At 39.5% G+C, this 143,300-nt stretch overlaps 2 protein-coding genes and 3 pseudogenes across 2 annotated transcripts; 2 read left to right on the top strand and 3 right to left on the bottom strand.

Annotated features, from left to right (window-relative positions):
• The first annotated feature begins 3,206 nt into the window (after positions 1-3,206).
• On the top strand, positions 3,207-16,247 carry AGT (angiotensinogen). The gene is made up of 5 exons (XM_077149422.1): positions 3,207-3,310; positions 6,808-7,663; positions 11,064-11,331; positions 14,051-14,195; positions 14,963-16,247. The coding sequence occupies exons 2-5, from the start codon at positions 6,838-6,840 to the stop codon at positions 15,152-15,154; spliced, it is 1,431 nt and encodes a 476-aa protein (XP_077005537.1). The 5' UTR covers positions 3,207-3,310; positions 6,808-6,837; the 3' UTR covers positions 15,155-16,247.
• A 5,399-nt stretch (positions 16,248-21,646) lies between these two features.
• Positions 21,647-77,324, bottom strand: COG2 (component of oligomeric golgi complex 2). The gene is made up of 18 exons (XM_077149420.1): positions 77,076-77,324; positions 68,493-68,654; positions 66,996-67,061; positions 64,812-64,892; positions 61,891-61,994; positions 50,399-50,507; positions 49,641-49,820; positions 44,341-44,465; positions 42,098-42,224; positions 38,415-38,554; positions 33,688-33,749; positions 31,707-31,858; positions 29,659-29,856; positions 28,670-28,742; positions 28,236-28,378; positions 26,585-26,724; positions 25,047-25,227; positions 21,647-23,452 (listed from the first exon to the last, which is right to left on the bottom strand). The coding sequence occupies exons 1-18, from the start codon at positions 77,145-77,147 to the stop codon at positions 23,351-23,353; spliced, it is 2,217 nt and encodes a 738-aa protein (XP_077005535.1). The 5' UTR covers positions 77,148-77,324; the 3' UTR covers positions 21,647-23,350.
• LOC143654366 (dnaJ homolog subfamily B member 6 pseudogene) lies at positions 45,220-46,846 on the bottom strand (annotated as a pseudogene).
• Positions 77,325-81,087: 3,763 nt separating the features above from the next.
• Positions 81,088-82,054, bottom strand: LOC143662792 (septin-2 pseudogene; annotated as a pseudogene).
• A 55,578-nt stretch (positions 82,055-137,632) lies between these two features.
• LOC143662781 (transcription initiation factor IIB-like) lies at positions 137,633-139,476 on the top strand (annotated as a pseudogene).
• The last annotated feature ends 3,824 nt before the right edge of the window (positions 139,477-143,300 follow it).

Genomic DNA, 143,300 nt, shown 5'->3' with positions numbered 1-143,300 from the left:
TTTTCTGGGGTCCATCACAGATTCAAACCGGCACATACATTTACAGTAACAATCTCAGTTTCATTTGTGATGCTCAAACTAAGTGTCCTAGGAAAGTGGAAAGCCAGATAGATTTAATAGAGAGCAGCTTTCTCTGCCCAAGACTCTCCATCCCACATGACATGTCTTTTTCTTTGAGGAGGCAAATTCTTAGAGCTAGTTGATGATAGAATGCCAGAGTTATAAGGTGCTCACAGTCACTCTGGCCAGCTGGTGGGCTCATCTGGGAGCTGGGAAGGGTGAGGAGGAGAACCCAGCCTTGTGGGAGAGAGACACTGAGCAGAGATGCATCATTCCTTTGGCCAGTCATGCTTCTGCGAGAATTGTGGGATGTTAGACCTGGAAGGAGCCATGGAGACTATGTGGTTCAGTCCTGGAAGTGGGCCTCCCACCGGTACTGACTCCTCAGGCTAGACTGTGTTTCTTGATTCATACATTCACAATGGCTCTTTTCTCTTTTTTCAGCTGCCAAGAAATAATTATTTGTATAACCATGTATTATTCCTGACTCCCTGCTAAACTCTAAGCTTCATAAGGACAAAGGCCAATGACTGAATTGTTCTGTTGTAACTCCTGAGCTTAATTCAGTGTGTGTTACATAGTAGGTTATCAATAAATATTTCTGAACAAATGAATAAAAACAGTAGGGCTTTGGGATCAGACACTCCTAGATTCACTATTTTCTATAGGGGTGACATTTAGAAAAAATGCTGAACCTCATTAAGCTTAGCTGTTCTCTGTTTCCTATCATGAGTATAGCAATATTTGTATCACAAACAGGTTGAGATGTACCTGGCATCTGTGTACTTGGAATGTAACAACCCCTCAGTAAATGTTAATTCTTCCTCCCGTTTTGGAGTTGCGAACAAAGTCTCAATTCTTCTTCCCTTAACACAACATTACTTCAATGAGGAGCTCACAACGCGCACTGGCCTTCTCACACCTCCCATTGACTTCTCAAACAATCCCAGCCTGGCTTTTCCTCTTACTTTGCAGACGTTGCTCTCCAGGCCACCAGTGACCTCTAACTTGGTCTTTGATGAGGAATAAAGCGTTGGTAAATGGTTAATTTGGACTACTTTGGGTCAAGACATCTCAGCACAAATGACTTCCAGCCATTATTCCAGCCACATTGTCCAAAAGATCTGTTCAGCCTCAGACCCCTCACTTCTCAAAACTGTCCCCCAAGGTTTCTGGAACGTGGTCTTACATTTCTTGAACTTCCCCTCCGACCGCCTCCTAGTCTTTCCCACCCACCATCTCCTTAGATTTGTCTCCCCACTCCTCATTTCTAACTATCTCTGGGTAAAACATACCCACTCATAGCACTTGAAATATACCTTGGGTATTTGCCTCCCGAACCTGCATCTCCAGCCTAGACCTCCCCACTGAACAACAGGACTGTTTGCCCAAGTAGTGGGTTCCCATGATGCCTCAAAAGAGACCCATCCCAAATCAAACTCATGGGGTTCCCTCTCCAGTGCTCTTGTACTTCCTGTGTCCCTTTCTTGGCTATGGTTTCACCATTGTCTCAATCCCCTGAGCTTGGACTCTGATGCCAGTACCTTATCATTCCTCCAACCTTCTATCACAGTATCACTGTTAGACTTTTTTTTTCTTTTTTAAATAAGAGGCCAAATCAGATACTCTCCTGCTCAAACATCATCCCTCCCTTTTGTGTCTTCAATTTCTACCTTTCTAGTGTGGCATTCAGGGGCTTTTGTGATCAGGCTCCAACCTGCACCCTTCCTTTCACTATCACACACTTCACTTACCCTAGATCTGGGGAGGCAAGTAGTTTGGCCTGAAGCACCATATCCAGGGGACTCTACAGGAAAGTCTGCCATGGCTGGCTGACCCTGATTTCCGAGGGTTGCAGGCCCTGGGAAGGAAGCAGCATTGCCAGGTATTTGCTGTCATGGTCCCGCCTTCTAGTCCTTTGGTCTACTTGTGTCCCTCAAAGAAGACCCACACATCCCCACCTCTTTGTCATTACCATCAGGGTCTCTGCATTTGAAATGCCCTTCTGCAACCTCCAAGTCCAACTGATTCATCCCTTCAAGTTTGACTCAAGTGACATTTCTCTCTGACACCTTCCTTACCTTTAACTAGTTGTTTCTTTCCACAGTCTTCTTTTTTTGCATTGTATTTTGTGTGTATTTTTCAATCTGGCTGCACTATTGTTATTTAGCGTAGTGGGGTGAGTAGTGTCCCCCCAAAATCCATGTTCACCTGAACCTCAGAATGTAACCTTTTTGGAAATAGGGTCTTTGCAGCTATAAGTAAGGTAAGGACTGAGAAGGCATCATCCTGGATTAGGGTAGACCCTAAATCAAATAACAATATCCTTTTGAGAGACAGGAGAGGACACACAGAGACACAGAAGGGAAGGTCACGGGGAGACTGGGGAGGCAAGGAGGGCTGGGAGCCACCAGAAGCTCAGAGAGAGACCTGGAACAATTCTTCCTTTGAGACTCCAAAGGAAATCAACCCTGCCAACACCGTGATTTTGGACTTCTGGGCCCCAGAACTGTGAGAGACTAAATTTCTGCTGTTTTAAGACACCTTGTTTGCAATAATTTCTTACAGCAGCCTTAGAAAACTAATATATCTAATCACTCCCTCCTCAGCTAAATTATGAACTTCTAGAAGCTGCTCTCTCTTGCTCAGTTGAGTTTTTCTGCTAAGGCCTGTCAGGACCTGTTAGGAGCAGGTGCCTGAGGGCTGGTTAGGAGAACTGTGGGGCTGGCCAAGGCCACAAATCCCTGAGCCTCAGGGGGGAAGGAGCCCCCAGGTCTCCCAACCAGTGCTCTTTCCAGCCTATGGCCCAGCTAATAGGCACTTCCTGCTGCCTCTTTGAAGCACATCACCAGGGGGGCTCAGTCAGCACTCTAGTGACTGGCCTCAGGACAGCCACACAGCAGGGCAGAGGCCCAGCACATGCCTGCATGGGACGCTCCAGGGTCCAGGAACAGGGGCCCCAGCTGCAGCAAGCTTCAGTAAATGTGTAACTTGACCCTGGACCGGCTCATTCTGTTCAGCTGCAAAATTGGGCATCGACCGCTCGGCCTTCCTGGAAGGAATCCCACCGTGAGGTGGCTGTTGGCATCCTCCTGCAGCCCGCACCAGCTCCCCCTGATGTAACTCCCCTCCCACCCCCCATTCTCGGAGCAACCTGGGAACAGCTCCACCCCCACCCCTCAGATATAAATAGGGCCTGCTCAGCCCAGCCAGGGGAAGAGGCCCCTTGCTCATAAGGACAAAGCAGAAGGTAGGTCGGGGCCCCATCCCCATGCCCTGTCTCTCTCAGCAGCAGTCCCCAGCCAAGTTGTCTGGGGGTGGAGAGCCAGCGGGCTTCTGTGGTGACGTGGGAAAGAGCAGCTCAGCAGGGACAGCTGCTGGATGGGGTGCAGCTAATGGCATCTGGGAGCAAGGACTGTGAGGGGCCCAAGAAGAGGCCACTTTTGCCCTGAAGACCACACACGCAGACACAGGCCTGGCTCAGCCCCCATCCTGCATCTCACAAGGGAAATCAGGTCTCATAAGCAAAAAGGCAGGGATGGGCAGCTCCCCTGGCGTCCTCTGAGCAATAGGGCAGGAGTGGGTCGCCAAGTCCACCAGGTCCTACCCTTGTCGGAAGGAACTGCAAGGCTTGTTGCAGCTGGCAGGGGGATGCAAGGGAGGGGTGCAGGGCTCACCGGGGGTCCCACACAGTCCTTCCCTGCTGGCTCAGGTCAGGGCAGCTCCTTCGGGGCAGCGCTGTCTCTGTTCCTGGGGCTGTCATCAGGCTTCTCACTTTTATCTCCCTGAGCCTCATTTGCTCATCTATAAAGTGGTATTAATAATAGTAACCATGGCCCTGTGGTGTAAATTAAAAGAGCAAATATAATGTGAAAGTGCTTTGGAAAGTTTAGGCTAACCTAAAAATGCAAATTCTTGTTACTTGATTCAAGTGGCAATGTAGATTGGTGCTTAGGAGTACAGAGTATGGAGTCAGGGGGGCCTGGGTTCAATTCTAGTTCTGCCTCTTACTACCTTTGTTACTTTGGGCAAGTCACTTAAGCTCTCTGTCCCTTTGCAACACAGCATTAATTAATTCATTTAACCACTCTTTTGAGTCCTTACCATTTCTCAGGCATAACTTTGCAAATATAAGATGTATATTTGCTAGAGTATATTTGCAAGACAGAGTCTTGCCCTTGGGTGATGAATATTCTAGTGGGAGGAAACAGACAATAAGCACTAAATATAATAAATAAGTATGTATTTATAAACGATGTAGCAGGTTGAAAGATGATAAGTGTCAAGAAAGTGTCAGTGAAGAGGTGATAAGTGAAGAGGCAAGGATGATTGTGAAGATTAGAAGACTTATCTTGTGGAAAGCATATAGAACTGTGCCTGACAAGAGATAATCTTGAGTGTAGCTGGTAAAGATGAGTGTTAGCTGGTATCTTCAGCCTTATCACTGGACTACAGAGTCCTGAGAAGCAGGGAAACATAGAAGGATGAGGCTGCTGAAGAGAGAACCCAAGGGGGTGATTGAAGAAGGAAAACAGAACCAGGAGAAGGCAGGTGGGGTCCCCCACGCCTGGAGTCCCCATCTATTTTTAGGTCCCTGCCGCCCACTGATGTAGAAGGAGCTTGGGTGACAGCCGCAGATCACAACCGAAAGCAAACAACTGCTGCCTTGCAAACATCCATGAAATGGCTTCCCCTGAGATGTGCCTGTCAGTGCAGAAGCAGCAAAGCAGGAGGGAGCTGCAATTATCTGCATGACCCAAACCCGGTCCTGTCAGCAGAAGCTGCTGTGGGCGTTCTTCACCAAACCTTCCCACAGGCTTCCTCTGTTTGATTTGACTATGTAGGTTTATATATAAACTGACAGCCTAGGCTTGTCTGGAGAGAAAGGCCTGGGAGCAGAGGGAGTTTCCTAATCCATTTTCCCATTTTGTGTAGCTTTTCATGAGAGCGGAGGACAGAGTCAAATGTGAGGAGGAGGAAGGAGACTGAGGTGGGGGGGGTGAGATCGAGGAGATGGCTGAGAAATGGGGTGAAAAGGGTGACATGGAAGGAGAATGTTTCTCTTGCAATCATGTCGAGAAGACAGAAACCCTCGTTGACTAAGGTCAGCAGCAAAAGTTCCTTTGCCATTTCGATGACAAGAGCAGAACACAATAGCTGGTACACTTAACGTTGCATGTGAGGCGGTACACGTTAGCAGACCCAGGAGAGGAAAATAAATTGCAAATGTAAGATGGGATGGCTGGGTACGTATAGGTACACCAAGAGAAATATCTAGGAGTCACAGGGCCCCAAGGTGACCTTGAACAATGGTGATGTACTATTGCCCCAGAGCAAAAACAAGCCAAGCCTTCTGGAGGCAAATGGTGAGGGGGCTGCGGGAGGCTGAGGAAGGCCAAGGGAAACTTGCCTCAGTGGGCTCTTTGTGGGGATGACCCCTGAGAGGTTAAGCGAGGCAGGGGACGAGAGTGCTAAGCAGTGCATTGGAAGCAGAGTGCGCCTCCTCTAAAAGAAAATGAGGTCGGACATGGTATACATTGTTAGAACTGAACGAACAATCATTCCCTCCAGACAGAAAAGTTCAACCATGTAATAAGTTAATAGGACAAGCTCAGGAGTCTTCTTTTTCCAGGAATGCACGTTAGTTTCCAAGCGCACAGGGATCTATGTCCCTGTTTGTGTAAGGTGAGGTGAGGGCAGAATCACAGAGTTTTTGAGAGGAAGCATACTGGGGTGCCAGGGGTTCTCTAGCCCACCCATGGTGACCCACTTTCAGGGCAGTTGTTCTAAACCCAGTATCATGTACGGAGACTTTTCTATTTTTAAAATCAATACCTGGCCTCATCATGGGCCAATTAAATCAGACACTCTGTGAATGGGACTGGGCAGAGATTTTTTTTTTTTTCTTTTTTAAGCTGCACAGCAGTAGACACAAGTATACTAACAATGTGCAGCAATAGTTGAGAACTGGCTTTGGGGTCCAAGACAGGTGGGGAATACCTGAATTTTGGTGTGAGCCAGTGGGGCTCTATTCTTCCTGCACATTAAGATCCCTGGGGAGATTTAAGACAAAACAATGTGCCCAGAACACACCCAGGTGCATTTAATTCGCATCTCTCAGGTGAGATGCAGCCAATCCTAGTTTCCAGTTTCCAAGGTGAGTCTAATGGGCACCAGTGTTGAGAACTACCTGTGAAAAGAAAAGGAGATTTGAATTGCATTTCTGTTACATTCTCACTACAGGAGTCCCTTTCTGTGTTCTTTCATGATTAGATAGGCCAATATATGGGAAAGGGATTTTGCAAACTAGTACCTAGCATACACATAGGAGGTGTTATTCGCACATCACACACCTTGGCTGGAAATGAGGTGGAGCCCTTCTGGTTGATGTCGCCAAGCTGATTCGTAACCTGGGAAAACCCTTTGTGTGTGTTAGTCTTTTCTTCCAAACTGGCTTGTAGGCTCCTGGGGACAGGGATTGAGTCCTTTTCTACCTGGAGCACACTTGGTTTTCTGGAGGGGGGGGGGGGGGTGGAATTTGCAGGCATAGGAATGTGGGTTTTCCTCTGGATCATGTAGATATTTTCCCTTGGAGTTTTTAATCCATTGCTTCTCATCAATATTTATAGAAATGGATGAATTTCTCCTGGGCTAAATGGCTGCAGGGAACATCGGGACAACTAATAGTCTAGCTCCAGGATGCTTAAGAATCACCTAATAACCACCGTCTGTAAAATGATGTTTCAGGGTCCACAGACACAAGCGTCCCCACTTGAGATGGCTCCTGCCAGCATGAGACTGGGGGTCACCATCCTTGGCCTCCTGGCCTGGGCTTGCCTGGCAGCCAGCGACCGGGTGTACGTCCACCCCTTCCACCTCCTCTCCTACAGCAAGAGCGACTGTGACAAGCTGGAGAAACCCAACGGGCCCCAAGACCCGACCTTCACACCCGTCCCAATTCAGGCCAAGACATCCCCTGTGGATGAAGAGGCGCTGAGGGACCAGCTGGTGTTGGCCGTCGAAAAACTGGAGGATGAAGGCAGGGCCAGGGCCGTGAGGGTGGGGATGCTGCTCGACTTTCTGGGCTTCCACATGTGCAAGGTGCTGCGGGAGACGCGGGGCCCAGCCAGTGGGACCATGCTCCTCTCCCCCACGGCTCTCTTCGGCACCCTGACCTCTTTCTATCTGGGTGCCTCGGACCCCACAGCCAACAGATTACAGGCATTCCTGGGCGCCCCTGGTCAGGATCCAAGCTGCACTTCCCGCTTAGATGGGCACAAGGTCTTGTCTGCCCTGCAGACCCTCCAGGGCCTCCTCGTCTCCCAGGGCGATGTGGGCGGCCACCCCCAGCTCCTCCTGTCCACGGTGGTCGGCCTGTTCACCACCCCTAGTATGCAACTGAAGCAGCCCTTCGTGCAGGGCCTGGCTCCCTTTGCCCCTGTCACTCTCCCACGCTCCCTAGACTTGTCCACAGACCCAGAGCTCGCGGCTGAGAAGATCAACAGGTTCATCAAGGCTGTGACAGGGTGGAAAATGAACACCCTTGTGGCAGGAGGCAGCCCAGACAACACCCTGCAGTTCAACACCTATGTGCGCTTTCAAGGTAAGGCCCTTCAGGTTGGCTCTGGCCCGGGCCAGTGCCCAAGGCGGGCAATGCTCTGTCTTTCTGGAGTTAGACTTGGGTGCTTCAGCTGGGCTCAGCAGGGCCAGGATTTAGGGGGGTGGGAGTGAAGACAGAACTAGAGGCCAAGCCCAAACAGAAGTGGCTGCTGCAACCAACTCCCTGGATAAGCATCTACTGAGCATCCCACTGACTGCCTTAGTATATGCCAGCTGCTGTGGTACAGACTTTGGCTTTCATTACCTAAATCTCTTTTTAATGCAGTGAGAAGTATTCTCAGCTTTTTATACTGGTGAGGAAACAGAGACTCAGAAAAACACAGGCACTTGTGTAAGACCACACACACACAGTGGGCATCCCGGGACTCATACCTGTGTCATCTGACTCCTACTTAAAGGTTCATGTCCCTTAAGGAGAACAAGGACTTCAGTGACTGTCCCATGCAGAGATAGCTCATTTGCTAGCTTAACTAACTTTCATATTGGGAGGGGAAATTAAAAGAAAACAAATTCCTACTACAAATATTGTTCATTCATTGGATGCATGATTATTGGGAATTTCCTACTTGCGAGACTGTGAACCAGGCAGCACAGAAGAGGCCAGTAGGAATAGGCCACAGGCCCTGGCCCAGGCTACCTGTTGAAGTTCACATGGGGAGATAAGACTTGCAGGCTGATAATTCAAATAGAAGTGCAAGTACAAGTGCTCTAGGACAGGTGACCATTATCAGAGGAGGGAGGGATTGCCCTGGGATGGGTAGGGAAGGCCTCAGGAGGGGGTGAGGGCAGCAGGGTTGTGAAAAGGAGGACAGGCGTCTCAGGCAGAGGCACCAAAGTTCAGGGCAAGCATAGAAAATAGCCAGTGGCTTGATTGGGCCAACACATAAAACGAGAGAATGGGACCAGTGGAAGGAGGGTCGGAAAGTCGGGTCGGGGCCAGATCCTGAGAGACTGGATGTGATGCTAGGAAGGGGTAGTTAATTTAACCTGCTGGGCAGGTTTTTGAATGCTCAAGGTCATCCTGATGGCCTGTGCTATGTGCACTGGAGGCAGGGGGGAGGTTTGAAGGTTATGCAATAGTTCCAGAAAACTGTTGGGAACATATCCCTTCGTGGATTCATGGATTGGGATTGATTGGGGTGTGGAGGGGGGTGGGGAAGCATTAGCAAGGCACTGATGAGATTCAATCAAGAAGATGTGTGACCTTGTGGGGAGCAAAGAGGGAAGTAAGAAGTTGAAAGAGAACCATGGAGACTGAGTTAACTACAGCATGATACTTTTCTTGGTATTACAATGTCCTCAAAGTCACTGTAAAATAAAATAAGGGGAACCAGACTTCCCAGTCTGAGTCTGAGTGCAGGTGAGAGATGAGAGCTCATATCCCAGCCCTGACAGATGATGGGGGCAGAGAGCAGCTGTGCCCCGTGTGAAGCGTGGAGGGGGAACCCCTGGCCCTAAGAGAAGCCACAGGAGGACGTTCACTGAGAAAGTAACACTCCCCAATCCTCACCCACCAAAGGAAGGATAGAGAGCCTCTGAGCCCAGCAGTGGAACCTCATTTTGGAAAAATGCCAGTCCACATGGTTCAGACTATAGAGCTGAGAAAGAAAGTGGGAAAAGAGAAGATGTAGGCAAAAAAGCAAACCCTACTACAGGCTCGGGAGACCTGGGTGTGAGCCCAGCCTCTGCCATGTTCCCATCTTTTGACCATGATACACCTTTGAACCTTCTGTTGCTTCCCTCTGTGTCAGAGGGACATACAAACGGGCTTCCTCTTGGCTACTTTGTCCATTTATGAATTTAGCAAGCTCTCTGGAGGGCTAAAGTTCCCTTTTAGCAACATTGTTCTATTTAGAGGGCCTGGTGAACAGTTGCATGTTTCTAACTAGGATAGACTCAGGCATCTGGGAGCTGCTGGGCCCCAGGCTGCCCTTTGCCCAGCACTCTTCTTTCCTCCTGAGCTCTGGGGACTGGCCCTGCAGGTTCCAAGATAACACCAGTTGACTTAACCTTTAGAGATTTACCTAACCTTTATCATGGTTTTAAGCATGATCCGTACTATTCAGATGAGCAGAGAAGTAAGGGCAGGCACCTCCCTTCCAGATACCGACATGCTTTGTGGGACAGCCCTTTTTTGCTGAGCACAAACTTAGCTTTGTGGGAGGAAAACAATTTGGTCCTCTTTTTCCTTCAAACCAAAAACCCTCCCCCCAGACCCACTCAGCTGGTGCTGAAGTCCCTGGGGTGGGGGTAGGGGGCGGGAGAGGGGGCCGGCACATCTCACTAGCACAGCCCCCTCAGGAGCTGCTCTTGCTCATGGCCAGGGAGCTCAGAGCATTAAAGGCGAGGAGCAGGTTGGGTCTGCCACGCTGTTCTCACAAAATGAGGTGGAAACTGTGCAAAGAGGTGTCCAGCTCCTTTTTACCAGGGATAATAGCTTCTAAGCTTCCCTGCCTCCTTTTCATTTTGGAGGCCTCTGATTGATTAGCTGCTTTTTAAAACCAGCTCTATTCTGACTCCCAGGTGTCATGTGCCCAGGGGGTTCATCCGTGATGGGCTTATCTTCACCTTCACCTTATTCTGGAAACAACCACAGTGTGGCCCTTTGGAGAGGAGCTGCAGAGGGAGAGAATGTCCTAGAGTGACAATTAGGGTAGAGGTTTGGCTGCAAAGAGACCTGGGATGTGCTGGGGAAGGGAGGGGCAAGAGTTGGGGGTAAGGGCCTTTCAGGTGAGCTCCCGAGGGAGGCTGGGCTTTCAACATGAGGGCCCATTTTCCTCTCTCAGGGACTGAGGGGGAGGCTGTCTTCCCGCAGCAGGGGGTGCTGAGGGGAGTCAGAATTTGCCTGTCAAAGCTTCAGCTCTAAGTCCTACACCCTGCAGCCCCCACTTTGCTCAGGGGCAACCCCTCTTCCTGATCCCAGCCTGCTGTAACCAGCATGGCTCAGTGTCAGGACTGAAGGGAGGCGACAGGGAATTAAGAAAGAAAGACGAGAGACAAAGATATAGTTCAAGCTGGGACCAGGTGGGACTCTGAGCTCTGATGGAGACTCAAAGAGCCCAAGAGGGTCAGCACTGTTTATTTTTTAGGGCCGGGAGGTAAAGGATGTAACAAAAATGTGACTTGGGGCTGAACCATCTGCTTCCCTGTGTGGGGATGAGGCAAAAGTTACACATGTTTCCCAAGGCCTCCTTCTGTCCCTGACTCAAGCAGCTTTGCAACACTTTAGTCTTTTCAGGATATCAGGTGCCTATTCCCACAGAGACAACTGTGCTGTATCTCTGCAGCCAGCACATGACCTCTGTCCCACCTGTGCCCAATGCCAGCCCACCAACCTGGCTTCCAGCTCATTTCTTCCTTCTTGTCTCCTGTCTGGGTCTCAGGAAAGATGAAGGGGTTCTCTCTGCTGAAGGAGCCCCAGGAGTTCTGGGTGGACAACACCACCTCCGTGTCCGTCCCCATGCTCTCGGGGGCCGGCACCTTCCAGCACTGGGAAGACACCAAGAACAACTTCTCCGTGACGCGCGTGCCCTTGAGCAGTAGGGCCTGGCTGCTGCTGATCCAGCCCCAGGGTGACACGGACTTGGCGACAGTGGAGGCCCTCACGTTCCAGTATGACTTTCTAGGCAAGATGAAGAACCTGCCTCTCCGGTATGGCTCCTGGTCACCTCTGTGTCCCTCCCTGGAAAGTGGGAGGGTGTCTCCGGTCCTTCTGCCCAGGGAAGAAGGTGGGGTGAGAGCTGGGCAGATGGGCCAGGCATTTACCGAACACTGGACATGGGGCAGGGAAGGACTCTTGGGCTCTCTGGGATGACCCTAGGCTCCCTGGAGTGGCCTCAAGAATTGGCCCACACTACCACTACTTTTCCAGAGCAGAATATCCATCCATCCATCCATCCATCCATCCGTCCATCCGTCCATCTGTCCATCCATCCATCCACCCCTCCATTGAATTCTCTCTCCATTTATCACTTCTCTTTCTGGATGCAGATACAGAAAAAGAGAGGAGAAGGCATTCATTTTATGTGCTTATATTTACCCACCTATTTTGGAGGGAGAGAACATTTCAGCCTGCCCTCCGAGTGAAGATAATTAGACCCTCTTGTGATTTGCAGCAGTCCTGGAGCTTCTTGGTGGCTGATTCCCTGGAAGCAAGACCTGGGGGTGGGGGGAGCTTTCTCAGGGGGCCCTGGTGGTCTTTAGCCCTTATCCCCTTTTGTGATGGGGAAAAGAAAAAAAGCGAATCCCTTCCAGTAGAAGCAGCAGAAATCTTAGGGCTTTAGGGCCAGGTCAGTGGAGCTCATAAATCTGCTCCTAAGGTGGGCATGAAGGGACATGTCACCAGGGTCCACAGATGCCTCCTGATGTCAAGGTTTATGTCACTGGAAACATTCACAGTTCTCAGGAGTCCTGAGGAAAGATGAGCAGACTGTTCCGGAGGAGGGCAAGAGGGGCTGGTGGTGTTCCTCCCCCTGCTTTCCCTGCTTTGATTATCTCTCAATCAAGGACAGAAAACTACCGAAAGGGAGTAACACATCATAGATTAATTTAGAGATTAGTGTTTCTTGAAAAAATATCTTTGGGCGGTGTGGCAGTGGCTCAGTGGCAGAGTTCTCACCTGCCATGCAGTTGACCAGGGTTCGATTCCTGGTGCCTTCTCATTCAAAAGAAAAAAAAAATATATATATATATACATATCTGACACATCTTCACACAGAGACATTCCATACATGGTGTACAATCAATGGCTTATAATCTCATCACATAGTTGTGTGTTCCTTACCAAGATTATTTTTTAGTACATTTACATCACTCCAGAAAAAAGAAATAAAATAATTCATACATCCCATACCTCTTACACTCCCTGTCATTGACCACTAGTATTTCCATCTACCCAATTTATTTTACCCTTTATCCTTGCTATTATTTATTTACTTTGTATCCATACTTTTTACTCATCTGTCCATACCCTGGATAAAAGGAGCGTCAGACAAGGTTTTTACAATCACACAGTCACATTGTAAAAGTTATACCTTTATACAGTCCTCTTCAAGAATCGAGGTTACTGAAACACAGCTCAACAGTTTTAGGTCCTTCCCTCCAGCCACTCTAATACACTATAAACTAAAAAAGGATATCTCTATAATGTATAATAATAAATTCCAGGATAACCTCTCGACTCTGCTTAGATCTCTCAGCTACTGAAACTTTATTTTGTCTCATTTCTCCCCCGCTTTTGATCAAGAAGGCTTTCTCAATACCATAATGCCAGGTTCTGACAAATCCTGGGAGTTCTGTCCCATGTTTCCAGGGAGGGTTACACCCCTGGGAGTCATGTCCCACCTAGAAGGGGAGGGCAGTGAGTTCACTTGCCATGTTGGCTTAGAGAGAGGCCACATCTGAGCAACAAAAGAGGTTCTCTGGGGATGACTCTTTGCCTTATTTTAAGTAGGCTTAGCCTATCCTTTGCAGGAGTAAGTTTCATAGGGACAAACCCCAAGATCAAGGGCTCGGCCTGAGAATAGCATTTTTTTTAATTGCCTAAGTAATACATCCTCAGCACAGCCAATCTAAAAACATAACTGTTTTAGTTTGCTAGCTGCCAGAATGCAACACACCAGAGATGGATTGGCTTTTAATGAAAAGGGATTTATATAGTTATAGTTCTTCAGAGAAAAGGCAGCTAACTTTCAATCAATGTTCTTTCTTACATGGGAAGGCACAGGGTGATCTCTACTGGCCTTCTTTCCAGGCCTCTGGGTTCCAACAGCTTTCCCCGGGGTGATTCCTTTCTGCATCTCCAAAGGCCTGGGCAGAACTGCAAGTGCTGAGATGAGGAATGCTGAGCTGCTTAGGCTGTGCTGCATTAAGCTCTCTCATTTACACATCCAGCCAATTAAGACAAAAGTCATTCCTTGCAGCAGGCACGCCTCCTAGCCGACTGCAGATGTAATCAGCAGCAGATGAGGTTCACATGCCATTGGCTGATGTCCACAGCAATAGAAGTAGGCAGCTTCACCTGGCCAAGTGGACACCTGAACCTAACTACCACTGTAATAGAACAAAGAACAGACAATTGTTCACAGCCAGTCTCCCAGAGATCATCACTGTTCTATTTTCTACATCCTTCTCATTGTATTTCAAAGGATATGAAGGTTTTTTAATTGTGTTTTTTGATGAAAATGTTCTCGAGCGATAGGGCAGCCCAGCTGGGCAAAATGCCACTTCCATGAGAGACATGTGCGAGGAGCACATATGCCCTCTGATTCCCAGGGGCCTGGCTACCCCTTGCTGTCAGGCTTCCCAGGGCCCAGTGCCTCACTTTGGGAGCCACCCCAGTGTCCCCCCTAACAGTGCGTCCTCTCTCCAGGGCCATGCGCCTAACCATGCCACAGCTGGTGCTGGAAGACTCCTACGACTTGCAGGACCTGCTTGCCCAGGCCAAGCTGTCCACCCTGCTGGGCCCCAAGGCCAACCTGGGCAAAATCAGCAACGACCACCTTAGAGTTGGAAAGGTAGTGCACCCCCCTGTGTCTGCCTGACGTCAGTTCTGCGTGTCTGTGGTGGGGGGGGTGGAGGGACAGAATGGGATGGGCACAGAGGACACTGTGGGAGGGGCCGGCAGAGGAGGGAAGGAGAGGAGAGTGTGGTCCCCTGGGTCCCTCCCTTTAGGCGAGGGAGAGAAGGTATCAGAGGTTCTGGGGCTCGCCAAGGACAAGTGGAGGGCATCAGGCTCCTCCCTACCACCTCCTGGGTGTGCTCCCTGGCTCCACCCAGCCTGGCCTCCCCTCCAGAGTCCTCCCCAGATCCTGTGGCAGGGTCAGGACAGAGACTTAGGAGAATGGCCCTCTTCGATTGGGCATCTCTAGGTGCCTCACTGTCCTCACCCTAGTCCTGGCCCTGGGGTACAGCTCCCAGTTCCTGCCACCCAGAACCTGAGATACTTTAGGTGCTGTTCTGGGTGCTGGGGAGAAAAGTGAACCACTCAGTCCTGTCTTTAGAGAGTTCTGGGTGAAATGAGCAGAACAACCTAGTCCTGGGGGCTGGGGGTGGGGAGGAGGGTACGGCTGTGGAGGGAGCATTTGTTTCTGCCGAGGCCAATAAGGCAGCAAGTGGAGATGGGAGGGTTTGAGCAGCCCCTTTAGAGAGAGGCAGTCTCGTGAGCACGGCCACACCACGGCGCTATTGTCCTGGCCCCTGATGCCCCTCAGCCACCACGGGACCCCACCACACCCTCGTCCCTCCCGTGGGAGGAGAGCCCCTAAGACTTGGGGTTTTGCAGGTGTTGAATACGGTTCTATTTGAACTGAGAGCCGACGAAGGAGAACAGCCTGCGGAGCCCAGCCAGCAGCCCGAGGGGTCCGAGGTGGTGGAAGTGAATCTCAACAGCCCATTCCTGATAGCCATTTTTGAGCAAGACGCAGCTGCCTTCCATTTCCTGGGCCGCGTGGCCAACCCGCTCAGCAGTGCCTGAGGCCGCGGGCCCCTGGGAGCCTCCCTCCCTCTGCCATTCTGAGTCCAAGGCTGTGTGCAGAGGCAGCAGTAGGCAGCTTACACTAATTTGTCACCGCTGGTTTTCCACTCTTTGTTCTAACTAGTCAGCATTGAGCTGGAAAGTTTTTCCTTGGTAAAAGTGTATAACAAGCAGCAGAAACCCGTGGCAGCCCGAACAGGCTTCCTAAGACTGTTACTTTTTTTTTGGATAATGGGGGTGAGGAGTCGAGAGCCGGTGATTAGTGCAGGGCTACAGTTCTGGAAAGAGGCTGAGCAGACTAACCTATTGTTGAAACCAAAAGTGCTGCCTTTTAAATCGAAATCAGAAATTGGGTTTCAAAACTAACATAAATTTTTCCCGACCTTGGGTTTATATTTAGTGTATTGAATGTGAGGCTGTGACCTGTACACATAGTCACCACCATAACTTTAGTTTTTCTTTCATGTGCTATTTGTGAATTTTGAAAAATGCTTTTGGAAAAACACAGGCATCCAGAGTCATGTTAGATTAGAATGTAATCAATACCATGGGTGATTAGGCCTTGAGTAATTAATAAAGGTTTTGCAACAATTAAAACAAAAAGGTATCTTTGGTTTACTAGAAAAGCAGGTGTATGTAATTTAGCTGACAGACGGGATAAATGAAAGCGCTTTTGAGGACTCTGAATCATATTCCAGAGGGCATTTCCACGTTGGGTCGGGGCAGGCCCTTCCCAGTCATTCAGAGGCGCTGTAGGTGACGGGCTTCTCTGGACACGTCTGTTCATAAGCAATAGTGGTCATCTGAGTGATGGGCAGGTGGTACATGGGGGACCCCTCACACGGCAACTGGAAAAGGAAGTAGGCGCGTCTCAGCACCAGTGACAAAGTCATACATTGCTTATATGAAGGCAGAGAAATAGATTTTCCTAAGTAAATATTTGCAAATTACTTTTTATCTGTCACCGTGTCTCCTTCAGGTCCCCTTCGGTGGGATCAAACTACATTGTAGACAGAGCTTGAGGAGGTGGAAAGCACTTTATCTCCCTTCCTTCTTCCCTCCCTCCTTCCATAATTATTCAAATAAATTGGTAACATATGTAATGTGTTGGCTACTGATAAGAGCCTAGGAGAGAAATACAATAGGGAAAAGAGCTAGGGAGGTCCAGGGGTGGGGCAAGGAGTGGATGGCTTCAATGTTTATAGAGTGCTTGCATTTATGTGACTTCATTGGCATAAGCCAAAGAAATGTCTGCATTCCGCTGGTAAGGAAACTGTGCTGTCCATTTCTCCCATGCCTCATCCCTCACCTCACCTGAGCCCAAAAGGTAGCTTGCTTCAAAGGGGCTGTGAGTCTGGAGCCCAGAGCATGCCTTCAGGGCAGGCGGGGGGGGGGGGGGGGGAGATCTGTTTCTCCCAGATGCACATGAGGTCCCAGCCAGTGCAGACAACACAGTCAATGTCCTTTAATACTAAAGTCAAGGTTTATGACAAGATACTCAGATTCTCCTCTCACATTCCATCTCTTTGTCACCTGGAACACATTTCCTGAGCTTCATTGTTAAGGACGGCAGCTGGTCCTTCCCACCACAGTGGGCGTGAACCAGTCTGAGACTTATGTCCTCCTGCTCTAACAAAGCCAGGCACATTGAAAGCAGCATGGTGTGCTGGTGAGGAGTGTGGATTCCAGAGATGGACTTGAATCCCACCATTACCACCTCCTTGGTGGTAACGACTTGGAACACATTATGTAGCCATTCTGGGCCTTAATGCCCTCCTTTGTAAAATGGGAAAGGCCTAAATGAACAAATGAATAATAAGCACTGTTATGGCAGTTCCTAACAATGAAACGTACACCTGGGCACCACCTTGACTCACCCAGGTACAACTTCATGACTTCATCATCAGGGATCTTTCAAGGCTGCTCCCCAACATTCTAGACTCCTCGAAAAACACTTGTCTTTGGTTATGGTCTTCAAGAGGGTGGCACCGATGCTCCAAGTTACTTGTTCAAGAAGTCCACTGACCATACAGGGCCTGGGCAGCACGAGTGGTGAAGTGTCCCAGGGAATCTTCTGTGAGGGGCCTCAACATTCCAGCCCTGTTGGGTATGCACCTTCTTGCTTTTAAAGCAGAAGATGAAGATTTCTGTTGAGAGATCCTTTTAGGCCCTGACAGCCATTGCCTTTCCTATTCCCCTCTCTCTTTGTTCAGGTCAGCTCCTGTGCTCGGGCCTGAACATGCAGCCCCTGGAACACATATCACGTAGGCAAGGAGACTCTGCAGCTCTGATTCATGGGGCCTGTCCTCTCTTTACAGAGAGCAAACTAATGTGAGCAAGGCATGCACGTTGCCCAGAAATGCCAAACCTCAAGGTCAGCATGATCAGTGTCCACTTCTGAGGGGATCAATATACCACAGCACTTATACTTTGCTTTGTTATGCTGGATAGATTGCAGCACAGGGATCCTGCTGCCTCACCAAAGTATTTTAATGGATTTTAAGTGCCGACTACAGACTCCTTTGTTAACACAAATTAGGGATTCTGTGCATTTTAATAGTCCCTATAGTTCTTTCATAGTAACGTACCTCTCACCATCTTTGTTTGGGTTTACCTTTCACTTTCAGTCTCAGTACTCACTCCCTGATTTGTTCTGCCCTTGAAGAACCAGTGAAGGTAGAGGCTGGCACATGTACTCTCCAGTTGGGGTCTTTTTGAAATGGCAGTTGGATACCAAGCCTCTTGTGGGAACTGGAAATACAGGAGGCAGCAGTGCTTTAAATTCTTGCTATTCAAAGTACAGTCCTTGAACCATGTTCTAGCTTGCTAGCTGCTGGAATGCAATATACCAGAACTGGAATGGCTTTTAAAAGGGGGAATTTAATAAGTTGCTAGTTTACAGTTCTAAGTCCACGAAAATGTCCAAATTAGAACAAGGTTGTAAAAATGTCCAATCTAAGGCATCAGGGAAAAATATCTTGGTTCAAGAAGCCCGACGATGTTCAGGGTTTCTCTCTCAACTGGAAGGGCACATGGTGAACAAGGCAACATCTGCTAGTTTTCTCTCCAGGCTTCTTGCTTCATGAAGCTCCCCTGGGAGCATTTTCTTTCTTCATCTCCAAAGGTCTCTGGCTGCATGGGCTCTGGTAGTTCTCGTGGCTATCTCCTCATTCTGAAACTTTCTCTAAACTGGTTCCTCTTTTAAAGGATTCCGGTAATCAAGACCCACCTGGAATGGGAGCAGTCATAACTCCATCTAATCAAGTGTTGATACCTGCAATTGGATAAGTTACACCTCCATGGAAATAATCTAATCAAGTTTCCAACCTACATTATTGAACAGGGATTAAGAGAAATGGTTACTCCCCCAAGATTGGATCAGGATTAAAATATGGCTTTCCTAGGGCATGTAATCCTTTCAAACCAGCACAGACCAGTAGCTTCATCCTCTCCTGGGAACTTGATAGAAATGTAGACTCTCAGGCCCCGCACTGGACCTACTGAACCAAAACCTGCATTTTTACAAGATGCCCGCTTTCAAGTTTAGGAAGCTCTGCTTTACATGGTACACAGAATCTCCACTCCAAGCACCAGCTTCTGGAGAGGGTAGTAGCCACAAAGCAGACAGGCTCCAGTCATTTGATATAAGCTCTCAGGTGGATGATACATCTTAAAATCAGAACTATAACTGTGGCCGTTTTTGTAATTTTTAAAACTGCAAATGAAAAACAGTCCAAATGTGTTCATTGAATCCGGACCAGGTTTTCCATCACCCCAGCACATATCTTTTTTCATTTAATATTAGTGTGGTGCTGGCTGAGTCCAGGCCTCATGTTAGGCACTGGGACCTCAGCAGTGAACCAAACCAATTATCGCTGACCTCAGTAATTCCCGGAGTCACCACTGGTGATGTCATCCTAAAATGTAAAATAAGTTTTGAAGTTTTCTTCTATTCCATGAGACAGAGATGATAAGCTGAGGCTTAAGTTTTTTGTTGTTGGTTTTTCTTTATTTTAAAATGCACCTGGCAATGAAATATTTTCTTCTACTTAGCAGGCTGCTTCAGCTTCTTGTAGTTTCTAGGAGTACAATGTTACTAACAGACTGTTGTTGCCAGGTAATCTTTTTATGTGCAGTTACAAATGAAAAGGTAAACAAGACTAGATGGTGCAAATCATGACAAGCATACAAAATACCAAAATCTCACAGATTATTAGATGCAAGAATACTAACTGTGGTCTTGAGTCTCTTAAATGTTTCTTCACTAAATTTTGTCTTTTTGTGGCTGAAAGTCCTGATCAACTAGACAAGGTAATTATTTAGCAACTAAAATTACTTTGGCTGGGCAACAGACCTGGAGCCATGTCAAGGGTGATACTTCTCACAATTCAGCAAGGAAATTAATTCAATCCCAAAGCCTTTACTTGGTTTAGAAAACTGACTCTTTTAAGTTACTCATCTGGCAACAAAGCCCACTTGAACAGACATAAGGTTATTTAAAATCTAAAATCTTTATATTGCAAACGTTTATAGTGCGAATATTTCTAAGTTTTACTGCACGAAGACTTATGTGTTTGATTACAACAAGGTGCTGTCCCAGAATCCCTGGAGATGTTATACAACATATAGGATATATACCACTTTCCATTTCTAAAATTAAAAAATTTTTAATTTTTTAATTCTAAAATTAAATTCTAAAATTAATTCTAAAATTAAAAATTTTTAAATTGTAATTACTTTTTAATAAAAAGTAATTTTTAATTACTAAGAGTTGTACTAAGGTTTTGTATAGTGGATTGTGGATTTAAATATCATCTCATGTAATTTTTTAAAGCTACAAATGATCATGGATGTCCTGAACAATTCTAATGGAAATTACATATTCTTTGTGGGTTGAAATGTCAATGACTCTGTAACCTCAAGAGAATGGGGGTCACACAGCCCATGTCTCTGAATTAAAGTTTCCTTCTTCTTCTGTGTGTTCACCCAAGTCTGCAACTCCCACCAGGTTTTTTTGGATTGGACTTTGCATTTCTTTTGCTCTAAAGAAATGTTAATGTCTTCCTAATTAGATCGAAATACTCAAATTTGACAGAAACCTTGCATTCTTTCATATATTTTCTAGCAGCAGACAACTCTTGAGGATGTTCAGAGGATGCCTGAGGAATAGCTGGATGCCTTGCATAGCTTGGTACAATTCATTGTCCTAACTTTTGAGGTTGTCCCACTGACAGAGCTGGGCAAGGGCTGGAAACTTCCCGAGAGTGGGGGAAATGTCTTAGAGCCTTACTTCTCAAAGTGTGGTCCATGGACAAGCAGCATTATCACCTAAAAAATGCAGCTTTTGATTCAGTTATTCTGGGGCAGGAACTGAGAAATTACTTTGCTAACAACCTCCCAGCTGCTCCTGCTGCTGGTGGTGTCAGGCTGAGTAACAAGAGCCTAGATGTCTGCTTCAGTTGGCAACAATTCTAGTTTGCTAGCTGCCGGAATGCAACACACCAGAGACGGATTGGCTTTTAATAAAAGGGGATTTATTTTGTTAGTTCTTCAGATGACAGGCAGCTAACTTTTCACTGAGGTTCTTTCTTACGTGGGAAGGCACAGGATGGTCTCTGCTGGCCTTCTCTCCAGGACCCTGGGTTCCAACAACTTTTCCCAGGGTAATTCCTTTCTGCATCTCCAAAGGCCTGGGCTGAGCTGCGAGTGCTGAGATGAGGTATGCTGAGCTGCTTGGGCTGTGCTACGTTGTGCTCTCATTTAAGTGCCAGCCAATTAAGTCAAACATCATTCATTGCAGCAGGCACCTCAATAGCCGACTGCAGATGTAAATCAGCAACAGATAAGATTCAGGTACCATTGGCTCATGTCTGCAGCAACAAAACTAGGCACGTTCACCTGGCCAAGGTGACAACTGAATCTAACTACCACAGCAACCTCTGGAGCAGTCCCTTCCAAACCTCCCTTCTGTTTCTGTTAGCCTTTTAACTTTATGTAATAAAGCAACCCCAAATGGGCAGAACTCCATTCTCTCCACTGCTATAGGCTACAAGGTTTTCCTAAAGAGGAAGAACATCTGGAATATGTAACTATTCATGTAGATTATTCTGATGTGACTCAGAGTTAGGTATTAGTAAAATATCACCCCTTTGAAAACACGGCAATTAAGAAACCTGACTGTTTGCAGCTAAGAATTCAGAGTGTATAAACTATTAAAACCTGGTGTTTACGAACAAGCAAAATAAATTCAAGACGTGGACTTACGATGCTGGCAGTTTTTTTTCTCAATTCATCCTGAAAGGTTTTAAGAGACGAGAGAGAAGGTGAGAAAGAAAGTGGACCAGGAAATTTAAAGTGAGCATGTTTTATCACTGTGCTCCTGGGCAGAGCTCACCGAACCCAAGATGGAAAGAGGTGAGTCCGTGCCTGGGTCTTGGCGTGGGTAGTTTTTAAGCAAGGGGGTCAGGTGACGTCCAGAAGGGGCGGCACATGAAGTAAGGGGGTCAGGTGGTTGTTTTGCAAGCGCTCTTATCGTAACAGTTCACTTTCTCGTTCCCCCGTTCCCCTAACACATCCTCTCTCTCCCACTTCATATCCACCTTTCCTTCCTGACTGCCAATCTCCTGACTTCAACTCAAGTACCAAAGAAGCTATAGCCTTACATAGACTTTTCAGCCAGCTGCCACAATCGAGGGAGATCAAATCCCTTATTGTCTATCACTCATGTGGTTCTGTTTATTTGCTCAAGTTGACACAACTTCAGTGGGCTTCCTGATTAATCAGTGAGCTCCAGAATTAGACGCATATCCATCCAGGGGCAGGGCCTCCGCTGCCAAGAACAGAGTACATGATCTCTACAGAAAGAAGAAAAAAGCCGAGAATGCCACTGCCCTGAAGGTCCATCCTCAGGAAACTAAGTGGGAGCTACCACTTCATAGGTCATGAGAGCTGAGATGACACTGAAGGACCTGGTGCCCCCTGCAGTTAGCTCTCAATGTTTTCTTTCTTCATGCTCTCTCTTTACTTCTCTAGGCTTGCCTCATTACCAAGTTAAAAAATAAAAGTCACTCCTGCTTACTCCAGGGTCTTTCTTAATTACTTCCCTAACATTTATTTTTTCTTTTCCTTCCTCTCCCTATAGCTCAACCTTAAACAAAAAATACAAGATTGAGATGCAATAAACGGAGGAATAAAAATTCCTGCTTTCATAAAACCATCAAGAGACTCCCTCTTGGAAGATGCCACAGCTAAGCCCAAGAAACGTTAGGATGCTCTAATCTCTGGTGAGGAAGGTAAGTTAGCCAACCAACTAAAAGGTCTCTGTGCTTCTTTCCATTATTTCTAACATTTCTCAGGATGTTCTTCCTCCCCTATATCCCGGATAAGCTTACCAGAGAGTCTGGGGCCTAGTGACCAATATGGTGAGTGCATTTTTTATTCATCCAGAGAACAGCACTCCCACAGGGCTAATGGGAGGCTCCATGATGGTCAGGACGCTTCTAATAGGTGCTCCAAAGAAGCCTTTTCCTGGAAGGAAACAGGTTATTATAGAGCGCAAGTGCTGAGGAGTATTTAACTGGTACTGAATTTGTAAGTAAAAGGTACGCACACTCTTGGCAGACACTTCTTTTATTTAGGAAATAAATTCTTTCCTACTGGTTCTGGCTCCTGACAAGTCTAGGTCATGGGCATGATCAGAAGCACTGACCTGAAATACCCAGTGTCAGTACAGAGAGCCACCATTTCATAGCCTCTTTCAGAAAGTCAATAAATTTACAGTTATTTTCATCTCAGAGAAGGGCATTTCCATACAATAAACTATGGTAACTCCACTGCAGTAGTCTCTTCTAACTGCAAGATCAGGGTGAAACTTTTTATATTCATCTATAGATACTTTAATCATATTTTAGAAACTAGCTCTTCCACACTAAAATTTACAATAAAAATAAAATAATTTGCCATGTAAACTATAGTAGAAAGTTTCAAATGTCTTAAAAACTATCTTCCATACAATGGAAAAAGACTGTTTTTTGGGTGAAAGAAGACCCAAATATGCCGAGAGAAGATGCATTGACATGTTGCTGTAGATACGTTGGAAGCACTGCTTTGCTACATACGCTTGGGAGGAGAACAGAGCCACTTCCTTTCCTTCAAGCTAGTCCAACTTTTCTCTCCTTTCAGGGTCTTCCAAGAAGTTTAAGGCTGCTCTGCTGTTGCCTGGTCCTTGGCAGCAACAACAAGCTCCAGGAGAGCTGGAAAGCTTTGAATGTCACTTGTCTGCAGGCCCATCTTTTGTATCTGCAAAGGTCATAAGAGAATGAGTGATGCTGTGTCTTAAACTCAATGTGAAAAAAGACCCTTATATAAAATAAAACAAAAAATCTATTCCACTCTCTAATACATGAGGAAAAAAAGACCATTCCCTAACAACTGGTAGGATATTGCTATCTTTAGAGCAAAGGATTTCCTGAGAGTAAAACTTTTTCTGGGGAGTCAAATACTTAGCATTCAAAGCCGCCCACGTTAACTTATCTCAAAAATCAGACTCTTACCAGGATAAGAGCCTCTTTTGTGAACTTAAAAAAAAAATGCTGGAAAAGAAAATTCACACCAAAATAATAAAGTGAACTATTTTAAAGTGGAGAATTGAAAACAAAAGTGTTGGCCCAAACTCTTAATTTCAACAACCTTTCTTAGAATCTGATGAATTGAAAACACTTTGGCACAGCCACAATTATCAATTACTTTGGTAACCAAGATGTGGCACAGTATGTTACCATTTTTATTAAAAAACATACAAACAAAAAGCACACACATACATAGGAAGATCTGGAAAGATATATAACAAAGTAACTGTCAGCTTTTTGTGGTTAGTTCTGTGGTCTGCAATTATATTAGTGTCTTTTCTTTTCCTTCCCCTCTCCCCTTCCCTTTCCAATCTCCCTCTTCTTCCCTTTAACCTCCCTTCCTTTCTTTTGTTTTCTGTTCTTCCTGTTTCTATAACAAACTTTCCTGCTTGTAAAGAGATTTTAAGATTTTCTTGTGAAAAAAAAAGCATGGCAACTGAATTTTGTCAGAATATATCTCTGAATTTACCTCAAAACAGAAAAAAAATAATTTTCAGTGATGTGTAAAAGAGACATCTTAGCTAGAAAACCAAGTATTGTCTGATTGAAATTTTATGATTTCATTTATTTTTATTTTTGTCTAGCAAAAGATATGTTCCTTGACAATCTATTGCTAGATAGAAAACCTAAGCAGTTTAGAAGAAGAGTGTTATGATACTACGAGGAAGTCACGTTAGTGATAATGAAAAGGCCTTGCATGTTTTCCTGTCTCTACCTCCTAACTGATATATATATATTAATAGTCAACCATATGTCATGATTTGAAAATCTGTGCTTTACAAAAAAACCTATAAATCCTGGCAAGGGGGCAAAGATGCTGTACTTAGATGATTTCTCAAGACCACAGGAAGGGTAATGTTTTTTTTTAGCTCTTCTAAGCTAAAGCGACAAATGTTTGTAAAAAATATGCCAATTATGTATGCAGTACTTCTTTCTAGGCAGTGAATAAAAAGGACAAGCATTTCTGTCTCCTGGAGTTTACATTTCAGTGGGTTGCACGTCAATGAGTGCTGGTGAATGAAGTAGATATCAACAGCACCAATCATCAATTCACTGGCTTTCAAAAACCTAACTTTCAGTATTTTTCTTTTTCTGAATTCCTTAGGTACAAATCCCTTACCTTTAAAGTATTTTTGGGTGCTGTCCCTTTTCTTACTAACACCTGGGAATCAACTCCCTATCCACCTCAACAGCATTTTGGTAACTGCTTAGTCCTTAGAAATAATTTTCAGAAGCATCAGAACTGAGGCCAGCTCATCAATTACCTGCTCTCCCAAGTACTCAACATCCAAGGCCAACTGTAGCCTGATTTTGTCGTCATCACTCATGCCACCATTGGAGCCCACAGGATTCGTTGAAGTGGTTTTTCTAGCTTGTTTTAGCCTTTTCAGGCTCTCTTCCATTTTCTTCACTGAGTTCAGTACGTCTGATACAGTTTCATAGTACCTTGAGACCAAGACACATTTATTGGTAGAAGAGAGATATTTATGTACAACAGCCAACACAGTAAATAGCTTGGTTTTATCTTAAAAGATAAAAATTAATTTCCAATAAAATTCAGCCATCATAACATTTAATGTTTCTTAAGACTGTAAGAAAAATAGGGCCTCAACTACCCAAAGCTCCATTATGTCAGAGCTCATATACATATGTGGCTTTTATTTAAAATTTTAATCCTGAATTCTGCAAGAAAATCATAATCCTGAATTCTGAAAGAAAATCATAGACCAAACTGGCTTTCATAATTTAGGATGAACATCTGCAGCTCATTCCTCAAAGGCAAGTAACAAGTCTATTTACAATTAGCTCTTGGAACAGCTCATCTGGTAAAGATGAATAGAAAGTATTTCAAAATTTAAAATAAAATTAACTGTCTTCAAAATATTCTCAAGCATAGTTAAATTTTCCAAATCATATGTAAGTTATATTTCAAAGCTTCATTTATGAGCCAGTTACTTGGCATTTGTCCATAAAAATATGATATATCATTGTTACATTCTCAATTAGCCCACAAATGCTGTTTAACACATAAGTAATTGAAATAATAAAATATTATTACAAAATTAATAAAATTCAACAATAAAACTGAGTAATATACATTCTGATGTAACTCAATGCTGGCATTTGGGGGAAAGCAGATTTAATTAGAAATGAAGAGACATTCAACCACCATGATTCTGATGACTTCCTTGTTTTTCAAGATTTTAGAGGTTTTAGATACCGATTCTTTATCAGTTGTAATCACACTTCAAAAATGTATGATTTTCACTTTCTTGATTACAAGAGTCTCACTACTCTAAGTCCTCTGATTATTTGGCTTGATTTGTACCATTTTTGGACTGTGACAGAGCTGGGGAGAGAAACAATATTAAAGGAAAAGGATGTGACTGGACTTGTGAGAATGAAGCCTGAAGGAAATGGTGTTAGGAAAAGTAAAAGGCAGCCATGCACTGAGGGAACACAGTTATGTGCCTGGAGAAAGAGCCATGGAGCAGTGCATGACCTGGGCTAGCAGGGGCAGTGTAACCACACCCAGCTTGGCTACAGTATTAGGCAGAGAGACAGCACAAAGAGCCTTGAGAGTGAAGAGGGAGGACAGAGCACAACCCAATGTTCAGCACAAATGGGCATTCTAGAGTTGGGTGCTGAAATGAAATGAGCACCCTATCCTCTGGCTTGTTCAAAGACGAAGGGCTTTGATGTTCTCACTACTTGATCTACATGCAGCCCTGACAGTCTTCAGAGAGCTCTACCTCAGGGTTCTTCTAAGAAAATCCCATATATTCTACTTTTAAGTACTTACTTATGAGTACTCTCAGAAAGAGCTCCTTTTAACCACTGTTGAATTATTGCTTGTTTGAGCTTATCCTTGTGTTCACTCTGAAGCTGATAAAAGGGCTTCAAAGCACTGTCCACATAAGAGGAAGCTTTAGTTGGGACCTCCTGTAATAATATTGGTAGAGGTTAAATATGCATAGAAAAAAAATCAAGGAGAATAACAGTTACCCAAACCTCAAATTCAAAAGGATAATACAAATGCAATAGCTTTGAGACACGTACAAAAATCCATCCCTCCCTACAGGCTCTGATTCAGGAGGTGGGGCTGAGTTCTGAGATTGTGTATTTCTAGCAAGCTCCCACCAGGTGATGCTAACGCTACAGCATCACTATTTGAGAAGCAACAATCTAGGGCAAGTAATTTACTAACTTTACTTAGCTTTGGTTTCTTCATCTGAAATAAGATTACTAGGTACCTACTTCATAAGGTGTGCTATAGACTAATGAGAGTGTATGTAAGTTCTCGACCAGCATTTGTCTCAATTCAAGCATTCAATAAATACATTATTATAACATTCAGTTCAATAGAAAGGGAAAGTTTGCAGATTACTATAAGAAAGATGATGCATTCTGCAATACAAAATACGTTTCTCTCACCCATTCAATTAGGAGCTTAAAATCAGACAAGAAAGAGCAAATTATGTGACAAGGTATTCTTGCCAGAAATGATAATTCTATTGCATGCCTCATATTTTAAAATGAAAAGGACTATGACCATAAAGGAGCACAGATAAAATCTCAGTTCATCAATGAGGAACTAATTACTGCATCAAAAACATCATAGTAGATGGAGAAGGTTATGCAAATAGTGGCCATGGCCTCATACCTAGCATGTAAACTAAAGGGCTGGCCCTAAACAAGGTAAGCTTACAGGAATGCCAGAGATATTCTAAACAGAACAATGTCTTAAGAGATTTTCTGAGAAGTTTTGTTAATTAACCTAAATCCAACTCTATGCCTGAGGGAAAAGAAAATTAGCTGGAGAACTGTGTGTGATATCTAGCAAGGTTAAAATGCAAATAAATGCATGAAAGTTAGAGTTCAATAAAGATTTTAAAGGTAAAAATGGATTCCCAAATCATCATTCTCTAACATGAGAAAACATGAGAATTTGACTTTGAACACCAGCGTGTGCTCAAGTTTTCATCTTATAAAATGCCTTAAAATTTTTTTAATGTAGCTCTTCAAATCTTAACTCATACAAAATAAACATGTGGAGAAAGCTAGTATTTCCAATGACAATATGAAGGGAAAAATGAAAAATGAACTGTTTTGGAATATTAGACATGAAGACAAAAAAGCATAGTACTTAACAATATTTTATTATAATGCTTTCTTTTGAAAAAGCATCTTTCTTTAAGGCCAAGATAATCCAGGCAAAGTCCGTACTGTATAAGTCCATCTATCTGTTATTTTGGCCCAAAGCTCCTGACCCGCGCGGTCTCCCTCTCCTCACAAATAAGATTTCTTTGACTGAGACATATTAAGTCTATCTCAGGCTACCCCTGGCTCCCTATCTCTGTCTCTATCCCAACTACTCCCTCTTGTGGCTCCTCTTTGGCCTTCCTAATATGTATTTCTCCATCTCACAATTTTCTTCAATGAATGACGCTGACCTTATTGGTTCTTCGGTACAGTCTTGGAACTTCCAGGGCACTTTTCAGACAATTGAAACAAGAATCACTTAATTGTTGGATGATCTTGTTATTCAAAGAAGGCATACAAGCTGATAAAGAAATCTGGGAGTCCTCAAGGGCTGCTGTTGAGATATAAAGATTATATTTAATTAGTCTAGGGTCAGATATAAATTTTATTTTAGATAGTATATCTCAGAGAATGTACTACAATAAATTAAATCTAATTATCAGAATTAACAAGAAGTGTCATTTAGTGAAGTTATAATCACAGAACAGAACATATAAGCATCTAAGGATTTATAACTAGAGAAGAAACGTTAATATAAATACATCTTACAGTCTCGGAAATTTTATTTTATATTATTCTTATTTAAATTATTTCTTATTCAAAGAATTGTTGATGTGATTTTTACCTGAGATAGAAGAAAAATTCTTAAAGCCAACCATTTCAAGTTTTGGCTTGACTGTTTCCAAGAATTCTGGAAGCTGAAATAAATATGTGCTTTATATATCCAGTTGCTTTTATAGTTCAAAGGAAGAGGCAATTCTATTTGTCTACAAACTCTAGAATATTGTTAATGAATGGTAAAACTAAAATCAGCACTTTGAGTAATGTTATTTTCAGAGGAAGTTTATATTCTTAATACTTTCACTAGCAAAGAATTCAACAACAGGGGAAACTACAGTTTAATGGTTATTAACAAGCACAGAGAGTAAGCAAAAAGCATTTTCTGTTCTGTGGCTCTCCATGATTCATAAAAAGCTCAAAAGCCATAATCTTAACTCAAAATATACAATCTTATTTGTTCAAACTCCACACTATACTAAGACTTAAAAAAAAGCAGAATTATATGTCAGAGAAGTTAAAAACTAAAATCATCTCACAAAGTTCTTTTATTGTTTAAAGCAAAAAACTTATGGAGCTTTATACACAGAAAACAGAGGAAGAAGGTCTAGCATTTCAATACTTTCAAAGCATAGTGGAAGATTCAATGTTACCAGGAAATATATGAGTAAGTGAATTAAATATAATTAAAATCCAACCCACGAGAGATCATGCCTATGCAGAAATAGCTGGGCCAATGAAAAAAAAGGGGGGGAGGGCATGACCTTGCTCTGAATCTATGACATCATTACTGAAAAGGAAGCAGCAGTTCCAGGTTAATAAAATACTAGAACAGACTCCTTAGAATAAAGAGGTAGAGAGCCTATTCTTAATACCTTCTGTTATGGATAATTGGAGAGACACCTAGAAGGTGACATGAACAAGATGTTCTCTCTTTAGGTACCCTTGGGCCCCTAATTCTAACCCCCACCATGGCATATGGTACCATTTCTTTTGGACATACTACTTTCTGTGAAAATGTTCAATTTAATGTTAGATTCTGGGTCACATGCTTACCAGCTCCTGAAGCTTGTCTACATCTGCAACCACATACACAAGTTGGGTAGTAGAAATGAAAACTACAGGTTTTGTTTCAGAAGAACTACTTCCTAGATCCTCATTATATCCTTGGGTAATGGAAGGGTCTTTGCTACTAGTTACCAAAGGTTTTCTGACATCCTTGGCACTTTCATTAGCGATAGGCCTGAGTAAAAGCTGAAAAAGGATTTCAATGGTTAAATACTCTTAGATAAGCAAAATAAATGAATAGTTACATATATTGTGGGTCAACAATTCACCATAAAATGCTCAATATCTACAAAGTATTCAGTTAATATTTACTAATGAAAGAATACCAAGTTGTATTTCTACGAGTAATGTGACAAACTGAGAGAAACAAACAACTACAACCCCCTGAATATTTACCCTCCTTTAATTCGTACCTATTTTCTGGTGATAAAAAGTAATAGGCATGGGCGGGCCACGGTGGTTCAGCAGGCAAGAATGCTTGCCTGCCATGCCAGAGGACCCGGGTTCTATTCCCGGTGCCTGCCCATGTAAAAAAAAAAAAGAAAGTAATAGGCATGCCTGCCCATGCAAAAAAAAAAAAAAGCAATAGGTAAAACACATATAAGAAATAAGTTCCCCCACCAAAGAAAACTAATATGTGGCAAATCACAGGCTTTCAAAATTAATTTATTACCTATATTAGGTTAATGACTTAATAAATTTACTTAAGTATATAATTATAATTTACAACGGTAGAAAATCAAAATCCAAACCTCATTATACTTCAAATAATACAGCAAAACATTCTTTGCACAACATATTGTTGCAAGGAAAAAAAATGAAAGAAACGCAAAGTAGTATCAAGAAAAAATTGGAACAATGAAAATTCAAGTCAAAGTAATTTGGTAGAGATATAAAAATAATTGCTGGTGACCCAAAACACATGGTTTTAAAGGACACAGGCCTATCTGCAGAATCTTACTATCTCTGACTTTGTCTTAGGTATAGAGAGCGTGGTCTTCAGAAACTGGTTGACGGACCAGAATGGTCTTCTACGACCTTTCTGAGAAGAGCGATGGGAAAACAGAGCGAGGAAACTAACCTCTGTGGAGCTCCTACTACCTGCCAGTAACTTCATTCAACAGTTCATTAGTTAACAAATATCTCTTTAATCATCACAATGATGATATACAGAAGTTATTTTCCTTTTCACAGATGAAGTATTTGAGACTTGTAGGTCTTAATTTCCCCAAGGTCACAAAATTAAAAAGCAGCAAAGTCACAGTTTGATTTTGTTTGACTCCAAAGCCTCTTTCCATTAAAACATACAGTAAGAGGACAAAAGAATATTTGTCTTTTTAAAGAATATAAGAAAACTTACATACATATCTCTATTTGAATAGTGATCAGATTGTAACAATTGTTTTGTATGTCTTATCTCTCACTTCAAGTTGTCGGCTTAAAGTCAGGGCATATTTGCAGTCAGAGCATCTTTTAGTCACGGCAAGGAGACGGGGAACCTGGCAAAGACCCTAGCAGAGGCGAGGTGCTCAATATTTAACTCTATGAAAGCTCCTATGGATCAAGAATTTCAGGCTTTACATATAATGTCTAATAAATCATCACAAGAACGTAGATATTTAATATATCCTACTACTTGAAAATGGGAAAAGTAGGATATTCTAAAAAGATCAGGCTGAATAATTTTACTGCCTTTTTATCTCTAAAATCATTTGATTTAAAAAATTTCTAAATATTAACTACTAAAGTCTTTATTTTTATTTCTAATTGTCTTCATGAAACAGCATTTATATTCAAAGATTCTGATTTTGAGGAGGGAAAATGAGCTTGTCAGTATAGTGCTTTTCAGCAATACAAAGCTCTGAATTTGTGATGTAAATACCATTTAAGAGAACACTTGGAAGAGTAAGAATGAAACATACACAGAGTTGGATACAATCTTGAGAAGCTAGAATATTTCATTACAATATTTTGCTTATTGTATCTTTAATTCTTATCAATATCGACTATTGATAGGCTATACAGTCAGCCCTTACCTCATGGACAAACATGGAGTACCTTGACAAAATCTGAAGTGTGAGTTTCCACAGACGATGCACAAGTAATGGTAAAAACATCTCATCTGACCAACACTTCCTAAGGCTGTTCCATGTTCTGTGAGAAGCCAAAAGGCAATAAGGACTTCCAGCTAGAGGGGGGAAAAAAACATTTAAGGCATCTCAGTCAAGCTAAGTCAGTTACATGCTAGAAATCTAATATTTTTCAATGTAGAATTCAAGAGTCCAGAAAGTGGCATTCTGAAAAATCTATATAGTATCTCAAGAGTCCAGAAAGTGGCATTCTGAAAAATCTATATAGTATCTCAAGAGTCCAGAAAGTGGCATTCTGAAAAATCTATATAGTATTTGCGGCTATCAGAGCTATTAGTGGAGGAAACATGGATGACCAAATGGCCGTGATCTTGTGTTTACCAGAATATCTTTGATGGCAATGCTTTTTATAATTTTACATGATACCATCTTCCAGATGTCTGGATAAAATTAACTATTCACTGTATTCAGAACTAACTTTTGGAGCAGGGGTTACAAATAGGTACTTTAAAACAAATCAACAAATAGGGTAGAGTAGCAGTCACTTTCAAGAGCTTAAGCTTTAGTATTGAATTTGTCTTCTTTCATTTGTCTACTCTCCTCTTCCCCTATCTCAATACACACTTTCCTTATGTGAAAGAAATTAATGACTTTTTTGGCAAAGAGAGTTGAAAACTAACTTTGGAGCTAAAACAGTACAGTTATATATGACAGTTGAACAAAAGAAAGCAGAAAATTAAGTCAAGGGAACCAAGAGACCTATGTAGTTACAGAAAGAGTCATATAATATTTCAGTAGTCATTAAAAATAATATAATGTTATACAAAATTAATGATGGTTCTAAGACTATGCAAACATGTTCTGATTGTTTGCAAGTCCTAAGTAAGGCACTAAACATGCATGCCCTAATGTCTTAGGACTGGGCGGGAGGGTGCAGGAAGCCCAAGAACACATGCTCCAGGAAAGAGTCATCCTGGAGGTAGAGGAAGGGGCATCCTAATCCTTTCACACAGATCAGTGGCAGCATGGGAGGAAATCAGATAGTAGCTATTTGGTTATAAAAAATGTTGAACATTCACGCACTTCATGGGCTTAATCTCTTTGATTATATATATCTGTGTTTTGTTTTTGTCAATCCTTTATTTAGGTAACAAGCTGCTTATGTTCACCACATTGTAAGAAACATCACAGTATCATCCTGGGAAAGTACCATCAGTTCAGGGTGAATCAGAGTTGGACACTTTAAATAATAAACCATTTTGCATTCTTCATTTCCTATGATTTAATAACCTTCTCCCCTCCAAACCCAGGTAAGAGACAAATCGTTTTTTTTTTTTTCCACATGGGTAGGCACCGGGAATCAAACCCGGGTCCTCGGGCATGGCAGACAAGCATTCTTACCTGCTGAGCCACCGTGGCCCACCAGAGACAAATCGCTTTTAACATTATCTTGAGAAGCACATTAACTTACAAGGCTAAAATCTAAAGAATAAATAAAATACAAGGCTAAAATCTAAAGAATAAATAAAATATACTGTGGTAATAATTCCTTTTAGACCAAAAAATCAGGTGGACAATGAATCAAATGATCAGGAAAGCTCTCTGTATTCAAAGGCATGGCTTTCCAGAAACAGCTTGAGGAAAATGTTATAAAAAAATGTCATGAATGCCATTTTTTTCACACAGGAATATTTTTCAAGTATTCTTTCTACCATCTCTCTAAAGAGCAGCTTTATACCTCTCTAAACCAAAAATTTGGTTTGCTTTTGCCTCTTCAAGAAAAAAGAAATTAAACTAATTGCCTTTAAGGACCAACTTACTATATGACAGGAAAAGGTTTTAACCCTTGGAGTATTAAGGTCTAAATGACTTGAAGAACTCAATTCATTTAGCGACAGGCTGTTATTTATCACTTTAAGGAAATTACCTGGAGCATCTTCCAGTGCATCTGCAAGTACTGCTTCTAAGGACCCTGCTATTTCCCTAAATCTGAGATAAAAACAAGAATAGGATTAGTATTTATTAGAGACTGCTAGATGCCGTTCTTTATCCGTTCTCTCCTTCTTTCTAAGTAACAGGAACTTCCTCCGGTTGCTTGCTGATCCATCAATGCTTTTAGAGGCACCCTACAGCCTGGAATGCCTATTCTCCCAGAAGTGGTGTTTTTGTGTTTTTATTTTTACTTTACGTTTCTTTTTACCGAACAAGAAATAAACTATTGATTAAGGCACTGTTTTTATCTGTGGCTGATCTGGATCATAATCAACCAGTGTTTTTCAGTTTAAACGAACTGTCCATTTAAGTCTCCATCAAGAGGTCATTCCTGACAAGTCCCACCTGACTATAATCATTCCAAGACCAAGAAACTTTGGTTTCTCCAATCCACCTATAATAGAACTATCAAAGGAAAATAAATGACTTCAAACTAAAAAATGGGTAAACTATTCTGCATGTTCATTTATAGCTTGTGAAAAATCACTGTAAGCAGCCTGTTCAAACTAGTACTTGTTGCTGGATGCCCTTCTAATTGTTGTTGACATTCTTTCTGTTCTCACGTTACTGGGCCCCACTGGTCACCACTGCTCACTATCTGCATTATTCCTTCTTTGATGTGCTGTTTTTCCCTGATTGACAAATGGCCAATCTGGCATCTCATATCATCTTGTCATAGACTTCATCCATTTTCCTACCTCTCTATACTAGCACACTCATTTGTCACTTCACTGGTTCCCTTGTTAGCAATAAATTCTGACACACGCTTAAGATCAATTCATTTAACTAATAATTTTGTTTTTTGACAATAGCATGTACCTCTAAAAAGCAATTTGGAGATCTGGCTTAAGAAAATTTTCTAAAGGCAAAAAAGAACACTATTTTAAACAAAAAGCAGCAGGCCCCTGGCCTACCCTCAACAAGAGCTTGGAACAACTGAGAGTTGAGATTTTAAGATTACACTAGATATATTATAACTAGCCAGTGTCCTATAATTGTCCTATATGGAAAGAAAGGATTGCCTACTGACACTTAGAAAAGATTATTCTTTTCAAGCTAAAGCTGAAAGGAATGCAAGAAACAAGAGACAAAGAGAAAAATGGTATACTAAAAGCACTAGAGATTAGTACAGGAATGGCAGCAAAAGGGGGCAGTGGAACTGGTAACAGTGAAAAGAAGACAGATGGAACTGCTTTGCAAGCGTGGAGAACAAACAAGCACTTATATCTCAATCTTAGAAACTTAATTCTACCTTTTTCAAACTCTATACATGAGGGAAAAAAGGTATAAATGGATGACAAGAAACAAATGGAGCAGACCCTTGATATCTGGGCATTTAACATCAGATGTTTTGCCTGAGAGTAACTACAAAGATCCATGTAATTTAAATCGCCTAAGCCACTTGTAGTTAGCTGTGCCTCACCAGCCAGGAGCCCAGTATTAGTCCTTCATGCAGCTTTGCTATGCATTAAGTTCTAGGAGTGAAATGATAGATATTTCTTCTTGGGAAAAAAGAAAAAACTCAGAATATATTAGTGAAACTTTAGAAACTGTACTGTGGTTTTTACATGTACAGGGAATGTCATCCTACTCACAACAGAATATATGTAGAAGAAAGGAAGCCCAAATACAGACACTTCTGAATTCTTAAATTTGGGGTCTGGGAAGATCTCTAGACATATTTCTCCATGAGAGTCACAGGTCTATAATAACACCAAAGTACTTAAATAAAAACAACGGTTATTTGTGCTGCCTTTTTCTATGCACTGTAGGACCTGAGACATTTTAAGAGTACCTGTCTACATTGCACCAAGGTTTAACTGCAGTGGGTAGAGGGATCAGGAAGGCAAAGCGCTACCTGCACCTTGATTTTAGGTATAATAAAGATTCTGCCTCATAAGGTAGGAGATACATTATGTTTAGCACATATGGACTATGGTACATGCATACATGTTGATGTATAACATTCTAGAAGATTTTAATTAAAAAAAGAAACCCAGCACTCAGCATTTAAAGAGCTAACATTTTCTCTACAGTTTCTAGTAGCCAATGTTTCACTAAAATTTGAGACTGTTGTGGTTACATTTGCATTTATTTTCTTCCTATGAGAAACGAAGCCCGAAATCTACTTTTCAATACGACATTAAGAACAAATCAAACGGAGATACAATGGGGTCACAGGAATAGTGAGGGGATACAAAATGTATTTACAAGAACTGAGAAGGATGGGGTAGGGTGGCCTGCTGTCTTTTTACCTAAAAGTGGAAGCACAAACCTGTTCCTGGGAATACAGTAATTATGAGTGCAATATTAATATTTCTCCTTGGAAAACCTTATCACCCACTGACTTTCAGGTTTACTTTAAATGACCTTGAAGGGAATCAGGTGACAATGCAGCTCTGACCCTAACCATGTTTGCAGAACTTTTTGTCATCCTTCAAAGTCAACAATCCAGTACCTGCTAAAAATCAATGGGACATTCCTATAAAGTATCATACAGAAAAGATAGGATTTAACAAATGAAAATGATTGCTGAATCATTAAATTGATAGCTCTTTTAGTCTCCAGTATCTTAGAGCAGCTTAGAAGTATAAAACCTAAAATTGTGTTCTACAACTAATGATGGTGCTGTGCTTTGAAATTTATTGCTTTTTTGTACATATGTTATTTTCCACAAAAAAGAAAGAACAAAAGTCGATTGTGGTGATAAAAAAAAATATTTAAGCCTTCTAGCCTCCTATAATCTGGAGCAGCTAGAAGGAAAAATCTGAGAGGATCATACAGTAGCTCATGACAAATTCTGGGATCTGTCCTATACTTGTTGAAGAGTGCTTTGAAAACTATTACTTTTTTATTTCTTTGCTTTGTATGTATACAACAAAAAAGTTAAAAAAGAATCAATTAGGCATTCCTATAAAGTATTACTTCAAATTTATTTTTTTAAATGGAGAAAAAAAGTATTAAGAACAAGCTCCACATTTCATAAATCAAATAAAACTGTTAAAATTTTCAGACATTTTGAATTAAACAGCTTACAAATAATGACTAAGCAACTTCTTTGAATGTGCAAAACTAAAATCTGGTGATGGTTAAAAAGTTTTTCAGGAAATTAGCCGAGTCAACACAGTGTAAGGTTTGACTAATAGCTTTAAGAGACACTGTCATGGGAGGAGAAGTAGTGAGGCCAAGTGTGCCCTGATTCTCCTGAAAAAAATATGCAAATATTTTTCATTGGACCAGCCTAGGCCATAGCCTAGAGCATGGGGTGGAAAACAGCATCTGGGACCTTCAGAGGTGCTCAGAGGTGCAGTAAAGGGGTCACACTGCAAGGTTACTAAGAGAGGATCTGAAGAAAAGGGTTAGAAAAAAAGGAGTTTGGAGCTATTAGGCAGAGGACTATGCCTGTGATGTGATGGCATTAGATACCTAAGGTAACATAACTTCAAATCTGAACTACAAAAGAAATGGTAACATGTCAATATTATTTTTCTTTTACATTCCTATTCTATAAAAGGTTCTTTACCATCTTAAATTGCTCATAGATCTAAAGAACTACTTACCTTGGTTTTATCTTAATTATCATATGACAATTATTTTCAATGTAGTCTATGAATATCTATTAGATGAACAAATCCTTAATTTCCTACTGAAAGATAAACTACATGATGATTTAACCTTGGGAATAAAGCAATAAAACAGTACTGCACATGAAAGGGCACTTACTAGCTCAATCTGAGAAATGTAGTTTCATTAACAAAAAGATGATTACACACATTTTCAATCATGACAAGCAATTATAATCAAGGTACCTATTTTCTAACATATTTCTCTCTGCAATTTCTTCCCAGTACCCCAGGGGAAAGGACCGCATCATAATTAATGAAAGCAGCCAGCAATTTAAACAAAAAGCCTACAAGTCTTCAAAGAGCATTTCAACTAAAATGCTCTAGTTAATGCCATTCTATGGAAGAATTTGCCATTAACCCATTTAAGAGAATCTGTAAAAATGGCTAGCACCATCTACATTTTCTCTGGTACATATGTTGTTAAGTATTTATCTAAATTTCCCCAAGTACTTTATAGAACTGCTTACTGACTTGGGTAATATCCTACCACTAAAAAAATTGTCACCATTTTCTAGAGAGATCAAATGTCACCAAGATTATAAAGGTAGTCAAAATAAAAAGTAGGATACTTATAAACTGATAGATGGAATGAGCTGCAGAAAAATGCTTCAAGTTATGCTTCCTCCTATCCTCTCACTCCTACTTTGGGAACAAATGTTTCAGATGTTTGTATCATAAGCAAAAACAATAGATATCAGGTGGATCCACTATTTGAGGCAGGTGATGAACTAGCTCCTATTTTCTCTATCAAAGAGGATGATTTTCAAACTGATGAGTATATAACACGTGGACATGAAGCTGGGTTGGAGTCCAGCTTGATCCAAGTCTGAGCTCTGTAAGTACCAAAAAATAAAACATCTTTTTGTGTACAAATCAGAACTTTGGTAATCATACTACCTGCACATTTTCACTTTAAACTTTGTCTCCCAAAGAATATGATGATCAGGAAAAAAGGAGCTGTTAATTGAACACAATTTGAGCTGGTATTCAAATTATATTTCAGATAGGTGGAGGTAGGAATAAATATGCTACTGACCTTATTTGAAAATAAACAGGCAAATTCCACTTATTATTGAAACTGTGATAGGTAGAATGTGCTCTTAATCTTCTCACACTAGCTTGTGATCCACATTGCTGTTCAAATCTTCTTACAAAATCCATACTTACAGTATACTTCTAAAATGAGGACAGACATTTGCATTTTACTTATAACCACACTAACCAGAATTAGGAGTGTAAGCTGACAACTTCAACACATAGAATCATAACTTCTAGAGCTAGTAGGGACCATGAAGGATTCCCTTTCCAACGAGGAAATTAATGTCCAAAGTGGCTTCGTGACATACTCAAAGTCTTAAGTGCAAAGCCCATTATGAAATCCAGATAGTCTAAGTTCAATGCAATTGCAATTGGGGGAAAGAGTAGATTAAATGGTTCATCCTTCACTGCCTCTTGAAGAAAGGGGGGAGGGGAGAGGAAAGAAGAGGAAGAGAAGACAAAGGGGAAGAACAGTTAAAAAGAAAGAGAAAGAAGAGATTAAATCATGTGAATAATCACATCATTTTTACAGATGAGATAGTGCAAAAACTGACGAGAGAAACTAACAATGTCACTAAGAGCAGTAGGTAATACTTATTTAGCATCTTACCATCTACCCACTGTACTTAGAATTACATTATTTTATTTAACTCACAAAACTACCCTACAAGAAAACTATTATTATCATCTTCAATTCACAGATGATGGTTTTCTCTTCTGTTTAGGCTCAATGAATGTGCCCAAGAGACAAGACTAGAAAGTAGTCGAGAATCAAACCCCTGTCAATCATCAGAGTAAAACCATAGGTATTGTTAAGTGCATATTCCTTTTACAGGCACTCTGTTCCCCATGCTCAGGCTTTTTTTCAACAGAACACTGTTGAACTTTTATATACTTTTCAATTAAAAGGGGCTCAATATCAGGTAACCAAACCATAAACCTAAACATGTTGATATCTGTGCTTAGGAATGTCAGTGGAGTAAATACCGTAGGTTTTAAATTTTCTTGAACTGTTTTGAACAACATTAATGAAATCACATAAGTGTGGTCTAGATATGTGGAGATGAGACAAAGAAAGGAATTATTCTTCCGTTTAGGGATAAAGCTATACTTCTGCATATAAGAGCTATGAAAGGAAAACAAGGATATCACTCTTTGCACAAGAAACATGTTACATTACAACTTAAAGATGAAAGTATTTCCAGAAAGAGAATGGTAGATACCTACTTGAAATAGCACCCCAAAATTTTAAATATTGGTCTAGAATTCTAAACTCAGTTATATCAGAAAGCTTCTGATGTTTCTGAGTTGAAATACTTCCTGAGCCTCACATGAATAATAGGAATTTCTAAACCACACAGCAAAATGAAAAGAGTATTAACTTGCTATTATTTAAAACCATTATTTCACTCTGCTTATGAAATCTGTTTTTTTAAAGCCCTACTTTTTAAAATAAAAAAATTGACACACAATTTATAAAAAACAACAAAGTAATCATATTGTTAAATGGACTGTAACATGGGATAATTAGCCAGAAGAACACAACATGGCATCTCTGGAAGAGTAATGCTCCGTCTGATCTATTATCTTATTTGTTTTGCTGTCTACCAGATTACCAGGCTTTCCAGACTTGCTTTGTGTTTCTCTGTGCTTCAAATATATTAATATTAATAAGCAAATTTGCTAGACAGATTAGTAAAGAAGCAATAGAACTCCTGGAAATGAAGATTATGATAACTGAAATTGGAAGCACAACGCACATATGAAAAAGGAGCTTAGACACATCTGAAGAAGGAATTGGTGAACTGAAAGACAAATCCAGAGAAATTATCCAGACTACAGCACAGGGAGACAACAAACTATAAAACGCAAAAGTGAATTTGAGAAACATGGAGGGTAAGGTGAGAAGGTCTAATCAAGAGTTTTAAAAGGAGAGAATAGAGGAATAGAAAAGAACCACAGTTCAAGAGATAATGGATAAAAATGTTCCAGATTGATTAAAAAAAATACACCAATCAACAAATTCAGAAAACCCAACAAATCCCAAGTACAATAAATAAAAGTTGTCCACACTAGATATATCATAGTGAAACTATAATACAATAAAGTCACAGAGAGGATCTTAAAAGCAGCCAGATTTTTTTAAAAAAAGATATTAACTCCAAAGGAACATCAATTTGATTAAGAGTTAATTTCTCAATGGAAGTCAGAAGACAATGCTCAAAGTGCTGAGAATTCTATATCCGGCAAAGCTACCTTTCAAGTATGAAGGTAATATTGTTTTCCACAACCACAAACACAGAGTTACGTTAAAAAAGCAAAATATATAGGGTTAATTTTAGCTAAACACAGAGTTATGATTAAAAAACAAAGTTTATTATCAGCAGACTCTTACTAAACAGTTTCCTAACAAGTGAATTTCAAGAGGGAAAATGATCCAAGCAGGAAGATATAACATGCAAGAAGGAACAGTAAGCAAAAGAAATGATAAACATGTGGGGTAATTCTGAGATGGCATTAAAACAATAAAAATCATGCCTAATTGGGGGATTAAAAAAAATCAAAACAGAAATAAGACCCTGGAAATAATAAGAAATGTATTATTTGAAATGGGATGAATGGCTTTGAAGCACTCTAAATTCCTTACATTATTCAGGAGGAGACTGACTAACAGACATCAATAAGCTTTAGAATCTGTTAAGTAACCACTGAGAAAGCTACACAGAAACAGAAGATGTAAACTTCCAAATTAGCAGTGGGAGAAACAAAGAATGAAGGGGAAAAACAAACTCTCAAAAGTCCAAATACAAAGAAGGTGAGAAAGGGAAGGAAGGAAGGAGGAAAACTGGGGCAGAGAAGTAGAAAATAAGATAGAAATGAACCAGATATACCAGTAATTATAAACACTGTAAAATTTTAAAATTAATTAATTTAAAGACAAAGACTGTCATAGTGGATAAAAAAAAACAAAAACAAACAAAATTCCATAGGAGAGGCACCAAGAACTTGAACAATATAGGAGTTAACAGGAGAGTGGACGGGAATTTAGGCCATCTGGTTCTAGTCTTTATGCTTAATCACAATGCTATGTAAAGTCCTTAAAAAATTATACAACAGAAAACAAAATAAATTTCACTTTGAAATGAATTTATTTTTAAAATATCAACCACAAAATTTTTTAAATCATTAAATGATTTATATTTTTAAAAAGGAATGTGAATTATGAAGGGATTTAAAAAATCCTTTAACTCTAAATCAATACTTTTTGTTTTGTCTTATATTTTTCAAAGTTAATAGCAGAGATATACAAAGTTACTTCTTCACAGAAAATTACAAACATACTGTCTTTCAGTGGTTGTTAGTGCCTTAAAAAATTTATAAAATAACACAATACAGAATTAGTCACAATTGTATCTAGATTGAATTATACTTTACATTTAAAAATTTTTAAGTTCTTAAATTTTGAACTTTTAAAATGCATAAATTCCTAAAATTCTGAAAGTGTCAGAGACTAAAACGTGGATAACACAATGTGTGAGTTTTGAGGTAAATGTTCACTCAACAACTCAAATTCTTATTTTTAATAAACCACAAAACCAAGAGCACTCTGTAAAGAACATGATTATCCTAAAGTTTCAGGTTAACATCTTCAAGAAATCAAAAATGATGGGGAAAAGTTACCTCATGAAATGAATCAGGATTCCCAGGATTAAAAAGTGAGGGCAAGTTTTCTTCCAATCCTCGTACAATTTCTGGCCAGACAGAATTAACCAAAAAGTCATATCCAGGAACAGTATTGCCCTTTTCACTGTAAGGTAAAATAAAAATTTCAATTAAATATTCCATAATCTTCTATTCACAAAGAACAAAATTCCAGTGTGGTGCTTTTACTCAAAGTTTCTCAGTCTAAACCTTACCTTATCCTTTTTAAAACCATATTTGTCAACTAAGTTTGTTTCTAGATCCAAATTTCTACTTCCTTCCTTGATCTCAGTCTCACCTTGAACCTGACAGATGTCCTGGATCTTAATTTTCTATCAAGCAGTTAAGAAAGCTGGTGTCTCAGGTAAGGCAAAATGACATAAAATCACCTTGATGTAATTTTTTTCCTGCGAAACAGTCTATTGTCTATCACTTTTATACTCTTATTTTTGAAAAGGAGTAGTCTAATACTACAAGAAAAGCACTTGTTATATATTAAGCCCCAAAGCATAACAAATCATGCTAGCATGCAATTAATAGCTTTCTTCTCATTTAGCTGTTTTTTAAATCACTTTTAGTTCTAAAGTGACTTTCATATAAAATCTTGAACACAAATACTGATCTAAAAACCTAATAATCAATTAATATTTTGTGTGTATATCTTTTGTTTTTTTATTTGTTTGTTTTAGCACCAGATTTCTAATTAACAAACTGAGATGACAGGCAGCACAGAGACAAACCTTGGATTCAGATGCTAGACTACCTGGGCTTAAATCTTGGGTCCTTAGCACATGCTCATTTAACTTCTCTGACTTTGGTTTCTTCATCTTTAATTTGTCAAATGGGAACAAAATAGTACCTACCTCATAGGGTCCTTACAAGGATTAATATTTGTAAAGCACTTAGAGTAGTGTCTAGTATAAGTCCTGTGTTAGTGATGTTTAAATAAATAAGACGGATTCCTTAAGTTAGGTTTCTCCTAAACTTAAAAACCTATAAATATCTTTTAGGCAAATACCATCTCACTGATCTACCTACTTTGTGCCCTGAGTAATATGCTTTACTGTAAAATAATTTTCTAAAAAAATAAGAAGAAATCAATCTTATTTTAGCAAAACTGAGAGTTTCATACCTAAGTTGTCATATCAAATTGGGACTTAACATTTCGTTACGTATTAACATGAAGGGAAAAAAAATTTCATAATTTTCCTGCTTAATAAAAATTATCAAGAAAGTTGTGCTTCACTGTCCAGAAAAACTTATCAAATAATCATACTACAGTTTCAGATATGTATTGATAAAAAATTATAGCGGTGGTGGGGTAAAGAAAATTCCTTCTCCCTAACGATTCTAATTCCACCTATTACATACTTTTGATCATAACTGCTAGTCTTATTAAGGAATCTGGAGAAAGAAAGAACAAAATGATGATTTTCAAACTACACATGCACAGAATAGAACCATTATTAAAGGATAAAAGCCCTTCACCCCAAAAGTAAACGTCAAATTAAAACCCAAAGCGAAAATTTTAAACTGAAAGATTAAAATCTGAAATTGTTAAGTGTATATACAGTGGGGACTTGAATGGTCAAGCAGCATATTTACTACCCCAGATTTTTGTTTTCAAAGAACAGAAATTCCACATCAAATTTATTGCTTTCTTCCTGGAAATAGGGACCTTTTTCTTTCATTGAAAATGTATTAATTCTTTCATTTTAAATAATGGTTGAATACTTGCTTCCTTTAAGATACTATGCTAGGAGGTGGAGAAAAGGTGTGGGCAGCACAGGAGGTAAGCTTTAATGATTTTATAAGATGGAAATTAGCCCTTGAGAGAAGTAAAAGGGACATGAATGAATCCTGGGAACATAACAATTAATGAACATTAGGAACAGGGATAGTTCTCTTGAAGGAAGTGGTATCTGAGTTGGAGCTTCATGTGGAGTGACAGCTCAAACAGGAAAAACAAAGGAATGGGATGGACAAAGGACAAGAGGCTTTGGATTCAGAGACGGAACCTTAAATCTTAGCTTCATTACCTTCAGATTCCTTGTATAACAAGGCTAATAAGAGATACCTATCTCATAGCAATGTTATAACAATTAAATTAAGAAGGTATATAATATACCTGGAACATACTAGACAGTCAATAACTGTTAATGTAGCTAGTAGATGCAATTATGAAAAGTGAAGCAGGTTATAAGTATAGCAGTCTATATTACCTTGAGATGGCTCCTCCTGTGACTTCTCGAAGAAGGCAACAATGATGAGGAACAAACTCCAGAAGTTTACTAAACATGATCTGGAGGCCATTTGGATGAGACTGAACAAGCTCTTCTACAATCACCTATTAAAACAAATATCACCTTTTTTTTATTATTAAAAATAAAACAAAACAAAAACATCTAAAAGAGAGGTGTAAATCTATATTCTGCCATTTTATACCTAGTTCCAGCATTTTAATTGCATCTTAGTTAAGAGAATTCTACTGGATAGCCAAGCCTTAGATTTAAGGTAATTTATCTATAAAAGCCCTCCATCTTTGAATATTCCCTTCCTGGCCTGACCAACTCCTCTATACTTTTCAAGACTTAGGCCAAGTATTATCCAGTCCAGGATCCCATTCTCTCCTCCTCCTTACATATCTTTCTGTGCTCAGAGTTCTTTCTACACACCTCAATAAGGCACTCATACACTGGAATGTGTCATTTGATTAACTGTTTTATTCCATTCAATAGACCAGAAGTTCAAAGCTTTTATTATATTAGTTTTGTAATAACTTTATTCAGCTATACATTTTACACATGAAAAAAATTTACTTCCAAACTTTTTTTTTTTTCACCTTGGATTAAGTTTAATAAGAAAGCAAAGTACATACAGAAATTTACAACAATTTTTAAAGGCAAAAATGAAAAAAATGTTCCTATTAACGTGGTCCCAACAATAAACTCAAAAGTCTATGACAAATAGGTGGCTCGATGAGCTGTTTATAAATACTTTAGATTAGGTACAGTTATACTGAAAGTAGAGTTCATTTGAAATCTTAAAAAAAATGTTCCTATTAATCCTCAAATGGTGCTTGTTATAGTTCAACATTTCTGTTAAATGCGTGCGTTGAATTGCTTCTTATCCAAGCGTAGCGTCTGCTCCTTACCTGTTGAGGACTTTGACTGGCCATCTTCTTCAACGTCTACTCTTTCTTGACCATTCTCAGTAATCCTCTTTGTAGTGATTTTTCTGCCATTAACTAGTTTAGTAGAAGTTGATATCGATTTGAAGTTGCCTATCCTACTACCACCAAAGAAAGTTGAAGAAAATGAAGTAAGGCCCCTGTGCTGGTTTGAAAGGAAGTATGCCCGCTAAGAAAAGCCATGTTTTAATATAAATCCCATTTCATAAAGGTAGAATAATCTCTATTCAATACTGTATGTTTGAAACTGTAATAAGATTATCTCCCTGGATGATGTGATTTAGTCAAGAGTGGTTGTTAAACTGGATTAGGGGATGACATGTCTCCACCCATTTGAGTGGGTCTTGATTAATTTCTGAAGTCCTATAAAAGAGGAAACATTTTGGAGAATGAGAGATTTCAGAGAGAGCAGAACGATGTAGCCATGAGATGCAGAGAGTCCACGAGCCAGCAACCTTTGGAGATGAAGAAGGAAAACGCCGGCCGGGGAGCTTCATGAAACCAGAAGCCAGGAGAGAAAGCTAGACGTCGCTGGCCTTCTTGAACCAAGGTATCTTTCCCCAGATGCCTTAAATTGGACATTTCTATAGACTTGTTTTGATTGGGACATTTTCTCAGCCTTGAAACTGTAAACTAGCAACTCATTAAATTCCCCTTTTTAAAAGCCATTCCATTTCTGGTATATTGCATTCCAGCAGCTAGCAAACTAGAACAGCCCCCATACCCCACTGAACCAAATGAAGTAAATACCCCACTGAACCAGATGAAGTAAATCCTGTATCAAAAGACAAAAATCCGTCTCCAAAAGATGGAAACCCACTGAAGGCAGAGAAAAAAGATCCTGTGCCCCTATTTCTGGTTCCACAGAGGCCCCTTCGATTTCCAAAAACACTCCTCAAATGGGTCTTCAAAGAAGTCAAATGAAAATGGGTCCCATCCACCAAAAAATTCCTTGAAGACATCATCTGGATTACAGAATGTAAAGCCAAACTCAAATGGACTGTCGAAGTGACTTCCATCTCCACTGCCACCATTTAATCCTTCTTTGCCATATTTGTCATAGATGTAGTTTTTTAGCATCTGATAACACCTCATATGCCTCAGCTACTTGTTTGAATTTTTTCTCTGCTTCTTCTTTATTTTCAGGATTTTTATCAGAGTGCCACTTAAGTGCCAATTTACGATATGCCTTTTTAATATCCTCGGGTGAGGCATGTCTCTGCACGCCTAGAACTTCATAGTAATCCACTGTGTTTTAACAGATTGTCGGAACAGGTCTGGAGGAGGTTGGCAGCCAGCGACAGGAAGGGAGAGAGGCTGGGCAGTGGGGCCCTCAGCTTCCTCACAGCTGGTGCTGGTGGAGGCAGTGGTCTGTCTCCAAGTTTAATAGATGGTGTAGCATGTATCAGCATTTCATTTTCTGCATGTGGTTGAATAACATTCCATTGTGCATAAACATATCACATTTAATTTATCCATTTACCTATTGATGAGGACTTGGGTTGCTTTGATCTGGCTATTGTAAATAATGTTGCCATGTTGCTATGTACAAATATCTGTTCGAGTCCCTGCTTTCAGTTCTTTTTTTTTTTTTTTTTAATTTTTTTATTAATCAAAAAAAAGAAAAGAAATTAACACAACATTTAGAAATCATTCCATTCTACAAATGCACTCAGTAATTCTTAGTATCATCACATAGATGTATGATCATCATTTCTTAGTACATTTGCATCGATTTAGGAAAAGAACTAGCAAAACAGCAGAAAAAAATATAGAATGTTAATATAGAGAAGAGAATTAAAATAATAATACTAATTATATATATATATATATATAAAAAGGAAAAAGAAAAAAAACAAAAACAAAAGATACAAACACACAAACAAACAAAAAACCATATTTCAGGTGCAGCTTCATTCAGTGTTCCAACCTAGTTACATTACACTTAGGTATTATTGTGCTGTCCATTTTTGAGTTTTTGTATCTAGTCCTGTTGCACAGTCTGTATCCCTTCAGCTCCAATTACCCATTATCTTACCCTGTTTCTAACTCCTGCTGGTCTCTGTTACCAATGATATATTCCAAGCTGATTCTCAAATGTCGGTTCACATCAGTGGGACCTTACAGTATTTGTCCTTTAGTTTTGGGCTAGACTCACTCAGCATAATGTTCTCTAGGTCCATCCATGTTATTACATGCTTCATAAGTTTAGTCTGTCTTAAAGCTGCATAATATTCCATTGTAGGTATACACCACAGTTTGTTTAGCCACTCATCTGTTGATGAACATTTTGGCTGTTTCCATCTCTTTGCAATTGTAGATAATGCTGCTATAAACACTGGTGTGCAAATGTCCGTCTGTGTCTTTGCCCTTAAGTCCCTTGAGTAGATACCTAGCAGTGGTATTGCTGGGTCGTAATCCATTCTGCCATTCTATGTCTTTTGATTGGGAAATTCAGTCCATTAACTTTTAGTATTATTACTGTTTGGATAATATTTTCCTCTACCATTTTGGCTTTTGTATTATATATATCATATCTGATTTTCCTTCTTTCTACACTTTACTCCATACCTCTCTCTTCTGTCTTTTCGTATCTGACTCTAGTGCTCCCTTTAGTATTTCCTGCAGAGCTGGTCTCTTGGTCACAAATTCTCTCAGTGACTTTTTGTCTATAAATGTTTTAATTTCTCCTTCATTTTTGAAGGACAATTTTGCTGGATATAGGAGTCTTGGTTGGCAGTTTTTCTCTTTTAGTAATTTAAATATATCATCCCACTGTCTTCTAGCTTCCATGGTTTCTGCTGAGAAATCTACACATAGTCTTATTGGGTTTCCCTTGTATGTGACAGATTGTTTTTCTCTTGCTGCTTTCAAGATCCTCTCTTTCTCTTTGACCTCTGACATTCTAACTAGTAAGTGTCTTGGAGAACGCCTATTTGGGTCTATTCTCTTTGGGGTGCGCTGCACTTCTTGGATCTGTAAATTTAGGTCTTTCATAAGAGTTGTGAAATTTTCAGTGATAATTTCTTCCATTAGTTTTTCTCCTCCTTTTCCCTTCTCTTCTCCTTCTGGGACACCCACAACACGTATATTTGTGCGCTTCATATTGTCCTTCAGTTCCCTGATCCCCTGCTCAAGTTTTTCCATTCTTTTCCCTATAGTTTCTGTTTCTTTTTGGAATTCAGATGTTCCATCCTCCAGTTCACTAATTGTAGCTTCTGTCTCTTTAGATCTACCATTGTAGGTATCCATTGTTTTTTCCATTTTTTCTTCTTTGTCCTTCACTCCCATAAGTTCTGTGATTTGTTTTTTCAGATTTTCTATTTCTTCTTTTTGTTCAGCCCATGTCTTCTTCATGTCCTCCCTCAATTTATTGATTTGGTTTTTGAAGAATTTTTCCATTTCTGTTCATATATTCAGCATTAGTTGTCTCAGCTCCTGTATCTCATTTGAACTATTGGTTTGTTCCTTTGACTGGGCCATATCTTCAATTTTCCGAGCGTCATCCATTATTTTCTGCTGGTGTCTGGGCATTTGATCAGATTTCCCTGGGTGTGGGACCCAGCTGGTTGAAAGCTTTTTCTATGAAATCTCTGGGCTCTGTTTTTCTTTTCCTGCCCAGTAGGTGGCGCTCGTGGCGCTCGTCTGTCTGCAAGGCAGTCGGCCCGGGAAACTGCGCGTGGAGGTGGGGGTCGCTGGCCGCCGTGGCTTGGGAGAGTGCCGGTCCTAATTGCCCAGCTGGCCCGAAACGCCAAGCGTGACGGGAGGGCCCCGCTATCCAACGTTCCCAGTCAGACCGGGGAGCCACGTGCGTGGAGGGGACCCCAGTCGCCAGCCGCCCCGGCCGGGAAAACGCGCGCCCCTCGGGTAGCTCACTGCAGCAGATTCTCCCTGCCCGTTCAGCTGTTCCAGAATGGGGTACGCTGTCTTTTTGGTCTCTGTCGTGACTCTGGGAGCTGTTTCGTATTGTTTCTGTTTCTTTAGTTGCTTTTCTGGAGGAGGAACTAAGACCCGCGCGTCTTACTAAGCCGCCATCTTCTCCGGAAGTCCTTCCAAACTTTTTGAACCTTCTTCAAAGAAAAGACTCCTATCCCCTATTAAAGTATGGCTACAGCACAGATAGAATATACTTGAGAGTGTGCCCAATGCCTGGTATGATGACTACAGCCAAAAAAAAACCAACCCTTTCTTACAGCTGATACTGCATAAATGAGGTATTTTTACAGAATGATTTATTGTATTTATCGGTATCCTTCATATCCAGTAAAGTGTCTAAGACATGGAAGATGTTCTATAAAACTTTGCAGCATGAAGGCCCTGAGGTACACATACCTCATTTACATATGGCTTCACTAGTACTTGACCAACTAATATCTCTGCATCACGTGTCTTATCAATTGTTGCATAAGTCCGCAAGCAGTGACGTATTATATCGACATTGGAAGTCTGAAGGCCTTCTAATAGGAGACCTTCCAGTGATTGTTGTAACATAGCTGTAATGCTAGCTATACGCTGTAAGAAAAAAAGACATTAAGTAAAGAAAGCTCTGGTTAGAACAATTCTAAAAATTCAAATATACACATAACAAGCCAATAAAATAGGTGTAAAATTAAAACATTATCTCCAAGAGAGTAACAATGAACTCTTCCTTTTTCTCCACAGTCTGAAAGTAAATCTCTATTCCATCAAAGGAGAGTTCAGACAGAACTACAGGCAATGAGAAAAGTGTTATTTTCCTCTTAAGTCACAGAGAAAATCTGATAATGATATACATCATAGATGTAAAGTCTAGCCAAGGGCTTCACATAAATTAAATCTGGCTATATTATAAAATGTGTCAAGTTACATGAAATTCAGAAGTAATTTCACTCTTATAAGTCAAAGAATGTGACTAAGTCTTTACAGAAAATCTGCAGTGTATTAGAAAGCAGGTACCCGAACAACAAAGAAACTGAGAATAAATTCAGGGCTAGCTTAAAATTCCTTTAGGTAAGCAATATCATGGACATTACTAGGTTTAACCAAAATTATTTCGTAAATTCCTGAACACTGAAATTTCACATACTGTGAAAATCCAAAATAATACTTACTGGTCTTACTTTGTCCAAAAGAGGCATGCCTTTGCTTTTAACAGCATGAAACTGTAACTGGTTAAATTCTGTGGCAATTCTCTCCAAAACTTGTCCAGTCATAAGTGGGCTGGTTGAGATAACAAATTTAATTCATAAAGCTTTTTACTTAGAAAAGAATACATTTATACTGATTATTAACAGCTCTGTTTTTCATTTACTGTGTTTTAACATTCTTCAGATGATGTTTTTCATGCCTATCATGTTACAATGTGAAAGCTAAAATTAGTTTTCTTTTTCTCAGCATTTTTTCTGCCATCACTTAATTTTCACTAAGACGCATATCCACAGCATGCTCCAGATGCAGTGGAAAACTAGGTAAGCATTGCCAGGCCTTGAGCCACAGGACACAGACATAAGCAGGAGCTGGGCTAGATCAGTATGGGTACAATTTCAGGCTCCTACTCTATTCTCTAAACTCTGCCAATTCATGACCTTCTTCTCGATCTTTTACCCCTCTTCTCTCATCCTTGCCCTATTTTATTACTTACACCTGAATTCTCTTCTTTTCCACCTTCTTAATTCTCTCATCTTCTAAAATATCTCACTTTCATCTCCTCAGTAAAATAAAACTAACCCCTACCTGCATACAGCAAAACCTAAAAATCTAAGAGTGTGGTTTGTGGAATCTCCTCCTTTGTTTTATTATTGTTATTTTATTTTATAAATTATTTATATTGCTGTTTCACCAAATACAAAGAAAAATTAAATAAAATAAATGGGACTTCACAAAATTAAGAACTTTTATGCATCAAAGGACTTTATCATGAAAGTAAAAAGACAACCTACACAATGGTTGAAAATATTTGGAAACCACACACTTGATAAGGGCTTAATATCCAGAATATATAAAGAAATGTTACAACTCAAAAACAAAAAAACCAACAGCCCAGTTAAAAATGGGCAAAGACTTAATAGACATTTCTTCACAGAAGATACGTAAATGGCCAAAAAGCACATGAAAAGATGCGCAACATCATTAGCCATTAGGGAAATGCAAGTAAAAATCTCAATGAGATAGCATTTCACATCCACCACAATGGACTACAAGTTTTGAAGATGTGGAGAAATAGGAATACTAATTGTTAGTGGGAATATAAAACGGTGCAGCTACTATAGAAGTCAATTTGACACTACAGAAGTCAGTCAATTCTATAATTAACTTTATCAGTTAATTATAAGAAAATTAATTATAGAATTACCACATAACATGGCAATCCCACTTTTTAGGTATATACCCAAAAGAATAAAAGCAGGGCCTTGAATATATATTTGCACAATATCCACAGCAGCATTATTCACAATTGCTAAAAGATGAAAGCAACCCAACGTCCATCAACCGTTGACTGGATCAACAAAATCTGGTACAGACACACATGGACTATTGTACAGCCAAAAACAGAAATGAAGTTCTAATATATGCTATTATAAGGATGAACCTTGAAGACGTCATGCTGAGTGAAATAAGCCAGACACAAAAGGACAAATATTGTATGATCTCACTGACATGAAATAATGAGAATAAGCAAACTCACACAGTTAGAATCTAGAATACAGGTTACCAGGGGCTGGGGTGGGTGTAGGGAATAGGGAGTTAAAGCTTAAATTGTACAAAGTTTCTATCTGAGATGATGGAAAAGTTCTGGCAATAGATTGTGGTGATGGTAGCACAGCACTATGAATGTAATTAACAGCATGAAAATACATATCTGAATGTGGCTAAAAGGGGGGAATTTTAGGTTGTATATATGGTATTAGAATAAAAATTAAAACCAAAAAATGCGTGGGATGGTACAACACAAACAGTGAACCCTAAGGTGAACCATGGACTACAGTTAATAGTATAATTATAAAAATGTGCTTTCATCAACTGTAACAAATGTTATTACACCAATGCAAGTGTCAGTAATAAGGGTATAGGGGATATGTTTTATTTATTTATGTATGTTTTCTGTAAACTCACAATTTTTCTAATAAAAATTTTTTTAAAAGAATAGAAAAGAGCAAAGGGCTCTTGGTAATTCAACTAAAATTAAAAATTCAATTAAAGTTAGATGATAAAATTAAGATAATCTCTTAAAACATATCAAAAAGTTAGAAACAGAAAATATAAGAAAAAAGATAAATATAAAGATTAACTTGGAAAGTCCAATATCTCACTGACAGAAAAAAGGAAGAAAGGGAGGGAGGGAGAAATAAGAAAAAACAAGAACTCAAGTCAAATACAGAAAACATATATTCCTATAACAACAATGTTCAGCGTCACTAATATGTCTAACATAGGAGAAAGATATACATAACTTTTCTAAAGCATCATTTTCAATTGCTATTATGGTTGGGTTCATGTGTCAACTTGGCCAGGTGATGGTGCCCAGTTATCTGGTCAAGCAAGTACTGGCCTAACCATCACCACAAGGACATTTCGTGGCTGTTAATAAACCCGAAAGTTGGTTTATTAAATCATCAGCATACTGACTGCACCCTTGGCTAATTACCTTTGCAGTCAGCCAAAGGAGTGTCTCCTGCAATTAGTGATGTTTAATCTAATCAGCTGAAATCTTTAAAGGAAAAGTCAGAAGAGAGACTCTCTCCTTCTACTTCAGCCAGCCCATCTTGGAGCATTTATTGAAGACCTTCACTGGAGCCGTCAGCTTGCAGCCTGAGCTATGGAATTTGGACTTGAGCATCCTTGTGTGAGACACTTTTATAAAATCTCAAATTTACAGATATTTCCTGTTGGCTCTGTTTCCCTAGAGAACCCTGACTAATACAGGTCCTTTAAACATGTCTCTAAAAGCTAAGTACTATTCTGTATAAGGGTATCACACATGATGGAGGCTTTAGGAGTATGGACAACTAAAAACGACATCTGCTAAAGAATAATCATTAAGACATTTCTATTTAGAAAGAAATAATAAAAAATAATAATGGGATAAAACGATGAATCATTAAATCCTACTATATTTTGAAAAATTATCCTATCTTTTCACTGATTGAGAATGACAACCCAGTTGATAATTTCAGTTGACACCAGATTAGGAGAGTTCTATTCAAGAGTAAAGATGGCAAGAGTTGGGTAGGATTAGCTATAGAACTACTGTAGAAAAAAGTCTGGCAATTTCTTAAAAGATAAACATATACCTACATAAGACCTGCTACTTTTAAGTTTTTACTCAAGAGAAATGAATTCTCTTTAATCCCATTTCAAAAGAAATGAAAGCATATGTAAACAAAAATACTTGTACAGGAATGTTGCTTTGTTTGTAATAGCCAGAATCTGAAAACAACCAAATATTCCTCAACAGGTGAATGGATAGATTAATTCTGATATATCTGTAAAAGGAAAAAGGAATGAACTATTAATAAACAATATGAATGAATCTCAACATAATTCATCCATATTGTGAGTGAAAGAAGCCAGATAAAAGAGATTACATACTGTATGACCTATTTAAATGAAATTCTAGAACATGCAAACTAATTTATAAGAGAGCAGAAAGCAGATCAGTGATTCCTGGGGATGGAGGGTGAGGTGGAGAGACCAGTGGAAGGGATTACACAAAGCGGCACAAGGAAACTTCCATTATGATGGATATGTTCACAATCTTGACTGTGGTGATGATTTCATGTACATTTTAAAAATATATAGTTTCTTATATGTCATTATACCTCAACAGTTTAAAAATGCAATAAAGGTGAAAGAAAAAAAGAAAGAAAAAGGTGAGCAGAGGTTTTCTGCCGAAACACAAGCAGAATCTAAGAGTCGAGGTGAAGTAAGTGAGGAGGGGTTCAGGAGAATATTTAAGCTATAGAGTCAGGGTGCCTGAGTTCAAGTCCCATCTCCATTCCTTGCTAAATGCGATCTTCAGCAAACTACTTAACTGAAGTCTCAGTTTACCTGAGTACAATGAGGATTCCTAGTACCTACTTTGTAAGGTGATTAAGAGGAGTTAACATGTAAAGCGCCTAGTACAACGGTACACTGTAAATGCTCAATAAATGTTGGTTAATATTATTTCTGATTAGAGACCCAGAGGTGAATGAGAACTAAAAATACACAGTGTGGAAAAGGGTGTTTCAGCAGGGAGAACGGCATGTACACACCTCTATCCTTTAAGTTTACACTGAAAGAAGCAATCTATTCTAACCTAAAATGATCAAGGACCCAACAACCACAACGTTTCCAGAGTCATTAGCACATATATCCAATATATCTTCACTCTTAACCAGCACTGACTCAAAGTTCACACTATGCACAAAAGCCTCAAACTGACAACAGAAAACCTAACTTTTAAAGAACAGGAATTGGTCATAATGAATATCATTAGAGCAAACTAGACATCTAAAAGAGCCTCTAAAAAGTCCAAAGATTACAGCTTATTTTAGATTTACATTTACCCAACAGATGCGTGAACAATCAATACTCTGCTTTCAATTTTCTCAGGTATATAACCAAGAAGTTGGATTGCAGGGTCTTAATGGTAATTCCATTCTTAACTTTCTAAGGACATGTCAAACTGTTTTTCCCAGTGGCTGCACTTCACTTTCCCATCAACAATGAATGAGGGTTCTAGTTCTCCATAGCCTCTCTAACACTTGCAATTTTCTGTTTTTGTTTTGTTTTCTTAATAGTACCCGTTATGGTGGATATGAAATGGTATCTCACTGTGGTTTTGGTTGTATTTCCCCAACAACTAATGATGTTGAACATATTTTCATATGTAATTTACTGGCAATTTATTTATCTTCTTCAGAGAAATGTCTATTCTAGCCCTTCATCCATTTTTTAATATCTTTTTGTTGATGACCGGTAGTAGTTCTTTAAATGTTCTAGATACCAAACCCTTTCCTGAACCTTTTTAGGTTCAGAAAAGACTACAGTCTCTTTCTTTTCCTTGATAATGTCCGCTTGATACCCAAATGATCTTAATTTTGATGAAGTCCCATTTATCTATTTTTTCTTTTGTTGCCCATGCTTGGTTATAAAGTCTAAGAAACTATAGCCTAGAACAAGGTCCTGATGATGTTTCCCCATATTTTTTCTATGAGTTTTATAGTTCCAGTTCTTTTATTTAGGTCATTGATCCATTTTGAGTTCATTTTATATAGGATGTAAGACAGGAATGTATTCTCACTCTTTTGCATACAGAACCAGTTTTCCCAGCATCATTTGTTAAAGAGACTATTATTTCCCACTGTTAAAGAGACTTGGTTCCCTTGTCAAAAACCAACCTGCCACAGATGTGAGGGTTGATTTTTGAACTCTCAATTCTACTTTATTGCTCTATATCAGTCCTTGTGCCAATACCATGCTGTCTTGATGAATGGAGCTTTATAATAAGTTTTACAATCAGGAAGTGTGGTTTTGTCTACGCAAGGAACTTCGTTCTCCCATGTGAATTTGATGATTGGCTTTTCCATTTCTACAAATTAGACTTTTGGATTTTGATTGGGATTACAATGAATTCGTCAACTACTGTGAGTAGAACTGACAGCTGAACAACACTTAGTCTTCTAATCTATGAATATGGAATGTCCAACTATTTATGCAGATGTTACTTAAATTCTCAGCCATGTTTTATAGTTTTCCATGTAGAAGTTCTTTTTATTCTTGGTCAAATTATTTCTCAGTATTTGATTCTTTTAGTTGCTATTGTAAATGGGATTTTTTCTTGGTTTCCTTTTTAGAATGTTTATTACTAGTATATAGAAGAACAAATTATTTTTGCTGTTGATTTTGTACCCTTCCACTTTGCTGAATTCCTTTATTAGCTCTCATAGTTTTGCTGTGGTTTTTTTTCAGCATTTTCTACTATAGGTTCATATCATCTGCAAATAGGAAAGTTTCACTTCTTCCTTTCCAACTTAGATGCCTTTTATTTCCTTCTTTTGCCTCACTGCTTTGATTAGAACTTCTAACACAATGTTGATTAACAGTGGTGACAGTTGGCATCCTTATCTTGTTCTCAATCTTCAAGGGAAAGCTTTCAGTTTTTCACCACTGAGTATGATGTTAGCTGTGGTTTATTCATATATGCCCTTTACCATGTTAAGGAAGTTTTCTTCTATAACCTGTTTTTTTTCTTATCAAGAAAGGGGGCTACAATGAGATATCATCTCACACCCAACAGAATGGCCATTATCAATAAAACAGAAAACGACAAGTGCTGGAGAGGATGTGGAAAAAGAGGTACACTTATCCACTGTTGGTGGAAATAGTAAAATGGTACAACCACTGCGGAAGGCAGTTTGGCAGTTCCTCAGGAAGCTAAATATAGAACTGCCATATGATCCAGCAAAACCATTGCTAGGTATCTACTCAGAGGACATGAGGCCAAGGACACAAACAAACATTTGCACACCAATGTTTATAGCAGCATTATTTACAATTGCCAAGAGATGGAAACAGTCCAAATGTCCATCAACAGACAACTGGCTAAACAAGCTATGGTATATACATACAATGGAATATTATGCAGCTGTAAGACAGAATAAAGTTATGAAGTATGCAACAACAACGGATGGACCTCAAGGACATTATGCTGAGTGAAATTAGCCAGAAACGAAAGGACAAATAGTGTATGGTCTCACTAATATGAACTAACATTAGTGAATGAACTTGGAGAATCTCAGTTGAGAACAGAGACCATCGGGAGATAGAAAGAAATAGGGTTGATATTGGATAATTGGAGCTGAATGGATACAGAATGTGCAACAGGACTGATTGTAAAAATGCAGGAACAGATAGCACAATACTACCTAACTGTAATACAATAATGTTAGGATACTGAATGAAGCTGAATGTGAGAGTGACAGAGGGAGGAGGGCTGGGGGCACAAATGAAATCAGAAGGAAAGATAAAGACAATAAAGACTGAGATGGTATAATCTAGTAATGCCTAGAGTGTACAATGATAGTCACTAAATGTACAAATTTAAAAATGTTTTTGCATGAGGAAGAACAAAAGAATGTCAATATTGCAGGGTGTTGAAAACAGATGGTAATTCATATTTTAAAACTTTAACTTCTGTGTGAGACTAAAACAGAAAATGTTTATTTCATACAAAATTTATATTTTGACTAGTGCATCTCCTAATATAACTCACATGGACAGTTTAGTTTAATTGAACATCATAAATACATGGAACCTTGAGTAGGGCATGAGATTTTGTAGGTTTGTCCAGAGTAATGAATGCCCCAATAAATTCCAGAGGGATTTGAACAGTGAATAAAAAAGTATTTGCAGGGCAGGCCATGGTGGCACAGCAGGAAGAGTTCTTGCCTGCCATGCTGGAGACCCGGGTTTGATTCCCAGTGCCTGCCCATGTAACTGATAGATAAATAAATAAATAAATAAATAAAGTATTTGCAAAGTCCCCTTGGGGGAATGGTAAGAAAGAGGGAAAATCCCAACTTCCCTGTTTGGAGAAGGCCTGATATTCTCACAAGCAGCGAGGACAACAAAATCAATAGGCTGAACCCTCAGTCTTGGGGTTTATTCATATGAAACTTATCCTCACAAAGGTTGGGCTAAGCCTACTTAAAATAAGGCCTAAGAGTCACCCCCAGAGAACTTCTTTTGTTGCTCGTATGTGGCCTTTCTCTTAGCCAACACAGCAAGCAAACTCACTACTCTGCCCCTCTCTACGTGGGACATGACTCTAAGGGGTGTAAACCTCCCTGGTAATGTGGGGAGAGAAGTCCTAGAATGAGCTGGGACTCAACATCAAGGGATTGAGAAAACCTTCTCTACTGAAAGGGGAAAGAGAGAAATGAGATAAAATAAAATGTCAATGGCAGAGAGATTTTAAATAGAGTTGAGAGGTTATTCTGGAAGTTATTCTTATGCATTATATAGATAACCCCTTTTCAGTTTAAGGTGTATTAGAGAAGACAGAGGGAAGTGCCTGAAACTGTAGAGCTATGTTCCAGTAGCCATGTTTCTTTAAGATGATTGTATAATGATACATTACAGCTTTCACAAAGTGAATGTGTGATTGTGAAAACTTGTTCTGATGCTCCTTTTATCTTTGGTATGGACAGATGAGCAAAAATTATGGATTAAAAATAAATAAATAATAGGGGGAACAAATGTTAAAATAATTTGGGTAGAGGGAAATACCAGTGGTCAATGAGAGGGAGGGGTAAGGGGTATGATATGTATGAGTTTTTCTTTTCATTTCCTTTTCTGGAGCAATGTAAATGTACTGAGAAATGATCATAGTGATGAATATACAACATGTGATGATATTGTGAGCCATTGATTGCACACGTATGTAATGTTTATATGTTAAGAATATTTGTGTTGTATGTTGATTGTTTTTTTAACAAAAATTTTTTAAAAAGGAGACATTGTTCATCATAAAAAAAAGAAAGGGTGCTAGATTTTGTCAAATGCCTTTTCTAGGTTACCTGTGATGACTGTGTGTGTGCGCGCGCGTGCGTTTCTTTCGTTTTATTAGTATGGTGTATTACATTAATTGATTTTTAGGTTAAACTGTCCCTGCATTCCTGGTATAAATCCTACTTGATCATGGTAAATAATCCTTTGAATGTGCAGACTGGATGTGTAAAACCTCACTTTGCGAGTATTCTGTTGAGGAATTTTGCATCTATATTCATAAGAAATAGTGGTCTTTAATGTTCTTTTTCTTGATATCTCAATCTGAATTTGTTACTAGGATGATAATGACCTCATAGAATGAATCAGAAAATGGTCTCTCCTCTTCAGTATTTTCTAAGTGTTTGAGAAGCATTTCTGTTAATGTTTTTTTTTTGGTATGTTTAATAAAATTCAGCAATGAAGCAATCTGGTACTTTTCTTTGTTGGGAGGTTTTTGATTACTGATTTGATCTCTTCATTTGTTGTTGGTCTGTTGAGATCTTCTTTTTTTGATTCAGTTTAGGTAATTTGTATGTTTCTAAGAATTTTTCCATTTCATCTAAGCTGTCCAATTTGTTGCCATACAACAGTTCATATTATCCCCTTATAATTCTTTTTATTTGTTTAGGCTCAATGGTTAAGGGCTCCCTTTTCATTTTTGATTTTTATTATTTGCATCCTTTCTCTTTTTTTTCTTTACCAGCCTAGCTTAAGAGTTTTCCATTTTGTTGATCTCAGCAAAAGAACAAATTTTTGGTTTCACTGATTCTTTCTACTGTTTTTCTATTCTCTATTTCATTTATCTCCACATACCCATATTGTTTTATAACGTTCTTTTTTTTTACTTGGCAAAATATTTTGAACAACCTTAAACATGTCTCAAACTGGATTTGAAAGAAACAAAAAGGAATTAGGAAATTAAGGTGAGGTGGAAGTGACAGAAAGAACCTTTAATACAGACAGATAGTTACAGGTAAAAATAAAAGCATGGAAACATATATCAGTTATGTTTATGGCAGTCAGAGAACCATAAGTAGTTCAGGATGCCTTCAATGAAGAAAACAGGAGACGTGGCTAAGAATGGCTTGGAAGTTTAAATGTTTTTCTAACATCGTTGGAAATCGTTTAAAGATATTAACTAAGGTGAGATGTGACTAGATAAATCTGAAAGATCAATCTGGCAGCTGTAGAGTTAGTGGACCAGAGAATTAAGAAATTAGTTAGGAGGCCAGTGTCTGAGCTATGGCAGAAGAAATAGAGAGAAGACAATCTGGCAGATGTTAGAGTAGCAGAAACTACAGGGGCTGTGTTAGTGACTAAAACAAAGGGATGAATGAAAAAAAAAGGGGGGGATGAGGAATGACTCCTCATGATTTCCTATTTTCTGAAGAAGAATTGAAAGATAAAGTGAAAACTTTTTGAAAGTGGAGAGAGTTGGGAGAAGAAGATGGCATATTCAGTTTTGGATAAGAGCAATATGAGGTATCTGCAGGGAAAATTAAATAGACTCCCAGTAGTCAGATTGATACAGGTCTGAGGACTAAGGGAGAGTTCTGTCTGTAGATAAAGATAACAGCATCTAGGCATCAGCATCTAAGTATAATTAAAGCCATTAGGTATGAATGACATTACCTTGAGACTGTGCTGATTAAGAGCAGAGAGCTGAAAATATTATCCTGGGGAATACTAATATTAAAAGGGTAAGGTGAGTCCATAAAGGGAGTTCCTCAAAGAGAGAGAGAGAGGAGGCATAGTCAAAGATGGAAAGTAAATGGGGAAGATAATATCATGGATGCTTAGTGAGGACACAATTGGAAAAGGATGTCAATGCTATCAAGTGGAAGAGAGAAGTAGAGCAAGGTAAAAACAAAAAGGTTTCCAGTGGATTTGTCAATATGGACATCAATGGTGACTTTAATAAGCGCTGAAAGGGGAATAGATAGAGCAAAAGCACAACTGCAGTGAACTGAAGAAGTAAGGATGGCAGGTACTGACTAGTTTTTATCAAGTTTGATTATAAGGTAAAATAGAGACTTAGGATAGGAGAATCATATTTTATCTTAATTCATAAAAGAGAAATATGGATTATATTGTTCTAAAGTCTCCTCCAAATCTAAAATTATGACTCCTAAAATTAAGAAATCAAATATGTCTATCATATTAGCAAGATATTTTATTTGGGTTCAGTGGGTTTTGCAGCAGTTCATTCTATATTACTAAGGGAAAAATTTTATGGCTGTCAATGAGACTTTAAAAGAAGTTTGGATTAGACACAAACAAGACATTTATAAAGGTTTATTATATGCCAGGTATTGTATGAGAGTATCTCAATGAACTGCTAAACAACCCTACAAGATCTTACACTACAGATGAAAACAACAAGGCACAGAGAGTTTAAGTAACTTGAGTAAGGTCATCAGCTAGTATGTGCAATATAAACTCAGATCCATCTAATTCCAGAACCTCTGCTTTTTCTACTTTGCCATGGTGCCTCCCACTAGCTGTGATATGATGTACTCAATCCATTTTCTGAGTTTTTCACTTTGCTACCTGCATGATTTTAAATTGCAGAGTGGGAAGGTAACAAGACAGTCAGTATGGCAAAGGAAATTGTCTTTTTATTTTTTTCCTAAGTTTCTTCTTTTCTGTTTATATGTGTACTGTACAGTTTCTTAATGATATAATGCTAGTGCTTTTTGAATGTCAAGATGCATCAACTGTAAGACCCTGAGCACATCTTAAAAATATCTAAGAACAATTTATATATTTCACACCCTGAAGATCAACAAGTCTCTTTTGCTAGTCCACAGGTAAGGAAACATCAAAGATAAAAATCTTACATAGAATGTACTCTGCCTCTGATTCCCCCAAAGACAGTATATTGGAACTGTGCCCTATAACCATAAAAGTTATATTGATGTGCACTACGAACTTGACCATTTCATGTATTCACCACTAAGCACAAAAACTTGGATTTTCTTTTCTTTCAGAAATGAGTCCTTGCTCAAAAAAATATTTTAGAATAGGTTTGAAGTATTAATTTATATGATATTTAGTAAAAGTTACCTACCTGCTTGCTTCTAATGCAGATGTTTCTTTAGAATTTTGAAAACTTAATATTTTTTCAATTTTCTCAACTGATCGAATGACTTGTATAAGCCTTAACACACACATCTACAAAGACAAAAATTAAGTAAAAAAAAAAAATTTATGATGTTTAATCTTAAATTACCTTATTTCCTCCCTCTAAATACAGGAAAGACAAAGCCAAAAATCAACCTAGAATATATACAGCCTTATATATCTTGTATGTTTCTATATAACACTGAATTTCCAAGAATGCAAATCTTAATTCTGGCTTTCCAGGACAAGCATACTTCAATGTTCTGTTGTAAGATTACAGTTTGTACAAAGTAGGACTTTTTTGCTTTCTCATATTCTGCATTCTTCTTTCTTTTTCCCATCTTAAATCCACCTCTCTATCTGTGCTACATTTATTCTCCCATGATCTTTTCTTCATGTTTTAATTTTAGTTTCTGATAACACTTACCCTCCTCATTTGTGATACACCTCTATACCTAAGTGTCAGGACATAGACATGTCAGTGAAAACTCATTAAAATACATTTATTATACAAGGCAAATATTATCAAACCAGCTCTTAAGGTTGCAGAGAGATCATGGAACATTATAAACTCTCATCTTTAAAAGAAAAAATACAAAGCATTTAGTTAAACAAATAGTTACTGAGCACCTATTATGTTCCAGACATTCTTTTAGATATTGGGGACACCTGAGAATAAACCAGGCAAAAATATCCTGCTTTCATGAGAAGCTTACAGTTTTTTACAGAAACGTACTGTATCTTGAAATCCTCAGACAAAAGGTGAGAAATGATACAAAGGAAAATTAAACAGGGTTTAAAATTAAAGCAGGCTTCTTTCTCCTTAAATTAAAAAAAAATATGCAATAAATAAATTTAGAAAATGTTGGAAAGAGCAAAAAGCTAGTTACAAATCTTGAATTCTAATTCTGTCATTATATGGTTATGACCAAACATAAAAGACAGAGAGCTAAAACATAAAGGCAGTATATAAAGATACATAAAAAGGGGGAAAAAAAGAAAAAATTAAAATGGCAGAATGAGAAAGAAAAACTCTGCCTTAAAAAAAAAAAACTATAAACCTGCAGTAAAATACTGAAATATTTTGCTTTAGCCCACTTATGCCCCATAGTAGTTTGGAGCTGTTATGCACCCTCAGAAAAGGCCATGTTTTTTAATCCATTCTTGAGGATACAGACCTACTGTGGGTGGGACCTTTTGCTTAGGTTGTTTCAATCGGGATGTGACACACCCAATTCAAGGGGGGTCTTAATCTTTTACTGGAGTCCTTTATGAGAGGACAAAAGGCAGGAAGACAGAGAGAGTTAAGAAACACCCCAGAGATGTAAAAGAGAAGGCAGAACAAATGTTAAAATAAATTGAGTAGGTTGAAATACTAGTGATCAACAAAAGGGAGTGGTAAGGGGTATAGAAAAAAAATAGGGGGAACAAAGGTTAAAATATATTGGGTAGATGGAAACACTAGTGGTAAATGACAGGGAGGGGTAAGGGGTAAAGTATGTATGAGTTTTTTCTGTTTTCTTTTTATTTATTTTTCTGGAATGATGTAAATGTCCTAAGAAATGATCATGGTGATGAATATACAACTGTGTTATGATATTGTGAGCCATTGATCGTACACCAAGTATGGAATGTTCGTATGATAAGAATGCTTGTATTTTGTTTTGTCAATAAAAATAGTAAAAAAAAAAAAAAAAAAGAGGGAACCAGTTTGAAAAAAGCTTCAGTGCCAACAGAGCCTATACAGTCAGAGACCTTTGGAGATGCAAAAGGAAAATGCCTCAAGGGAATGAGAAGAGAAAGCTAGCAGATGTCACCATGTGCCTTCCCAGCTGACAGGATGTTCTGGACCCAATGGCCTTTCTTGAATCAAGGTATCTTTGCCTGCATGCTGTAGTTTGGACATTTTCATGGCCTTAGAACTGTAAACTTGCAACTTAATAAATTCCCATTTTTAAAAGCCAGAAAAAAAACAGAGAGAGAGAGAACCCAGAGACACTCAAAGGGAAAGCCACCAAAATTAGAAACTGAAAACAACAGAGCCTGGGAGTAAAGGACGATCACACACTGGCCATGTGCCTTGCCATCAGACAGAGAAACCCCAAATGCCAGCAGCCTGTCTTCAGACTCCAGGTATCAACCTGTTGATACACTACCTGGGACATTTTCATGACCTTAGAACTGTAAATCTGTTAAATTAATAAATCCCCACTGTAAAAGCCAGCCCATTTCTGGTATATTGCATTCTGGCTACTTTAGCAAACCAAAACACTCCTTAATCTCTAAAATGTAAGAATACCTTCTTTACAAGGTTGTTAAAACAATTTGTATACATATATATATATATACGCTTATTAAAATTTTAAATGGCTTCACTAACGTCACTACTCTTTCTTCTTTTAGAAAATAAGGGTACTCACAGATAACAGAACATTATAATGCATGTATCTGTATAAGCAAAAGAGCTTTGGGAGAAAAATCAGTTTCACTGTACCGAAAAGTATGAAAAGACATAGGGAAGACACTTGGCTGCATGCAACAAGAAATCTATAGATTTTAAAATTTTTTTTATGTTATCATGAATAAATTAAAGCACAAGAAGAATATGCAATTTTCCTTGCCTTTAAAAAAAAATAATTACTTTACACCATACTTCTTACTATTGAGATTTTAATCAAGCCAGGAGAGAGAAGACCTAGGCTCTCTCCTAGCCTTGCTGAGGTACTATTCATAAATATAAACAAGACACCATCTTTTCTCTCTGCAAAGTTACCACGAACAGTAAATGAGACAATATATATGAAAATGCTTGCAACTACAAGGCGACATAGAAAGGCAATGTTTTAATATCATGACACTTGAGTGTACCTTTTTTTTCCTAATGTCCTCTTGTTTAGACATTCGTTCATCTACTGCCCGGATTCCTTCACTGACTGATGACTTAAGACTCTTTAAAAGAATAAAGTAAATGTAATGCAGAAATTGTTTTGTAACATGAAATTTACACATTAAATTCAGTTCCAAAGAATTGCTATCTACTGGCCAGTATGACACAGTTATTGCCAAAAATACAAAATACTAGACATGACCGCTATTCCAGGTACTCATACTTTAGGGGTAAAATGACATAAATGCAAGATCATACAGGACCAGCTGTCAAAATAATAATAATACAAAGGAAGTGAATTCATTCATTCAACAAATTTTAAAATACTTATGCAATACCATCTGTTGTGCTAGACTATGAAGATCCAATGATGAATAAGACAACAAAAGCCTCAGCTCTCAATAACCTCAGAATCCCGCAGAGTAGCTTTGTGAGTTAGGATCAAAAAGGAAGGAAAGGTCTCTGGCTAATTGATTAGGAAAAGGCAGCTGTAAAGATAGCTGGGGAATACCAAAGGGCATATGGGGCAGGCAGTTGGCAAGGTAAGAGTAGAGCCCATATGTGTGAGAACAATCCATGGAGTTCGAAGCAAAAGTCAGGAGAGTGAATCCATCTCCATGGAAGGGTATATAGAAAGAAGGCTAAAGGTTGAAATCTTGGGGAACACTATACTTACAAGGCTGGGGATAGAAAAAGGTGCACTAAGAATAGAGAAGCCATGAAAAGGCTGTTGTAGAATTAGATAATTCTCATAAAAGTCATTTTCCTTCAATTCTAAGAAAAAGATCTTTTAATATGTTCTTTTTAAAGAAATCAAAAACACTTACACATTTATAAGTATTTAATAGTTCAAAACCTGTCTCTTCTAAGAGATTCTTCTAAGAAGTCTTTCCTGACGACCTCTCTACATTCCTATGTACTGACATTTCTTTTCTTTTGCACTTTTCAGCACCATACACATACTGAATGCCCACTTCTGTCATTTACGGAGAGCCTACTACATGCTAGACACTGTCACAGGGGTACGACATTCAGGGTTCTCATGGTCTAGTGGTGACAATACCCAGTTAATTTTGGTATAATACACTAAATTTAATGATAGAATATTAAATCTCTAAGTGCTTAGGGAGCCCAGAAGTAGGAGCACCTAACACAGACTGAGGGGTGAGAGAAGGCATGTGGCAGAATACCTTTCTGTTAGAAGTGATGCCTTAAAAACATCTCCTCTGTTGTTTTTCCAGATGGACCCCATATGAGGTGGGGAGTCTCATTACTATAGCAGACATTTTCTTAGAGAAACAGTAAAATATAATGTTTATCAGTTATTACATTATTTTAATATTATCCTTCAGTGACATTTTGTGTTAAATAGTTTTTGTGGACTGGTCTGAGAATGTACACAAGTAAAATAATATTTAGGAAAATACTTCTGAAATTACAAATTTTTAAAGTATATGCCATTTGTAAACTGGAACTGCCGCTAACCAGCACAGCTCGGTGTTGGGACTGAAGGGAGGAGACATAAGAAAGAAAGACAAGAGACAAAGATATAGTACAAGCTGGGAACAGGTGGGACTCAGCGCTGAGGGAGACTCAAAGACCCCAAGAGGTTCAGCACTGTTTATTTTTTAGGGCTGAGAGGTAAAGAAAGTAACAAAAGCGTAACTAAAGAACAGGGAAGGAGGAAGTACCAGGCTGAACCATCTGCCTCCCAGTGCCCAATGAGTCAAAAGTTACACTTGTTTCCCAAGGCCTCCTTCTGTCCCAGACTCAAGCAGCTTTGCAACCTTTTAGTCTTTTCAGGACATCAGATGCCTATTCCTAGAGACAGCTTGGCTGTATCTCTGCAGCCAGCATGTGACCTCTGCCTCATCCACAACCCATGCAGAACTACTGACATATGGGGGAGGTGGCATCAACAAGTGGATTTTCCATATTCTTCTTCTCTTTCCCCCACATTTTAAAGCTGTTTACTCTGAGAATCTGACATCTTCAAATCAAGCATGTTTTTTAGGTTGTATTTATCATAGGCCAAAAAAAAAAAATCATTTATAATTTTTTTTTGAACAAAAAAAATCTAACATTAAAGGAATTCTTTTCTTGAGGAGGCATTTCAAACATGTCATGTTTTATAGTAGGCTGTTTAGTATTATTCGGAGACTTACCAGAACCTCTTCTCGTAACTGTCCCAAAGGCACAGAAAGCTGATTGAGGGCTTTGTCCATGCCAACCTAAAGGCAAAATCATATCACCACACACATCACAATCAGAAGTGATACTTATGTATTTACTTTAAGAGCAAAGCTGTACTGGACTTTAGTTATTCATTCTAGGCAACAAAACTGGACAACCATATACTGTAAGTAACTGGCTTAATAACAGAAGTGTTATTTTACCATACATACTGCTGTTGGAATATGAAAAAACTGTTAACATACAAGAAAATTATAAGAATAAGGAAAGTAATAATAAATGAAATCCTCCTTACATACAATTTGTCCTTGGGTGAGTTTTTAAATGAATTTGAAAAATTTTAACTGGAGGTGAATAGTTATCTATTTGTAATTTGTGATATTCAAACAACTGATATGAAATTCTAATGAACTATATCTCTCCTAAGCACAATTATAATCCTTGAGAAAAATTCAAATGAAATACAATAGAAATATAATTTTCTGGCTTTCTAATCCTACAAGAATATTTATCATACTTGTACATTTCCTAAAACCAAATAAGGCTCATTAATTTTAATTCTAAAGGAGTTGGCTTATTCCCTTACCTCTTTGGACAAACAGATACAAAAAGCACATTAAAATATGAACAAGAAGATTCAAGCAAACTTATGCAAGCACTAAAATTCAAGCCCTTTCTAAACAACACTTGCAAGCAACTGATATGCTCACTACCATTCTTACCGTTTCATACAACCAAGCCTCTTAACCAATACTGGCCAATGTTCCTTCAGCCTAGTCTTGGCTAGCATCTATTCCTGAAAGTAAATTAAATATTTCCAAAGAACGGCTGGCAAGCCTTGCAGGGAAATTTCATGGTAATGAGTGAGCAGCTAACAAAAAACAACCACTCTGATATTACTATCCTTTACTTTTCACTATATGTAACACCTAATTTTAAAAAATCAGACTAGAATAATCCCATGGAAATAAACATTTTTTAATAAAAAAGAATAGCAAGAATATTTAGTTCTTTTATTCATGCGATTAGTAATCTCTTCAAGTTAATGGGAGAAAGTCAACTGAAGGTTTCTAAAAACACTTATTGCAGGGTGCACCAAAAGAGAGACCACAAATTCCAAAACTGCAAGCCAATTGGGAGTCTTTATTAGCTGGCCAGTGACTGCCTCAGAAATCCCAAGAAGGAAGATTTAGAGAGCAGCACAGTGGGGCTTGCAGGGTGGGCTGATAAAGTCTGAAACCGCAAGCTTATCTACAGAAGCCAAAAAGTGCTATTAGCTTTTGCAAAAACATGTTTGTGTGATTCCCACATCCTGGCCCCATTACCGGGTGTTCTTCATGGGCCTGGGGGGGATTTTCCACTTGGCTGGGGTCAAGCTCCTGATCCCTCACACACTCAGCAGTAAGAGAAAAAGTATGTATGTGTATGTACATGCATCACCAGGTAGGAAATGTGAGTTTAACGTTTACCAAGTTTGTTGAAAGGTTGACAAAATCTGCATAATCCTTGTTGATGAGTTCAACCATGGCTGTTTTAAGAAGTTTATAATATAGTTCCAGATCATCTCTAAGTTCTTCCAACTGGACCCGCTTCCTACAGTCAGATACAAAATGATCAACATCGAAATCTTCCTGAAAAATAAAGCCAGAAAGGAAAAATTATTGCAATGATATCAAATACATATAAAAATAAAATGAGAAAAAGAGTAGGAGAGAAAATCCCATTCCCAATCTTTTATGGGGCTACACTGCTGCTAACAAAAAAAGTACCTTTCAGTATAAATGACATAAAGACACTTGCTCACCTTCTAAGGGTGCCAGGAATGGGGCACCTAACCAAGAGCATTCTCTACTGATGCCTAAATTCTATAAAGAAGTTTATTTTTCTAAATGACAAATATCCAATAAGCTCTTCTCAAAACAGAAATATCTCGTTCTAAATTATAAAAGTAATAAATGTTTAATGTAAAAATATCGAGCAGCACAAAATTATGATAGAAAGCAAAAACACATCCACACTGATGCTGTAGACATGAGCACTATTAACTTTTTTACTGTTGAACATGTTGATTTACTGCCTTCTAGACATTTCCCGATGTACACACACACAAAAACACACACGGACACAAACGGAATCTTAATACTCATGTTTGTTTAGAAACTGCTTTTCTCCATTATTATAATAATAATTTAGATATTTTTCATAATACATATAAATTTGTATTAACATTTTATATTGATGCTGAATATTCCACTGAAGAGATGTTCAAGATTATTCCATTTCTAAGTATTGGTCTTGCACTCTGTTTTCCCTTTATAATGTCCTAATGCTCCTGATAAACTGACATGCTTACAGCTAGAAGGTTACTGCCTTACTTCAACAGCAACTTTAGAAATTCTTATGAGTTGAGCCGTTTGGTCACCAAGAATCAGATGTGATGATCCTAAACCCGTTTAGGTCACTTGTACTTCCTATTAAATTACACAATTTTACAAAATATGTATAGAAAAAGAAAATTTTTTTAAAACTAAGGCAGATGTTTGGAAAATATGATACAGATAAGTTGCTAAGAAAAATTTCTATTGAATTAGATATGGGTAAGAAAACCATGAACCTCGTGGGGCAGGGGGGAAGATTCTATGAGGATTCTACATCTAGATTCTTTGCAAATATCCTTGAATTCTCTCTCAACTTAAAGAAACAGAAACTGAATTCAAAAAAGATGGAAATCTAATCAGTAGGCAGATTTCGGAGAGAAGAGCATGGTACCACATCAATGGAGAATAAATGTACACATATATGTTTTAAAATAAAATGTTACAGTCTATATACCATTCCTTAAGAGTACCTGTTTAAATTGACATTTTTGATTAATCAACCAAAAACCTACCCTGATAGTATCAGATAAGAGGACTTCTTACCAAACCACAATTTCACTGCTAGCCACTAAAAGATCATCTGCCTCTTTATCTGGGGTAGAATTAGTCTGGATATTTTGTTTATTAGACTACCTCAGACAACATCTTACATTCATAATTATATAGCACATCACAGAAAGAAAATGGGAGCAGGAAGCACTTTGGACTTGCTACTAATCAGTTGTATGACTTTACCTGCTTTGGTTAACTATTCTTTAAAGTTCCTCCTGATCTGAGTTTTGTAAAAGCTATCATAAATTGTAAACCCAGCTACAACATACTGAAATATACTATAAGGTAATATTAGTATCCATCCATCCATCCATCCATCCATCCATCTATCTACAAATGTTACGCAGCATAAGACCTAATTACTTAGAATATCCATGAATACTGATTAGTCAGCTTTTGCTGGGACATCAAACAACCCCAAACTCATGGTGACCTGTAACAAGCTTTTTCCTTGATATTGCAGATGTATTAAACATTTATGAAAAAAGAATTTAAAACCCATTCATTTATGTCCAACTGAATTTTCACAAGGGTGTCAAAATTACCCAATATATAAAGAATAGTCTTTACAACAAATCGTACTGGGACAACTGGTTACCAAATTATTCAGGCTTCAGAAACTGAAAATACACACTAAAGAGTTATTTTCACCACCTATGGATAAAGATCTTAAAAGTATGCTGAAAAAATGATACCTCAGACTTACTGAATAAATAGGGTCATCATTTATTCAAGTAAGGGAAAATCAAAAGCAAGCACAGTCCAAAGAATTTCTTTTTGCAATATACTATTACCAAGTGCCAAGTGAATAAATTGTTTATGTTCAAAATGTACTTGCCTGATATCATCAAGAAAAGTATTTCACATAAGTAAATTTTCCTATATACTGTAGTCTAACTACCATATACAGAAAACAAGAAATTTTTTAGTGGCCATCTCAAATTTGTCTGTCTCAAGGTAATGCAAAAGAGGACTTAAGCTTTTCATGAAGACGTAACGTCAAATTATGACCCTCTAAGGTAAATATTTTAGTTCCTGCAAAATAAAGATGCCTCACAGTAGTTTGGTACACTCAACAGCACTGGATTTCTGTAACTTCAAATTTATACCTGCTTTTCAGTTTTCCCCTCTTACTCTTCTGTTAGCCATTATCTCTCACTGCTGTCAACAAAATTATATTAAATAACCCTTTTCCCTCCTGCCCTATTTGTTGTATTTAATCTTAGGCCAGGAGTTCAGATGACTAAACTTTTTAGAACTCCTTCTAAAACAAGAGATGGTCCTCTATCTCTTCTTACTCATAAAATGCTGGATCTTCAGCAGCATGTGGACTTTGTGATATCTTTTGGGACTATTCTTGTCTTTATTTCAAATATACTTCCTAAAGATCTCACTTGTGGCTATACTACCATTTTTCCAGTACTGACACCTGGGAGTCAGAAGATGGGGGCTGTAGTTGCCATGCTAGTTGGGTGATTTTGGGGAAGTTAGCCTCAGTTTTCTTATCTGCAAAATAGAAAAATGTATCAGTTTCTCATTTCACAGAAACACAAAAGGTCAAGAGTTGGAAAAGATGGAAATGATTATTTAAATGTGCCATCCAATTTACTAAGGCATAAACTGAAGCCCTCACAGGGAACTGATTTGCCCAAAATCATGCCCAAGTGGACAGCAGAACTGAAAATGGGACTCATATCTGGAAAATAATTGAAATGATTCAGGCTAAGGAGCACAAAGCCAAAAGAATTAGAAAAAGCAAAATTAGCCTAAGAGACCCAAGGATACCAACATAGGGATTATGGAAGTTATAGACAAGAAGAAAGAGAGAAAGGGGCAGTGGGATATTCAGAGAAATAACGGCAGATAACTTCCCAAAGTTAGCAAAGATGTGAACGTGCAAATCCAAGAAAGCCAACAAACCCCAAATGGGATAAACTTGAAGAGAAATAAACCTAGACACATAGTAGTCAAACTGCCAAATACAAAGGACAAGGAGAGTGTTCTGAAACTGCAAGAAAAAAGCAATGTGTTACGGACAAGGGAGTCCAATAAGTTTAAGCACTGACTATTCATCAAAAAACATGGAGGCAAGAATGCAGTTGTATGAAATACTTAAAGTGCTGAAGGAAAACAATTTCTAACCATGAATTTTATATTCAGAGAGACTATCCTTCAAAAATGAGGGAGAGATTAAAACATTCCCAGATAATCAAAAGCTGAGGGAGTTTGTCATCACTATACCTGCCTTACAGGCAATACTAAAGGGAGATCTTCAGACTGAAAGGAAAGGATGCTAGACAGTGGAATAAAGTGACAGAAAGAAAGACCTTCAGTAAAGGTGACCACATGGGTAACTATAAATGTCCGTACTATTGTTTTGCATTTTTTGGTATGTAATTCCACTTCTTATTTCTTACAGATTCAAAATGCAAATGCATAAATAGTAATGATAAATCTATGGTTTGGGAAACACAATGTATATAAAAATAATATATAACAAGTTCAATAAAAAGGTGGGAGGACAAAGGGGTAAAGGAAGAAGTAGCTGTATGCTATTGAAGTTAAATCGGTATCAAATAAAATGTGATTATTACACATTTAGGATTTTAAATTTTAGCCCCATGGTAACCACAAAGAAAATACATGAGAAATATATTCAGAAAGAAATGAGAAGGGACTCAAAAGGGCACAATACCAAAAAATAAATAAATAAATAAACTATAAATACCTCACAAATAATTATGAAAATAAATACTAATAGACGATTTGAGGGTAAAAGAAGTATTAGACTTATAAAAACCAGTCGCAAAAGAGCAGCAAAAGTTCTATACTATCAGTCATCAGTAGTTACTATAAATGTAAATAGTCTAAACTCTTCAGTAAAAAAGCAGAAATTGGCAGAATGGATAAAAAAGCATTACCCAACTATATGCAGCGTACATGAGAGTAACCTTAGCCCACCTATATGCAGCTTACCAGAGAGTAACCTTAAATTAAAAAACACAGGTAAGCTCAAAGTGAAAGGATGGGGAAAAAATTATACCATGTAAACAGTGTGCTGGTTTGAAAGGAAGCATGCCCCCTAAGAAAAGCCATGTTTTAATATAAATCCCATTTCATAAAGGCAGAATAATCTCTATTCAATATTGTATGCTTGAAATTGTAATGAGATCATCTCCCTGGATGATGTGATTTAGTCAAGAATGGTTGTTACACTCAATTAGGAGATGACATGTCTCCACCCATTTGAGTGGGTTTTGATTAGTTTCTGAAGTCATATAAAAGAGGAAATACTTTGGAGAATAAAAGATTCAGAGAGCACAGAGAATGCTGCAGTACCACAAAGCAGAGAGTCCACCTTTGGAGATGAAGAAGGAAAACGTCTCCTGGGGAGCTTCATGAAACCGGAAGCCAGGAGAGAAAGCTAGCGGATGATGCCGTGTTCACCATGTGCCCCTCCAGCCAAGAGAGAAGCCCTGACTGTTCGCCATGTGCCTTCTCACTTGAGAGAGAGACCCTGAATTTCACTGGCCTTCTTGAACCAAGGTATCTTTCCCTGGATGCCTTTGATTGGACATTTCTATAGACTTGTTTTAATTGGGACATTTTCTTGGCCTTAAACTAGCAACTCATTAATTTCCCATTGTTAAAAGTCGTTCCATTTCTGGTATATTGCATTCTGGCAGCTAGCACACTAGAACAAACAGTAAACCAAAGAGAGCTGGAGTAACTACACTGTTATCAGATAAAACTGACGTTAGATCTAAAACAGAAGAGACAATAAAGTTATCATATATTGACAAAGGGGTAAATTCAACAAGAAGATATAACAATTATAAATATATATGCACCTAACAGATGAGCTCCAAAACACATGAAGCGACTACTAAAAGATTTGTAGGGAGAAGTAGACAGTTCTATATTAATATGTAAGAGACTTCAATACTTGTTTTCAATAATGGTTAGAACATCTAAACAGAGATCAATAAAGATTCAAAATTTGAATGATACTATAAACCACCTAGAATTAACAGAATATATAGAACACTTCCCACAGCAGCAGCAGAACGCATAATCTTCTCTAGTACATGGATCATTTTCTAGGATAGACTATATGTTGTGTGACAAAACAAGTCTCAATAAATTTAAAAATATCTAAATCATACGATGTAGCTTCTCTGACCACAATGAAATGAAGCTAGTAATAGATGGTGAACTGGAAAATTCAAATATGTGGAAATTAAGCAACATACTCTTAAACAACCAAAGAAGACATTACAAGAGAAATTAGGAAATACCTTGAGGTGAATAAAAATGAAACACAACATATCAAAATTTATGGGATGCAGCAAGGCACTGTTGAGAGAGAATGTATTGCTTTAAATGCTTATTATAAAAATCAAAAAGATATCAAAGCAGAGACTTAACCTCAAAACGGGAGGACCCAGAAATAGAACAAACTAAACCCAAAGTGAGCAGAAGGAAGGAAACAATAAAGATTTGAGGGAAAATAAATTAAAGATAGATAGAATAAGAACACAATATAGAGAATCAAAGAAACCAAAAGTTGGTTCTTTGGAAAGATCAATAAAGTCAACAAAACCTTATATAGACTGACAAAGAAAAAAAGAGAGAGGACACAAATAACAAAAATTGGAAATGAAAAGGGGGATAGTACATTTTTTACGTGACAAAACCAAAGGTATGATGCTGCCACCATCCCTGGCCCAAGCGATTCTTCTATTTGCCACTCCTGCCTTTTGCTCACCTAAATCACTCCCAACCCAGTATCCTTGACTGCAATTCTCACCAGATCTCACAAGGATCATTGAAATAACATTTTAAGTAGCTTCCTGCCACAGGCAGCTCCAACGCAACAGATATTACCATGTCCTTTCCTGCTTTAAACTTGACTGTAACTCCACAATCCACACCACATCAAGCATAAATTCCTCAGCAGTGTATAAGACCTATAACCTTCCTATCTCTCCAGTCTCATTTCTAGCCACTCTTCCATGCTCCAAATTTCTCTGGACTAGGTGCAATTTCTTGGAACACAGCTCTTCATATCACCAACATTCCAGGACTAAAACTATATCTTATTTATCTTTGTATCTTCAATGTCTAAATAACTGGCTGGTACACAGCAGGTGATCAAGAAATGCCTGTTGAATGAACAACTGATTCCAGTGCCCTGGCAGGTCCCCCTCCTTCTCAGGATATTACTGAAACAGTTTTAATTCAACTGACTGGAGTTCAGTAATCTCACCCCTCCTAATGCAAATACGATATTCTTTAAGCCTATCCAATTACAAATGTGTTGCATGACATCCACATGTAGAAATATAAACTGGACAGCTGGAAGCAAGCTCTCCACTCATGCTTTCTAGAACTATTATTTGGAAAATTCCATTTGAAAGAAGTATAAATTGCAAATAACCTTTATGTCCAAAACCAAATCAGAAAATCAGTAACATTTTACACAGAACGTTCTGTGTATTTTCTTCTAAATATGGAGTGATCACATTTATCAGCCCTAGAAATATGGAGTATTACGAGATTTAAGAGCCAGGAAAGAACATGGAATTGCTGGTGTTTTAGCGACTCCCCCAGCTTGATGTCTCCTTCATCTTTAAGTACTATTTTAGAATAGTATTTTGTGATTTTTTACTTTTTGAAGCTGCATTTACCAAAGGCTTTCTGTCAGCTAAGAGTGAGAAAGGCAGTGGGGCTAGAGTCAGAAAGGATGTCAGTCTTGGACCCGGAGGGGGCCTGAGTAGTCAAAAAATGGATATATTAAGATTTTTCCATATTCCTGGATTCCTAAAGTCAGAGCAAGGTCCCTGATCTCTGCCTGTGTTCTTTCGTCCACTGCACCTCTCCCTATCATGCATTCTTGGTTCTTTCTTTCTACTTTAGCTTTGGTGTGGGCTCTTAGGCAGTAGGTGGAACAAAGGGCTTCTGGATTAGCAAATTCATTCTGTTCTTTCGTTATTTTTTAATCATCACACTCCAGTTACATCTTTTGTTACAATGGCTCAACATGAACAAGTACTATTTAGTACAAGAATACGAGTATTTTACCCCTGGGTCGAGATGATTACCACATACTAAAAATGCTATGGCCACACAGGAAGAGTATTCAGCTAAAAATATTTTAAAACCATAGTTTTGAAGATATGATCTTAATGCAAATACCAAAATGAGATGGGCTAATTATCCTAAAAAAGAAAAAAATATGTTACAATTTGAAATTAAAAAAAAAAAGTACAGTTTTAAATTTACTTGTTCAAAAATCCCAGTCTTTAGAGATTAAACATAAACAGTATGGTTAAGTGAGGACAAGTTGCTCTTAGCTCTGATTCAAACCCTGGACATTCTCAAGAGTGAACCTGATGAACTTTCACTATTGGTAAAATGCTTACAGTTCACATTTATTTTCTTTAAGTCCTACAATTATCCACAGGCTAACTTCAAGTTCACCTTATAAAAAGAAGTAGGAAAACTTTAGGGAAAGGAAACTGTTTGCTTTGTTCAACTGCAATAAAATCAGTAAGCATATTCCAATTTCAACTGCAACAAAATCAGTAAGCATATTTCAATTCAAATATTTCGTTCCAGAAGTTGTAGATGAATGTTAAGCAGAAGTTTTAGATTAAGTTCCTTTTTTCCGAACTGATTCTTGGGTAGGTATAAGGTTTCGAATATTTAAGGAATATTTACGGAGTACCTATATGCAAGACAAGTCAAACAAGTCTCTTACGGACAAGGGACTGGCAGTCTGGGTGTCCTGCATAATGACTGGGTCGGGCAATAACAAGGGCTTTTACGTTTAGCTTCGGATCTTTTCACTAAATATGCACGATTTCACAGAAGCGCTTTCAGGGGGCCGCACCTGACAAACCTGATCTGACCAGGAGACTCACTGCGAAGCGCAGGTAGGTCCCCGGCGAGGCCCTGCCATAGGGCTGGCCCCGCGCCACTCTTCGACGGGCGCCGGAGCGGAGGCGTGCACAGCCCAGAACAGTGGGCAGGGGAGAAAAAACCCGATTAGAGGGCCGTGGAGGGAAAAGGAAGAAAACCCACGACCCAGCTCCCGGGAACAGGAGCCCCGGCGCGCACCTTCATGAACTCATCCTTGTCAAAGCAAAGCGTGTCGGGCCCCGTGGGTAGGTTCGTTTTACTTTTCTCCATTCTGCCTACCGCCCGCCACTACCTCTCAGCACCGAGACACAAACGGGGCGAAGAAGCAGAAGGCTGCGAAGACATACGCCGCCACGACCACGGACACTGGCAGTTGCCACAGCACAGGAGGAAACGCTTCCGCCAACATGGCAGCACCCGCGCCTCAGCCAATGAGGGAAGGTGCCGGGGGCGGGGCCTCCTCCTTGGCCGTGACCAAGACGCGCTGTGGGACCGCTACCGCCGCGCTGGAGGAGAGCCTGCTACCCCCTTACGGCGGAGGGTGGCATTGCAGCCTCGCGCAGGCTTCTTTGGGCGACCGGTCGCTGAAACTTGGGAGAGCTTCCTTCTTCCCACCCAACCCTTTCCATTCGGGGCGGGGGAGAGATGTGCCTGCCGTGCTCAATTAGTGTTTCTTCCTCTGAGATTATTCCCATTTCATTCTGCCGAAAGAAACAGCCACGGATGAATGTCGGCCCCTTTTGTTTTCAGGCCTCTCTTCCAACTTTCTGCCGTTCACTTTCTCATTCCTCCCCTCCCAAAACGCTGTCGCCTCTGCTGCTTGGGCCCTAAGGCTCCGCGGGAGACTCCCCAGGACCCTGCCCTTAGGTTCGACGCCCAGGGGCTAGTTGTAACCACATACTCCCGTGGGCTCAGTTATAAGGGGTGGGCAGTTTACTGCAGAACTTTAGGCTCAATTTCTAGGGAGAGGCAACCACTGAGCGCAGCTTTGGGCATTCAAGCTTTTTTTTTTTAAACATGGGGAGGCACCGGGAATCGAACCCGGGTCCTCAGGCATGGCAGGCAAGAATTCTTACCTGCTGAGCCACCGTGGCCCGCTCTTGGCAGTCAAGCTTCTTAAAGAATACCTCGCTACCTGGCTACTCACACCGCAGATCATTGTAGCTGTATTTATATATACCTCTCTCTAAAGTAGGAATGGGCAAGTTTTACTGTTTGGGCCGGTAATTTACAATAGGGCCCTAACTTCTAAGTTTTTTCTCTTCCCTTGCTATTTCTCCTTTTTGTCCCTTCTTCTAACTATGAATACTATGGTCAAATGATGAACCATCTCCTCACCGCGCTCTCTTCACCCTACAAGTCTTTTTTTCCTGCCGCGTTGCTTTTATACATCTAGGCTGCCCCTCTCAATGCTGTTTTCTCCTTGGAGATAACATTAGTCCCGTGACACCCCTTAAAAAGGAGTGGGACAGAGGAAGATCATATTTCAACACGAGATACCTGAATTTCAGTGTACCCCCAAGAGGAAACTAGTCACTTTCTCAAAATATAAGGATAGAATCCAAAACAGTATACTCCCTCGCATTGGATCTGACAAGACTTTTTAAAGAGCATATTCCCTGGCATTGTCTAGAGAAGATGATGTGGGAGCCGGAACCTATCTAGAGAATGAAAATAAATTGCTAGAAGAGCAATTTGTGAAAAGCGCACTCTACATTCCTCCACCTACTTTGGTTTGGGTGTGGGATGAAGACTCATGTGTTTGTCTCTTCAGTATTTTGTGAAAAATCTCGAACATACAGAAAGCTATGGAGCACGAGGCCTCTCCTACTCCCACTCATCCTTATCACACGGCTTCAACAACCATCAACATTTTTGCCTTACATGTTTCATCTGTCCTCCATCTAATCCACTGCCCCTTTTTTTTTTCTGCTGGAGTATATTTTAAAGTAAATCCCCAAATTTTACATCATTTCCAGCTCCCCAAATAGCTCAGTTTCTATGTCAAAAGTGAAATCAAAGAAATTTTCTTACAAATCCAAAACGATACCACTACACCTAACAAAATTAATGAGTCTACTGATCAATCCATATGGAAATTTCTTCAATGTTTTAAAGCACTTCTTTTTTATACTCAGCTTTTTCTATTTAAAATTATTTTGTAATCGAAATTGTAAGTACTACATTTTTTGCCCTTTTTTGTACTTATTTTTTTAATATCTAAACAAGAATGCTTTATTGATAAAAGGTTGGCTTTAATGGATCCAAAACTACTGTGTAAAATAAGTGTTTTTAAAATACATTTCTATATGTAGAGATTACCTCTTGGAGCAATTATGTATTAGCCAAAGTATGTATTTCTATTCAGCCAATAAAACAGAAGGAGATTTATAGGTGTAAATTGGGTCCCAATCCCCAGAATACAGGACACTTATCAGGTGGCAGTTTGCCCTAAGGAGGATTTTTATTTAAACACAAACGGCTTGTAGTGACAACTTGCTTCTTTCGTTTTTAGTTTTCTCTAGCACAGTTAATAAATGTCGAAATAATTCAAATAACTGACCTTGTGTGGAGGAAATCTATAGTCATGGAACACTTTTTCTTGGTTAACGTGCTGCCCAAAGCACCTAAACATAGAGCTTTTAACCACTTACAATTCAGCAATAAAAGGGAAAAGTTAATGAGAACAGATGAGTTTGTGAACTACTGCACCTTCATAACTAGCATTTTTTTTTACCTCGTTTTACTTTTTGTCTGAACAAAACAACAAACAAGGCAACCATCCTCATCCACAGATTAAATGTTTTCTCAACCTCACCTACTGGGGGAAAATGAAATGTGGAACCAGCGCCTGCTCACACCCGTATCACAGAGAAAGGCTGAAGAAGCTCCTCTAGTAGGAGGAAAAGTGAGGGCTACAGGTGAGGGCCTCGGCCTTACGGGTCACCCTGTCCACCATCCTGTCCTTAGGATATGAAATGTCTTTCGAATATTCTTATATGAAATGTGCATTACCCAAAATGAAGGAAATGACAAATAGGTGAGAGAGTATGTACATAAAATCATCGCTATTTGCCTCCCATCAGAAAACCATTCAAAAAGGAACTATCAGAAGCAAGAAACAGGAACTAGGAAAATCTGGCAGGCCTCTGGGTCCAGGACTCAGAGCAGGATTCAGATCTTGCTGGCTACAGAGACACTTCTACAAAGGACTGTGATTCCCAGGGCAAGGGCTGATCTTTCACACATGCATTTACAGAAAAACACATTAAAGAACAGTATAAAAATGCAAAACGGTTGGTTTCTGAACAGGTCAGTTGTTAATTTTTTTAAAAAAGCTATTTATACGTTAAGTCAAGTAAAAATAGTTTTGCTGACTCTCATCGTCATGTGAGAGAGAATCTTAGGTGCAATCTGAACATCAGCACCGATAGCTACTTTGATTTTTCTCTGTAGCACAGCAAGATCAAGACCAGTGACAAGCACTACAAAAGTGGTAGGTTCTCTGCAATAGTGATTTAAAAATTATCTAGCAGCAGAATCCAGATACTTCTTAAAATTCACCCCTACAAGTCTGTTCTAAGAAAGCTAAGCATAAACGTATATCTCAGCGGATAGTTCTATTCCATTTTACTTGGTACACAGATGAATATGCAGATGAATTAAGGGTGTTGATTTCCAGCATCAAAACTGGTTTTGTGTGTTTGCCCACACCAAAATCAAGGAAGTGAGTGCAGAGTCTCTGTGCAGTTCTATTACTAAATAATGGCCTTGCATTAATTTGGTTTTTCTTTCTGTATCACTAGATAAGTGTTGCTACACTCAGGAACATTCTGAGTAAATCTGAATTTGTTTCTAGATAAAATCAAGAGTGTTCATCAATGATAAGTCATTTAGGCCAGCTGAAATGAAAAACTCGATATTAATTAAATATTTTGAGTGATCCTTGAAACAATTCTAACAGTAGTGGTTAGTTAAGGAGGAAGGAAAATGAAAACAGTTCACCGCCCAAATATAACACAGTAAGGAAAAACAAATGTCAAAAATACTTCATACAAAAAAAAAAAACAGCAAAAGTTTTTGAAAAATTAAATTCTCAGGCACAGGTACTGTTGAATTTGGATGAACAATCTTCCATCCACCTCATGGAAAACATGCAACTTCATCCCTCCCCTGGAATGTTTTCTTTTTTATCTTGAGGAATAGTTTCTCACACTTGGTGGCCATGAGCACTGCCTTCACTGTCTCCCCCCTGCATTTGTAAGTGCATCTACGCCTGCATTCTTGCAATCATCTCCTGCATGCAACTTAGTTCAGCTTCCTTTTCCAGCAAGATCTGGTCTTTATTCATATCCTCATTCTCCCTTTCCTGTTACCCCACTTAAGCCTCTCAGAATGGAAGCTCTCATAGTGGAGGTCCTGGGTCACCTCCTGCAGGCCCTGCATGTGGGTGATGAGCATCCTTCTCAGCTTCAAGAAGTCACTGTGCTCTGGGTTCTCCACCTCCACGACTCCCCATGGGTAGAGGCGGTCTCTGACCTTCTTACCTTTGGCTTCAATCAACTGATGGGTTCCTACCACAGAAAACGGAAATGCTGGCCTTGAGAAGTCTGGTCTGCTCTTTAAAATCCTCATCTTCATCGGACTCTGCATCAGGTCAGTGATAGATTTTGATGTTATCTTCTTCAATTTCATCCAGAATCCTCCTCTTGAGCTGCTCCTGCTCCAGCAGAGTCAGTGTGTCGACCTTGGCAATGATGGGCACGATGTTGACCCTGCTGTGTATCGCCTTCATGAACGCCACGTTCAAGGGCTCAAGGTCATGTCCAAAAGGTGTCATCAAGTAAAAGCAGCAGTGCATCGATTATATATGATGTGACATTGATTCAACCCACTTCTGTTGTGCAGGTACCGTTCAAACTGTTCATCACTGTAGGAGATAATAGTCTTAACAGTCTCTGCAGTTGGTGTCACGTAGGGTGTGTCCACCATGGTCAGGTGCAGCTTGACTCCTTGCTCCTCTATCCCAACGTTGAAGCTTCAGTTTGGACAGTTTTATGAATTTTCCCTGCTGCCCCAGGGATTCTTTCTGGGTAGGGATCAATCAAGAAAAGGCTGTTTATGAGAGTTGATTTTCCTAGACCTGATTAACTGACCACCATTAGTGTGAACTTGAAACCTTTTTTTACAGATTTTTGGTGCGCTTGATTGGGAAGATTTACAAATCCAACATATCCAGGAGTTTCAGGATCACACACTGCGTTGGTTGCTTGGACATTTTTAATGAAGCTCCATCAGTTGTGGATGGCTGAAGACCAAGTGCCGACTGATCACACCATGGACCCCTTTTTGTTATTTTTTAAACATTTTTTTCTCAGTTGCCTTGTTCTTTTTTTTAAATGTTTTTTTATTGTGAAAAATAACATTTATACAAAAAAGCAATACATTTCCAAGTTTATTTTAGCAAGTAGTTATACAACATATTTTAAAGTTTGGTATGGGTTACAGTTCCAAGATTTTTCACTTTTTTCCTCCTAGCTGCTCCAAGACACTGGAGAACAAAAGGAATATCAATTTATTGATTCAGCTGTCATATTCACTTGTATTTTTAAACGTTTTTTATTGTGAAATATAACATATATACAAAGAAGCAATACATTTCAAGGCACATTGTAACAGGTAGTTATGGAACAGATTTCAGAATTTTCTGTGGTTTACAGTTCCACAATTTTTTGACTCTTCTTTTTAGCTGCTCCAAAACACTGGAGACTAAAGGAAATATCAATATAATGATTCAGCAGTCATACTTCTTTGTTATAACTTACCCTTTTCCTTTGATCCTTTTCCCAAATTTTAGGGGTATTTGGGCTATGCCCATTCTAACTTTTTCATGTTGATAAGTGTTGTTGACAGTATGAGATAAGCAGATGGAACTAGTTGATATTCTTGGAGAGGCTGGCCCCTCTGGGTTTCAGGACTTATCTGCCCTAGGAACCGTCTGGAGGTTGTAAGTTTCTGGAAAGTAATCTTAGTACATGAAGCTTTTGTAGAATCAGAGATAAAGCCCTATGTGTTCTTTAGGGTTGGCAGGAATGATTTGGGTTGGGGGTTGGTAAACCCTGGTAATTAGCAATATCTAGCTGATATATAGCTAGCTGAAGCTAGCTAGCAGAAGAGTGGCCTCCAGAATAGCCTCTCAACTCTATTTGAACTCTCTTAGCCAATGAAACCTTATTTGTTACATTTCTTTTCCCCATTTTGGTCAAAAAGATATTGTCAACCCCATGGTGCCAGGGCCAGGCTCATCCCTCGGAGTCGTGTCCCACATTGCCAAGGAGACTTTCACCCCCGGATGTCATGTTCCATGCAGTGGGGAAGCGTAATGATTTTACTTGCAGAGCTGGGCTTTGAGAGAGAGAGACCACATCTGAGCAACAAAAGAGGTTTTCTGGAAGTAACTCTTGGGCATGACTATAGGTAGTCTTAACTTCTCTGCCACAGAAATAGACAACCTCAGTTGTCTAAGGTTTTGTGTTTGCTTGGATTTGTGTTGAAAGTCTCCTTTTGTACTTGGTTCATCAGTAATTCCCCACCAAACCAAGGCTCAGACCTCATGCAAGGGTTGCAACTCTACTTGAGGATCTATTTGAAGATAGACAGAGAGACAGTTTGCCCTACTGCACTTTCTGTAGTTTCCTAACAGATGGCATCCTTGGGCCCCCCTTCCCTTAGCCCCATCTCTTTCCAACTGAGGTAGCCAAGTGAGCTGGATGGAGACCCTGTGAAACTCCAGCCAGGTCCACTGGTCCCAGTGAACATTGAAAGCCGTCAACCCTGGAGCTGGGGGGTGGGAAGTATATATCTCAGTGGAGATTCTGCTTGTGGACCTGATGGGACTGTTGGGCCCCTGACACCCACTTGAAATGACCTTGGGTTGTGGGATTTGTTATATCAGCTGCCTCTGTCCACAGTCCACTTGAAAATGCCTTCCGGGTAGGCATGGCATGGGGTGTGGTGCAGGGCATGGGGCCCAGGATAAGGTCACAGGGTGTGGTGTGCAGGGGAGCAGGGCACCCAGTATGGCATGGATGTGGCAAGGGGCACAGGGTATGGGTTTGGGGGCGTGGGGCATAGGGTGAGGGCAGGGCACAGGGCAGGTGCTGGTTGTGGAGCAGGGGTGAGGGGGTGAAGTGTAGCACAGGGAGGGGTACAGGACACAGAGTGGTGGTGCGCATATGTGCAAGGCCGTCACGGGGCATGGAGTGTGGCATGGGGGCATGGGATGCGCATGTGGGCACTAGGGCACGGGGCATGGGTGTTAGAGGCACAACATGGCTTGCTTCCTTGTCCCTTTCTCCCTGTCCATGCGCTCCTGAGGGCTCTAGGCCTCCATGTAGAAAGGAGTACAGTGAGCTCAGCGCACTAGCTGGATGGTCACTATGAGCTGGAAAAACTCGCTTACTGGCTTCCAGGTTCCCCAAGACAGCTCCGGTCTATGGAGCAGAGGGGGCTGATCTCCTAAGATAGCCATGGAAGCAAGCACTTTGCTGGGCATGGGCATTTGTCCCTGGTGGAGTCCTGACGGAGCCCACTCACCCCATCCTCTGTGTCTCAAATCCTCAGGGTTTTCACCTAGGACCTCTGTGTGTAATGTAGAGGATCCTCTCAGGTCACTTGTATCCTGGAACTGCTGTCCCAGTCATCTTATTGTCCCTTCTCTAGTTGCTCCTGGGAGCAGAGGTTAACTCCCCTTTCAAAGTCTTTTTAATCTAGAATAATCCTCCATCTCCTACTTCCCCCCACTTTTTAGTCTCAACTTTTCAATGCATATTTTGATCAAAACGTCTTTCTCTCCTCTCCCTCTTTCTCCTGACTGTATTTACATCATGGAGACAAGGCTCTCTTTGTTGACTCTAGCACAGACCATCTGGGTTAGCTTGTGTACAAACCTTCCTCTTCTATCAAATTATTTCAATATTATTTTGATTTCTTGTAATTAAGTATATTACCTAAATGACTACTTTGATGCAATAAAAGTCATTTTGAAAACATAGTTCCCCTACTTTGAAAGAATTTTAGATCCTAACAAGCCAACCACGAAACCTATACCAGCCTTTGCAAACCTAGCTGCTTGGAAGAAAACATGCCCCTACATCATCCTTCTCAAGTGAAAGCTTTCCTATCTATCTAGTAATCGCCTATCTTTTTTCAACAAATATTTGGTGGCCAGAACTAAACAAATGATAGTTTCAGAGAATATACATGCATACTGCCTTCCCTTCTTAAAAATTTTTAAAAATTAAAATTTAATTTGCATGTCAGTTCTTGACACATCATGGGTCAGTTAGATGGTGGTGTAGACAGGGCCAGACAGACTTGAGCTGGAAATCAGCTCCACTATCTATATGACATTTGTGAGTTAGTTGATGTCTCTGGGTTTCAGTTTCTTCAGCTGTATAATGGGACTCACATAGGGGAATGAACTGGCAGCTCCCCTGCTCTGCTCACTGATACCCATATATGTTTATGCACCTACATACTTACACACACATTCACACACATACATGTACAGATATGCCCATACATGTACATACACACATACATGTATAGCTCTCTCAGAAGAAGTTGCTGAAAGAAAAGAAGAGAATTAAGTCTGAAGCCCTTCCCTGGGCAAAAAAGAGAGCAATTGTTAGACTCCATAGGGATTCTCTGGCTAGATTCTGATTGACTAGTGCCTGTGCTGTTAAATATTTGTCTTCTGTTAAACATTTGAGCATCATCTCTGGTAATGGTACCTATGCCATAGGACTTGGGGGAAGGTTAAATTAGAAAGTGGTACAAAATACCTAGTTAGTGAAAGACATAATTGTTAAGTGGCCAGTATACAGCAATTTCCTTTCCTCTTCTCTTGTGATCTTTACTTTTATTTGGAATGAGACTTTAATTTGACAAAGTTTTCTATCTTTTCAAGCCTCTCTCTCATATTCTGAATTTTGCCCTTTCTTGCCTTCATTTCTTTATAAAGCATGTGCCCACTACTTTATTTCTAAGTAAATATTACCTCCCTTTACTTTACTTTGTATCTCTAGAAAATTCTTTGTTCCTGCTTTTCAGTGGTATTGTGCCAGGCCAACATTTTTTCTTCTCACTCTCCTCTATGTATAATTTTTACATTTTTGGCAAGTTTGCTACAGAACACCAAAAATTGTGAAGAGAAGTGTTATGCTCAGGAAATTCATGTGGGCATTTTCTCCAGTAACCACCACTATGTTCTCATTCTGGTCGTCTTCTGAACTGTGTTATAGAAACAGCTGAGTCTTCCAATAGCATCAAAGTTTCCCTTGCTCACTATTGAAGGACAAGAGGGTTTCCAATTTTAAATAAATCATGTACCTAAGCTGAAGTCTGAGCACACAGTCTGATGGGCCCACATTCCAAGAGGGAGGCAAGCAGGTGGAAACAGAGAGGACCACAGGGCCATGCCAACATCTTTGGTATTTCATTTACACCCTGCTTCATCCAGGGTGGATTTGAAGGGATGGCTTGACTCTTGAATGTATCACATTCTTAGTAGAAAGCAAATTAATGCTGGGGAAGGTGTCACAAATTCTGCCTCACTTTTGTAATGAATTAGTAAATATATGATAGTATCTGAATATACGTCCATGTAAACTTTATAACATACTCAATCGATAGAAATAATAGGGACACGACTGCTTCTTTTCTTTCCTTTTTAAAAAAGCATTATTGGGAAAAATTGTAGAATACTTTGAAGTGAACTAAAAACATTACAGGTGTCTTCAGTGGAAAAATGGGCATTGTCTAGTGCATTTCCCCAGGTTATCTGATTCCATGGGCTATCCGTCCCTTTCTTATCTGCTAGTTATTTTACAATTCTGTACATTGTAGGTAATTGATATTACTACAAATGATCCTTGTCCATATACATGCAAATGAATTTTGTCCAATGGAGGCAAAACAGATCCCCTCTTCCTTTGGAAAAAGTCAGTTTTGCGTCTATCAAGCAAATACATACGAATACCTCTATTTAACATTTCTGACTGTGTATGTCTGATCTTTGAATTCTCCCTTGAAATCATTATAACACCTTCCTGGTTCTGTTGCCATATTTTGTTTTCCAGGTTCTTGGCTACGTGCTGAGAAAGAATTCAAGGCAGAAAATTTATTCGGAACAAATGTGAGAGAACATGTGCGCACTCTCACAAGAAAAGAAAAGTGAGGGGCAAAAGGCCCCAGCAGTGTGGGGCCATTTGCTTTTATAGACTAGCGTTACTTGCTCCCCCTCCCCCTCCTTGATATGGGCTCTTTCTCCTACTCTCCTTCTCTCCATGGCCATGTCTGGTGGCAGATAGTGCTTTGGGTGGGTCAGTTGGCTCCACCCTTCTCTGTACATGACTCATCCAGGTGAGGGTTCTTTACCTCCCAGGTGCTGCGTATTGCTGTTCTTCTCAGAGATGTCTTTCTCCTTGGGGGCTGGCTGCTTTTTCAGTTTGCCCTTTTCTTATCCAGCCACTGCCCCAGTTCTGCCGCTGCATCATTTCCCGTTAAGAGACTTCTAACTCCCCTTAATCTTAAAGGAATTTGGACTGATGATCCTCATCTGTAATCCCTTCAAGCTGTCGGTGGGGCCACAGATCCTACTTGTGGGAGCATAGACATCACTGGCTATGCTCTTGAGGGTGAAACAGGGGAGTAGCCTCTGGAGAGGAGGAGTTTATTGTGAAAGGCTTCTAATTTGGGAGAAACAAACTGGATAAGAAATTGTATACATGGTCTTGCAGGAACAAGATGGAGTTCAGGGTATTTTTAAGAGATTTTAGGAACACTGTTGATTGGGGCTTGGCATCCTAAGATGCAAGGGCCAGGCTTATCCTTGTAAGTCATGTCTCATGTTGCTGGAGAGACTTTTACATCCCTGGAAGTCATATCCCATGAAGGAGAGAGTAGTGAGTTGATTTGCAGAGTTTGACTTAGAGAGAGAGACTACATCTGAGAAACAATAAAGGTTCTTTGGCAGTGACTCTTAGGCATGAATTATAAGTAAGCTTAGCTTTGCTACTACAGAAATAAGTTTTATATAAGGGCAAGTTTTAATATTGGGGGCTTGACTTGTTCAATTGAGAGCCCTTATTGCTTAAGAGAATAGTAGGGACACCTCAGGTGAGGAAGTTTGGTAGTTTTAGGTTTTTCTTTAGTCCTTTCAGGGACTTCGCAAATACTTTATTTTCTGATTAAGGTCATTTTATTTATTTCACATTCCATGTCAAATAGATCTGAATTAGGTTGTTTTTCTGATCTGTAACTTTTTTAAAAAAATAAATAAAACCATGGCTAGCAACATCTAACGTCATACAGATCAGTATTAGGATATAACATGAACAGTGAAAACATTGTTAAGTTTTTAGGAATTTCATATAATTTCTAAATATATGACAAATGTTAGCTTAACAGGATAGACAATCTCTTTTAATTACTGTAATATTTGATATGTTAAAATTATTTCAGTACCTCACTTTTACAAGGTGAGAGAACAAATCCGTTGTAATAGTTTGTAACGGTTTTCCTTTAAGAGTGAGAAACTTGTCTTCTGAAAGGATGATAAGCTCAACATAAACATTTAACAAGGATATTATTCTGATATAGTATAAAATTTTTATTTTTAGACAAAGTATTCAGATGATTAAGAAAAACTTTTTTATAGCTTTTCATTAAAAATAGTTTAACAGAGAGCAGAATTGGTTATGATAGAATTAATTTTATACTTTCTATACTCCTTGTAGTCAGTAGTAACTACAAATAAAACTTACTTATTCAAATTCTCCACAATTTCCCACATCCATACAGGGCTTGTGGTCTGCAATTGACCACAAAATTTACTTTCTCAAACCTTTTGCAACTTTGCATATCCATTCAGGGCTTACCGTCAATAAGGACTACAAATAAACTTTGCTATCATACTAGGAATACGTTCATTCACAAAGGTAACAATGCAAAACTGTACTATGGAGCAGTGGAGGTCAGTAAGGATGCTGCTAAGGCATTCTTAGAGGAATGAGGACACTTTTGAAACCCTTGGGGCAACACTGTCTAAGTGGGAATCTTATTGTTAAGTCCCTGCCACTCAAAAGCAAATAGGTAGGGCCGCGGTGGCTCAGCGGGCAAAGTGCTTGCCTGCTATGCCGGAGGACCTCGGTTCGATTCCCGGCCCCAGCCCATGTAACAAAAAACGGAAAAACAAAATACAATGAAACAAGAAAATGTTTAAAGATGTTTCCCTTTCTTCCTTCCTTCCTTCCTTCTATCCTTCCTTCCTTCTGTCTTTCCTTAAAAAAAAAAAAAAAAAAAAAAAAAAGCAAATAGGTATAGAGCATCAGGCTGAAGAGGTAAAAACATACAAACGTGTTTTAAAATTTAAGACTGAAAATCTGAATGCAGGAAGGGCTACTCAGCAAGCTTATCCTGGGATACCTTCATTTCATGCACACATGTTTATTTGCTTAAGGATCTCCTCTACGATGCCAAGAGGACTTGATCTGGTAGAGGCCTCAGGGCAAACAAGGGGGTAAAAACTAGCTGTATTTACTAGGTGGCCCCCAGGGAGTGAAGAAGATCTCCCTAAAAGGGAGTGGGGCATTCAGAGACTCCCCACTAGTTTGATGGGACACTAGAGTGTCTCCAAACATTTAAAGGAGCAGGGTTGTAAAGGTTTTAGGTTTGGCTTTACCATCAACTCCCATAACTAGGCAAGTCCCCAAGTGGAGGTATGTTGAGGGAGGCAGTTCAGAACAGAGTAAGTGCCTCTATTATTTAATTAAGAGATTAATAATCTTACCTGTAGGAGCCAAAGGGTTAACAGAAAACCTGTGGAATTTATTGGGAGGGACTGGCTTCAAAGTGGCCTTGAGGAGGTCTGCTGCAAACTGCGAGCTCCCAGCACAAGCCTTATCTGGGGACGGACGAAGGGGAAGAACACGGTCTGCAAACAGACTTGTTTTGTTTCTACTTTCGCACACTGAAGTATGGATATCTGGGTATTTTGCTACCCAGATATCCAGGAGGCTAGATTGAAAGTAACAAGAGAACAAGGGAGTAATATACTGAAAAAACAGGCTTGGTCAGCAAAAGAGCTATGAGAAATGATATAAAATAAAGCAGTGGAGCTCTTCGGGGCTGCAGTCATCTTGTCTGTCTTCTGTGTGTGTCTGTGTGACTCATTCCTCAGGAAGTGTCCGCGTCCGTGTTTTTTATTTTGCAGGGGTTGCTGAAAGACTGCAACATTACCTGTCACGTCCAGTGTCACATAAGGCTCCTCTAGATTTATGGTCAGATGTGAAGTCAGCAGAGCCATCTGCTGAGGCACCCCCAATCTTTTTCATTTGCAATGAGCAGGCCTCAAGCGGGCTGTTCCCCACTTTGGGAGACATTATGGTGCCTGAGCCCATGCCCACATTGGTGGCACTTGAGGCACCCGGTGGGTCCCAAAGTCAAGGGTTGTATCGACGTTTCTGACTCTTTCTCTGGCTCACAGTTTAAGCAAGTTCCTTGAGGCTTGAAGCCATGATTTGGGTGACCTTGAGAGACTGGGCGCTGCAATAAGGTGAGTCTGTTTTCGGGTCTTTTGCTTACTTCTCTTTGTCTTCTCCTTCTCCTCAGTCTTGTCTTGATTGTTAAAGACAGAAAAGGCAGTTTTAATAGGTCATTAGTGACAGTTTGTGGGCCCATGAAGAGCTTTTGCAGCTTTCTCCAAAAATCAGGGGCAGACTGGCTAATGAAATAGGTGTTCAGCAAAATTTGACCTTCCAGGAATCTGGGCTTACATTAGTACATTTCTTTATGGCTTCCACTAGCCTCCCTTGGAACAGGGTTAGATTTTCCTTTTCTCTTGAATGGTTTCCCTTAACTTATAATAATGAACTGGCTTGGTGGTGCATTTTTCTCATGGCCTTCCTCTAATGGAGTTTGAGACATGGAAATAACACAAGCAACAAGTCTTTCTCAGGTCCTTGTCTTCATAGAGAGCCATAAACATCTGGACACAGGGAATTTCTGACGGCTTTCCCTTTCTTTTACAGACTTGAGGGTCATGTTATAACTGAGAGTCCCATTGGAAGACTATGCTTCTCCATTTTTTAGCTTCTATAAACTGTTGGCATTTCCCATTTTTACTGGAAAAGGGAAAAGAGGAGAATTCGCTAGCACCAGTGTGACTGCGTGGCATAACAAGGGATGCCAGAGCTGTGTGTTTCCCTCTCCCTCAGCCCAATCACTTGGAAACATGGAGAGTAAAGTTGCTGTGCATCCCTGGGACACCTTTCCTGAGAGATGTTTGGACCTATGCTTCCAGGGAGCTTCCTAGGCCTTGCCTGGAAGAATTCCAGGACAACATTTTTGAGGAGTCCTTCCTTTCTACTTTTGGGAACTTGGGGAGTAAAGTCACCAGGCATCCCTGGGATGCTCCTGTCTGGGAGATCTCTAGACCTATACTCCTGAGGTGGGGACGCTTGCCCATCTGAGAGAAGTCTAGGACATCACTCCCAGCAATACCTTTGTCCTCTAAGTTTCCTGTTTCCTGAGGGCTAAAAGGGAGCCTAAATAGGAGAAAGAAAGCTTTATATTTGGCCACAATGGATCTCAATAGAGACTAAACGATCAAGGCATGCAGGGGAGACATTCCCATTGTAAAATACCAATTCCCATGAGCACAGACTAGAGGTAAGTCCCTAGAATGTTAGAGAGAACACCTAGTGTTGTACAGGAATCCTTAGCCCAATGTATGAAACCAGAAGGAAACAAGATAAAGACTGAGACAGTATAACTTAGGAATGCTTAGAGTGGACAATCATGGTGATTAAATACACAAATATAAAAATGTTTTTGCATAAGGGAGAACAAATGAATGTCATCATTGCACGGGGTTGAAAATGGATGATGTACAGGAAAAGGCACAATAAATGCAAGCTAGTGTCTGAAGTCAACAGTAATATTGTAATTTGCTTCCACTGAATGTAAAAAAGGCATATGTCAAAACTAAAAGTCAACAAGTGGGGGGAAGGGTTATTGGGGAGGAGTATGGATTCTTTGAGGAAGAAAAGCAAATGTCTTCATATAGATTATAGTGATAAAGGCATGTATATTTACTTAGGTTGGGTTGTACAATGTGCAAATAAAACTGTTTAAAAATGAACAGAGAGAAACAAGTGCTAAGGAAAATCTGGAGAAAGCGATATACCTATTCACTGTTGGTAGGGATGCTGAGAGGTGCAACCCCTTTGGAGGACAGTGTGTTGGTTCCACAGGAGGCTAGGGGTGAGTTTGCCATATGATCCTGCAACCCTGTTGCTCAGTATATACTTGTAGGAACTGAGTGTGGGGACATGAACAGATATTTGCACACTGGTGTTTATGGTGGCAGTTTTTGCAATTTGCAATTTGCCATGGATGGAGTTGGTCTAAGGGTACAAAAATTGAGGGGAGGAAGGGGGAACTGTGGTGTATACATACAACGGACTACTGAGTGGCTGCAAGAATGAATGAAGTGAGGCATGCAACTAGGGGAATGAACCTAAGGACTGTATTTTGAATGAAATGTCAGAAACAAAAAGACAAATATTATCATGCCTCACTCATATGGACTAACTATAATATGAAAACTGAATTGTGAATTGAAGTTGAGAACATGGATTATCAAGCTGGGGCCTATTGTAGAGGTTCCAGATTGTAAGCTCTTACAGTAGTCCTATATACTCGGGAGTTGTAACTGTTATTTCCAAATTCTGAGATACCTAGCTGTTTGTAAATAACCTGGTCAGTCCCAGAAACTCAGGTATTTATGTGACACCTGAGACTCAGAGTTAGAGCTTTGAAGCTATGAAAGTCAGCATTACCTCATATAGGAATGGCTTAAAAAAGTGGAAAACGGATCAGACTTTAACTAGAGATATGAGTGGAGCTAATCTGGATAAAATTAAGGAAAATCAAAATATAGGGTAAAGGATGATATGGTTCATATTTTAAAACTTAAACTTCTGTGTGAGACCAAATGGAGAAATGTTTATTTGGTGCAAAATTTATATTTTGGGTAGCACATTAACTACTTTAACTTGTATGGTCAGTTTAGTTAATACCATAAGTACAGGGAATCTTGAAGAGGGTGTGAGATTTTATTGGTTTGTACAGCTTTGTGTGAAGCCCTGATATATCCCAGAGTAATTTGGACAATGAAAAAAAGTATTTGCAAAATCCCCTTAGGGGGCTAGGGAGAAAGGGGGAAATATTTAACTTCCCCATTTGGGGAATTTCTGATATTCTCACAAGCAGTGGGGACAATCAAATCAGTAGGTTGAGCCCTCAATCTTGGGGTTCACCCATATGAAACTTATTTCTGCAAAGGAGAAGCTAAGCCCTCTTATAATTATGCCTAAGAGTCACCCCCAGATAACCTTTTTTGTTGCTCAGATATAGCCTCTCTAAGTCAACTCAGCAGGTGAATGCACAGCCCTCCCCTGTATATGAGACATGACTCCCAGGGGTATAAATCTCCTTGGCAAAGTGGGACAGAACTCCCAGGATGAGCTGGGACCTGGCATCATGAGATTGAGAAAACGTCTTGACCAAAGAGGGGAAGAGAGAAATGAAACAAAATAAAATTTCAGTGGCTGACAGATTTCAGAGTTGAGAGGTTATCCTAGGGGTTATTCTTATGCATTATATGTTTGCATGCTTGTTTGTCAAGATTTACAATTTATTCTTATGCATCATATAGATATCCATTTTGAGTTTATGGTGTACTGGAATGGCTGGAGGGAAGTATCTGAAACTGTTGCGCTGTGTTCCAGTAGCCTTGATTCTTGAGGATGATTGTATAACAATATAGCTTTTATAGTGTGTGCTGGTTTTAAAGAATTTATGTACCCTAGAAAAGTCATGTTTTAATCCTAATCTCATTTTGTAAAGACAGCCATTTTTTCTAATCCCTATTCAATACTGTATGTTAGATGTTGGAAACTTTAATCAGTTTATCTCCATGGAGAAATGACTCAATCAAGTGTGGGTTTTAGACTTAATTAGGTTGGAGATATGTCTCCATTCATTCCAGGTGGGTCTTGATTGCTTTTACTGGAATCTTTTTAAAAAAGAAGCACTTTGGAGAAAGCTTCAAAACGACATAGCCACGAAGAGCAGAGAGTCCACTAGCCAGAGATCTTTGGAGCTGAAGAAGGAACACCCCTCTCAGGGAGCTTCATGGAGCAGGAGGCCTGAAGAGGAAGCTAGCAGATGATGCTTTGTTCACCATGTGCCTTTCCAGATGAGAGAGAAACCCTGACCGTTTTCACCATGTGCCCTTCCACTTGAGAGAGAAACCCTGAACTTCATTGGCCTTCTTAAATCAAGGTATCCCTCCCTGGATGTCTGAGATTGGGCATTTTTATAGACTTGCTTTAACTGGGACATTTTCACAGCTTTAGAACTGTAAATTTGTAACTTAGTAAACTCCCCCCTTTAAAAGCCATTCCATTTCTGGTATATTTGCATTCTGGCAGCTAGCAAACTAGAACACAGTGTGACTGTGTGATTGCAAAAGCCTTGTGTCTGATGCTCCTTTTATCTAGGGTATGGACAAATGAGTTAAAGATATGGAGATAAAAAATAAATAATAATAGGGGAGATAAGAGCTAAAATAAATTGGGGAGATTGAAATACTAGTGGCCAGTGAGAAGGAGGAGTAAGCGGTATGGGGTGTATGAGTTTTTTCTTCTCTTTTTTCAATTCCCTTTTTCTGGAGTAATGCAAATGTTCTAAAAATGATCATGGTGATGAATATACAACTATGTGATGATACTGTAAGCTATTGATTGTACACCATGTATGGACTGTAAGAGTGTGAACATTTATTAATAAAATAAGAATTAAATAATAAAAAAAGAATCCTTAGCCCAGAATCTTGTGTTGCGAAAGATGAGATGTCTAAAAAAGCATTGAAAGCCAGAGGAAAAAAAAAAAGAAAAAGAGAAAGACTCTCATAAAGGCAGTGGAGAGGACCTCTGTTGAAGAGGTGCAAAGGAGAAGAGATCCAGAAGGAAAAGGGTCTGTATTCTCAGGGTGGAGGAAAGTTTCATAGAGCTGAAGAGAGAAAGAAAGAGAGAGAGAGAGAGAGAGAGTTGATTTGGCTTCTAATGGATTCCTGCTAGTTACAGAGACAAGCTTCCGGTCAAGTCCCAACTGCCCTGAGCCTCCATGGATCTGCATGGCATGGACACAAGCTCCTGCCACCTCTGTGGAGGGAGCTGGTGGCTCAGAGAGGACTGAGTTTATGTCCCGCGTGAGCTAGATTAGAGCTCCTAGATTCCTAGAGACACACTGTTGCATGAGGACATAGGAAAGGATAATAATGAGCCAAGCAAGAAGGAAAAAATGAAAACATATGGGCAAGCCTCCCAGTCAATAACTATGACTTACCAGTCCAGACTGTCAAAGAGAAGTGTCTACTGCCTGTTAGAGAGAAAGCTGTACCTCAAAGAGAATAAAATCTCACCTGATTGTGGAGAAGAAAAGAATTTATTCACGATGTTGCAAGAACAGGTGCACAACCAAAATATGGTGGCTGTCGTGCCAAATGATAGACTGCTACAGATCTTAAACCCTAAGCTTAGCACGCAGGTTCCTGCCATCCCCCATTTCTCTGCTGATTGGATACCCCGGAGGTTATAGCCTATCTGGATAGCCTAACTAATTCAAATTTCTTACAGAATGTTCCTGCTTTTGGTTATGCTTTTCATTCAGTGACCCTGGCCATTATTTATTTAAACTTGTTTTTACCTATATAAGGATTTGGCGCCAATTTTAGGCTTGCATCAGAGGCCCTCTCTTTTCCCTGCCTGCAAGACCAGTCTAAGCTGTTTCACAGCCCTTTGTTCAGTTCCATTTGTCTCATCCTGCGCCATCTTGTGTGAAAGTTAAACTTAATTTTATTCTTACATGTCTGACTCACCAAAAGCTCCCCTATTAATTAATGAGTTAAATAAAATCTTAACAACTATTCATTTTATATTTGCATAAGTCATGAATGTATCTTCTTAAAAATGTATCCCATAACAGCATTTTAAACAATAATTAATGATAGCATTCTGGTAAATGAAAGTGCAGAGAGGACCAAAAGAGAGTGAATCTTATAATTAACTTTTGGGTGGTCAACATGATGCTAGAGGCCATGAATCAATGCAATGAAGCTCAGGACCTGGGCCTTGGCCTTGGAGAGCTATAGATGGACTTAGAGATTCAAGATCTCTATGTGTGACAAAGGCGGCTCCTTCATCTCCATGTCCATTAAACTTTCTCTTCCAGGCTCTTCTCCCCTATAGCCTTGTCAACTGGGGCCTTGATTCCTAATCCCATTCATGTGCATCACATGTCCACCATCAGCTTCCTTCCTCTCCACCACACCACATACTCATGCTAGATTACGTCACCTCGATGTCCCCCTGGTACTTCAACCTCAACATAGCCAAAACGATCATTACCTTTTCTGAAATGCATGCTTCTCCTTCATTCTTTCTGGATGTAACCCACTGACTTATAGTGGTTTACTTGCCATTGTCATTACCTTATGTTAACTGAGGGATTTATAACATTGCTATAGTCAAATGTCTTCCTTGTCCCTCACGTTCATCCAGTTTGTTTAGCTTAATTTCCTTCCTTCTTATTGCAATTTATGTCACCTGAGTGATTTATAATATCTCCCCAACCAGATGCTTTCCTTGCCCCTCATTTACAGCCCATTTGTTTAGCTTATTTCCATCCCTTTATTTGTTATTGTACTTGTTATCTTATGTTAACTGAGTCATCTATAACATTGCTATAACCAAATGCTTGGTTCTCATTTGCAGCCACTTTGTGCTTACCTCAGTGGGCTTTATAGGGTAATGGGTAAATTTTCAAGGGCTTTCAGACCGTGCCTTCACATTCCCTATCAACTGTAACTGAAACATAAGCAATGAATATATCCCAACTTATAAAATGTCACTATTGTAACTGAGAAATTAAGAATTAACAAATGAAACAACAAATGATTATGTAACCAAGAAATCAGGATTTAAGGGTTGGTTTTAATTGCTGAATCATTACATAGATATTCCTTTTTGCTTTCTAGTATATTGGAGTAGACAGAGGGAAATACCTGAAATCTCTCAATTGTAAACCAGCTGCCTTGGTCTCTGATTATGATTGTATAGCCCTTATCTTCTGTCCCTGTGATTGTAAAAACCTTGTGAATAACCTCCATTTGTACCCACTTATCCAGTTTTTCAACTTTAGAGTCTTGTATTCACTAAGGACAACCCCGAATGTTTATTAATGTAGGGTCTTAGGTCAGCCCAGAGCTAACCCATCCCAAGTCCAAAGTTATCTTAATAACCGAGACTGTATCTAACCAAAGTGGGCCTGCCTGACATGTGCAGTAGCTTAGACTTTAACCTACAAGTCATCTCTGCCTCATTTCACCATTTTCTTACATACATTCTATGACTAAGCATGTGATCAGTCTGCACCTGCTCAGTAATTCCATCACCTCTAATTACATTTGGGGCCACTGTGCTCATTATCCTAAACGCTGCTCATTTTTTTTTCTCTCATAAAGCTATCAGAAATACTACAGTTCGGGGAAACAGATTTTGGGTGAATAGGCCATCTGCTCTCCTACTACACACCTAGTAATAAACTCTTTCTTTCCTTGAAACCCCAGTGTCTCAGGAACTAGTTATTGAGCAAGTTGGACAAAAAAAAAATCCATGGCCTTTTTTTTTGTCCAGTAACAATTATGATTACTGAATCATTATACAGATTTTTTCTTTCTATATTATAGAATAGGTATAAGTTAATACCTGAAATTACTGAAACTCAACCAGTCTCACCTTTGTTTATCTTTATATTTTAATGGTTATTCTAGCCTAGTATCAGGCCTGTGTTTACTTACTGTAATAATGGTAACAACTCCATACACCCATGTTTGAATCCATAAAAACCTTGAACTCCTTAGACTTGGGGAGACAGGTTTTTGAGCCAATAGGCCATTTGATTTTCTGCTTCATGCATAGCATTATACTCCTTCCCTCTCTGAAACATGGGTGTCATGGATTGTTATGCACATCAGACAGAGAACCCAGTGCTTTTGTTTAGGTATCAACTCTCTCTATCTCCCTTTGTTTGAATCCCATAAAAACCCAAGCTTTTTAGACTTGAGGGGACAGATTTGAACAGTGGCTCCTGTCTCCATGCTAGTCAACCTTGCATTAAAGCTCTTTCTTTTCTCAAAGTTCTCGTATCATGGAATCAACTTCTGTGCCCATCAAGCAGTGAACACTTGCTCGGTAAGACTGATGACTGACTCCATCCTATGGCTGCATAGGACAGAAACTCAGGAATAAATCATACAAGTGAACAAACCAGTTGTACTTTAAAATATTTGGGCACAAATCTCAAATGGGTACTCAACATTAACTAGTAACTCTCTTGTCTCTCCAATGGGTTTGCTTTCCCTATAATGAAGATGACTTTACACCTTGCCTCCAATCTCTTCCTCCACCATTCCTCACATATCCCCTCCCACCTAGCTTATGCTCTGATGTCCCACTTGATTGAGAAAATAGAAGCAAATTAGAACAGAACTCCCTTTTCTTCCCACCACCAAATCTACAAACTTACCTAATCTGTAACTATGTTTATTCATTTTTCATTGTTTATTCAACAAATATTTATTAAGCACCTACTATGTGCTAGGCACTGCCCTAAGTATTGGTAATACAATGGTGAATAATACAGAAAAGTCTCTGCCATCATGGACATTGTAATTGAAGCAATGCACAATAAACAGATAAAAATAAAATGTTAGATAAAAATAAAGCAAGATTGTTGAAGAATGTAGGAATACTTGTCCCTGTTCTTATCTGAGTCACAAGCTCCACTTGTGCTTGAGAAATATTCTTTTCAGCCCTTTCAAGGACTCCATTCTGGAAGTTGATACCCATATGTTCTTTCTGATGGATCCTTTCCATCAGCATATGAACAAAGCTTAGTAACTTCCCTCTTAAAGAAGAAGCTTTAAAAAGTTTCCTTTGATCTTTTGTGTTCCTTCAGCAACCTCTGCATTTCTTTCCACCTTCATTCACAGTATAACTCCTCAAAAGACTTGTCTAAACTGGTGGCTGCCCAACTGGTGTACCATGCACTTAGGGCTAACTGAAGACCCTTCAAATCATACTTGTGCAGATAAGTTTAAGAGAATTCACTTCTGCATCCTCAACTTCCATATGTGTTCTTTCGTAAAACTGATATGCCCCCAAATGAGCCTGATATCACAATACTCCTCTTCCTTTTGCTTTCCTAAAGAGTAGTGTACTCCTTCTCCTCCCAAATCTCATTAAACTATGTGCCTTGTTTACAAAGGAAACCTGAAATTTTGATTTCCTTTCAGATATTCTCCATCAAGAACTTTGATACCTTCAGCATTTAGGGCTCCCTCTCTTTCACTGTTAAGGTCAGGGTTAACCTTAGAAAATGGATATTTGGGTAGATGTTGAAATATCTTGAAATCAAGCAGAATCACTTTGGATTACTGACACTGAATCTGTTGAATTAAACAAAGCTTTAAAGGGCCACCAAATATTTCCAGATGTAATAGAAGAAAAAACCACACACAAATAAACATTTTAATTGACATTTCAGATTCATTGTGATTTATTTGATAAATAAGTTGAAAACCAGGTGATTTTTAAATCAAATTGTATATTTATTCCAATTAAATCAATCCTTTCCTATTTCATTAAAAATGTTTAATATTTTCAATCTCCAACAAAAAAATAAATCATGACAAAACTCTCAGGTGTCAACTTTAAAATGTTCCACAAGGTACATAAATCCTATTAGGGTTTATGTGAGCAAAAGCATCTACTTCTAGCAAACACTAACGTGAACTCAGTGTCTCCATGTTCTTATTTCCCATTCATTTCTTAGTTACTTCAGTCACGTGGGTTTTCTTCCCTATCATTCTCATTCTGGCCCCACATTCTAAACCTCCTTTAAGAACCAATCTTTTTCTAGCTGTTCTCTAACATTTTAAATATCTAAAGCTTGATTCTGTGTGTTCTTCTCTAGCCACGTTCTCTCTAGATCAGGGTTTCTCAACCTTGGCATTGACAGCTTGGGCTGGGTAATTCTTTGTTTGGGAGCTATCTCGCACATTGTAGGATGTTTGACAGCATCCCTGTCTTCAACCCACTAGATGCCAGTAGCACCCCTGCTCCTCCAGCTGTGACAATCCAAAATGTCTCCTTCAGGGAAAAATCTCCCCTGGTTGAGAGCCACTATTCTAGGTGATTCCATCCAGCATCAATTGATTTAAATACTTTCTACATGCTCATGACTCTGAAGTTAATGTCTCCAACTCTGACCTGCCCCCTGACTCATATATCCAATTGCCTACAGGATTTCTCCATTGGGATATGTAACAGACATCTTCTACGTGACATAATTTCCAATCTGCCTCTTCCCCAACCTTTCTTCTCCAAGTCTTTCCTTAGTAAATGCCATCTTCACCTACCTATTGGCCAAAGCCTCAAACCCAGGGATGATTTCTTTCTCTCCCTTATCCCCATATCTAATCTCTCATCAAATCCTATTGATTCTACTTGCAAAATAGAACTCAGAATTGATCAATGCTCTTCATAGTCACTGTTCTCATTAGAATCCAGGCGTCAACTTTTTTTAATCTCAGATACTGCAATCAAGCTTTTTTCCCCACTACTACACTAAACAGATTTTTTTTTCTGTCGTGGTCATTAATTAACACCACAGTGCAAAATTCAATGTTAATTCTCAGATCTTAACCTAAGACTCTTAACTGACTGAGCAGTCCCTCCATTTTTCTCAAAATATTAGATTTTATTCACTTAGCTTCTGCTTCTCTTTTTTTTCTATCTGTGTCCTTGGCCATTCTTTTCAGTCTTTGCTGATTTCCTCTCAACTTCCTGACCTTTAAAGATTAATGTGCCCCAGGACTAAGACCTTCTGTTTCAGTTTTCTATTCCTGCAGAATAAATTACTATAAGCTTAGTAGCTTAAAATGTTCTGAGAGGTGATCGTGGTTATGAATATACAACTATGTGTTGATATTGTGAGTTATTGTTTATATACCAAGAATGGAACAATCATATGGTAAGAATGTTCGTGTTTGTATGTTGTTATGTTTTAAAAAAAAAAAGAAACATTAAAAAAAACAACAGTAGCTTAAACAATTTCTGTTGTTAGGAACCAGGCACAGTTTAACTAGGTCAAGGCAGCTGAAGGTGTTGAGTGAGCTGTGTTCTCACCTGGAGGCCCAACTGGGGAAGATTCTACCTCTGAACTCACTCAGATTGTGAGAATTCGTTTCCTTGTAGCTGTAGGACTGAGGGCCCTCGCTTTTTTCTGGCTGTGTATTGGAGGCCACCCTCAGATCTGAGGAGCCATCTGCAGTTTCCTGCCAGGTGATCCTAGGCACAGGCAGTCCACAACAGTGCTAATGTCTCACATTTATGTCTCCAGGTGGCACCTCACCCCTGGACACCAGATTTGTGTGCTTATAGTCAGTAGGGTAGAGTGGTAGAGCACAAGAGGTGAGGACATTCAGGGTTTTTTTGTTTGTGTGTTTTTGTTTGTTGGGTGCATGGCCTGGAAATCAAACCTGAGTTTCCCACATGACAGGCAAGCATTCTACCACTGAACTACCCATGCACCCAGGAAGTAGTTTTTAGATAGACAACTATTTCAGTATGTTTCATTGTGAGAGAAAGGAGCTAATGGACAAAAATTGAAGAAAGATTCTTGTTTAACAAAATTTTATTTTGGGGGCTTGGAAGATGGTAGAGCATGTTTAAACACGAAGAGAAAGGAGCCGGTAGAAAAGACAGGGATGACAATGTATGAAAGGGGAGGATTTGCTGATAGAATAAGATCATGAAAGAAACAGTCAGGGATGGTCTTCTAGTTATCTATTGCTGTGGGACAAGGCACCCCACAACTTAATGGCTTAAAATGAAGTCTTTGGGAAAAAAATGAAGTCTTGGTTTTTTTTGTTTTTTTTTTTCACAAATCTGAAATTTGTGTCCAACTTATGGGGGCAGTTTGTCTCTTTTCCACTCCCATTAGCTGGGGTGGCTTGAAGACTTTGAGAGCTGGAAGCATCTGAAGTTTCAGTCACTCACATATCTAGTGGTTGATGCTGATGGTCAGCTGGGACTTAAAATTGGAGCTTGGGCTGAAACATCTATGTGGGACGAGATTTCCACATAGCTGCTTAACTTCTGCCCTGTGCTGTGGCTGGATTTCAAGGACAAGTTTCCAAGAACATTAGGTGGAAGCCATGCCACTTGTTATGACTTAGCTTCAGAAGTCACATAGCCTCACTTCCAAGATAGATCTAAGTTTGCCCAGATTCAAGGGAGGGATCTTAGGCCCAGAGTGTCAACATCTCATTCTAAGAAGAACATGGGAGATAGGATATATTGGAGTGGCTGCCTTTGGAAAACTCAATATGCCCCAGCTGGTATCTGCACAATTTGATATTTTTAAGTTCTAGATGTTCGTAAATTATATGCTTATCTCTTACATGTGCTCTAATATATCAGAAAAAGCTTATGGGGGAAATTCATTAACATCTGTCTTTTGGGATACAGAAGAGGTGTGATTCCATGTGGGATACAAAAGTGTGACTTGACTGATGGAGAAAGGAACACTGCTTCTTAGTATGTCATCAGAGCCCAAATCTACCAAAACCTGCATTCTGGAGAATGGCCTGAGAGCTCTGCCTAAGGTCAGTTATACCAAGAATGACTAAATAAAATAATTGGAGCCCCTTTCATGAGGATTTTAGAATAACTGTTATAGTTAGTATCAGCAGTCAGGAGGAGGAGGGGGCAGAATATGAAAGACACAAAGAACAGGCATTAAACTGAAGCCTTGAGGTAGCAGTAGGTATGAGTAAGCAGGGACCAGAGGTACAGTGAATTCTGGAGAAAATGGAGAAGGTAATTCACAGTGGCAGGAGCAGAGGAAGAAGTTACAATGCAGTAGAATCACAGAAAAGACAAAAAAAGGCTATGTGGATGTCTTCTGCTGAGGGGAGGTGCCCAAGATAACTCATCCCTAGAGACAACCTTCCGTTGTCTGGGAGTCTGCCTTTGTGGCAGCCAACACTAAGACTACATCTTTGTCTCTGTCTTAGTTTGCCTGAGCTGCTATAACAAATACCACACAATGTTTTGGTAAAAACAATGAGAATTTGTTAGCTCACAGTTTTAAGCCTGGAAGAAGACCAAAATCAAGATATCAGCAAAGCTTGCTTTCTCCCCCAAACTGTAGTATTCTGATGTCAGATGCCAGTGATCCTTGGAGTTCCTTGGCTTTCCTGTTACATGGGAATGTCCTCTTTTCCTCTCTTTTCTGCTCTTCCAGTCTCTGATGACTTTCTGCTTCTCCCTGTAACTGTCTCTCTACAAGGCCTTCAGTAATAAGGTTAAGATCCAGCCTCATTTAGTTGGGCCACAACTTAACTAAAAATAACATGATCAGGAAATCCTATTTACAATGGGTTCTCACCCACAGGGACTTGGATTAAGATCAAGAGCATGACTCAACTGGAGTACATAATTCAACCTATCATATTCCACAACTTCTCTACGTCTTTCTACATTAGATTCTGATCCCCGAGATAATTGTAAACATTTTTTGACCCCAGGGTGCCTGCCAGGCATAGAATCCCAAAATTAAGCTTAGGGGACTTAATTATGGTGCCAAGGATACCCTACCAAAAATATTAATACATATCCACAAATTGAAATTAGCAATATGTAGCAAAAGACTATAAAGTGAAGTTGGCTTGCCTTATGTGATCAGTGCAGAATATTTGTTGAAAGAAATAATATCCTCTCACATTTGTTTTGGAAATCCTATCCAATTATTTCACACCAGCAAAGAGGGAAGAGGTGATTTCTGAGCTGGTTAACTATGTCCACACACACTGTCTTCTGCAGTCCTCACAAGTTGACCACTTATTAGGTGTTTACTCCTGGTGCCCTCTCAGAAGGACCAGCGTCCAATGTCAGTGCACAGAGTACAGGAAAATCTCAGTTAATTCAAACATTAAAAGTAGCCTTGGAAATGGTCACCTACCTCTTCATCCTTGGTAGGCTTCATGCCATGTAGTTAGAAAGGAATATCTATGACACTTATATATTACCTTGTAAGATGCCAAAAATTCAGCAAGTTAGTGAGTGGTCTATTTATTTGCAAACTAGGGCTGATACTTCTTCGCTCTGAATGTGGCATACTATACTTTTCCTTCTGAAAAGCAATATGTATCATGCAAGTTTCTAACTAGTTTAAGCAGAATAGGAGTCTATTAATGATTATTAGGGAGCCTTAAAGAATCTCCAGAGGGGCCAAGGTCAGGCTTGGAAGATGTAGGAAAAAAAAGAAAAAAAGGTCAAATCACACCACATACTGTCCAGAGGAGAAACTCCAACTAACATCCTGCTGCTGGAAAGGCTGGATTCCTTTGCCTCCATTCTTTCTTAGAAATTGATTCTACATAGTGCCTGCCTCCCCCTCGCCCAGTCAAGGCTTCATGTGGGTGCATCTGATTGACAGAGCCTAGGTCACATGCCCATGCTTTAGTTGCAAAGTAGGATGAGAAAGTATGTTCTGGTTTCTCCTTTGAGGAGGCAATGAAATTCCCCAACATAAAAAGGTTGTCCAAAAGATTCTGGGTACTCATAAATTATGACAAATGTGACTATGTGTTATAAGATGACCAGGATGGGGGTTTAATGTATGCACATCACTATTTAAGCTTCTCAAAATTCCAAGAATCACTTACACTAGATTCACAAGATATTTAATCTGAAAGCACGTTTTTAAACTGTTGTATTGTGATGTATAACTTATAAGTAAAAGTAAAATATAATTTTAAAAGAAAGTAATAATTTTCTGAGTATATATCCACAAGTAGTTACAAAACAGATTTCAAAGTTTGGTATGGGTTATACAGTTCCATAACTTCAGGTTTTGCCATCAAGCTGCTCCAAAACACCAGAGGCCAGAAGAAACATCAGTGTAGTGATTCAGCAGTCATACTCACGTGTTAAATCCTATCTTCTCTATTTCAAATCCTCCTTCTCCTTTGATCCTACTCCCTATCTACAGGGGTCTTTGGGCTATTCCCACTCTAACTTTTTCATGTTGAAAAGGGGTATTGACAATATAGTATAGGGGGATGGAATTAGCTGATATGCTTGGAGAGGCTGGCCCATCTGGATTTCAAGACTCAACTGTCCTAGGAACTCTCTGAAGGTTATATGTTTCAGGAAAGTAAACTCAGTGCATGAAACTTTCACAGTCTCAGTTAGAACCCCAGGGTTAGAACTTTGGGGTTAATGGGAATGATGGCTAGGGTTGGGCAAACCATGGCAATTAGCAATATCTAGCTGAAGCTTGCATAAGAATATCCTTCAGAATAGCTTCTCATCTTCTCTCTTACCCACGGATGCCTTATTTTGTTACATTTCTTTCCCTCCTTTTGGTCCAGAAGGAAATGTCCATCCTATGGTGCCAAGGTCAAGCTCAATCCTGGGAATCATGACCTACACTTTCTGGAAAGCTTTCACCCCTGGCTGTCCTGTCCCATGTAGGGGGGGGGTGGGGGAGGTAACAATTTTCATTGCAGAGTTGGGCTTGGAGAGAGAGAGGCCACATCTGAGAAATGAAAGTTCTCTGGAAGAAACTTAAACATAATTATAAGTAACCTTAGCTTCTCTACTACAGAAATGAGTTTTGTATAGGCAACCCTCAAAATCAAGGGGTTGCCCTACTTTCTTGGGAGTCTGTAGTGTTTGAGAGAGTACCAGGGGTTTCCTAGAGGGAGTAATATAATAGTTCCAATTTTCCCTTCAGCACCACAAGGGACTTTACCAATGTAGGACTTTTTGATTATCAGTCCACCATAGTCCAGAATGTATCTGGGTATTACATCAAGCCATACAGAATTACAAAACTTGTTCCCCTTCTGGGTTCCATGCATTTAGGTTGTTAAAATAAGCTATCCAGGCAGGTTGATTTAGGTTGTTGTATGTTACATTAAATTAGGTTCTAGACACAATAAACCTCTCTGCCTTTGGTCTTAGACATTAAGTGAAACTCTAGAACATATACACTATCATCCTTACTCCTATAGTCTGATTTATCTTAGTCCCAACCAGATCAGCTTCATTTTTATCTCTAGTTAAAGCCTGATTTCTTTTTCAGTTACTTCAACAATTGCTCTACACAGTGATGCTGATTTTCAGAGCTGCAGAATTCCAGCTCTGAGTCTTAGGTGTCATAGAGGAATCCAACATTCCAGGGAAGCTTATACACATATAGCATAGCATCTCAGAATCTCGAAGTAGACTTACAACTCTAAACTAAGTGTCACTGCTATAAGAGCTTACAATGTAGACTCCCGTTTTCCTATAAGTATTTTCTAAAAGAGACCATACTATATGTTTTTCTTTTGTTTCTGGCTTATTTTGCACAGTGGAATGTCCTCAAGGTTCATTCCCTTCATTGCATACCTCTTGACGTCATTCTTTTTGTAGTCACAAAATGTTCCATCCTATGTCACATCACAGCTCGTCATTCTGTTTCTTAGTCATTGTGCCCTTCAGCCCCTTCCATCTATTGGGTATCACAGATAATGTCCAAAATAAACAATTCATGTCTGACAGTGCCCTCGTGTAGTTGTACAAACAGCAGCACACTCAATTTTCTAGGCAGTTTTCATTGATCCAAGGGGACAAAGATCTGAAAACATGGCCTCACCAAATATCAAATCTAAACCTCCCTCTGTCTCTTGTTCCTCCCCCCAATCATTAGCCCCTGTATCACTGTGGTCCTGTTTATGTTCCTGTTAACATGGCAGAGTGCACATTGTTTATATCTCTAACCAGTAGTCGTACTTCACTCATCTTGTGATAGTTCTCAGAATTAGCTCTCCAGCTTGACTGCAATACAGCATTTTAATCCATTAACTTCATATCCTATTCAAAACAGAACTCAATGCTCTGCACTCAGTGTGTGGCTGCAAAATTATTTTAGTTCACTTGTTAAACATAATTGTTTTTCAGTACTTCTGTCCTCCTCCTTTGATACAAGCTCTGCAAATCAGTTCCTAATGGGGATGGTTAGTGTTTCCCACAGTGTGCGAGGAATGGGGCTTATACATTGTCAAGTTGAGGACACATCTCCATTTCATGTTTCAGGGGCTCAGGTTGTTCCTTCTGACCCCAGGCATCAAGTTGTAGGAGTGCTACCCGAGAGCTTTATTTGAGCTATTTCAGCCTGTCCCTGTGCCAAAAGGGAGTTGGAAAACAGGGAGGATAGTAGAGGGCATCCAAACAGGTAGAGTGCATTGTGTTAAACTACCAGCTCCCCTATTCCACCCCACCAACCCGGTAATTAAGTGTCAATATTTAAACACAGACATTGCAAGACTGGAAAAGGATGACTTCTTAGCAGCAAGTCAGAACATATTCTTAGGGTCCCTTGTGAGTCACGGATTTCTTTCTTTCAGAGATCTCCGAGTGTCTTGAAGGCACAATATCATCTGTGCTTGCAACACCTCTGATATGGTAGCTGCTCCCATGCCCAGGGAAAACTGAGGAGTATTAGACTGGTGTGCTCTTAGAGTCAGGGATGCCAGTGAATCATCCCAGTGCTAAGCCAGACTGATAACAGATAGAAGCCTAGTTTAATTCAATTGTAAGGTATTTTGGGCTAGAGGGGTCAACATAGCTTAGAACCAAGACCCAGTACAGGACTTTCCACCTCCTGCCCTCAAACCGAGTAGTTCCCAGTCAAGTCTACCTTTGCCTATCCCACAGAGATGAAAATCTTGTCCTATATTTTCTTTCAGAAGTTTTAGTTTTAGCTTTTCTGTTTAGGTCTATGATCCATTTCTAGTTTACTTGGGTACATGGTATGGAGGTAAGAGTGATGATCCATTGTCCCTGTACATGTACCCAGTTGCTCTAGTATCATTTGTCTTTTAAGAAAAACTTTCTATGAAAGAGCCGGTGGTTCCAGTACTGTTTTGTTTTTGTTTTTGTTTTTGTTTTTTTGCATAGGCAGGCTCAGGGAATTGAATTTGGGTTTCCAGCTCAGCAGGCAAGAATTCTTGCCACTGAGCCACTGTTGCACCGCCCCTGTTCATTTTTTTTAAAAAACAATTTTTCAGAGCAGTATAACATACATATAGGAAACTGCACAAGTCCTAAGTGAACGTCTAGATTAATTTTATAAATTGAATACGTTACCACCCAATTAAGAAACAGAACGTTACCAGCACTCTAGGGCTTTCTCTTTCCCACTACCCCTTCACCCCCTATTTGGCTTCTTAATTATTTAAGAAAGCTATTGCTGAATTGATATTATTGTCTATCATTATTTTAAAAAATTTTTTCTAGTCTATCATTTGGACTTTAATTTTACTTCTTGTGCCTTTCTCTGACATTTGACTTTGTTAGCCCCAAACCCACCCCAGTCCCCCACATACCAGTTATGCTTAGACCTCTCTCAGCTCTAGGTATAGTGGATACAGCAGCAAAAGCCTTCCTTTTGGGTGAGCTATGATGGCTCAGTGGCAGTGTTCTCACCTGTCATGCTGGAGACCTGGGTTGGATTCCTGGTCCTTGCCTATTTAAAAGAAAAAAAGAGCCTTCCTTTTGAAACCCAAGTCAGATCTTGTTACCCCTCCATTCCACCTTAGAGCGTGTGCACTCATATTTCTCTCTGCCTGAATTGTTTTTCTTCCTGATATTGTCAAATCTAATTTCCTCTCCACGTTTTTGCTACCCTAAAAGTGAACATGTATTCACTTCCCTCATTTCCCCTCTCCTGCCCTCCTGATCTCTCTTCCCCTACATCCTTTTTATCTGCCATTATAAATAATTTACTTATTTAGTAAGTTTTTGTTTATTTCTGTCTCCCCTCCTTGGAATGTAAGCTCCACTGATATCCTCTGAGTGTCTGGAGCACAGTAGGCATTTGCTACATAAGTAAGAAGAGTTCAGGTTCTTTCCCAGGAAAACAACTTTTTTCTCTTTACAAACGAGTGAAAACAAGCAGACTTCGGACAAGCAAGGCAGGCAGAAGAGAGAGTCTGTACCCCAACACCTGCCCAGCTGAGACCTTTGCTTAGAACCAAAGGATGGTTGCTTGAGAAGAAAGGGAGGAAATGAGCCTGGAGAACAGCCCAGGCAGAGGGACCAGCCAGAGCAAAGACCTTAAGGCGGAATGGAGGAGTGATGAGAAGTCACCTGATCCTGTCCTCCCACCCCGCAGATGTGTTGGTGTGTGACAGCCAGAGCCAGTTCTTTCAACCATGCCTCAAAGCTCCAACAAGAATTTAGCCTCCTGATTATGCCCCTTAGGAAGATGCCCTTCGATTTAACAACAACAAAACTGGCTGAATTTTTGAAATTCCATTTAAATCCAGTATCATATGGAAAGGAAAAGGAATTATTTCAATATCCTCATTCTAGGAATGCTTTCTTAGCCAGTCTCTGAGAAGAACCAGACTGGCTCAGCAGTGCTTGGAATCTGAAGAAGTGAGTGGTAAATGATCCAAGGAACTGAAAGAAATCCTCCAGTTTAAGCAATATTCTCTACTAGGCTTCTAATCAGTTTTTGCTGCAGTTCATGCATTTTACCTTTTTTTAAATTGCCCACTGTTGATCAAATAAATTCAGTTGTTTAAATTGAATCTGAAAAAATTATAAGACAACAAATTAAACCATCTGCAAGAATTTCATTAAGTATTGCTCTTTCATTCCTAACCCTGTTGCCAGGCAAAACTTCTATTTTTGTGGGTGAAAATCAACCAGGCCCGCTTTTCCCATACTGTGGTGCAGTAGAGTGCATGGAAACCATGTTCAAATAAATCTAAGAACTCAAGATGTCTCAGAGAACTGAACAATCATGAATTTGATGAACTGCTAGAAACTGAGATTCTCTAGCTTAGCCTTTGTATCTTCGATTTATAAGAATTGAATTGTACAATTCAATTTTGAGCAGTTGTACATTTTTAATGGTTTTAATTTTATATATAAGATTATCACAATTTCACTTGAGGGACAGAGTTTGTTGAGATTGTGGTTTTATGAAGAGTGCAAAGATTTTGTCTTTCAAATGCATGGCCTCAAATTCAAACAGCAACGTTTATTCAGCACTTACCAGGTATGCAAATGTAAAGCATGAACATATGAAAAAAGCAATAATTGCTACAAAGTACAAAATCTTAGGCACCAAATGCAGGAGCAGACGACAAGAGTTATAGAGACGGAGAAACTGAAATGCTTGGGGTGGTCAGGAAACGCTTCTGGAGGATTTAGTGTCCGTTTTGGTTATTTAAATAGTGAAGCAGGCACTACAGAAGGGGTCAGTGTGGACAAGGGGCACAGAAGAGGAAATGATTGGGCATTTGGTGTGATAGTAACCAGACTGTCAGATGGGCCAGGAGCAACTGTGGTCCAACGCAAGTGGTTAGAAGACAGGAAGTCAATTCAAAGCCCAAAAGTGCATATACTATCTAAGACACATGATTATTTTATATACCACTAAATAAGACTTTTGCCAATTAAACGATGACACCCCTTGATTGTAAGATACATTCCAATTTTAAAGATGTTAGAATGGGGGTGGGGTGGGTGATTCATTATGATAACCAGCTTCCAAGATAGCCACAAAGACCCCTATGTCCTGGGATTAACTCTTGTGTAATACCATCCCGCATTCTGTGTAACCAACAAGATACAGCAGAAATGATGGTATTAATTTTAGCATTAGATGGCCAAAGACACTGTCTTCTCTCCTTCTCAAATTACTGACTCTTGAGCACTCTCAGGCCCATGTGACAAGGAATTGAGGCCCTCCATCCCTCAGCAGCAAAGAGCTGAAATGTGCCAATAAATCACATGAGTAAATTTGAAAGTGGATTGTCCAGTCTGCAGATGATGGCAGCCCAACCAACAGCCTGATGGCAACCTCATGAGAGACCCTGGGAAAGAAATACTCAGTATGCTGGTTTGGAGCTGTTATGTAACCCACACAAAGCCATGTTCTTTTTTTAAAAATTTTTTTATTTATTAATTAAAAAAAATTAACAACAAACAAACAAAAATATTAACATATCATTCCATTCTACATATACAATCAGCAATTCTCAATATCATCACATAGTTGCATAGTCATCATTTCTTAGAACATTTGCATCGATTTAGAAAAAGAAATAAAACGATAACAGAAAAAAAAAGATTATACATACCATACCCCTTACCCCTCGCTTTCATTTATCACTAGCATTTCAAACTAAATTTATTTTAACATTTGTTACCCCTATTATTTATTTTTATTCCATATGTTCTACTCTTTTGTTGATATGGTAGATAAAAGGAGTATCAGACACAAGGTTTTCACAATCACAGAGTCACATTGTGAAAGCTGTATCATTGTTCAATCATCATCAAAAAACATGGCTACTGGAACACAGCTCTACATTTTCAGGCAGTTCCCTCCAACCTCTCCACTACATCTTGAACAACAAGGTGATATCTACTTAATGCATAAGAATAACCTCCAGGATAACCTCTCGACTCTGTTTGGAGTCTCTCAGCCATTGACACTTTGTCTCATTTCACTCTTCCCCCTTTTGGTCGAGAAGGTTCTCTCAATCCCTTGATGTTAATTCTCAGCTCATTCTAGGGTTTTTCTCAATCCCTTGATCCTGAGTCTCAGCTCATTCCAGAATCTCTCTCCCACATTGCCAGGAAGGTCCACACCCCTGGGAGTCATGTCCCACACAGAGAGGGAGAGGGTGTAGAGACTGCTCGTCATGTTGGCTGGAGGGAGAGGCCACATCTGAGCAACAAAAGAGGCTCTCTTGGGGGTGACTCTTAGGCCTAGGTTTTAAGTAGACTTGACCTCCCTTTGTGGGGTTAAGTTTCATATGAACAAACCCCAAGATTGGGGGCTCAGCCTATAGCTTTGGTTGTCCACACTGCTTGTGAGAATATCAAGAATTCAACTTGGGGAAGTTGAATTTCTCCCCATTCTCACCATTCCCCGAAGGGGGCTTTGCAAATACTTTTCCACTCACTGATTGAATCACTCTGGGATTCATCGGGGCATCACTCTGGACAAACCAACAAAATCTCAGGTCCTACCTGAGATTCCAAGTACTTATGGCGTTCAATCAAACTATCTACATAAGTTATATTAGGAAATGCACTAGTCAAAATATAAATTTTGTAACAAATATTTTTTTGCTTTAGTCTCCCACATAAGGTGACATTTTAAAATATTAATTGCCATCTATTTTCAGTACCTTGCAATAATGACATTCCTTTGTTCTTCCTCATGCAAAAACATTTTTAAAATTTGTACATTGTACATTTCACTATTATTGTACACTCTAGGCATTCCTAGATTATACCATCTCAATCTTTAACATCTTTCTTTCTGATTTCATTTATGTCCCCAGCCCTCCTCCCTCTATCATTCTCACATGCAGCTTCATTCAGTGTCTTAACATAATTATATTACAGTTAGGTATTATTGTGCTGTCCATTTCTGAGTTTTTGTATCCAGTCCTGTTGCACAGTCTGTATCCCTTCAGCTCCAATTATCCAATATCTTACCCTATTTCTATCTCCTGATGGTCTCTGTTATCAATGAAATATTCCAAGTTTATTCACTAATGTCAGTTCATATCAGTGAGACCATACAGTATTTGTCCTTTAGTTTTTGGCTAGTCTCACTCAGCATAATGTTCTCAAGGTCCATCCATGTTGTTACATACTTCATAAGTTTATTCTGTCTTAAAGCTGCATAATATTCCATCATATGTATATACCACAGTTTGTTTAGCCACTTGTCTGTTGATGGACAATTTGGCTGTTTCCATCTCTTTGCAATCGTAAATAATGCTGCTATAAACATTGGTGTGCAAATGTCCGTTTGTGTCTTTGCCCTTATGTCCTCTGAGTAGATACCTAGCAGTGGTATTGCTGGGTCATATGGCAATTCTATAGTCAGCTTTTTGAGGAACTGCCAAACTGCCTTCCACAGCGGTTGCACCATTTGACATTCCCACCAACAGTGAATAAGTGTGCCTCTTTCTCCACATCCTATCCAGCACTTATCATATTCTGTTTTGTTGATAATGGCCATTCTGGTGGATGTGAGATGATATCTCACTGTGGTTTAGATTTGCATTTCTCTAATGGCCAGGGACGTTGAGCATCTCTTCATGTGCCTTTTGGCCATTTGTATTTCCTCTTCTGAGAAGTGTCTGTTCAAGTCTTTTTCCCATTTTGTAATTGGGTTGGCTGTCTTTTTGTTGTTGAGCTGAATAATCTCTTTATAAATTCTGGATACTAGACCTTTATCTGATGTGTCATTTCCAAATATTGTCTCCCATTGTGTAGGCTATCATTTTACTTTCTTGACAACATTCTTTGATGCACAAAAGTGTTTAATTTTGAGGTGTTCCCATTTGTGTATTTCGTTCTTCAGTGCTCTTGCTTTAGGTGTAAGGCCTATAAAACTGCCTCCCATTATAAGATTTATAAGATATTTCCCTACATTTTCCTCTAACTGTTTTATGGTCTTAGACCTGATGTTTAGATCTTTGATCCATTTTAAGTTAACTTTTGTGTAGGGTGTGAGATACAGGTCCTCTTTCATTCTTTTGCATATGGATATCCAGTTCTCTAGGCACCATTTATTGAAGAGACTGTTCTGTGCCAGGTGAGTTGGCTTGACTGCCTTATCAAAGATCAAATGTATCTCACACCCTATGTGTGAGACATCATCATGTCCATAGATGAGAGGGTCTATATCTGAACACTCTATTCGATTTCATTGGTAAGTATATCTATCTTTATGCCAGTACCATGCTGTTTTGACCACTGTTGATTCATAATATGCCTTAAAGTCAGGCAGCGTGAGACCTCCAGCTTCGTTTTTTTGCCTCGAGATACTTTTAGCAATTCAGAGCACCCTGCCCTTCCAGATAAATTTGCTTATTGGTTTTTCTATTTCTGAAAAGTAAGTTGTTGGGATTTTGATTGGTATTGTGTTAAATCTGTAAATCAATTTAAGTAGAATTAACATCTTATCTATATTGAGTCTTCCAATCCATGAACACGGTATGCCCTTCCATCTATTTAGGTCTTCTGTGATTTCTTTAACAGTTTCTTGTAGTTTTCTTTGTATAGGTCTTTTGTCTCTTTAGTTAAATTTATTCCTAAGTATTTTATTCTTTTAGTTGCAATTGTAAATGGAATTCGTTTCTTGATTTCCCCCTCAGATTGTTCATTACTAGTGTATAGAAACACTACAGATTTTTGAATGTTGATCTTGTAACCTGCCACTTTGCTGTACTCGTTTATTAGCTCTAGCAGTTTTGCTGTGGATTTTTCAGGGTTTTTGACATATAGTATCATATCATCTGCAAACAGTGATAGGGGCCATGTTCTTTTAATTCATACCTGTGGGTGGAACATTTTTGTTCAATTGAAATGTGACCCAGCCCATTCAGAGTGGGTCTTAATCCCTTTACTAGGGTCCTTTATGAGAATAAGAGAGAGAGAAAACATCCAGAGTCATTTGGAGAGAGCCATTGAAACCAGATCCCAGCAGACATCTCCCCATGGGCCTTCCTGTGTGACCGAGAAACCCTGATCCCTGCAATCTTTCCTCAGAGAAATTATCTTCCTCTTGATGCCTTTAATTTAGACATTTTCATACTTAGAATTGTAAATTTGTGACCTAATAAATCCCCACCATCTATTTCTGGTATATTGCATTCCAGCAGCTTTAGCAGACTGAAACACCCAGCTAATCTACTCCTGGATTACTGATTTTCAGAATCTGCAGGAGATAATAATTACTTACATATTTATTGCTTTAAGCTGCTAAGTCTTGGGAGAATTTGTTACACAGCCATAGATAACTGATGCACTTTGAATCAATGAATACAATATATTCTCTCTCTTTATATATATACATGGTTGGTATCAGTTCGGGGCTCAGAAACAGATAAATCCATCAGAGTTAGGGCCTTCTCCTGTAGGTATTTTATACCTCACAATGTATCAGAATCAGGTGGAGAGATTAGGAATAGGAAATCACAGTAGGAGTCAGGGGGTGGGTAGCACAGTCTTGAATGAGGATGGTTTATAGAAGCAAGATTGAGATGTACTGAACTAAATCTAAAAGCCTGAATAGATGAGACAGCTACCTGCCTCTGTCCTGTAAAATTTAATTTTCCCTACTCAAATGGGAGCCAACTCAAGGGCAAAGTCCCACTGTAATTCACAGAATTTGATGAGAACGCTTGTACAAAGTGAGAAGCTGAAGGTGGGGTATAGATCTAAGCATTTTTGTGACACTGGAGTAGGCAGTTTATTTTGTGAAGTTATTAACTGGTGATAGGTCCTGGGGGACACTAGTGGCCAGGCTAAGGTATTTTGACTTTACTGTGCAAGCAGAGGGCAGTTGTAAATGATTTGGGGCACAGGAGTTAGAAGATAACGATGCTCAGGAACCATTAAATGAAAGCTGTGGCTAATTTCCGGGTCATAGAATATAACTTTAGACTTTGCAGATCCAGTCCTTCTTACCCCTCTGCCTCCAGTTCAGCGACAAGGGTGAACCCTAACTTCTCCATTCTTAGTGCTCTGCTATAACCACACCACATTGTGAAAATCCTCTCCCCTCTGCATTCACTTCCCCATAAAAGTCCTTCTGCAGGAACATCCTAGCATTGAAATTCCACCTGAGCTGTTACTGCGGCAGACAGGCTGAGACCAGAGCCTAAAGCCTGGCAAGGATGTGGGAGCAGTTAGGGTGTGTGCAGAGAGTCTTGGCAGAGGGAGAAGAAGCAGAATCACCTCCCTCCGATTAGGAAAGGCAGTCTAAGAGCTGACTGTAGCTGAGAGCTGTGATCCGGGAGAACAAAGACGCTACAGTTTGTGTTGTTGCTGTTGTTTAGTGTGATGGGAGTATCCTTACAGATCATCTAATTCAGTTAACAGTTTTGCCAATATGGCCATTGAGCCTAGGCTCATACGTCGGGCCTGTGGAAAAAGGTTAGTTGTTGGTTTCTAGCATCCCAGGCCAGTAGAGCAGCCCCTGCAATCTACTTCTCTGCCTTCCTTGAAGGAAGAATGCTCAATGTCCAACTGCATTTGTGATTGGGTCTGCGGGGAACTTGACACACAGTTCCTTTGAAACGAAAACCTCAATTTTTTTGGTAAGTTAAAATAGAACTTGGCTTTCGGGCAGGCCATTGTGGCTCAGCTGGCAGAGTTCTCTGCTGTCATGCCCGAGACCTGGGTTCCATTCACGGTGCCTGCCCATGCAAAAAAAAAAAAAAAAAATAGAACTTGGTTTCATGCCGACCTCTTTCATCTGGACAAAATCATTTTTATAGCTTGGCGAAAGACAAAAGAATTCCAGTTTAATTTAGTTTACTTTCTGTGCCTATATTAGGGGAAAGTTAGCAAGGAAACTCTATTTTTTTATAACGCTGATTTAAGAGTCTTGAAGCATTTGTGTTATTTTTTCAGGATTATTGGTTTATACTCCTAGAGTTCTTCTACACTGGCATAGGTTTATTCTCCTTTGCTCGGAAATTTTACAGGGCTGTTTTACATTGCTCACTTTAATTCCATAATCCATTTTCTTCTTCACAAGTCTTTAGTCTCTTCCTGGAAATGTCACACAGGTGACTTGTAATACTTCATACCATCTGGCAAGAAAGGAAAATTTACTTTGTGCTCCAGTCACATAATATGATTGAAATACCTGGTTTTCAAGATTAATGGCAAGGCTTTATTTACCAACCTGTGCATTTTTTTTCAACATAAATAATATATATATATATTTTTTATAGCTCAGATGCAGCTTCATTCAGTGTTTTAACATAATTATATTACAATTAGGTAGTATTGTGCTGTCCATTTTTGAGTTTTTGTATCCAGTCCTGTTGCCCAATCTGTGCATTTTTATTAAACAACATTTTTCTTCTCTTTATGTTTCTCAAAAATAAGCCTGCAGAGTTCTCTTTCTAGCAAAATGGCAATATAATTACCCCAATCATCCTTCCTGCTGAAAATATATAAAACATTTGGGGAGGGAAAAACTACTTCTTAAAAGCACTGTTAAGCTGACAACAAGAAATATATAGGCCAAAATCTAGCTGAGGGTAGGGACCTCACTTAGCAGTGAGACAACTTTCACTCTGAGGGTATATGCCAAACTTGATGAGCTTCAGCTCCAATTTTCCTTGCTTTGAGGAGCACCAGAAAATGGAGACAAAGAATAGTACATTCAAGGTGGAATATAATAGGAGACTTGTCCCCATGAAGCCAGTATATGAGAGAATGACACCTAGTTTAAGATTGTCCTAGATATATTATCCACCTCTCCCCACCAGTACTGCATGGAAAATTTCCTAGTTCCTCGGTGCAAAACTTGGTGGAAACTCCACCTTTGTGAACTTGTAACCAGAGCTAAACTTTACAGACATTTGCAGCAGAGAGTCATACTACTTTGGTAAAACAACCACAAAACTTCGAGGTGAAAATTTAGCTTGAAGAGTCGTTAGACTTCTAGCCTCCCAGGCATCTGACAGCAGTAAATGCAAATCCGCTGTGGAAGAATCTACCTTAATTCCAGACCTCAAAGAATGTACTCAAATCAATTTCCAAGGACAATGAGCAGTTCAAGGGAAAAAATGCATATGTGTGTGTGTGTGTATGTGAGTGTGTGTATAATAAAGAGTCAAGGAAGCAAGGTACTATGAGGAAAAAATAAGAGGGAACAACAAAAATAGAAACTGACTGGCAAAGATCTTAGACAATGGAATTATCAGGCAAAGATTTTAATTAACTGTATTTTCATTGTTAAAAATAGACAAGATTGCAATATATAAATAGCCAAGTAGATTTGAAAAAGAATGAAGTAGAAAGCTTAGAAAGATAAATAATAATTGAAATCACCACATTAGATACTGAAGAGATCATTAATGAGTAGGACAATAGATCTTAAAGAACATACAAAATGCCTCACAGAAAGATAAGAGATGGGAGATGTGAAAGCAAACTTAAGAAATACAGAGTGAGAAAGTCTATCAAAACTTTCACAAAGGAAAGAAAAAAACTAGGCAGAAGTAATATTTGTTGAGGCAATAGCTGAAAATTTTCAAAAACTCTCAAAGGATACAAATCTATGTATAAGAAGTCCAACAAATACTTAACATAATGGGGCTACAGAATAACAATGATAAAGAGAATATGTTAGAAAGAGTCAGAGAAAAGAGGGACTACCTTCAAAGGAGCAGCAGTTACATCAATAATTCTCAACAGGAACAGGAAAAATTAGAGGACAACAAAATATTTTCAAATGTGCCGAGAGAAAATAACTGCATATATATTGTAAATTGTCATTATTCCTGGTAGTTTATGATCTATAAATTCTCCACAAACCCTGAATTAGTGAATATTGAATCACTGGTGCTGGGAGAACTATAGTTAGGCTCCTGTAAGCCTCTGGTTACAATATTTTTGTTAACTAATCAATCTACAATCTTGCTTTATGTGGTTTCTGTTTAAGGATGCCTTATTTAGAATATATTGTTGATTCGTTAACATTTAACTCATGGCTAACAGTACTATAACTCATGCTTCATTTTAATTAATTCCACAGATTTGAGCTTGGTTGCTCAGCCACTTGCTGCTGGGAAAGTCTCTTTCCTTTTCCCCTCTGGGAACCAGCCTGTGGAGGAGGGGCGCCGGCCACTGTGGTTTGGGGAACTCATGGTTCTGACGGGGATTGCAGCCGGTCCAGCTGGTCCAGCTGGTCCAGACTGGAGTATGCTGTGTGTCTGGTCACTGACGTGGCTCCAGGAGCTGTTCTGTACGGTTCCTGGTTATTTAGTAGCTGCTCTGGAGGACGAACTAAATCCCACACCTCCCTAAGCCGCCATCTTGGCTCCAGGTCATAGGCCTTTCTTATGCTTCATTTTAAATAGTGAATCCACTAACAAAAATCACCAAAAAATGCAAAAAAAGAGGCACTAACTGTACCAGGAAAAGGATACATTCACAGTACAGGAGCTGAAACAAGAAGGCAAAATGTTGCCTTGTTTTACCCCAGCTGGGAATGTGAGTACTGGACAAATCAAAGTTTTCCCCACTATGGAATGTGATAGAAGACATGGTGTGTCATGGGAACACAGGATCAGGCACAACAAAGACTTTTCTCAAATGACTGCTTTATTACTTAGACAGCACAAAGGATCCTAAAGAGCAGAGGAAGGGACCCATGAACCTGACCAGTCTGCTAAGCCATATTTGATGGCTTATGATTCAGGAAAGAGAATTGTGGAGAATCTTGGATCTGCGTGTTCCAGGGCTAAGAGGGCCACTTGCAATTTGGCCCATTGGATACCTTTTCCTTTAGCAGAGGTAATATGTAGTCTGCCTGAGGCAAGGAAAACAGCAGCTACTGCCCAATGGATACCAGACCCCTTCAGCTTGACTGACCCAATAGTGAGCCAGCACTGAGCATCTGATGGGGCATCCTTGAGTTGGGGTCCCCAAGATGCCAAAGCAGGGAAGGAAGGGCCATCATCTGCTATTGCAAGAGGACCACTGCTGGGGAGACTCTGCCACCACCTCATGCAAGCGTGTCACTCCCTGGGGGCCTGGGCAAGCATGATCCAGAATACACCACCTCCATTTGATCACTCAGAATGCAGGACATGATGGGGATTTCTGGCCTCAAGAGGATCTGGCAGCTCTCCATGATCCAAGACCCAAAGGCGTACTGGAAGTTGCCTCTCAAAGAGGAAGGAGTGCTGGGCTGCATCTGGGAACTTCTTGGTCCAAAAATATAGGGTTCTGCAAATTCCTGTTGCTCCCTCCTTCTGCCCGAGAGATCAGTCGGCATGCATCCATGTGGCAGAAACTGCAGCTTGAATGGAAATACAGGCTCTAAAGGTCTTGGAAGTAGAGCCTGGAAAAAAGCAGAGCACTTTTACCTCTTGCAGGGCCTCCTCCATTCTCCAGAGAAAAGTACCTGCTTTTCATGTCACCTGATATAGGGGTACCAGGAAGATAACAAGATGAGCAATAAGCTCATGCCAGTATGCAAATAGCCTAAATCTGGATTTGTTCAATGTAGGGTTGCCACAAACTTTCAGTATGTAAAAACAGAATATCTGCAAAGCACAATAAAGTGAAGCACAATAAAATGAGGTATGCCTCTCCCTCCAAAAAGGAGGCCCAGCAGTTGATTAGAACCCCATTTTCCCAACAGTATGTTCTTACTTCATGTCTCTGTCACATTTTAATTAAGGGTATATACATTGCTTTTAAAGAAATAATGCCATTGCATACTTAATAGACCACAATACATTACACGCATAATTTTTATATATACTGGGAAACGAAAATATGCATGTGACTCATTTTATTTTGATATTTGCCTTATTGCAGTGGTCTGGCACTGAACTCACTATATCTCTGAGGTATGCCTGTAGATGATTTTAGGGACAGAAATTTTAAAAATATATTCTTATTGAGAAATCCTCATACACATATAGTTTGTACATGGTGTACAATCAATGGCTTACAATATCATTACATAGTTGTGTATTCATCACAATGATCATTTTAAAAATATTTGCATCACTCCAGAAATGAAATAAAAAGAAAAAAGAAAAAACTCATACATGTCCCACACCCTTTACCCTTCCTCTCATTGACCACCAGTATTTGAATCTATCCAATTTTTTTACCTTTATCCCCACCTATTATTTATTTTTTTATCCTTATTGTTTACTCATCTGTCCATATCCTGGATGAAAGGAACATCAGACATAAAGTTTTCACAATCATACAGTCACATTGAAAAGCTGCATCATTGAGTCTTTTGTAAACAGCATTTAGTTGAGTCATGCTTTTTTACCCAGTCTGCCAATCTCTGTCTTTGTACTGAAGAGTTTAGTCCATTTACATTTACAATGACAACTGATAAAATGTTACTTTCCTCCACCATTTTGCCTTTTTGTCTTTACAAGTCTTAGATACTTTGACCCTCAAATCTACTATTAATGCTTACTACCATATATTTTTACATATTGTATCATATTGAGCCCTTCTCATTTCTTTCTGAATGTGTTTTTTCATATATTTTCTTTGTGGTTAATAGTAGGTTAAAATTTAACATCCTAAATCAATAACAATCATATCATCAGTCTAATACACATACACTGTTCCTGTACCCTTTCATCCCCTACCTCTTTTTGTACTTGTTACAAATTTTATCTTTGCATATTGCATGTTAAAACTATCCATTTTTCATTACTTTTTATGCATTTGCATTTTCACACCTTTAAAAAGAAATGGAATTACATAACAAAAAATATAATACAATAGTATTTTTATTTATAATTTACCATATGGTTACCTTTGCCAGAGGTCTTTTTAAATTTATTCCACTTTGAACTACTGTCTAGTGTTATTTCCTTTCAGTCTGAAGTACTCCCTTGAGTGCTTGTAGGGCAGGTCTAGTGGTGATGAACTTCCTCAGCTTTTGTTTATTTGGGAGTGTCTTAATCTCCTCATTTTTGAAAGAAAATCTTGTCAAATATAAAATTCTTAGTTGGAACTTGCTATCCTTCAAATTTGAAATATTTTCTACCACTTTAAAATACTACCTTCTTCTTGACTCCATGGTTTCGGATGAGAAAATGACACTTAGTTTTATTGGAATTCCCTTGTATGCAACGTATTGCTTTTCTCTTGCAGTTTTTATATCTCTCTCCTTGTCCTTGCATTGGATAACTTGGAGTGGTTCTTTTTTAGTTTATCCTGTTTGGTGTGTGCTGAGCTTCTTGAATGTGAATATTTATATCTTTCATTAAATTTGGGAGATGTTCTGCCATTATTTCTTTGAATATCCCTTCTGTTCCTTTCATTTCTTCTTCTTCTGAGACTCCTATAATGTCTATATTGATATGCTTGATGGTGTCCCATAGATGTCTTAGGCTCTGTTCATTCATTTTTCTTTCTGCTCCTCATCCTGATTCATTTCAGTTGTCTTGTCGTCAAAATATTTGAATCATTCTTCTGCTGCCTCTAACCTGCTGTTGAAACTGTCTACAGATTTTTTTTCCACTTCAATTTTTATGTCCTTCAATTCTTGTATTTCTGTGAAGACATTCCCATACTGCTTATGGTTTTCCTCATATCTTTTAGTTCTTTCTCTTTGTTTACCTTTATCTCCTTGAGATATGGAAGATTGTGTTTTTAAAGTATCTGTCCAGCAAGTCCAAAGTCTGGTCCTCTTTGTTTCTGAATTTTTATCTTGATACTTTGGTTGGTCCATCATTTCCTGTTCATCTTGTAACCTTTTATTGCACACTGTATATTTTTAAGTGTTAACTATGGGATTTAGTATCTGAGCTGTCTGTTCCTTAAGTTTCTGTGTGGCTACTAATATGACAGAAGTTTTCTTCAATGAGCTAATCAAAACAAACCAAGGCAAAAAGGACCTTTCACTGCCTTTACAAATGGGGTCTGTTTTGGCTGGTGGTCTCCTTCAGAGTTTAGCCCTTCTATTAAGAAGATCCACCTGAAGATGTGGCCTCACTCTCTCTCTAAGCCCAACTGTGCAAGTGAAATCATTGCCCTCCCCACTACATGGGACATGACATCCAGGGGTGAAAGTCTCCCTGGAGATGTTGGAGATGACTCCCAGGGATGAATCCAGCTCTAGCACCATGGGATCAACAGTTCCATCCTGACCAAAACAGAGAAAAGAAGTGTAACTAATAAAGTATCAGTGGCAGAGAGAGTTCAAATAGAGTTGAGAGGCTACTCTGGAGGTTGCTCTTACGCAAGCTTCAGTTAAACCTTGCTCCCGATCATAACCTGTCAAACTCCAACCAGGACCATTCCAGCCAATCCTAAAGAACACCTAGGGCAATATATAAGATTCCGCAAGGGTTCCATGCACTATAATAACTTTCCGGAAACCTACAACCTCCAGTTGGGTCCCTGGTCCAGAAAAGTCCTGAAACCTAGAAGGCCAAGCCTCTCTTAGAACATCAGATAGTTCCATCTCCTTACCCCATATTAGTGACAAACCCTTCTGATATGAAAAGTTTAGAATGGCCATAGCCCAAACACTGCCAAAGAGAGGGATGGAAGGATCAAAGGTGATGTTGGAGTTATACAGAGAAGATAGGATTTAACAAATGAAAAGAATGCTAAATCATTAAATTGATATGTCTTTTAGTCTCCAGTATCTTATAGCAGCTAAAAGTAAAAATCTAAAATTGTGAAATTGTAATCTGCGTCAAACTCTGAAATATGTTCTACAACTAATTGCCGTGCTGTGTTTTGAAATGCACTGCTTTTTTTGTATGTATCTTATTTTTCACAAAAAAAGAAGGAAAAAAAGTCAATTATGATGATTTAAAAAAATTTAAACCTTCTAGCCTCCTATATTCTGGAGCAGCTAGGAGGAAAAATCTGAGAGGATCATATGATAGCCCATGACAAACTCTGGGATCTTTCCTGTAACTACTTGTTGAAGAGTGCTTTGAAAAGTATTGCTTTTCTTGTTTCTTTGCTTTGTATATATGTTATAGTATACAATAAAATAGTTAAAAAAAAAAAAAAAAAAAAAGATCAACCTGAGGCAAATGTAAGGTGCAAGGTCCTCTCTGTCTTATCTGAACCTGTATGGAGCTGGAGTTGCACAGCCTGCTTCTTTTCCTGGGCTTGCGCTTGCTAGGGTCTTTACGAATTCTCTGCTTGCAGTTTACAGGAGTTTCAGTGAATGCCTTCTCTGTTCCCTTTAAAATAGATCTTCTCCCCCTCCTTTGTGCTTTCTGGAGTGACTTAATGCTGGTATTCCTTTGTCCCAGGTTGTTTCACCTTAACTGTTTCCTACACTGTTCCAGCTATCTGCAAACTGCTTCTCTGCCCTCAGGACAGACTGTGGTGGGGGGAGGGGGGCGGGGGGGGGCGCGGGTGCGTCCAGTATAAGTTCCCTGATTCAGTCTCTCAGACCTTCACCTGATAGACTGGCATTGACATGCATGCACCCCAGTATGCACACAGGAGCCACTCTGCCCCCTCTTAAACAGGGCCAGAGCCCCACAGTGGGAATGCAAGCTGGGTCCACCCTGCCTCGTGGAGGTGGTGGCAGAGGCGCCAGTAAGAGTGCCAGGAGCTCCTTCTGTGGCTTTGAAGCTGTGTTGATTCACCACCTGCCTGGTTGATGCAGCCCTTTTAACTCTTTCATAGTTTTGAGGCAGTTTACTGTTTTTAATACTCTTCTGCTGCCTTTGCCTGAGGGGGATTAGTACGATGGCTGCCCTCAGTCAGCCCCCCAGTGATCTTAAGTAATTGATAAAAGGCAAACAGCTGCGATTCGACCCCCCACCCCACCCCAGAGTTTGGAGGACCAAGTGTTTATGACTCAGTCTGTACCAGCAAGTTGCCCCAGGAGCCTGAGCTCCAGTCCACATTACTGGCTGCCAGTGAGGCTGGGGGAAGGGGGGAGGGGGAAGGAAACCATGACAAGGAAAGTGAAACACTGACATCTATTGCAATTTATCAGTCACTTCCTCCCGCTCCTCCCTGGATGCGTCACAGTGTTCCGTTAGATTCAGGCAGTTCCTGCCAGTTCAATAGTTGTTTTGGTGGAGAGATTGATTCCACCATCATCCCACAATTCAGCTCAACCACATATTTTTCAGGTAAAAAGATAATACAAAACATAAAGAAGATTGCTTCATCAAAAATATTGTTTCATTTTAAAAAACATTCTGTTCACCAAGGAGATATGCCAATTTTAAATTGGAATGTGTCTAATAATATAGCCTTAAAATATGTATAAAGGAATAAATGACAGAATTGCAAGTAGAATAAAAAGGCAAATTGTCTATTATAGTGGGAGATGTTTACACAATTCTTTCCATAATTGATAGATCAAGAAGGCAAAAATCAAATCAGTAAAGATATGTAATTTTGGCCTACATGATGAATAAGTTTGTCCTAATAAATATATATAAAACACTGCACCCAAATACATACTATGCACTCTTTCCATGAATATAAGAAAGTTCTCAACAAAGTTCAGTATAATGATGCTTGAAATGAATACCAAAAATACAAATAGAAGAATTTCATTTATTTAGAAATAAATGAAACTTAATGGTAATAAATTACATACATGGAAATATGTGAAATATTCGTAAAAGCAGTATTTGGAGGGATACTGATAGCCCTAACTGGTTATATTAGAAATGAAAAAAGTCTAAAAGTTAATGAGTTAGTATCTGTTTTAGGCAGTTAGAAAAAGAACCTCAAAATAAATTCAAAGAGGGTGGGCCATGGGGGCTCAGCAAGCAGAGTTCTCACCTGCCATGCCAGAGACCTGGGTTCAATTCCCTGTCTCTGCCCATGCAAAAAAAAAAAAAACCCAAAGAAAGTAGAAGGGAAAAAGTAGTAAAGATAAGGAATAGATAGAATCTTTATTTAGACTAGATAGGATCAATAAAGGCAAAAAATCATTCTTTTTTCTGGTCCATGCACTCTCCCACCTCTCCCCCCCTTCAAATTTCAACAAATAGTGCTGTAATAACAGGATACTCACATGGAAAAAGAATAAAATGTGACCTCCCACCACACAGCATTCAAAACAAAAATTCATTCTTTGGAAAGACTGGCAAACTTCTTGGGCAACAATTTAATAATAACAACATAAAAGAGGGGATGTATACTGTATGGTGGGGGTCACATTTCATTCTTTGACAATTTTAAAATGTTAGCAATAAAAAAGAAGACATGATCACAGAATCTGGAGAATCTACAATGAATATGAGGATAGTGTGAATAAATTAGTACTGATAGATTTGAAACTTTAGACAAAACAAACAAGTTATTTAAAAAACTAAACTTAGTAAAATGAATTCAAGAAGAAATGGAAAATTCTAAACAACTTCTATAATCATCAAAGAAATTGAATCAATAGTCAAAACTCTTCTTGATAATTCCAGGCCCAGATAAGTTTGTAGGGGAATTTTCCTAAACATTCATGGAACAAATAATTTCAACATTATACAAACAATGTAGATATATGAAAATGGAGGAATACTTTCCAACTCATTTTATAGGCTTTTGTGTCCTTGATCCTAAAACCTGATTGATAGGTGCAGGAAGAACAAAGGAAAGACCCAGGGTAACAAAAACACAACCATTCTAAAGAAAATATTAACAAACAAAATCCAATAACGTATAAAAATAATAATAGATGATGACCAAATTTTATGTATCCAAGAAATGCAATGCTGGCTTCACAGTAGAAAATCAACCAATGTTATTCATTATGATGCTGGACAGCCTGGGAACTTCTCAGAGAAACTGAGATCTCAACCAAGGGCTGACACCATGAGGGTTCTTGATTCAGTCACAAGAAAGAATTCAAGGACTAGTCAGAGTATACAGCCAAATAGTTTAATAAGCTCGATTCTGGAAAACCCTGGAAGTTCTAGGTTGGATGTTGCAGAGCTCCAGAAATTATCTGCTGGATGCAGGGCTGATGTTGTGAAGGTTCCTGACTCAGCCCCAGGAAAGAACTTGAGGACTAGTTAGTGTGTACAGCCAAGGAATCCAAAGACTGGCCAATGTGTACAACTCAAAACTTTAATGTATAGTAAAAGTACACGCTGGAAGGAAGATGAGTGTGGACATCCTCCAAAGAGGAGAAGCAGTCTGAGGTCAGGATCTTTGCCGTATACAGACTTGGAGGGGCCCTTCCCATTCTGGCTATGCTAATAAGGGATTGATGAGCTGTACTTTTCACTGGTTCTTTTCAGGTGCTGACCTAGGTGATTGGGGCTGGGTGTGTGCATGCCAAAGGAACTTTTTGTTATGGGTATTAGGGTCACTTTCCCCTCCCTATTCCCCTATCTAACCTGCCTCTGTTAATTCCATTAATAGATTAAAGAAAGAATATCCTTTGAGTATCACAGTAGTCAAAAAAATTGTGATAAAAACTCTTAGAAAAACGGGAATAGAAAGAACATTCTTTTTTTTTTTTTTTTTTTTTTTTTTTATTAACGGAAAGAAAAAAAAGAAATTAACACAACATTTAGAAATCATACCATTCTACATATGCACTCAGTAATTCTTAACATCATCACATAGATGCATGATCATTGTTTCTTAGTACATTTGCATCAGTTTAGAGGAACTAGCAACACAACAGAAAAAGCTATAAAATGTTAATATAAAGAAAAGAAATAAAAGTAGTAGTAATAGTAAAAAACAACAACAACAAACAAACCAACAAGCAAACAAAAACAAAAAAAAAACCCTATAGCTCAGATGCAGCTTCATTCAGTATTTTAACATGATTACTTTACAATTAGGTATTATTGTGCTGTCCATTTTTGAGTTTTTGTATCTAGTCCTGTTGCACAATCTGTATCCCTTCAGCTTCAATTACCCATTGTCTTACCCTGTTTCTAACTCCTGCTGAACTCTGTTACCAATGACATATTTCAAGTTTATTCTCGAATGTCCGTTCACAACAGTGGGACCATACAGTATTTGTCCTTTAGTTTTTGGCTGGATTCACTCAGCATAATATTCTCTAGGTCCATCCATGTTATTACATGGTTCACAAGTTTATCTTGTCTTAAAGCTGCATAATATTCCATCGTATGTATATACCACAGTTTGTTTAGCCACTCTTCTGTTGATGGAGATTTTGGCTGTTTCCATCTCTTTGCAATTGTAAATAACGCTGCTATAAACATTGGTGTGCAAATGTCCGTTTGTGTCTTTGCCCTTAAGTCCTTTGAGTAGATACCTAGCAATGGTATTGCTGGGTCGTATGGCAATTCTATATTCAGCTTTTTGAGGAACCGCCAAACTGCCTTCCACAGTGGTTGCACCCTTTGACATTCCCACCAACAGTGAATAAGTGTGCCTCTTTCTCCGCATCCTCTCCAGCACTTGTCATTTTCTGTTTTGTTGATAATGGCCATTCTGGTGGGTGTGAGATGATATCTCATTGTGGTTTTGATTTGCATTTCTCTAATGGCCAGGGACATTGAGCATCTCTTCATGTGCCTCTTGGCCATCCGTATTTCTTCTTCTGGTAGGTGTCTGTTTAAGTCTTTTTCCCATTTTGTAATTGGGTTGGCTGTCTTTTTGTTGTTGAGTTGAATAATCTCTTTGTAAATTCTGGATACTAGACCCTTATCTGATATGTCATTTCCAAATATTGTCTCCCATTGTGTAGGCTGTCTTTCTACTTTCTTGATGAAGTTCTCTGATGCACAAAAGTGTTTAATTTTGAGAAGCTCCCATTTATTTATTTCCTTCTTCAGTGTTCTTGCTTTAGGTTTAAGGTCCATAAAACCACCTCCAGTTGTAAGATCCATAAGATATCTCCCAACATTTTCCTCTAACTGTTTTATGGTCTTAGACCTAATGTTTAGATCTTTGATCCATTTTGAGTTAACTTTTGTATAGGGTGTGAGAGATGGGTCTTCTTTCATTCTTTTGCATATGGATATCCAGTTCTCTAGGCACCATTTATTGAAGAGACTGTTCTGTCCCAGGTGAGTTGGCTTGACTGCCTTATCAAAGATCAAATGTCCATAGATGAGAGGGTCTATATCTGAGCACTCTATTCGATTCCATTGGTCGACATATCTATCTTTATGCCAATACCATGCTGTTTTGACCACTGTGGCTTCATAATATGCCTTAAAGTCAGGCAGCGCGAGACCTCCAGCTTCGTTTTTTTTCCTCAAGATGTTTTTAGCAATTCGGGGTACCCTGCCCTTCCAGATAAATTTGCTTATTGGTTTTTCTATTTCTGAAAAATATGTCGTTGGGATTTTGATTGGTATTGCATTGAATCTGTAAATCAATTTAGGTAGGATTGACATCTTAACTATATTTAGTCTTCCAATCCATGAACACGGTACGCCCTTCCATCTATTTAGGTCTTCTGTGATTTCTTTTAACAGTTTTTTGTAGTTTTCTTTATATAGGTTTTTTGTCTCTTTGGTTAAATTTATTCCTAGGTATTTTATTCTTTTAGTTGCGATTGTAAATGGGATTCGTTTCTTGATTTCTACCTCAGCTTGTTCATTACTAGTGTATAGAAAAGCTACAGATTTTTGAATGTTGATCTTGTAGCCTGCTACTTTGCTGTACTCATTTATTAGCTCTAGTAATTTTGTTGTGGATTTTTCTGGGTTTTCTACATATAGTATCATATCGTCTGCAAACAGTGATAGTTTTACTTCTTCCTTTCCAATTTTGATGCCTTGTATTTCTTTTTCTTGCCTAATTGCTCTGGCTAGAACTTCCAACACAATGTTGAATAATAGTGGTGATAGTGGACATCCTTGTCTTGTTCCTGATCTTAGGGGGAAAGTTTTCAATTTTTCCCCATTGAGGATGATATTAGCTGTGGGTTTTTCATATATTCCCTCTATCATTTTAAGGAAGTTCCCTTGTATTCCTATCTTTTGAAGTGTTTTCAGCAGGAAAGGATGTTGAATCTTGTCAAATGCCTTCTCTGCATCAATTGAGATGATCATGTGATTTTTCTGCTTTGATTTGTTGATATGGTGTATTACATTAATTGATTTTCTTATGTTGAACCATCCTTGCATACCTGGGATGAATCCTACTTGGTCATGATGTATAATTCTTTTAATGTGTTGTTGGATACGATTTGCTAGAATTTTATTGAGGATTTTTGCATCTGTATTCATTAGAGAGATTGGTCTGTAGTTTTCTTTTTTTGTAATATCTTTGCCTGGTTTTGGTATGAGGGTGATGTTGGCTTCATAGAATGAATTAGGTAGTTTTCCCTCCACTTCGATTATGTTGAAGAGTTTGAGGAGAGTAGGTACTAATTCTTTCTGGAATGTTTGATAGAATTCACATGTGAAGCCGTCTGGTCCTGGACTTTTCTTTTTAGGGAGCTTTTGAATAACTAATTCAATCTCTTTACTTGTGATTGGTTTGTTGAGGTCGTCTATTTCTTCTTGAGTCAAAGTTGGTTGTTCCTGTCTTTCCAGGAACCTGTCCATTTCTTCTAAATTGTTGTATTTATTAGCGTAAAGTTGTTCATAGTATCCTGTTATTACCTCCTTTATTTCTGTGAGGTCAGTAGTTATGTCTCCTCTTTCATTTCTAATCTTATTTATTTGCATCCTCTCTCTTCTTCTTTTTGTCAATCTTGCTAAGGGCCCATCAATCTTGTTGATTTTCTCATAGAACCAACTTCTGGTCTTATTGATTTTCTCTATTGTTTTCATGTTTTCAATTTCATTTATTTCTGCTCTAATCTTTGTTATTTCTTTCCTTTTGCTTGCTTTGGGATTAGTTTGCTGTTCTTTCTCCAGTTCTTCCAAGTGGACAGTTAATTCCTGCATTTTTGCCTTTTCTTCTTTTCTGATAAAGGCATTTAGGGCAATAAATTTCCCTCTTAGCACTGCCTTTGCTGCGTCCCATAAGTTTTGATATGTTGTGTCTTCATTTTCATTTGCCTCTAGGTATTTACTAATTTCTCTTGCAATTTCTTCTTTGACCCACTTGTTGTTTAAGAGTGTGTTGTTGAGCCTCCATGTATTTATGAATTTTCTGGCACTCCGCCTATTATTGATTTCCAACTTCATTCCTTTATGATCCGAGAAAGTGTTGTGTATGATTTCAATCTTTTTAAATTTGTTAAGACTTGCTTTGTGACCCAGCATATGGTCTATCTTTGAGAATGATCCATGAGCACTTGAAAAAAAGGTGTATCCTGCTGTTGTGGGATGTAATGTCCTATAGATGTCTGTTAAGTCAAGTTCATTTATAGTAATATTCAGGTTCTCTATTTCTTTATTGATCCTCTGTGTAGATGTTCTGTCCATTGATGAGAGTGGTGAATTGAAGTCTCCAACTATTATGGTATATGTGTCTATTTCCCTTTTCAATGTTTGCAGTGTATTCCTCACGTATTTTGGGGCATTCTGGTTCGGTGCGTAAATATTTATGATTGTTATGTCTTCTTGTTTAATTGTTCCTTTTATTAGTATATAGTGTCCTTCTTTGTCTCTTTTAACTGTTTTACATTTGAAGTCTAATTTGTTGGATATTAGTATAGCCACTCCTGCTCTTTTCTGGTTGTTGTTTGCATGAAATATCTTTTCCCAACCTTTCACTTTCAACCTATGTTTATCTTTGGGTCTAAGATGTGTTTCCTGTAGACAGCATATAGAAGGATCCTGTTTTTTAATCCATTCTGCCAGTCTATGTCTTTTAATTGGGGAATTCAGTCCATTGACATTTAGAGTTATTACTGTTTGGATAATATTTTCCTCTACCATTTTGCCTTTTGTATTATATATATCATATCTGTCTTTCCTTCTTTCTACACTTTTCTCCATGTCTCTCTCTTCTGTCTTTTTGTATCTGACTCTAGTGCTTCCTTTAGTATTTCTTGCAAAGCTGGTCTCTTGGTCACAAATTCTCTTAGTGACTTTTTGTCTGAGAATGTTTTAAATTCTCCCTCATTTTTGAAGGACAATTTTGCTGGATATAGGAGTCTTGGCTGGCAGTTTTTCTCTTTTAGTAACTTAAATATATCATCCCACTGTCTTCTAGCTTCCATGGTTTCTGCTGAGAAATCTACACATAGTCTTATTGGGTTTCCCTTGTATGTGACGGATTGTTTTTCTCTCGCTGCCTTCAAGATCCTCTCTTTCTCTTTGACCTCTGACATTCTAACTAGTAAGTGTCTTGGGGAACGCCTATTTGTGTCTAATCTCTTTGGGGTGCGCTGCACTTCTTGGATCTGTAATTTTAGGTCTTTCATAAGAGTTGGGAAATTTTCAGTGATAATTTCTTCCATTAGTTTTTCTCCTCCTTTTCCCTTCTCTTCTCCTTCTGGGATACCCACTACACGTATATTTGTACGGTTCACATTGTCCTTGAGTTCCCTGATACCTTGTTCAAATTTTTCCATTCTTTTCCGGATAGTTTCTGTTTCTTTTTGGAGTTCAGATGTTTCATCCTCCAAATCACTAATTCTATCTTCTGTTTCTTTAAATCTGTCTTTGTAGGTATCCATTGTTTTTTCCATCTTTTCTACTTTATCTTTCACTTCCATAAGTTCTGTGATTTGTTTTTTCAGTTTTTCTATTTCTTCTTTATGTTCAGCCCATGTCTTCTTCATGTCCTCCCTCAATTTATCGATTTCGTTTTTGAAGAGGTTTTCCATTTCTGTTCGTATATTCAGCATTAGTTGTTTCAGCTCCTGTATCTCATTTGAACTATTGGTTTCTTCGTTTGACTGGGCCATATGTTCAATTTTCTGAGCGTGATCCGTTATCTTCTGCTGGCGTCTGGGCATTTAGTCAGATTTCCCCGGGTGTTCGACCCCACAGGTTGAAAGATTTTTCTGCGCAGTCTCTGGGTTCTGTTCTTCCTATCCTGCCCAGTAGGTGGCGCACGTGGCACACGCCTGTCTGTGGGTTCCACCAGCGAAAGTTGCTGTGGGTCCCTCAACTCTGGAAAACTCTCGCCGTAGGGGAGGTTCGGCAACCGAAGCGTCTTGGAAGAATGCCAGCCGGCCTGGGGTTCCAAACGCGGGGAGGGTCGCCGGCTGTCGCAGCACAGGAGAGCGTCCGGCCAAATTAGCTAGTCGACCCGGGGCACCAAGCGTGGCGGGAGGGCGCCAGCTGTCGCAGCCCGGGAGAGTGCACTGCTCCCAGCCGACGGGGGAGTCACGTGTTTGGAAGGGATCCCCCGGTCACTGTTCTCCGCAGTCTGGGGATTTCCGACCCAACTATCTCAGTTGTTCCGGGGGGCCTCGTGTGGTGGGGGCACCAGCCGCCGCGGCCTAAGGGGACCGCCTGTCCAATTCTACCAGCTGGCCTGGGAAGGTGGAAGGGAGGGACTCCGGTCGCTTGCTGTCCCACCCAGGAAAGCCCGTGCCCCTTGGTGATCTCACCGGAGCTGGTTCTCCCAGATAGTCAGCCATTCCAGGATGGGGTACGCTGTCCCTTTGATCTCCCTCGTGGCTCCGGGAGCTGCTCTGTATTATCTCCACTCCCCCAGTAGTTGTTCTGGAGGAGGAAAGGTGAGGGCGGCAAGGCTGTCGAGGCTGGTGGCGGAGGAGCACGGTGAAGGCGGGGAAAGAGGGCACCGTGTTGGTTGGAGAGCAGCCGGAGCAGGAGGGGGAGGAGGGGGAGAGAGGGGGTAGGGAGGTCGGGCGGCTCGGCTGCTGCGGGGCGCGTGCGCCGCGCGGCGGTCCGGGGGAGAAAGAGAGGGGGTAGGGAGGTCGGGCGGCTCGGCTGCTGCGGGGCGCGTGCGCCGCGCGGCGGTCCGGGGGAGAAAGAGAGGGGGTAGGGAGGTCGGGCGGCTCGGCTGCTGCGGGGCGCGTGCGCCGCGCGGCGGTCCGGGGGAGAAAGAGAGGGGGTAGGGAGGTCGGGCGGCTCGGCTGCTGCGGGGCGCGTGCGCCGCGCGGCGGTCCGGGGGAGAAAGAGAGGGGGTAGGGAGGTCGGGCGGCTCGGCTGCTGCGGGGCGCGTGCGCCGCGCGGCGGTCCGGGGGAGAAAGAGAAAGAACATTCTTGACCTGATAATAGACTATTTACACACACACACGCACAAAACATGTAATATTTCACACTTGATGTGACATATTAAAAGCGTTCTCTTTGAAATCAGAAACAAGATAGGTCTTGTTAACATCATCATTTAGTACATTACTGGAGGCCCTGACCAGTGAAGAAAGGAAAGAAAAAGAAGCAAAGGTTATAAGGATGGGCGCAAAAGAACCAAATCATAATCAATCTCAGCTGAAGTGGTTATAGAGATTGAAAGTCTACAACACCTAAAGATACCTTATTAGAATTCATTAGCCTTTCACAAGGTTGCTGGACACAAAATCAATAAACAATAATCAATAGCATGTCTATAAATTAGCAACAGTTAGAAAATAAAAATTTTAAATATACCATTTGCAATGGCAACAAAAGATAAAGAGTTCAGAAATAAATCTAAATATTTATAAGGTCTTTATGAAAAACATTTAAATCCTTAAGTTAAAGACATCGAGAAAGATACTCTCAAATGGAAAAATACATATAAGTCATAGATTGGAAGACTCAACATTATGAAATTCTTATTTCTCTGCAAATTAATGTATAGAGTCAATGTAATCCCAACTGAAACTACAAAAGCATTTTTTTTTAGTGAGTATGGAAGTGGAGTTCTTGGCACTCTGATTCTAAAACATAAGTGACAGTGCAAAAACCCAGTAACAGAAAATACTCTCTTAAAGAAGAAGGAGGTAGGGAGTGTAAGACAATATGTAAGACAATACTTAGGCCACTGGAATTTTATAGAAATCCTCACATACATGTACATGACAGACGATGGTACTGGCATTGTAGATAATTGGGGAAAGGCCTGACATTCCAAAAACATGGCATGGGAAAAACTTTTCATCCACATGGAAAAAGACCAAACTCATACAAAAAAGAAAACCAAAATCCACTCCAGGTGGGTTGAAGTCCTAAATATGAAAAACAAAACCATAATAATTCAGAAGACAATAGAAGAATATAACTTTATGACTCCAGGAAAGAGAATAATTTCTTAAGGAAAAAATACAAACCATAACTGAAATGTAAATAAATTTGACCACATTGAAATTACGATTTTTTAAAATCAAAGATACCACTGACAGAGTGAAAAGATGTTCACAAACCGAGAGAAGATATTTGTTGCACATATAACCAAAAATAATTGGTATACGGAATAGATTAAAAATGTCTATGAAGCACAAAGAAAAAAATGGAAACTGATAGAGAAATGAGTAAAAAATGTGAATGTTCAATTTACAAAAGAAGAATCAGAAAAGAAAAAACTATGACCACATGAAAAAATACTCAATTTCATTAAGAATCAGGCAAATGCAAATTAAAACCACAACAATGTATCATTTTACTTTCACTGGACTGGCAAAATTAAGACGTTTGACAGTTTCAGATGTGGGAAAACATATGGAGCAAAGGGATACCTTGTCCACTATTGGAGGGAATGCAAATTAATAAAATCACTTTGGAAAATTTTTAGCAGTTTGTAACATATTTGAACATAAACATATTGTATAGCCTAAAGAATCTACTCCTATATTTCCTAGAGGAATGATTGCATAAAGAAAAAAGAAAGTTCAAAACAACATTGTTATAATCCCAAAGTAGAAATCTTCTAAAAGGTCATCAGTAATAGAATGGATAAATTGTGGTGTATTATACAGTGAAATGTTATGCAACTATGACAAATGCATGAACTATAGCTATATGCATCAACATAGACAAATCTGGGAAACATAACATAGACCAAAGGAAGCAAAAATACATTCTTATAAAAATGTAAAGTATAATTCCATTTTTATATTGTCCTAAAGCATGCAAAATTAAACAACATATCATATAGGGATTCATGCACAAGTATTTTAAACTTGCCAAGTTAATTATATCACAAAAGTGAGGAGAGTAGTTTCCTCTGTAGAAGATGAAATTGAGAAGAAGGAGCCACAATATATATATATATTTTAATTAGAGAAGTTGTGGCCTTACAGAACAAACATGATGCATAAAATACAGAATTCCCATATACCACCCTGCAACCAACACCTTGCATTGGTATGGAATATTTGTTGAAATTGATGAGAGCACACTTTTATAATTATAAGTCACAGGATTTTAAAAAATTAATTAATTAATAATAACAATATACAAACGAACATTCTTACCATATGATCATTCCGTTCTTGATATGTAATCATAACTCACAATGTCATCACATAGTTGTATATTCATCATCATGATCATGTCTTAGAACATTTGCATTAATTCAGAAAAAGAAATAAAAAGAAAAAAGGAAAAAATTCATGCATATCATACCCCTTACCCCTTCCTTTCATTGATCTCTAGCATTTCAATCTACTAAACTTATTTTAACATTTGTTCTCCCTATTATTTATTTTTAATCCATATGTTTTACTCATCTGTCGATAAGGTAGATAAAAGGAGTATCAGACACAAGGTTTTCACAATCACACAGTCACATTGTGAAAGCTATATCATTATGCAATCATTTTCAAGAAACATGGCTACTGGAACACAGCTCTACATTTTCAGGCACTTCCCTCCAGCCTCTCCATTATACCTTAACTTAAAAAGGTGATATCTATATAGTGCATAAGAATAACCTCCAGGATAACCTCTCCATTCTGTTTGAAATCTCTCAGCCATTGACACTTTATTTAGTCTCATTTCTCTCTTCCCCTTTTGGTCAAGAAAGGTTTCTCAATCCCTTGATGCTGAGTCCCAGCTCATTCTAAGATTTCTGTCCCATGTTGCCAAGAAGGTTTACACCCCTGGGAGTCATGTCCCACGTAGAGAGGGGGAGGGCAGTGAGTTTTCTTGTTGTGTTGGCTGAGAGAGAGAGAGAGAGGCCACATCTGAGCAACAAAAGAGGTTCTCTGGGGGTGACTCTTAGGCCTATCTTAAGTAGGCTTAGCCTGTCCTTTGCGGGAATAAGTTCCATATGAACTAACCCCAAGATAGAGGGCTCAGCCTATTGCTTTGGTTGTCCCCATTGTTTGTGAGAATATCAGGAATTCTCCACATAGGAAAATTGAATTTTCCCCCTTTCTCACCATTCCCCCAAGGGGACTCTGCAACTACTTTTTTATTCACTGTTCAAATCACTTTGGGATTTATCAAGACATCACTCTGGACAAACTTACAAGATCTCATGCCCTACTCGAGTTTCCATGTACTTATGGTGTTTCATTACACTGTCCACATAAGTTATATTAGGAAATGCACTAGTCAAATATAAGTTTTGTAACAAATAAACATTTTTTTGCGCTAGTCTCACATATAAGCTAAAGTTTTAAAATATGAATTACAATCTATTTTCAATACCCTGCAGTACTGACATTCCTTTGTTCTTCCTCATGCAAAAACATTTTAAAATTTGTACATTTATTCACTATCATTATACTCTCTAAGTCCACAGGATTTTAAAGCACTAATTTTGCTGTTTCTGGATATTCACTTTATGACTTTTCCTTAAATTCTATAAATACATTTTAAATGCAGTTATACACATGATATAATTCACAATGTTTTAGTTTCCCAGTGCTAAAACAAATAACAACAGGAATTTATTGGCTCATGGATATGGCTAGGAGAAAGTCCAAAATCAAGGCATTGTTGAGGTGTTTTCTCCCCAAAACCTGTGGCCTTCTGAAGCTGTTTGCTGGATCCTTGGTGCTTGGCTTTTCAGTCACGTGACAACACACATGGATGTGGCTTCTCCTTTCTCCTCTGGGTTCCATTGACTTCCAGTGTCTGGTTTCTCCTGTGGCTTCTCTCTCTGTAGCCTTCTCTATAAGGCCCAAGAAATAGGATTAAGCCCCATCCTGGACAATTTCTTCTTGTTCTCTGTGTGGTGGCCGTTGTTACTGGAGATGCAGTGGCTGTGGAGATGGCATCTACCAGTCATTTGGATGCTCTTGCAAGAGTTACATGTCCAAATCATGCTGATGCGATTTTATTGGAGGACTACAGAGCTGGTGAGATGATCTGTCCTGAATGTGGTTTGGTTGTAGGTGACTGGGTGATTGATGTGGGATCCAAATGACGAACTTTCAGCAAAGACAAAGCAGCAAAAGATCCATTTTGAGTTGGAGATGCTCAGAATTCTCTTCTAAGTGATGGAGGTTTCTCTAACATGATTGGCAAGTTTTCCATTTTCTACGTTGCTTCGAATTATATAGTGTGGTACAGGAGCTGCAGTTTTGATGAATTCGGTAATTCTAAGTACCAAAATCAGAGAACTGTGAGTAGTTCTGAGCGGGTGATGATGAATGCATTCAAGGAAATTATTACCAAAGCAGACAGAATCAACATCTCTTGAAATATAGTTGACCGAACAAATAATTTATTCAAGCAGGTGTATGAACAGAAGAGCCTGAAGGGAAGAACTAATGATGCCATAGCTTCCACTTGTCTTTATGCTGCCTGTAGACAAGAAGGGGTACCTAGGACACTTAAAGAAATATGTGCTGTGTTGCTAATTTCTAAGAAAGAAATTGGTCAATGTTTTAAACTGATTCTTTTTTGTTGTTGTTGTATGCTGTATGGTGGGGTCACATTTCATTCTTTTCCCATGTGATTATCCTGTTATTGCAGGACCATTTGTTGAATTTTTATTTATTTATTTTTTTTGGGGGGGGAGGCATAGGCTGGAAATCGAACCCAGGTCTCCCACACGGCAGGCAAGAATTCTATCACTGAGCTACCCTCGCACCCCTGTTTTAAGCTGATTTTGAAAGCTTTAGAAACCAATGTGGATTTGACTACAACTGGGGACTTCACGTCCCGGTTCTGTTCAAAATCTTTGTCTTCCTAAGCAAGTACAGATGGCAGTCATGCATATGATGCCCGCAGCCCTGGGACTGGACTCGGTTCCCGGAAGGAGCCCGGGATCTGTGGCAGCAGTGGCTATTAACATGGCCTCACAGGCTTCAGCTGAAAAGAAGACCCGAAAAGAAATTGGACCTATTGCTGGTTTTGCTGATGTTACATTCAGACAGTCCTACAGACTAATCTATCCTCAAGCCCCAAATCTATTTCCATGGGCTTCAAATTTGACACCCCCCTAGACAAACTACCACAGCTATAAATTGTGACAGCTGTCAAACTCTTATAGACACTGAACTTTGCCTGTTGTATAGAGTATACACAAAGTGCTGGGTTGAGCCTATAATGAGGGAAAATAAAAAACACGGCACACATTCCAGGCACACACCTTAACTGAAGTAACTCCTCAAAAGGTCCTATTTACCATGGGTTCACAACCACAGGAATGGGTTAAGACTAAGAATGTCTTTTTCTAGAGTACACAACTCCCAGCCACTACACAAAATAATATTGGTGGGGGAAAAAAGAAACCCTGTAACCTTATTATTATTTTTTTGGCAGCAAGATCCTGGTGGAACAGCAAAAGTGAGAGGCTCTCTCCTCTTCCTGCCATCTGGGAAAGGAGTCTGGGGATCTATTGTCACAGCAAGTGAGGAGAAGCAACACAGCTCTGCCATGGTTTTGAAGGGACTTGTTCTTCCAGGGTATTCTATTGCTATAGTTTTCTTATATTCAGTCTTTTCTTTTTCTAACTTATGCTTCCGGGTAGTCCATTTTAATATATTACGTGATTGGATTGGCAGAAGGGAGCAGTTTATGGACAGTTTGACTCATACACCCAGAAGCTGATTTTGTGGTCTAAATAAACATCTACTTTTAAGTATTTTCTTGTTTTCCAACAAAGCTTCACCTACTATATTCGAGATGGAAACGGTACCCACTGCCCCATACTGGCTGTTTCTTGGGCTGAACTCCTTTACATAACTTTACTCCCCCACAATTACATTCCTCACAATTATCCTTGAGCCCCATGTAGGGCTGGTATGAAAAGCCTTCCTTAGTTACTATTTTAATCAGTGTTTGATCAGAAAAGCAGAACCACTGGGATATATGTGTGTGTGTGTGTGTGTATGTGTGCACGTGTGGGGGGTTATGCATATATTAATATGTGTGTATATGTATATATGGATTTGTTATATAGATAAAACCTTGCACAATTGTGGAAGCTGGTTAAGCAAGTCTCTATAAGGCTGTTTGTTGTCTTTAGATCTGATGCTGGAGTTTGAAGTTCACAGAGCAGGCAGGCAGGAAGGAAAGATGGGTATAAAGTGGGAGAGGGTAAGAGCAATCTGGAATTCACAGGTACGCACAAGGATGGACTGAAATTTTCTGTGTCTCTCGCTTTGATTGTGTACGTGTCGAGCAGTTGCCAGGGCACTTTATTATAGAGCTAAACACACACATCTGGCCCAGGAGTTAGGGAAACAGAAGAAGGATGCAGGGGAAGATGGAGCAGCTGAAGGCCAGCTGCCGCCTCACACCAAGGAATCCAGCAGATAAATAACACTGTGGTTCTCCCTATCCAAAGACCTACCTGGAAGGAAACTCTGGGAAATGCAGTTGAGCTTAATGAAGTTTGACACATTGTAGAACCACCACAGTCTTCTTAGACAAGGATGAATATTCTGTTTCAATTGATGTGAAGATTCTCAACTTCTCCCAATGGGGTTCTTGAAGCACTTTTTAATAAGTCTATAAAATGAGGAGGGGGTGGTGTACAAGAGGACTGCTGTTGGGTCCAGAATCAGAGGCTCAGGAGCCCCTCGAGGCTGGGTGGCTAAGAGCTCTACGACATGAAGGGCGTTACTGAGTCTGGATATCTGACTTCAGTATTTAGATATTTTCTATTTACTTAAAGCCAAATCTGCTTAGCAAAGGCCTCATCTGCTGAAAGATTTCTCACTTTAAATGCATTAAAATGAATTTCTCAATCAAGTTCTGGTCCTAAAGATGAGGGCCTTTTTTCCCCTTCATTCTAGATGCATTCTGTTTTCCTCCTGAGACCAGTGCTTAAATCTGCTTGGAGAGTTGTATCTAAGGTCATGTTGTAACCGAGAAGTTAGGATTTAACAAGGGATTAAAATTACTGAATCATTATACAGATATTTCCTTTTACTTTCTAGTGTATTCATATAGGCAGAGGGAAATACCTGAAGTTTCTGCTGCCTTGATCTCTAATAAGGATTATATAACTACAATCATTTATGTTTACATAATTATAAATCATTCAAAGCCTTTACCTTATGATTGTAAAAACCTTGCGACTGACCCCCCTTGTACCCCTTATCCTGTTTGTCAACTTTAGAGTCTTCTGATCACTTAAGACAGCCCCTAAAGGTTAGTAACAAAGGGCAGCCCAGAACTAACCCAGCTGAATTCCAAAACTATCTTGCTAGGTGGAGCTGGATCTAACCAAAATTGGTCCATCTTATATGCAAAGTAGCTTAAACTTTATCCTATACCTCATTATAATACTAAAAATCACACCCATCTTCACATTAAGGCTGGATGTAATCAATCTGCACATGCTCAATAATTAGATCATCTCCAACCTCCTCATCTGAATGAAACCACTGTGCTCATTATCCTGAAACCTGCCCATCTTTTGATGCTACACAACTATCAGAGTTACTGCAGTTTGGAGAGACAAATTTTTAGGCTGATAGGCCATCTGCTCTCTTCCTTCACGCTTAGAAATAAACCCTAGTGTCTGAGGAATTGGCCAGTTGAGTGCATTGGGCAGAGATCCACTGCCTTTAGTAAGTATCAATGTGTCTGAGAAGTTCTTATGAAAAATAAGGCATAAATACAAATAAAAAAGAAAATGCTTTGAAATATAATATAATCCAACTGAACTTTATACTCAAATCTCTTCCATTGAAAGCTAAAAATATTTTAAAATATTTTTATTTTAATATAAAAGGAAGAGGGCAGTGCAACGGTGGCTCAGGGGCAGAATTCTCACCTGCCATGCTAGAGACCCTGATTCGATTCCCAGTGCCTGCCCACACAAAAAATAAATAAAAGGAAGAAGGAAAGAAAGAGAAGGAAGATGGAAAGAAGGAAGGAAGGAAAGAAAGAAGAAAGAAAGGACGGATCAGATACCAAAGTACTGGATTTTCCTGTCTCTATTTACCTCTTCTCCTAGAGCATATTTCCTCCGAGCAAATCTTCCTGTTCAGTAACCCTCATTTATCTTCCTGACCTGATATTTGAACTAGACACAATGACAATAATAGAAATACTACAATAGTTATAGCTACAATTTAGTGAATATATATAATTCACTCTGGTACTATGTTAAACCCCACTCCTATGTGTCAGGTACTGTTATTCTCATTTTACAACTGAGAAAACTGAGCCTCAGAAATGGCAGATATTTTGCCTAAAGTCACCATGCTGGCGAATGGAAGCCAGGATCTGTCCAATTTCAAAGCCTGTGCTCTGAGGTACTACAACGTTCTATATCTCTGGTGACCAGAGAGAGGTTGATCCCATTGAACATTAGCCTTCCATGTGTCTAGGCAGGATCTCTGTCAGTTGATCCAAATGGGAGGTCACTCACCCTTAGTTTGTCCCTTGGTCCCCAGAGCCAATAATAATGACTAACACTTAACGAGTATTGACATCATTACAGAGAGTGCTAAGCTCGTCACATCCACTATCTTGTTCAATCTTCTAGATGGCCTTACGAAGTAGCTCCTGATATTATTTCTATTTCACTGATGAAGAAACTAAGATTTAGTTGTTATATAATTCATAGGCTTCCTGGTGCCATAGCCATGCTGCCTGCCCCATAGAGCATATGAGAGAGTCACGAGGGTGAGACGATTGAGGATGAGGGCGATAAGGCCTGGCCTTCCCCAGAAGTCCTCTCCATAGGAGCAAGAGATGATAATCCTTTATGCTTGGTCCCACCAAGGCTTTGTCTGCAAGTGCAAAGCTTGGATGTGGCTGTTACAGGTGGACTTCCGTCCCTGAAAAAGAAAACTCCTAACAGTTTAAAAACTCCTATGGTCCTGTGAATGCGGCCTTATTTAGAAATGTGATCTTTGAAGATGTTAATAGTTAAAAAGAGGATTATGTTGGGATTGGTGTCCTTATTAGCAGGGGAGGAGACACAGACATACACAGGGGAGAACCCAGTGTAAACACCATGTGCCTCAGGTGGGGCAACGGTTCAAGCCCGAGGATTGCCAGCAAATTTCCAGAAGCAAACAAGAGGTAATGAAGGATTCTATCCCCACAGATTTTGGCCTTTTAGCCCCCGGAACCTGAGAAAATAAATTTCTGTTGCTTTAAGTCTCCCAATTTGTGGTACTTTACTACGGCAGCCCAAGGAAACTAAGACAAGGACCACATACCCAGTCATTACTATCTAATATTAATATAAGGAGGGCCTATCATCATATCAAAATTATTTTCCCAGGCTTCAGTGTTCTTTGCCAATTATGACTCAGGCCTGTCCTTGAATAGATGGACATGGCTCTTGGGTACTTTATCCCTCAGTCATAGGGCTGAGCTACACTGGAGATACTGTGGCCAGGAGACAGGCCACAAGTTGGGTCTAATCAGTGGCCAAGATGCTGACCAACTCCACATCAGATGGCCAGGCATTGTTCCCAGGTGGGGAGCAGTCTTTCTCAGAGCACCTGCCTCATTGCTGTCCT

The sequence above is a fragment of the Tamandua tetradactyla genome, chromosome 2, assembly GCF_023851605.1.
Source record: "Tamandua tetradactyla isolate mTamTet1 chromosome 2, mTamTet1.pri, whole genome shotgun sequence".
Taxonomy (NCBI): Eukaryota; Metazoa; Chordata; class Mammalia; order Pilosa; family Myrmecophagidae; genus Tamandua; species Tamandua tetradactyla.
Note: the sequence above shows the minus strand (reverse complement) of the source record. Positions and strands in the feature narration are given on the sequence as shown.

What these genes read in the sequence shown, in the direction of transcription:
- AGT (XM_077149422.1), top strand. Translation starts at nt 6,838, where the DNA reads ATGGCTCCTGCCAGCATGAGACTGGGGGTCACCATCCTTGGCCTCCTG. An exon ending in ATGAAGAACCTGCCTCTCCG is followed by an intron (nt 11,332 to 14,050) that starts GTATGGCTCCTG and finishes TCCTCTCTCCAG; the next exon opens with GGCCATGCGCCTAACCATGC. An exon ending in ACCACCTTAGAGTTGGAAAG is followed by an intron (nt 14,196 to 14,962) that starts GTAGTGCACCCC and finishes GGGGTTTTGCAG; the next exon opens with GTGTTGAATACGGTTCTATT.
- COG2 (XM_077149420.1), bottom strand. Translation starts at nt 77,147, where the DNA reads ATGGAGAAAAGTAAAACGAACCTACCCACGGGGCCCGACACGCTTTGC. An exon ending in ACAAGGATGAGTTCATGAAG is followed by an intron (nt 68,655 to 77,075) that starts GTGCGCGCCGGG and finishes TTTATTTTTCAG; the next exon opens with GAAGATTTCGATGTTGATCA. An exon ending in ACTCCATGTTTGTCCATGAG is followed by an intron (nt 29,857 to 31,706) that starts GTAAGGGCTGAC and finishes ATCCTTTTTCAG; the next exon opens with CTTTTACTCAGGCCTATCGC.